Source organism: Hemitrygon akajei, chromosome 10, assembly GCF_048418815.1.
Source record: "Hemitrygon akajei chromosome 10, sHemAka1.3, whole genome shotgun sequence".
NCBI classification, from domain to species: domain Eukaryota; kingdom Metazoa; phylum Chordata; class Chondrichthyes; order Myliobatiformes; family Dasyatidae; genus Hemitrygon; species Hemitrygon akajei.
The window spans coordinates 146,453,958-146,567,191 of NC_133133.1; the positions used below are offsets into that span (position 1 = coordinate 146,453,958).

Here is a 113,234-nt window from a genome sequence, read left to right on the forward strand (position 1 = left end):
TAATCTCCCCCCCCCAGAACCGGCGATACACCCCCCCAATGTCCACAGTCTGGATCAGCCTCTGTTTGGGAGGTCTGCCTCTGCGCCGCGGTGCCTGAACCTCGACCGGCTGCGCCACGTCCACACGGGCTGGTTTGAGTCGGTCCAACGTGAAAACCTCCTCTCTCCCCCCAACGTCCAGAACGTACGTGGACCCGTTGTTGTTGATCACCTTGAACGGCCCCTCGTACGGCCGCTGTAGTGGTGCCCGGTGTCCGCCCCTTCGTACAAACACAAACTTACAGTTCTGCAGGTCTTTGGGTACATGGGTCGGGGTCTGTCCGTGCTGTGAAGTTGGTACGGGGGCCAGGTTGCCGAGCCTTTCACTTAGCCTGTCCAGGACTGCTGCGGGTTCTTCCTCTTGCCCCCTTGGGGCTGGTATTAACTCTCCCGGGACGGCCAAGGGTGCGCCGTACACCAACTCGGCCGACGAGGTGTGCAGATCCTCTTCGGGCGCCGTGCGGATTCCAAGCAGGACCCAGGGAAGTTCGTCCACCCAGTTAGGTCCTCTCAGGCAGGCCATGAGATCCAACTTCAAGTGACGGTGGCTCCACTAGTCCATTCGACTGTGGGCGGTAGGCAGTTGTGGTGCAGCTGCGTTCCCAACAGGCTGGCCACAGCCGACCACAGGCTGGAGGTGAACTGGGCGCCTCTGTCGGAGGTAACGTGGGCCGGTACCCCGAAGCGTGCTACCCAGGTTGCGATCAGTGCTCGGGCGCAGGAATCGGCAGATGTGTCGGTGAGCGGGACCGCCTCTGGCCACCTCGTGAACCGGTCTACCATAGTTAGGAGGTATCGCACTCCTCGGGACACTGGTAGGGGGCCCACGATATCCACATGAATGTGGTCGAACCTCCAGTGGGTGGGTTCGAACTGCTGCGGCGGGGCTTTAGTGTGCCGCTGCACCTTGGCTGTTTGGCACTGCGCGCATGTTCTGGCCCATTCACTGACCTGCTTGCGAAGTCCGTGCCACGCGAACTTGCTGGAGACCAGCCGGATGGTTGTCCTGATAGATGGGTGCGCCAAACCGTGTATGGAGTCGAAAACCCGCCGCCTCCAGGCTGCCAGGACGATGGGGCAAGGTTGGCCGGTAGCCATGTCGCACAGGAAGGTCCTATCACCTGGGCCTATGAGAAAGTCTTGCAGCTGCAAACCCGAGACTGTGGTCCTGTAGCTGGGCATCTCGTCGTCTGCCTGCTGCGCCTCCGCCAGTGCTGCATAGTCCACCCCCAGGGACAGGACCTGGACAGCTGGTCTGGAGAGTGTGTCCGCCACGACGTTGTCCTTCCCCGAGACATGCTGGATGTCTGTCGTGTACTCGGATATGTAGGACAGATGTCGCTGCTGGTGAGCCGACCAGGGATCGGACACCTTCGTGAACGTGAAGGTCAACAGTTTGTGGTCCGTGAACGCGGTGAACTGCCTGCCTTCTAAGAAGTACCTGAAATGCCAGATTGCCAGATACAGTGCCAACAGCTCCGGGTCAAAAGCACTGTACTTGAGTTCAGGTGGCCATAGGTGCTTGCTGAAGAACGCCAGGGGTCGCCAGCGCCCCTCGATGAGCTGCTCCAGCACCCCACTGACTGCTGTGTCGGATGGGTCCACCGTGAGGGCAGTTGGAACATCCGTTCTGGGGTGCACCAGCATCGCGGCATCTGCCAAGGCTTCCTTGGCTTTAACGAAAGCAGCCGCGGCCTCCTTGTCAAAAGTAATGTCCTTGCCTTTACCCGACATCAGGGTGTACAAAGGGCGCATGATACAGGCTGCTGAGGGGAGGAAACGGTGGTAGAAGTTCACCATACCAACGAACTCCTGAAGGCCTTTGACCGTGTTGGGCTGGACAAAGTGGCGGATCGCGTCTACCTTGGTGGGCAGAGGTGTTGCCCCATCTTTGGTAATCCTGTGGCCCAGGAAGTCAATGGTATCGAGACCAAACTGGCATTTGGCTGGGTTGATCGTGAGGCCGAAATCACTCAGGCGGGAGTAGAGCTGGCGGAGGTGGGACAGATGCTCCTAACGACAACTGCTGGCTATAAGGATGAATAGATGAATGCAAAGTCCAGGTTGCGTCCTACCATATCCATTAGCCGCTGGAACGTCTGTGTGGTATTCTTCAGGCCGAACGGCATTCAGAGGAACTCGAACAGGCCGAACGGGGTGATGAGTGCTGTTTTGGGGATGTCTTCAGGGTGCACTGGGATTTGATGGTATTCCCGGACGAGGTCTACTTTGGAAAAGATTCTTGCCCCACGCAGGTTTGCTGCAAAGTCCTGTATGTGCGGCACGGGGTAGCAGTCTGGAGTGGTAGCCTCGTTCAGTCTGCGGTAGTCGCCGCATGGTCTCCAACCCCCGGCTGCTTTGGGCACCATGTGCAGGGGGGAGGCCCATGGGCTGTCGGACTGCCGTATGATCCCCAATTCCTCCATCCTCTTGAATTCCTCCTTCGCCAGGCGGAGCTTTTCCGGGGGGCGCCTTCGTGCGCGGGCATGGAGGGGTGGTCCCTGGGTCAGAATGTGGTGCTGTACCCCGTGTCTGGGCATGGCTGCCGTGAACTGCGGTGCCAGAATCGATGGAAAGTCCACCAGGATTCTGGTGAATTCGTTGTCCAACAGTGTGATGGAGTCCAGGTGTGGGGCCGGCAACTTGGCTTCACCCAGGGAGAACGTCTGGAATGTCTCGGCATGTACCAGTCTTTTCCCTTGCAAGTCGACCAGCAGGCTGTGAGCTCGCAAGAAGTCTGCCCCTAGGAGTGGTTGGGCCACCGCGGCCAGTGTGAATTCCCACGTGAACCGGCTGGCGCCGAACTGCAGCTGCACTGTGTGGGTGCCGTAGGTCCGTATCATGCTGCTGTTTGCGGCCCTCAGGGTGGGTCCTGGTTTCCTGTTGTGGGTGTCGTACCCTGTCGGGGGCAAGACGCTGATCTCCGCTCCGGTGTCGACCAAGAAGTGGCGTCCCGACTGTTTGTCCCAGACGTACAAGAGGCTGTCCTGGTGGCCAGCCGCCATAGTCATTAGCGGCAGCTGGCCCTGGCCCTGGCCCTTGCAGGGCGGGTGACAACGGCGGGCTTTTGTGCCCCACCGCTGGTGGTAGAAACACCACTGTTCACTGGCCTCCTCACTCCTGCCTCTGTGTTGTGTGCGCCCCCCTGCCAGGCCTGGTCTGGTCCGCTGTTGGGCGCGTGGCCTGGTAATCTGACCGACGGACATCACGCTCTCCCTCTTGGCTTTCCACAGCACGTCTGCCCGGGCGTCGCTGAAATCTGCGTCGGCCAGCAGCAGATGTATATCCTCGGGCAGTCGCTCTAGGAACGCTTGCTCGAACATGAGGCAGGGCTTGTGTCCGTCAGCCAGGGACAGCAACTTGTTCATCAATGCTGACTGCATTCTGTCTCCCAAACCGTCCAGGTGAAGCAGGCAGGCACACCGCTCACGCCGTGAGAGGCCAAAGGTCCCAATGAGCTTGAATGCTTCATATTCGCCTTCTTCCGGGGTGACTGTATGAAATCCGCAACCTGGGCAGCCGTCTCCTGGTCAAGGGCGCTCACCACGTGGTAGTAACACGTGGAATCAGAGGATATCTGCTGAATCTGGAACTGGGCTTCTGCTTGGCTAAACCACACGCGTGGTCGCAGCGTCCAGAAAGTCGGCAGTTTTAGCAAAACTGCGTGAACAGATGAAGAGTCGGTCATCTTTGGTCCAAATCCTGTTTGGACCGTCAGGGTCACCAATGTAGCGATGTGCTACACACAGCGCTGAAATAACGACACACAGTCGGTAAGTCATTTCGAGACTAGTTTATTCAAACTTCGCGGCGCTGGCATTTAATCCCTAGCGCCCGCCCTCTCCGGGCAGAAATGACATCAGAGGTGCATTACCAAAGTCTTTCCCCGCGCGCTGGCTATTTGTGAGCCGGTTCACCTGCGCAGAAAGTGGGTCGCCACAACACGTTATATGTGAAAGTATGTAAATGACATACGTCATCAAGTCACAATGTGATATGTGTGCTCCTCGCTTAAAGAACAAAGTAAGACCCATTTTTCTGGGTTCCCATCTTTTTCTTGCAATCAGTTTTTATGTTTTTATCTTTTTGAGTTACAAAAGGTAACACCATCAGGTTCAGAACATTTATTACCCCCCAGCCATCAGACACTTGAACCAGAGGGGATAACTTCACTCAACTTCACTTGTCTCATCATTGAGCTCTTCCCACACTTATGGACTCACTTTGAATATCATCTCATGTTCTTGATATTTATTGCTATTTATTTATTATCATTATATCTTTCTTTTTGTATCTGCACAGTTTGTTGTCTGTTACACACTAGTTGTTGCCCTGTTGGTGTGGTCATTCATTGATTCTCTTACATTATTGTATATATTGAGTATGTCAGCAGGAAAATGAACCTCAGGATTGTAAATGGTGACATACATGGTATTTACTTCGATAATTTACTTTGAACTTTGATATACCCTGGAGACTTTTTTATCTTAATTTGTGTCAAATTGCTTTAAGAGTTAATTTCAGTTTATGAGTACTAACTCCCAGAGAGAGAGAGAGAAGCCATTTAGAATGATTAATTAACTTCACGAGGCTAGGCACCAGATAGAAAAACCATGAAGAAGTAGTTCTTTGTCTGTCCCAAGGTCATATAAATGCAGTTCTTCCATTCTTTCTATTAATTTGTAATGAATACCTCCTTCAAAATACAAGTCAGGCTACCCTCCTACACTAGATGGCAGTGCCATCATCGTCCCACCACCAACACTGTCATTTCTTGAGTATTTTCCCCCAATCCACCAAAATCCAATATATTTTTCTTTGCCACAGTTTTTTTCTTTTTATGCACAAAACCAAATACTTTAGTGAATCACGTTGCCTCAGATTCCTTCTATTTTCCTGCTGCTATAAATAAAGTGCTGCTTATTGCTGCCTCGTGATGCTATTTAAAGCATTCAGTAATGGACATTCTGCATTAAGAGATCCTGCCACTGACGTTCAATTGTTGTGCACAAGACATGATTTTTGTCTTTTAATGGTTAATTGTTCAAAGTAAATCACCATGGAAATTTTACTGCTATAACGTTTTACTTTACATCTGGGAAACTTTTAAGTATCAATTACTATAGCTCCTCTAATGTCACAATATGCTTCAGAAGAATGCTATCAAGCAAAATTTGATATGGAACTTGTAGAGTAGGTAAATAAAAACCTGTTCAAAGAAATAGGTCTAAAGGAATGTCTTAAAGGCGAAGCACAGGTAGAAAAGGAAAGAGGTCTAAGGAAGTTTTTCCAGAGACTGAGCAGTTGCTAAACAAAAAGTATGGCGATAGCACTACAGTTTTAAACATTTTGATTCACTCTTTGAATGGAAGACTGAAAGTTTCTTGTTGGCATATTGATGTAGTATGACTACATAAAGGCAAGTAAACTTTATAAATCTTAGCCAGTACTTAAGAGTTGAGATTGTTGAGTATTGTAGTCCAGTGAGCATTATTTTCTTGCTGAGTGTGAAGTGGTGGAAGTGGGACCTGTTGTATTGTTTTTTAAATTTATTTAGAATATGCAACAGTGCTACATGGTAATCAAGGTTCTGGTTAATTTTTTTTTTGAGTTCATATTCTGGTTTTTGAGACCTTCACCGTCCAGCATTAGCCAGCAGGACATTGAGGAACAGATATCCAGGCAAATTAAGGAAAGGTCTAAAAACAGTAGGGGTGTTGTCATGGAGGACCTCAACTTCCCCAATATAAGCTGGGCTAGAACTTTCAGGTGCTTCCCGTAGGGTTTTTTAAATCAATATGTAGATAGTGCAACAAGACGAAGGCTTGTACTGCATCTGGTGTTGTGTACTAAGCATAGCCAGATCACCCTTTCAGTGGGTGAGCAGATACGAAACAGTGACCACAGCTTCTTAAGTTTTAAGGCAGCAATAGTTAAGGATAAAGATGGACCCTCTGGGAGAGTATTAAATAAGAGCTGGGTAAATTATGAGAAAATTAGGCAGAAACAAGAGAGAGTTAATTGGGAACAGCTGTGTTTGGGCAAGTCCACATCTGACATTTGGAGAATGCACAGACTGCAGGACAGATATATTCCAGTCAGAAGGAAGGATAAGGATGGCAAGATAAGAGAACTTTGGATGTCAAGGGAGGTGATGAATTTAGTTGAGAAAAACAATGAAAAATATGTAAATCTTAGGAAGCTAGAATCAAACAGAGCCCTTTAGGGATTATAAAGAAGCCAGAAAAGAAATTGAGGGGAATTACGAAATCAAGGCAGGACCATGAAAAGTCCTTGGCAAGTAGGAATAAAGAGAATCCCAAGGCATTCTCTATATAATATTAGGAGCCAGGGGATAACTAAGAAGAGGGCTGGACCACTTGAGAACAAAGGGAGAAACATTTACTTGGATGCAGAGGATGTGGGTGAGGTCCTTAATAAATACTTCACATCAGTATTTACTAAGAAATATGTGGAGGGTAGGGAGATCAGTGGCGAGAATATTAATATGCTAGAGCATTTCGAAGTAAAGAAGGAGGTAGTGTTGGATCTCTTAAAGAGCATTAAGGTGGATAAACCCCAGGTTCAGGTTATTGAGAGAGGCAAGTGAAAAGACTGCTGGGGTCTTACCCAATGACTTTGTGTCCTCTCTAGCCATAGGCAAGGTCCCGGGGTCTGGTGGGTGGCTGATGTCACTCCATTATTGAAGAAGGGAACCAGGGATAATCATAGGAACTATAGATTGGTGAGAGTCATGTCAGTGGTGGGGAATTACTGAAGAGAATTCTTAAGGGATAGGATTTATGAGCATTTGGAAAACCATGGCCTGATTATCAGAATCAGGTTTAATATCATTGGCTATCACTGGCATATTGTGGTGAACTAGATATACCTGTCTGACTGCTCCTGTGGCTCCTCCCACAGACCCCTGTATAAAGGCGACTGTGGGCTGCTGCTCTCCCTCATTTTCCCCAGGATGTAGTGTTGTTTATTCTTCCAGTCAATAAAAGCCGATATCTCGTTTCCTAAGTCTCAGCGTGAGTTATTGATGGTGCATCACATATGTTGTGAAATTTGAGTTTTTGCAACAGTAGTACAATGCGATACATACAACCATATGAACCATATAACAATTACAGCACGGAAACAGGCCCTTCTAGTCCGTACTCTCACTGTCCCACCGACCTGCAGTCAGCCCATAACCCTCCATTCCTTTCCTGTCCATATACCTATCCAATTTTTTTTTAAATGACAAAATCGAACCTGCCTCTACCACTTCTACTGGAAGCTCGTTCCACACAGCTACCACTCTCTGAGTAAAGAAGTTCCCCCTTGTGTTACCCCTAAACTTTTGCCCCTTAACTCTCAACTCATGTCCTCTTGTTTGAATCTCCCCTACTCTCAATGGAAAAAGCCTATCTACGTCAACTCTATCTATCCCCCTCATAATTTTAAATACCTCTATCAAGTCCCCCCTCAACCTTCTACACTCTAAAGAATAAAGACCTAACTTGTTTAACCTTTCTCTGTAACTTAGGTGCTGAAACCCAGGTAACATTCTAGTAAATCTCCTCTGTACTCTCTCTATTTTGTTGACATCTTTCCTATAATTCAGTGACCAGAACTGTACACAATACTCCAAATTTGGCCTTACCGATGCCTTGTACAATTTTAACATTACATCCCAACATTACATAATAATAAAAAAACTATAAATTATAATAAGAAATACAGTGGATTCCAATTAATTGGGCGTTTGATTAATTGGGGCAGACACTTATTTGGGACAACTTTTATAGAACAAAAACAAATGGAGAAAATTACCTGGAGTCCCTTTGTTTATTCGGACACTATGACACTTATCTGGGCAGGAGACTGCTGCCATACAGGTTCTAACGTGTGCACTTGTGTGGCTGCTAGGTGCTACACAGTGCTTAGAGCGATCAGTTTTTAAATAGCATCAGTTATGTGTGTTTGTGTTCAAGCAGCAGTGAATTTTTTTTGTCACTGAAATCAGCAGTAAGACAATTCTGAACTGCTTCGCTCACTGCAGTTTCAAGCATTCAGGCTTGGAGATGCCTGAAGCGGTCAGGGGTAAAATGGAAATGATTTTACTCAACAATTATGAACTACGAAGCATTTGAAGGTATTGACAATCATCTTGAATGTTACAGTGAAAAGGTAGATTTGGAGGATATAATCATCAATAGCATTGTATGAAGGCAGTCCATTATCTGCACTAAGTTTTATAGTACTATAGTACTACTGGTGGTGTTCTAATTTGTTCTTTATTTTATTTAAATACATAAGTTGTTACTCAGTTTGTCTCTTTTATACCCTTCTAACTATTTCCATGAAACTTCAGGTAATTGGGCAGTTGCTTAATTGGGCCAAAATATACTGGTTCCAATGTGTCCCGATTAACCAGAATCCACTTTATATATAAAAACTTAAATACTGTTGGTGTAAAGAGAGTACATGGTTCATTTTCCACTCAGAAATTTGATGGCAGAGGGGAAAAATGCTGTTCCTAAAACACGGAGAGTGCGTCTTCACGCTCCAGTACCTCCTCCTTGGTGGTAGCAGTGAGAAGGCATGCCCTGGGTGAAGGGGGTTGTGAATGATGGATGCTGCCTTTCTGAGGCATCGCCTTTTTAAGGTGTCCTCAGTGCTGAGGAGACTACTGCCACGATGAGGCTGGCTGGGTTTGCAAATTTCTGCAACATTTTCAGATTCTGTGCAGAGGCCCCTCCATAACAGATGGTGATGCAATGAATTAGAATGCGCTCCATGGTACATCTGTAGAAATTTATGAGTATCTTTGGTGACATACCAAGTCTCCTCAAACTCCTAATGAATTATAGCCATTGTTGTGCCTCCTTTGTAATTGCATCAATATTTTGGGGCCAGGATTGATCTTCAGAGATCTTGAAACCCAGGAACTTGAAACTGCTCACCCTTTCCACTGCTGATCCCTCAATGAGGACCAGTTTATGTTCTCTCAACTTACTACAATCCACAATCAATTTCTTGGTCTTTCTGATGCTGAGTGCAAAATTATTGTTGTGACACCACCGAACCAGCTGATGATTCTCAATCCTGTGTGCTCCCTCATCACCATCTGAAGTTCTGCCAATAATAGTCGTATCATTGGCAAACTTTCAGATGCTGCTTGAACTGTGCCTAGCCACATAGTCATCGCTGTAGAGAGAGTAGAGCAGTGTTGAGGTCTGCCGGTGTGCCAGTGTTGATTGCCATGAGGTGAAGATGTTATTTCACATCTGTACTGACTGTCTTCCAGTGAGGAAGTCCAGGATCCCATTTGCGGAGGGAGGTCGAGAAGCTCAGGTTTTGTAGCTTTGTTACCAGGTTTAGATATGGCCCAAGTGCGGAGTGAGAGACACTGAAGCAGACTTTATTGTGAACAGTGTTAAAGGGAAAATAAAACAATAAACGCTAGGTCAAACAGGGCTGTTAGCTAAAACTTCTTGCATGGTATTGTTACGTACCCCGTAACTGGGTGTCTTACCAGCAAAGATAGAAGTGTCCGTTGGAGTCTGGTACTATTTTCAAAACAGTGTTTATTAGTAAAAATATACAAATCAATATCAACAATGCAAATATACAGATAATACTCGTTAGCAATACTAAACCTAGAAGTGTGGGTATAATAATAATCAATAATAAGCAAGTTCTATCGTTGTCTAGGGGATAAGGAATTATCATGGGAAAGTATAAAGTTCAGTTCAGTTCATGTAGGCTGAGGTAGTTGTTGGTCCTTTTGTTGTAACCGTTGGAGAGAGAGAGAGAGCGAGCAAACAGTGACAGCTACAGTCATTCAAACCTTCCTTTACTTTCTTGATCCGTCGATGTGTTGTTGTGGCCATTCAGGTATGACCCCTCTGTCCTTTAGCTAGACCATTCTTCTGTGGTAGACTCGTCACCCAGGCAAGGGTGGACACACACACACACACAAGCCCCCACCGGCCTCGCTATAAACACTGTGAGTTAAAATTGACCGATCCTTCGTTCGGTCTCCGATGCCCCACACTTTTCTCGTGGGTTCCAACACTTAAACAGTGCTCACTAGTGTGTCTCTTGGTGCGTCTCCTGGTGTGTCTGAGGGGTGTCTCCCAGACCTCACTTTTATCCATACTCAGGTGTCAATCAGTTTTGAATGGCTTAGTCCATCAAACCAGCCCACTCCGGCTGTCCACTGAGGAATTTTAATGAACAGAATAGTACCAAGTAAACAGCCCTCTCTGGAGCCGTGAGTCTTACAGGAGTCATAATATGGTCTCTCTCCCCCGGTGTTATCTCGCCCCTGTCTGAAGCAAATGTTCCAGTCCCAATATGTTTTTGTTCCATCTCTTTCTCTCTCATAAGCAGCCTGGCAACAGTAACAGTTTGTAATTCTCCCAGGGGAGGGGGACATGGGCAACCCTGCACCCTTCTGCCCATCAGAGCTGTTCATCCTTCGTAACAGTATGGTACATTAAGTGTTCTTGATGGTGGTATAACAATGGTCAAGTGTGTTAGCTCCTCTGATTCCAAAGTTGATATGGTGGCGATAGTTGGTCAGAAACTTCTTCAAGCTGGCCTGGTTGAAATCCCCTTCAATGTTAGGGAAGGCATCAAGGTACACTGTTTTGTGACTGCTTATTACAATGCTCAGCTCCTCCAGTGCCTGTCTGACATTGGCCTGAGGTCGAATGTACACCACTACCAGGATGATTGCAGAAAACTCCCTTTACAGATAAAGCGGATGACGCTTGGCCACTAAATGTTCCAGATGAGTGAGCAGAATTGAGACAGAACCACCACATCAGTGCACCATGATGAATTAACCATTGAGCATACTCCACTTCCTCTATCTTTAGATGACTCAAAAGATTACTTGTCTTCCTGGAGAATGGTGAAGCCATAGGGCTGCAGCACTATGCCTGAAGAGGGGTGAGTCAGCCATATCTCAGTGAAGCAAAGTACACAGCAGTCCCTGATCTTCCTCTGCTACTGCAATCTTGATCTGGGGTCTTCAGTTTTATATTCCAGATATTGCACATTCACCAGCCGGATAGCCAGGAGTAGGGGGTCTCAGGCCACTGCATTTCAATCATACCTGTAGCCCAGCACAACCCAAGTCTGCAGTCCAGGATCACTAGTTTTCAGTATTGATAGATTTTTTTTGTCTTAAAATGACGTTGCTACTGAGTATGCATGGCTATGACTATACTTCAGCTGTGGTAATCCTAAACAGGAATAGTGGATGATTCCCATTGGAACTGCATGCAAAGAGTTGCTTCTTATCAGCATCATAAGTAGATAGAGTCAGTATGGCTGTGTATGGGGCAAGTTGTGTATTATTAACTTGACTGAGTTTTTTCACCAGGTGTCAAGGGTGACTGATGACGGTAGCCGAGGATGTTGTCCACATGAATTTTAGTGAGGCGTTTTGACAAGGTCCATCATGGGAGGCTTATCCAGAAGATTAAGATCCATGGGATCAAGGGCGAATTTGCCATTTGGATTCAGAACTGGCTTGCCCATAAAAGATAGGGGGATCTTGGGGTCCAAGTTCATGGCTCCCTGTTAGTGGCTCACAGGTTGATCGGGTGGTTAAGCAGGCATATGGCATGCTTGCCTTTATTAGTTGAGACATTGAATTGAATTGTCAGGAAGTTATGTTGCAGCTTTATAAAACTGTAGTTAGGCTGCAACTGGAGTACTGCATACAGTTTTGGTCGCCCCATTATAGGAAGGATGTCGAGGCTTTTCAGGGTGTACACAAAAGGTGTATCAGGATGCTGTCTGGATTAGAGGGCAGGTGATATAACGAAAGGTTGGACAAACCTGGGCTGTCTTCTCTGGAGCGGCCGAGGCCGAGTGGAAGTCTGACAAAGTTTATAAGATTATGAAAAGGCTTAGACAGAGACAATATATTTTTCCCAGGGCTGAAATCTCTCATACCAGGGGGCATGCATTTAAGGTGAGAAGGGATCATTTCAAAGGGGATGTGAGGGGCAAGTTTTTTTTTTACACAGAGTGGTGGGTGCCTGGAATGCACTGCCTGGGGGTGGTGTTAGAGGCAAATACATTCGAGACTTTTAAGAGATAGGCACATGAATGTGAGGAAAATGGAAGGATATGGATATTGTGTAGGCAGAAGGGATTAGTTTAGCTGGTTATTTGATTACTAATTTTTTTAAGGTTTGGCACAACATTCTGGGCCAAAGGGCCTGTTACTGTGCTTTACTGTTCTATGTTCTGTGTTATTGTCAGGCCTGTAAGTGGATGCCTGATTCTTTATGCTCAGTTTATCTTTAGCACACAGCCATCTAGTCATATGATAGCATAACCCTATGCCACAACAATGAATGCTATCTGAACTGGATAATGTAACCTTGTTCCAGTATTCACTTGAGCATTTTTCTCTTACTAAATCTTGCACCCACTTTCTAAGACCAGTTAAAGTTTTCTTTTTCAAGCTGAAACGAAGACCTTTGGTTTTTTGTGTATAGGAATTAAATTATTTACCTCTTCTAACTATCTTACAGGTTGCTCTCCTCTGTAATCCTTATATAAAGGGTCATCTTGTCTATTATTAAGTTTGTTCATATTCAAATCATGTTTTGGCTTTGTCACTAAAGCCCTTTGTTTACAACCTGACATATTTCATTTCTCTTGGGAAAGTCAGATATTGTGGAGATGACGGGGATTAGCTCTGATAATAAAGGAAAAAATAATCCCGTCGAAGTAGTAAGTAATAATCTTTACCCAGGGAATAGCAAACAAAGCCAGTATGGTCTGATATAAGAGAAACAAAGGACAAAAAAACATGGGAAAAAACTGCAACAAAACAACTTGAAGCTTGTTAGGAGCTTGGAGCAAAGTACCGGTAATTCAATAATTGGAAGGGCACTCTAAAAGAGGTAGCCATAGAAATAATGGGTGCATTTTCTAGAAGTTATGGAACAATTCCATAGATGTAGAGAGGCAAGCATAATTCATCCATTTCAATAAGAAAAAGGAGAGAGTGAAAACAGGGAAATACAGTGCCGTCAAACTAACATCAGTAGTGGGGAAAATACCGAACTTTTGATGCTGCATGGTAGTTTAGCATGTAAAATTAAAATGCCTGGTATTGGCGATAATGCACTGGCATGGAATGAAAATTGGTGGCAGACAATAAAAAAACAGAGTGAGAATAACTGGTTCTTTCAGGGGGCAGATGTGAAATGTCACAGAGATCAATGTTTGGGACTGATATATTCATAATACATGTATTATATATCAAGGATTTTAATTAGGGAACAAATTATAGTTTTGAATTTTTCCAATCATACTGAAATAGGTGACATTGTGAACAGTGAGAAGGATCTCCAAGGCTTGGAGATGACTTAGACAGATTGACTCAGTGCACAACAACTTGGCGAATGTAATATAGTATGGATAAATGTGAAGCTATCCTCTTCAGTAGCCAAAATAGGACATTCTATTGTAGGGGGAAAGGATGTCTTCCTTAGTTATATAAGGCTTCAGAGTGTGTGCAATTTTGATTTCCTCATCGAGGAAGGAGTACTTGGCATAGGGTGAGCACAGAGGATGTTTACCAGACTGATTCCTTGGATGGTGGGAATGCAGGTGTTTAACTGCATGCCCTGTACAATTGTAGGAAATATCATTGCTCCTTTATTCAAAACCTTTTGCTATAAAGGCCAACATATTTTTGCCTGTTGAATGTTTGCTGCACATGTAATAAGCAGGTAAGCGGAAGCCTTAGGTCCCAAACCTCCAGGTTCAGAAACAGTTATCACTCTTCAACCATCAGGCTCCTGAACCAATGTGGATAACTTCACTCAACTCAAGACTGAACAGATTCCACAACCTGTAGACTCAATTTTAAGACTTTGCAACTCATGTTCTCAGTATTAATTTTTTTTTTGTATTTCCACAGTTCGTCTTCTTTTGCACATTGGTTGTTTGTCAGGTTTGGTTTGAGTGTAATTGATTCTATTATATTTCTTTGTTCTACTGTGAATGCCCCTCAAGAAAAAGAATCTCAGGGTACAATATATACTTGATGTACTTTGGTAATAAATTATCTTTGAACTTTATATATTTGTATTTAATGTGTATATAAGTACATCAGAAACTTCTTGATATAAGACTTTAAATATTAGGCTTATTTTCTGTTTATCCTACAGAAGTAGATTACTTCCCATTTATCACATTATATAGCACATGCCAAACTTTTGCCCATGTGTTCAATCTTTTTTGAGGTTAGATTTGTATTCCCTAGATTTAAGAATAAGAGGAGACAACAGTAGAAATAATGATTCAGGAGGTAGTTGAAATGATTTAAAAATGGTTTGCAGGCCATTACATCCTGTAAAGTGAAGCCTAACATCATGAACAGCAGTGATGCTTCACTCCCGGATGTGTTCAAGGCTTGTTATGCTCGCTTTGAAAGGGAGAATAAAACTAGAGCTCTGGGGATCCCTGCAGCATCCATGACCCTCTGATCTCTGTCTCAGAGATCGATTTCAGATTGTCTTTCAGGAGCGTAAACACTCGCAAGGTGACAGGCCCCGATTGGGTATCTGGTAAGGCTCTGAAAACCTTTGCCAACCAACTGGTGGCTGTGCTCATAGACATTTTCAATCTCTCATTGCTACAGTTGGAAGTTCTGGGCTGGACTGGAACCAATGTCCTAGGGGGAGCATTTGCTACTGCTGTTCGGGAGGCTTTAAACTAATGTGGCAGGGGAATGGGAACAAGTGCAGAGAGACAGAGGGGTGTAAAATGAGGGTAGAAACAAAAAGTAGTAAGGTGAAAAGTAAAAGTGGCAGGCAAGCAAATCCAGGGCAAAAAACAAAAGGAGCCACTTTTCAACATAATTGTATAAGGGCTAAAAGTGTTGTAAAAACAAGCCTGAAGGCTTTGTGTGTCAATGCGAGGAACATTCGTAACAAGGTGGATGAATTGAATGTGCAGATAGTAATTAATGAATATGATATAGTTGGGATCACAGAGACATGGCTCCAGGGTGACCAAGGATGGGAGCTCAACATCCAGGGATATTCAATATTCAGGAGGGATAGACAGGAAAGAAAAGGAGGTGGGGTAGCATTGCTGGTTAGAGAGGAGATTAACGCAATAGAAAGGAAGGACATTAACCTGGAGGATGTGGAGTCGATATGGGTAGAACTGTATAACACTAAGGGGCAGAAAACGCTGGTGGGAGTTGTGTACAGGCCACCTAATAGTAGTAGTGAGGTTGGGGATGGCATTAAACAGGAAATTAGAAATGCATGCAATAAAGGAACAGTAGTTATAATGGGTGACTTCAATCTACATATAGATTGGGTGAACCAAATTGGTAAGGGTGCTGAGGAAGAGGATTTCTTGGAATGTATGCGGGATGGTTTTCTGAACCAACATGTTGCGGAACTAACTAGAGAGCAGGCCATTCTAGATTGGGTATTGAGCAATGAGGAAGGGTTAGTTAGCAATCTTGTCGTGCGAGGCCCCTTGGGTAAGAGTGACCATAATATGGTGGAATTCTTCATTAAGATGGAGAGTGACATAGTTAATTCAGAAACAAAGGTTCTGAACTTAAAGAAGGGTAACTTTGAAGGTATGAGACGTGAATTAGCTAAGATAGACTGGCAAATGATACTTAAAGGGTTGACGGTGGATATGCTATGGCAAGCATTTAAAGATCGCATGGATGAACTACAACAATTGTTCATCCTAGTTTGGCAAAAGAATAAACCAGGGAAGGTAGTGCACCCGTGGCTGACAAGGAAAATTAGGGATAGTATCAAGTCCAAAGAAGAAACATATAAATTAGCAAAAAAAAAGCGGCACACCTGAGGACTGGGAGAAATTCAGAGACCAGCAGAGGAGGACAAAGGGCTTAATTAGGAAAGGGAAAAAAGATTATGAGAGAAAGCCGGCAGGGAACATAAAAACTGACTGCAAAAGCTTTTATAGATACGTGAAAAGGAAAAGATTGGTCAAGACAAATGTAGGTCCTTTACAGTCTGATACAGGTGAATTGATCATAGGGAACAAAGACATGGCAGACCAATTGAATAACTACTTTGGTTCTGTCTTCACGAGGGAGGACATAAAAAACCTTCCGGAAATAGTAAGGGACCGAGGGTCTAGTAAGATGGAGGAACTAAGGGAAATACATGTTAGTAGGGAAGTGGTGTAAGGTAAATTGAAGGGATTAAAGGCAGATAAATCCCCAAGGCCAGATGGTCTGCATCCCAGAGTGCTTAAGGAAGTAGCCCAAGAAATAGTGGATGCATTAGTGATAATTTTTCAAAACTCCTTAGATTCTGGATTAGTTCCTAAGGATTGGAGGGTGGCTAATGTAATCCCACTTTTTAAAAAAGGAGGGAGAGAGAAACCGGGGAATTATAGACCGGTTAGTCTGACATCGGTGGTGGGGAAAATGCTAGAGTCAGTTATCAAAGATGTGATAACAGCACATTTGGAAAGAGGTGAAATCATCGGACAAAGTCAGCATGGATTTGTGAAAGGAAAATCATGTCTGACAAATCTTATAGAATTTTTTGAAGATGTAACTAGTAGAGTAGATAGGGGAGAGCCAGTGGATGTGGTATATTTAGATTTTCAAAAGGCTTTTGACAAGGTCCCACACAGGAGATTAGTGTGCAAACTTAAAGCACACGGTATTGGGGGTATGGTATTGATGTGGATAGAGAATTGGTTGGCAGACAGGAAGCAAAGAGTGGGAGTAAACGGGACCTTTTCAGAATGGCAGGCAGTGACTAGTGGGGTACCGCAAGGCTCAGTGCTGGGACCCCAGTTGTTTACAATATATATTAATGATTTAGATGAGGGAATTAAATGCAGCATCTCGAAGTTTGCGGATGACATGAAGCTGGGCGGCGGTGTCAGCTGTGAGGAGGATGCTAAGAGGATGCAGGGTGACTTGGATAGGTTAGGTGAGTGGGCAAATTCATGGCAGATGCAATTTAATGTGGATAAATGTGAAGTTATCCACTTTGGTTACAAGAACAGGAAAACAGATTATTATCTGAACGGTGGCCGATTAGGAAAAGGGGAGATGCAACGAGACCTGGGTGTCATTGTACACCAGTTATTGAAAGTGGGCATGCAGGTACAGCAGGCGGTGAAAAAGGCAAATGGTATGTTGGCATTCATAGCAAAAGGATTTGAGTACAGGAGCATGGAAGTTCTACTGCAGTTGTACAAGGCCTTGGTGAGACCGCACCTAGAATATTGTGTGCAGTTTTGGTCCCCTAATCTAAGGAAAGACATTCTTGCCATAGAGGGAGTACAGAGAAGGTTCACCAGATTGATTCCTGGGATGGCAGGACTTTCATATGAAGAAAGACTGGATCGACTAGGCTTATACTCACTGGAATTTAGAAGATTTGGGGGGGATCTTATTGAAACATATAAAATTCTAAAGGGATTGGACAGGCTAGATGCAGGAAGATTGTTTCCAAAGTTGGGGAAGTCCAGAACGAGGGGTCACAGTTTAAAGATAAAGGGGAAGCCTTTTAGGACTGAGATGAGGAAAAACTTCTTCACACAGAGGGTGGTGAATCTGTGGAATTCTCTGCCACAGGAAACAGTTGAGGCTGGTTCATTGGCTATATTTAAGAGGAAGTTAGATATGCCCCTTGTGGCTAAAGGGATCGGGGGTATGGAGATAAAGCAGGTACAGGGTTCTGAGTTGGATGATCAGTCATGATCATACTGAAAGGCGGTGCAGGCTCGAAGGGCCAAATGGCCTACTCCTGCACCTATTTTCTATGTTTTTATGTTTCTCACCTGCTTCTAAAGGGCAACAATTATATCAGTGTCCAAGAAGAGCAGGGTGATCTCCTTAACGGCCATCATCCAGTAACACTCAGATCTATGTCAAGTAAGTACTTTGAGAGGTTGGTTATGGCTAGAATCAACACCTGTCTCAGCAGGGACCTGGATCTACTGCAATTTGCCTATCACCACAACAGGTCTACAGCAGATACAATCTCATTGGCTCTTCACGTGGCTTTGGATCACTTGGACGATATAATAATTTGGTCAATCTGCTGTTAGTTGACTATAGCTCAGTGTTTAATACTATCGTTTCTACAGGTCTGATCAAAAAGCTCTAAAACCTGGGCCTCTGTACCTCGCTCTGCAACTGGATCCTCAACTTCCTCACCCGAAGACCACAGTCTGTGTTGATTGGAAGTAACATTTCCACCTTGCTGATTATCAACATTGGCACACACCTCAAGCATGCCTGTTCAGCCTACTGCACTACTCTCTCTACACCCATGACTGTGTGGCTAGGCATAGCTCAAATGCCATCTGATGACACAATTATTGTTGGCAGAATTTCAGATGGGGATGAGAAGGTGCAAAGAAGCGAGACAGATCAGCTGGTTCAGTGGTATCGCAGCAACAACCTTGCACTCAACATCAGTAAGACCAAAGAATTGATTGTGGACTTCAGAAACGGTAGGATGAGGAAACACACACCAGTCCTCAGAGGGATCAAAAGTGGAAGGAGTGAGCAATTTCAGGTTCCTGGGTGTCAAGGTGTCAACATCTCTGAGGACCTATCCTGGGCCCAAAATATTAATCCAGTTACAAAGAAGGCAGAATAGGAGTTTGAGGAGAATTGGTACATCACCGAATTTCTACAGATGTATCATGGAGAGCATTCTAACTGGCTGCATCACCGTCTGGTATGGTGTGGGGGGGGGGGGCATTTCACAGGATCAAGATAAGCTGTAGAAAGTTGTAAACTCAGTCAGCTCCACCGTGGGTACCACCCTCCTCAGCATTCAGGCCAACTTTAAGGAGTGATGCCTCAAACCCGCGGTATCCAACATTAAGGACGCCCATCTCCCAGGACATGCTCTCTTCAGGAAGAAGATACAAAAGTCTGAAGGCACATATTCAACAATTCAGGAATAGCTTCTTCCCTCTGCCATCAGATTTTGAATGGACATTGAACAGCACCTCACGTTATCTAACTGAACAATTGTCACTGTACTCTATGCAGTTTTTATCATTATGTATTGCAATGTCCTGCTGCTGCAAAACAACAGATGCCAGTGACATTAAACCTGATTCTGATTCTTATTCTGACGACTCTCTTCACTGTGGAAATATTGGAAATTAGAGTGGCATCAATGATGTAATGACAGTAAGTGATGTGCGGGATCATGCTTGATAATGGCTGATGCGTGTACTTTCTATAGCCATGATTCCCCTTGACTTCAAGACACCACTGATATAACCATTTCCCAACTTCAATGTCCTATAACTGGTGAATAATTATCGGACAGTGGATCTTGAACTACCTCCCCTGGACTGTATTGATAGCCCTATTTTTGCTCACATTAAAATGCCTTTATCTTGCAAAAATGAATGTAAAACATTATTTAATTAAGGTTAAGAAAGTTCAATTGCTTTTATCATGCAATTTTATCATGAACACATTGCAGATGAACAGGGCCACTCTTGACACAGTAGCTTTAGAATGACATCCAGATGAAGGACCAGACATGAAATCCCACAGTTCAGATCCAACTTCACACTTGTTCAAACTCAAGGGTACAGTTAGAGAAAAGATGTACTGGACTCTGGTCTCTAGAATGTTCCAAGCTTTAACACCGCAAAGAACACCTCTCTGCTTGTTTTCTGAATTTCCAGAAAAAACTCAATAGATGTTGGCTAAAGGACAAAAGCAAAAGAAATTGAGGGATCTCAAGCTGCTCAAATTACTGCACACAATACCTTTTAGCCAGAGTTCCAAAAAAATGTAGCTGCACATAGAGTTTATTTTTCATGCATTAAAAAAAACTTTCCTCCAATTTGGAACAGTTCCAGTGGAGTACAGAAGATGGCAAAGCATTTCAGAGACAGGTAGGATTACAATTACATTTAATAACAAAATGCAGCTCCTAGTTATTGAGATAATTACCCCGACAGGTAAGGATCAAATCACAGATTGGTGTCAAGATGCAACACACACAAAATGCTGGAGGAACTCAGCATGTCAGGCAGCATCTATAGAAATTAATAAACAGTCGCTGTTTCAGGTGAGAATCTTCTTTGGGACTGGAAAGGAAGAGGAAAGCAGTCAGAATAAAAACAGAGGGGGAGGGGAAGAAGGATTAGCTGAAAGGTGATAGGTGAAGCCAGGTGGGTGGGAAAGGTAAAGGGCTGGAGAAGAAGGAATCTGATAAAAGAGGAGAGTTGACCATGGAAGAAAGGGGGAAGCAGCGGGAGGTGATAGGCAGGTGAGGAGAAGAGGTAAGAAGCTAGAAAGGGGAAGAGAAAAGGGGGAGAGGAGGAAAAAAATTACTGGAAGGAGGAATCGATGTTCATGCCATAGGTTGGAGGCTACCTAGATTGAAATGAGTTGTTTTTCCTCCACCTTGAGAGTGACCTCATTGTGACAAATGAGGAGGCTATGGACCAACATGTTGGAATGGGAATGGGGATAGGAATTAAAATGGTTGGCCACTGTATCCAGAGATACCGGCCACGTGACAGATGCACTGCCACCTGGCTGGTCAGAGGACACACCACATGCCAATCAACATTTGGTCCCTCCCAACTAATCAATGCACACCTAAATTATTGGTCACCTTAATTGGATTATCTCGCCCGGCCCCATGCTTCAAAACGTGAGACTTGCCCTTGGCTAGCCCTCTCTTACAGACCACCACATTGGAGGTAAGTGCATTGATTTATGCTTGGGAAGGTCTATCGTTTGTCCTGGTAAGGGAGCCGCAGCTATCCAAGGTCAAGGGGGATAGCTGTTGTAGTGCTTTTCCCTTGTTCTTTGTTTGTGTAACCGTACCCTGTCTCCACACCACTTCCTGTGTATTGTAGTTGCTTGTGTTGACCCGACTTCCCCTTGTAAATAAATTCCTTATTATTAAAACTGTGTGTGTCCAGGCCTCTACTGTTGAGACTCAAAGAACCAGTTATTTTCCATCACAACATCTGGCACTGCGAGCAGGGTCTCATAGGTTTTGGCTGGACACAAGCACAGGGGATAATGTTCTGGAATAAGGGGAAGAAAGCCAGTGCAGACACCCAGGATAAGATACCCGGGTGGGCTGATGAAAGGGAGGGATTTGAGAGTCTGGCCAGCATGCTGGCAGACCAGGGAAAACCAGTAGACTGGTCTGAGCAGTTAGAGCCCCGTGGAGAGAAGCTGGGCCATCATGTGGTCTCCCTTCTGAAGGAATCAGGGTTCCCCAAAGCCAAGGGGAGTCAAAGGGGTGCCTTCTGGCTGTTTGTGTCCCTGCTGAGACGCCAGGTTAGAATTACTGATCACCTGCAGCACTTGTGTGGTCGGAAGGACAGGGAAATTGAAGACCTCAGTCAGCATTGTTGCACGCTGAAGGAAGCAGCACAGGCTGCCCAGGCCCGAGCCAATGACCTTGAAGTTAGGGGAACTGAACTTGCCTGTCGCCTCATAAAACTTCAGCAGGCCAGGGCAGCCCGTCGGTCTGGCTGGCAGCCGGACCCATTAAAGATTCGAGCCTTAGTCCAGTGTGGCGACATCTGGCTGGATAGTGACGACGAGGGGGTGCCCGAGGAACCAAGGTCCCACAACCACTCTTCCCCCTTCTCTCCCGAGCTCCAACATGCCCGACCCGTCACCACGCGGTCCCAGGTTCACCGCAGGAAGGAAGGGAACGAGGGGGAGATGGCTGGACCTTCCCCTAGTCACTCCGAGATCACGGAAAACCGGGACTTCTCCCCCAAGGAGCTGACCCAGTTGGCGGATCGCTACCGCCAATGACCAGGCGAGCACCTCGCGGCCTGGCTGCTCCAGCTGTGGGACAAAAGGGGGCCCCAACCTCAGCCTCTCCCATCAGGAGGCAAGCGCCCTGGGAAGCCTCTCTGACCAGCAGAGCATAAACAATGCGCTGCGGGCGCCACAAGCAGAAATCCGTGACGGCACAAACCTGTGGGATCGGGTAGTGACTGCGGTACGAGCTTGCTATCCCACACTTCTGGAATGGGATCTACACGGGCGCCCGCAATGGGGTACGGTCAGTGAGGGCACCCGGGTTATCAGGGAATGGGCACTGACCAACGGCATCTATCAAGGTGCCTGCGACCGTAATTTCCTTGAAAACACACGAGTGACCGGTGCCCTAGCGGGATACTTGGTCACTACCGCACGCCCCAATCTGAAGTCTGTAATCCTGCCCCTCATGGCACCAGCTCCTCCAGCACAACACCTCATGGGGCAATTGGTGGCCATTTGGGTCCCTAGGGGGGTGGTGGGCAACTGTCATTCACTGGTCTATCGCACTCATTCTTGTACTCATAGCCATTTCTATACTATGTTGCGCATGCCAGCTGATTAAGAGTGTCTCTGCATTTACTTAGCTGCTCAACATTGGTTATTTCTGGTATATGCGATTTTGTTTCACCCTCTTATGTGTGTTGGCTATGTGGTGCGTCTTCCGAGGGGTGGAGTGTATCCAGAGATACCGGCCACGTGACAGATGCACTGCCACCTGGCTGGTCGGAGGACACACCACATGCCAATCAACATTTGGTCCCTCCCAACTAATCAATGCACACCTAAATTATTGGTCACCTTAATTGGATTATCTCGCCCGGCCCCATTCTTCAAAACGTGAGACTTGCCCTTGGCTTGCCCTCTCTTACAGACCACCTCATTGAAGGTAAGTGCATTGATTTATGCTTGGGAAGGTCTATCGTTTGTCCTGGTAAGGGAGCCGCAGCTATCCAAGGTCAAGGGGGATAGCTGTTGTAGTGCTTTTCCCTTGTTCTTTGTTTGTGTAACCGTACCCTGTCCCTACACCGCTTCCTGTGTATTGTAGTTGCTTGTGTTGACCCGACTTCCCCTTGTAAATAAATTCCTTATTATTAAAACTGTGTGTGTCCAGGCCTCTACTGTTGAGACTCAAAGAACCAGTTATTTTCCATCACAACAGCCACTGGGAAATTCCGCTTTTGGCAGATGGAGCGGAGGTGCTTGTCAAAGCAGTCTCCCAATTTACATCGGGTCTCACCAATGTAGAGTAGGCTGCATCGAGAGCATCAGACACAATAGATTTGTAGGTGGAGTGTTCCCTCACCCAGAAGGGCTATTTGTGGGAGGGGGTGAATGGACAGGTGTAGCATTTCTGTCGCTTGTGTTACGAAGGATGAACAACTCTGATGGGCAGAAGGGTGCAGAGTCGCCCATGCCCCCCCTTTTGGAGAATCGCAAATCGCTACTATTTCAATGCTGTTATCAAGGAAGTAAGAGAGACAAAGGAAATCTGCCAGGGCAGTTGTTATTGATAACAGCTCATGAAAGTTAATGAGAGAGAGACACAACTGACAAAAGAGGAGCAGAACCATTGATTACTGCTATTGTCTTTTGGAGAAGGTTTGTGTACTTGGTACTGTTCTATTCATTGAAACCCCTCAGGGGGCAACCAGAGTGGGCTGGTTTGATGGGTTACATCATCCCAACCTGATTGACACTCATCTCAACCTGATTGAGTGGGGATAAAAGTGAGGTCTGGGGTAACACCCCTCAGACGCACCAGGAGAAACGCTAGTGAGCATCAGAAACCCCCACGAGACAGGGTGGGAGATCGGAGACCGAACGAAGGGTTGGGAAATTTTAACTCACAGTGTTTTGTAGCGAGACCGGTGGGGGCTTGTGTGTGTGTCCACCCTTGCCTGGGTGACGAGTCCACCACGGAAGAACGGTCTAGCTAAAGGACGGAGGGGTCATACGTGAATGGCCACAACAACAAAGCATCGACAGATCAAAATCGTAAAGGAAGGTTGGCAAGATAATAGCAGTTACTGTTCACACGTTTTCTCTCTCTCTCTCTCCAACAATTGCAACACATCGACAAACAACTACCGCAGCCTGCATGAACTGAAGTGAACTTTATATTTCCATCTGACAATTCATTATCCCCTAGACAACGATACAGCTTGTTTCATTAGTGATTATTATTATACCCGAACTTTTAGGTTTAGTATTGCTAACTTAAATTCTCTGTATATTCGCATTAATATTATTTTGTATATTTTTGCTAATAAATATTGTTGAAAATAGTATCACCAGACTCCAATGGACACTTCTATCTTTGCTGGTAAAACTCCCAGTTACGGGGTACGTGACAAATTGGGGCCTCGTCTCGAGATTTGATACCAAATTGGAGGGCCAGTAAATCGGGCTATAAGTCTGGACTTTGATCTGGTTGCGTGGGTAACCAGACGGGAAACCAGCAAAGATGGACGTAGACGAATTTACACAAAACGTGACTTTGAAGGCACTAGAGGATGCCACAAAGACGGACTTGGTAAATATTGCAAAAGGATTAAATCTCACAGAGGTGAAGTCGTCAATGAAAAAGTGGGAGATGCGGAGGGCCATAACTCAGTATTATATTGAGAAGGATGTGTTTTCGGCTGAGGTATTGGAACATATCCCTGAAAAGGTACCAGCTATTGGGACGGTTCAGGTAGAGTTGGAAAAATTGAGGCTGGACGCGGAACAGAAGAAAAGGGAGTATGAGCTCCAGCTAAAGGAGTTAAGAGGCGAAAAGGGAGAAGAAAAGAACTGAAAAACAGAGGGAGCATGAACTTAGGCTAAAACAGCTGGAAGCAGAGGAAAGGGAGAAGGAAAGAGCTGAAAAGGAGAAGGAAAGAGCTGAAAGACAGAGGGAGTATGAGGAGAAGGAGAAACAGAGGCAGCATGAGCTGGACATGGAGAAGTTAAAGCAAGAGAGAAGAGTCCCAGGGGCGGACCGAGAGGAGAAGTTTAATGTTAGTAGGGAGTTTAGGTTAGTACCTCCGTTCGAGGAGACGGATGTTGATAGTTATTTCTTGCATTTTGAAAAGGTGGCAGTGAGTCAGAAGTGGCCCAGAAATCAGTGGGTGGCGTTGTTACAAAGTGTGTTAAAAGGAAAGGCTCAACGGGCATATGCGGCGTTGTCCATGGACGTGTCTGCGGATTATGAGGAAATAAAACAGGCCATCCTTCGGACCAATGAGTTAATCCCTGAGGCATATAGACAGAAGTTCAGAGATTTAACGAAAGTGTGGAATCAGACGTATGCAGAGTTTGCCTATGAGAAGGGTGTGCTCTTGGATCGCTGGTGTGCGGCAGAAAGGGTGGCGGAGGATTTCCATCGTTTCAGAGAGTTAATTCTGATTGAGGAATTTAAAGGTTGTGTTTCGGATGATATCTGGATGTACTTGAACGAGAAGCCGAATAAGTCTATATCAGAATTTGCCAGGTTCGCAGATGAATATGCCCTAACCCACAAGACAAAGTTTTCCTTGAATAAAAGTTACCAGAAAGACCGTGGGAACGGTAGAGAAAGCCTGCTGGCTGAGGCAGAAAATAAGCCGGGAGCTAGTGGTAAAGGTAAGGAGGAAGAAAGGCAGGGTGGCAGGAGGGTTCCTGGCTTGACCTGTTTTAATTGTGGAAAGGTTGGTCATATTGCATCTAAGTGCTTTGCTCCGAGGAAGGAGACAGGAAAAGGGAACGCAGCAGTCCCTACAGGGTGTATTGTGTCGATCAGCAAATTGACAAGAATGGCCCAGGTAGATAAAATACGAGAGGGCTGTGAGAAATTTATTTCAGAAGGGACCGTGTCTGTGAAAGAGGGAGAAACACCAGTTTCAGTGCGGATCTGGACAAATACTGGAGCTGAGCAGTCATTGATTCTCAGTAAGGTACTAGATTTTGGTCCTGAGACTGGAGAGGTAGCTTTGAGAGGCATAGGAAAAGGGACAGAAGCAGTACCTTTGCATGGGATCATTATAAATTGTGGCCTGGTATCTGGACCAGTTGAAATAGGGGTACGGTCAGAATTACCGAGAGACGGTGTGGACGTCCTTCTTGGTAATGATTTAGCAGGGGGTGAGGTGTGTTCAGCTGTGAAGCTGACGAGCAAGCCTGTGAAGACTGAGGACCCGCCCCTAGATTCCAAGACCTATCCCACATGCGCAATCACTCGCAGCATGTCGAGAAAGGCAGCTGAGAAAGAGACCAGTTTAAATCAGTCCAGTGTCGATTTGGCTGAGAGGTTTTTACCGACCCTGTACCAAGAGGGGTTAGGGGATGGTAAAACGGAGAATAGGGAGGTGAAAGAGAGTAAAGGAGAGGAGGTAGACCTACCCTTAGCCAGGAGGGAATGTATAGAGGCACGGAGTAAAGATGAGAAACAGATAAGGCAGTTAGAAGGTCTAGGGTTGGACATGGATGATCTGTCTGGCTTGACGGAACTGTTTGAAGAAGTTGAAAAATTGAAATGTGTTCCCGATAATGATATAAGGGCAGTCCTAGATGAAAAGGATGCCGTTACCTTGAAGGAGTCTGTTGGGTTAGCAGATGAAATTGTTTTAACCCGCAGGGTTGAGTTTACTCCAGATGGGAGTTGCCCAGAGAGTAACTGGGAGGATCAGAGGAATTTAGAATTTGAAAAGGGGACGGGTATTGAAAGCCTGGAAGAGGCAGATGTCCCGTTTGAGTGTGTTCAAGATGTGGATGCATGTGGTACTGAACCTAGTAATGAAACTCAGGAAAAGTCTGAGGTATCTGATTTAGTTGAAAAGGAATGCAGTCCTTTTGGGTCAGATGGACTGGGTTCAGTGAAGAAAGGGTTACCTTGGTACCAGTGGAAAGTGAGAATTCTCAGTTGTTTGTGTTAGAAGGTGTGTTAAAAGTTAGTGAGGAGATGGGAGCTGGTGATGTGAATATTATTATTGAAGGAGAAGGGAAAAGTGTAGTTCCTAAATTGAATAAAGAAAATTTAAAGTCTGGATTGGTTTCAGAAGCAGTAACCAGGCTGAAGGAACAATGGCTTGTCAACAAGGTGCCTGTGAATCAATTACAATTTGTTTTGGAATTTAAAGGTAAACAACTTGCAGATGTTAAACTGAAAACTAATAGAATGAAGGGTCCTGAAGATAAAACTAATGACTTGCTTAAAAATAAAGAATTGTGTGGAAGTTCAGAAGATGGGCTAAGTTTGGAAAACATTGTTGATAAAATAACTCCTATGAAAGGAGTATGTGAAAGCCTATTCCACACTGGTGAGCAAGCTAACCACGTGAGAGTTAAGTGGAAAAGAGGCAAAGGTTGACAAAATGCCACTTTAAATAACAGGATCTGGTTTTGAGGGATTTCGACAAAGCATGTAAATAATAAAGACAACACCATGGAAGATAGACTGTTAAGTTTAAAAGTAAAATAAAGATTAGTATTTGCATAAACTTTTGTAATGTACTACAGAATAATCACACATGTATTGGTTCACATTTTGTAATAGATACTTAAGATCACAACCCTTTAGTTTTGTTTTTGCTGAAGAAAGGGAATAAAAATAGGTGGTTATTAAATTGGAGTCTGATGCTACAGGAATTTATTAAGGTACAAGATATTAAAGGAAGTGACAATGTAATCGCTAACTGTTTAGATGCTAAGTTGAATGTATATCTGTATTACTCTGTAGTTAAAAACTCTTTTGTATTGTGTTAGATTCTGTAATTCTGTAAGACTCTGTATTAGTTAATTTTCCCCTTTGGTGAAAATTCTTAGAAGGATGGGTGTGTTACGAAGGATGAACAACTCTGATGGGCAGAAGGGTGCGGAGTCACCCATGCCCCCCCTTTGGAGAATCGCAAATCGCTACTATTTCGATGCTGTTATCAAGGAAGTAAGAGAGACAAAGGAAATCTGCCAGGGCAGTTGTTATTGATAACAGCTCATGAAAGTTAATGGGAGAGAGACACAACTGACAAAAGAGGAGCGGAACCATTGATTACTGCTATTGTCTTTTGGAGAAGGATTGTTTACTTGGTACTGTTCTATTCATTGAAACCCCTCAGGGGGCAACCAGAGTGGGCTGGTTTGATGGGTTACATCATCCCAACCTGATTGACACTCATCTCAACCTGATTGAGTGGGGATAAAAGTGAGGTCTGGGGTAACACCCCTCAGACGCACCAGGAGAAACGCTAGTGAGCATCAGAAACCCCCACGAGACAGGGTGGGAGATCGGAGACCGAACGAAGGGTTGGGAAATTTTAACTCACAGTGTTTTGTAGCGAGACCGGTGGGGGCTTGTGTGTGTGTCCACCCTTGCCTGGGTGACGAGTCCACCACGGAAGAACGGTCTAGCTAAAGGACGGAGGGGTCATACGTGAATGGCCACAACAACAAAGCATCGACAGATCAAAATCGTAAAGGAAGGTTGGCAAGATAATAGCAGTTACTGTTCACACGTTTTCTCTCTCTCTCTCTCCAACAATTGCAACACATCGACAAACAACTACCGCAGCCTGCATGAACTGAAGTGAACTTTATATTTCCATCTGACAATTCATTATCCCCTAGACAACGATACAGCTTGTTTCATTAGTGATTATTATTATACCCGAACTTTTAGGTTTAGTATTGCTAACTTAAATTCTCTGTATATTCGCATTAATATTATTTTGTATATTTTTGCTAATAAATATTGTTGAAAATAGTATCACCAGACTCCAATGGACACTTCTATCTTTGCTGGTAAAACTCCCAGTTACGGGGTACGTGACAAATTGGGGCCTCGTCTCGAGATTTGATACCAAATTGGAGGGCCAGTAAATCGGGCTATAAGTCTGGACTTTGATCTGGTTGCGTGGGTAACCAGACGGGAAACCAGCAAAGATGGACGTAGACGAATTTACACAAAACGTGACTTTGAAGGCACTAGAGGATGCCACAAAGACGGACTTGGTAAATATTGCAAAAGGATTAAATCTCACAGAGGTGAAGTCGTCAATGAAAAAGTGAGAGATGCGGAGGGCCATAACTCAGTATTATATTGAGAAGGATGTGTTTTCGGCTGAGGTATTGGAACATATCCCTGAAAAGGTACCAGCTATTGGGACGGTTCAGGTAGAGTTGGAAAAATTGAGGCTGGACGCGGAACAGAAGAAAAGGGAGTATGAGCTCCAGCTAAAGGAGTTAAGAGGCGAAAAGGGAGAAGAAAAGAACTGAAAAACAGAGGGAGCATGAACTTAGGCTAAAACAGCTGGAAGCAGAGGAAAGGGAGAAGGAAAGAGCTGAAAAGGAGAAGGAAAGAGCTGAAAGACAGAGGGAGTATGAGGAGAAGGAGAAACAGAGGCAGCATGAGCTGGACATGGAGAAGTTAAAGCAAGAGAGAAGAGTCCCAGGGGCGGACCGAGAGGAGAAGTTTAATGTTAGTAGGGAGTTTAGGTTAGTACCTCCGTTCGAGGAGACGGATGTTGATAGTTATTTCTTGCATTTTGAAAAGGTGGCAGTGAGTCAGAAGTGGCCCAGAAATCAGTGGGTGGCGTTGTTACAAAGTGTGTTAAAAGGAAAGGCTCAACGGGCATATGCGGCGTTGTCCATGGACGTGTCTGCGGATTATGAGGAAATAAAACAGGCCATCCTTCGGACCAATGAGTTAATCCCTGAGGCATATAGACAGAAGTTCAGAGATTTAACGAAAGTGTGGAATCAGACGTATGCAGAGTTTGCCTATGAGAAGGGTGTGCTCTTGGATCGCTGGTGTGCGGCAGAAAGGGTGGCGGAGGATTTCCATCGTTTCAGAGAGTTAATTCTGATTGAGGAATTTAAAGGTTGTGTTTCGGATGATATCTGGATGTACTTGAACGAGAAGCCGAATAAGTCTATATCAGAATTTGCCAGGTTCGCAGATGAATATGCCCTAACCCACAAGACAAAGTTTTCCTTGAATAAAAGTTACCAGAAAGACCGTGGGAACGGTAGAGAAAGCCTGCTGGCTGAGGCAGAAAATAAGCCGGGAGCTAGTGGTAAAGGTAAAGAGGAAGAAAGGCAGGGTGGCAGGAGGGTTCCTGGCTTGACCTGTTTTAATTGTGGAAAGGTTGGTCATATTGCATCTAAGTGCTTTGCTCCGAGGAAGGAGACAGGAAAAGGGAACGCAGCAGTCCCTACAGGGTGTATTGTGTCGATCAGCAAATTGACAAGAATGGCCCAGGTAGATAAAATACGAGAGGGCTGTGAGAAATTTATTTCAGAAGGGACCGTGTCTGTGAAAGAGGGAGAAACACCAGTTTCAGTGCGGATCTGGACAAATACTGGAGCTGAGCAGTCATTGATTCTCAGTAAGGTACTAGATTTTGGTCCTGAGACTGGAGAGGTAGCTTTGAGAGGCATAGGAAAAGGGACAGAAGCAGTACCTTTGCATGGGATCATTATAAATTGTGGCCTGGTATCTGGACCAGTTGAAATAGGGGTACGGTCAGAATTACCGAGAGACGGTGTGGACGTCCTTCTTGGTAATGATTTAGCAGGGGGTGAGGTGTGTTCAGCTGTGAAGCTGACGAGCAAGCCTGTGAAGACTGAGGACCCGCCCCTAGATTCCAAGACCTATCCCACATGCGCAATCACTCGCAGCATGTCGAGAAAGGCAGCTGAGAAAGAGACCAGTTTAAATCAGTCCAGTGTCGATTTGGCTGAGAGGTTTTTACCGACCCTGTACCAAGAGGGGTTAGGGGATGGTAAAACGGAGAATAGGGAGGTGAAAGAGAGTAAAGGAGAGGAGGTAGACCTACCCTTAGCCAGGAGGGAATGTATAGAGGCACGGAGTAAAGATGAGAAACAGATAAGGCAGTTAGAAGGTCTAGGGTTGGACATGGATGATCTGTCTGGCTTGACGGAACTGTTTGAAGAAGTTGAAAAATTGAAATGTGTTCCCGATAATGATATAAGGGCAGTCCTAGATGAAAAGGATGCCGTTACCTTGAAGGAGTCTGTTGGGTTAGCAGATGAAATTGTTTTAACCCGCAGGGTTGAGTTTACTCCAGATGGGAGTTGCCCAGAGAGTAACTGGGAGGATCAGGGGAATTTAGAATTTGAAAAGGGGACGGGTATTGAAAGCCTGGAAGAGGCAGATGTCCCGTTTGAGTGTGTTCAAGATGTGGATGCATGTGGTACTGAACCTAGTAATGAAACTCAGGAAAAGTCTGAGGTATCTGATTTAGTTGAAAAGGAATGCAGTCCTTTTGGGTCAGATGGACTGGGTTCAGTGAAGAAAGGGTTACCTTGGTACCAGTGGAAAGTGAGAATTCTCAGTTGTTTGTGTTAGAAGGTGTGTTAAAAGTTAGTGAGGAGATGGGAGCTGGTGATGTGAATATTATTATTGAAGGAGAAGGGAAAAGTGTAGTTCCTAAATTGAATAAAGAAAATTTAAAGTCTGGATTGGTTTCAGAAGCAGTAACCAGGCTGAAGGAACAATGGCTTGTCAACAAGGTGCCTGTGAATCAATTACAATTTGTTTTGGAATTTAAAGGTAAACAACTTGCAGATGTTAAACTGAAAACTAATAGAATGAAGGGTCCTGAAGATAAAACTAATGACTTGCTTAAAAATAAAGAATTGTGTGGAAGTTCAGAAGATGGGCTAAGTTTGGAAAACATTGTTGATAAAATAACTCCTATGAAAGGAGTATGTGAAAGCCTATTCCACACTGGTGAGCAAGCTAACCACGTGAGAGTTAAGTGGAAAAGAGGCAAAGGTTGACAAAATGCCACTTTAAATAACAGGATCTGGTTTTGAGGGATTTCGACAAAGCATGTAAATAATAAAGACAACACCATGGAAGATAGACTGTTAAGTTTAAAAGTAAAATAAAGATTAGTATTTGCATAAACTTTTGTAATGTACTACAGAATAATCACACATGTATTGGTTCACATTTTGTAATAGATACTTAAGATCACAACCCTTTAGTTTTGTTTTTGCTGAAGAAAGGGAATAAAAATAGGTGGTTATTAAATTGGAGTCTGATGCTACAGGAATTTATTAAGGTACAAGATATTAAAGGAAGTGACAATGTAATCGCTAACTGTTTAGATGCTAAGTTGAATGTATATCTGTATTACTCTGTAGTTAAAAACTCTTTTGTATTGTGTTAGATTCTGTAATTCTGTAAGACTCTGTATTAGTTAATTTTCCCCTTTGGTGAAAATTCTTAGAAGGATGGGTGTGTTACGAAGGATGAACAACTCTGATGGGCAGAAGGGTGCGGAGTCACCCATGCCCCCCCTTTGGAGAATCGCAAATCGCTACTATTTCGATGCTGTTATCAAGGAAGTAAGAGAGACAAAGGAAATCTGCCAGGGCAGTTGTTATTGATAACAGCTCATGAAAGTTAATGGGAGAGAGACACAACTGACAAAAGAGGAGCGGAACCATTGATTACTGCTATTGTCTTTTGGAGAAGGATTGTTTACTTGGTACTGTTCTATTCATTGAAACCCCTCAGGGGGCAACCAGAGTGGGCTGGTTGATGGGTTACATCATCCCAACCTGATTGACACTCATCTCAACCTGAGTGAGTGGGGATAAAAGTGAGGTCGGGGTAACACCCCTCAGATGCACCAGGAGAAATGCTAGTGAGCATCAGAAACCCCCACGAGACAGGGTGGGAGATCGGAGACCGAACGAAGGGTTGGTAAATTTTAACTCAGTGTTTTGTAGCGAGACCAGTGGGGGCTTGTGTGTGTGTCCACCCTTGCCTGGGTGATGAGTCCACCACGGAAGAACGGTCTAGCTAAAGGACGGAGGGGTCATACGTGAATGGCCACAACAACAAAGCATCGACGGATCTAAATCGTAAAGGAAGGGTTGGCAAGATAATAGCTGTTACTGTTCACACGTTTTCTCCCTCTCTCTCTCCAACAATTGCAACACATCGACAAACAACTACCGCAGCCTGCATGAACTGAAGTGAACTTTATAATTCCATCTGACATTCATTATCCCCTAGACAACGATAGAGCTTGTTTCATTAGTGATTATTATTATATCCGCACTTTTAGGTTTAGTATTGCTAACGTATATTCTCCGTATATTCGCATTGATATTATTTTGTATATTTTTGCTAATAAATATTGTTGAAAATAGTATCACCAGACTCCAGCGGACACGTCTATCTTTGCTGGTAAGACACCCAGTTACGGGGTACGTAACACTTGTATGGATATGTGCCGGGCGGAAGATTAGTGGGGAGGGACAACTGGATAATGGAATTAGAGAGGGAGCGATCCCTGCAGAAAGTTGAGAGTGAGGGAGGTAAAGAAAGATATTTGGTGGTAGGATCCTGTTGTAGTTGGTGGAAGTTGCAGAGAATGGTGTGTTGGGTGTGGAGGCTTATGGGGTGGTAGGTGAGGACAAGAGGAACTCTATCCTTGTTAAGGTGGCGGGAAGATGGGGTGAGTGCAGATCTCCGGGAAACGGATGAGATGCAGGTGGGGCCAGCAAAGATGAATGCACATGGGACAACAGACCAAGTCTCTGGGACTTTGAGACCAGTACTGAGCACTGCAATCCCCACCTAGAAGAAGCCTTCCCACAATCTGCACCTTCCTTCTGAGTAGCACGTCGGCACACTAAACATGGCTGATCTTCAATCTCAACACTTTCCTGTCCAATCCTTATATTTATTTATTCCTCTGGATTCCAAAAATCCATCAGCCTCAGCCTTGAATATCGTCAATGACTGAGCATCTGTAGACCTGAGGTACAGAATTCCAAAGATTCACAATGTACCAATGGAATAAATTATTCCCCTGAATCTCTCGGAATAAAGACAGGCCTTCTTTGGAAGCAACTTGTTTCAGTGTAGATTTTTTTTCAACGAACAAAAAGGTACTTCAACTCTAGCCAAACCAGCCCTTGTTAAACTTCAGGAATTTGTAGGAATGTGCCAAAAGCATACACAACTGTATCATCAGAGAGAGAGAGAGAAATAATGCAACATTTAACTTGTAATTAGCTCTCGGTGCTATTGAATAAAGCTATTTGATGGTGAGGTGATTTTTGACTTCTTAACTGCATCCAGTTTTGTGATAGGCTGCAGCGTGGCATTCAAAAAATAGCAGTAACCCAGCAGTTCCACCGGTGCCTTAATTTGACTGTTTTATATGTGGGGCATGTGCAGGCCACATTACTAGGATAGTAGACACAAGAGATTCTGCAAATGCTGGAAATCTTGAGCAGCACACAAAATGCTGGAGCAACTCAGCAGGTTAGGCAACATCTGTGGAGGGAAATAAACAGTTCACATTTCTGGCCGAGACCTCCAAAGATGCTGCCAGATTTGCTGAGCTCTTCCAGGATTTTCTGTACGTTACTAGGATAGAATTCACCATATTTTCACTTGGAAATGTGCACATGCAACTTGGTTGCTATTGTTTACCATTATAAGGCTATGCAAAACCATCTACGCTGGAGAGCTAAATTTCCCCAGCAACATTTCTCAATAACTGACATTAAGCTGCAGTTATATAGGACCTTCACTGTAGTAAAATATCCTGAGCTCTTTATTGATAAACAGTTCCAAACGAAGTGACCCAAAATACAAAAGCAGAAGCTTGCTGGACAACAAAAACACTATCCAATACACAGAGCAGAGTAACATTCTGCAGCCGAGTCACACTTAGTTATTAATAACTGTGGATAATTAAACAGCTAAGGAAAAGAGGCCTCAAGAACATCCTCAACAATCTGAAAGATTAATGGAATTCTGATTTGTTCAAAGAGCTAAACAACTAAAATACAAAAAGTTACTCTAAAGCTCTACAAATCCTAGTCAGTCCACACCTATCCTGATAAATCTGGATAAATCCTCCTAAAGGTGACTGAGTTCAGGACTCCAGATGTGGAAGTGCCGCCCACAACGTGGCAACGTATGGTTAAGGACTAAATAGTTAATATGTCTTATGTTCCAAATGCTGAATGTTATCAGTACCCTCGATGAACGTGACCCAACATTGGCAAAAAGATAGCAAAACATTGAAGAAGAGGAAGGAGCCAAATGGAGATCATAAAGGATCCCAGATTTAACAGCACATTGGCAGAAAGAGAAACTGTTGCTAGAATTGTTCTGGCAAAGATGGGATAGGTAAGGTTGAATGAAGTAAAGGATTTCAAAGCTATTAGGCAGTAGGGTAGCGAGACAGTACCATAACACCTTGATCAACTGTTTAACAGCTACAATCGTGGAAAGCAATAGGGGCAGAATATGCGCCAGTCACAGGACATGACTTTTGACTGGGCCAAGTATTATTTCTGGTGCAGAGCCAGAAATTTCATTTTAAATACTCAAATAAGGAGCTGCAGGGAAATTGGAGTATGTTAAAGAACTTTAAAAAGGAATGGGAAAACAGATGCACCGTGGTTATTTACAGGGGCAAGGTTGTTTTTTTTTGAATAACGGCAGCTGTTTTGTAAGGGAAAAGTACAGGAGAGAAGAAAAGGAAACTTCAGCAGCACACACAAAATGCTGGAGGAACTCAGCATCAGGCAGAGGAATAAGCAGTTGACATTTCGGGCCGAAACCCTTCAGTACGACAGTGTAAGGTGGGGAAATATCGCCAACCTTTACCATTTACAGTGTAGATTCCTGCCAACTTCCTGTTACCCCCAAGTTGTTTGTGCTGGTGGATGACATTTGTGATGAACAGATACTGAAAAGAGACGTTTATTTTTTAGTTAATCTTCAAGATTGGTCATATTATCATTCCGTCCCCACTTAATTTACGCTAAATGGCTACATATGTCATTAATCATATTTTGAATGCAAGTATTTTAAGACGTCAGGTGAAAACTTCGCTGGCTGTAGCGGGCGGATAAACAGAACGGAAAGGAAAACATGATCATGTTTACCAAAACACCAGAGACTTCAATTCCCAGAAAGCCCACGATGCTCTAATCATTTCCGTTTCCTCCAGCCGCGCGCTGAGGAAGTACTGTACCACGTGGTGCAAACGGTACATTCCTATTGGTCACAAGCTGCTCAGGAGATGTCTGACGCTACGGAGCAACCGAGTCAAACCAAACGAGATAAAGATATAGACCGGCGGGGGTTTGCAAATTCTTACAGTACTTTAAAGGAAGCGGAAGAAAAGGGGAGTCAGTGAATAGGTAATGTAACCGACTCAGATATTTTCAGAATAAGTGGCTTAGCCGAAAGACATTTAAATCAAGGGGTTGGCACTGAGCGATGTGGCAAGGAGGGGATTCATTGTTGCCGAGGTCAGGCGCTCCGACAACCAACTGACACGGCGTAACGTGAGCGAGGGCAGCGCCAGCACAAGGCTTGGCTGCTTTGCCTCTGGCTGGGGAGCGACAGGTGGTACGGGAGGGCTCTGTAAACGAAACCACAGATGACCCCCCCCCCCCCCCCACCACCCCACCCCATGTGTACCTTCTGCCCCAGAAGTCCACGGAGAGGCGACTTCGGGTTTCAACTATTGCTTGTAGTTTTTGGTGAAACTTATGGGGAGGGGGGCGGGGGGGGGGAAATCGTTTCTCGGGGAGCTGGATCCAGCAAAAGAAGAATGCCATTTTGTAAATAAAAAGCGCGAGGTTGCTCAGAAGTTAGAGTGTCATGTTGTAAGATTTGCGTGGTTCATTGGGGATTGGACCATTTCTGAGTATATAGCTGTACAGTGTGTTCTCAGAAATTGCCTAGTGTCATTCAGAGCTTAGTCATAGAGTTGCACAGCACAGAACTAGGACCTTTGGCCCACCACGTTTATACTGACCTTTTTGCCTATCTGCACTAATCCTATTTACTCGTATTACTCCGGTAGACTTCCTCTTACTTTAAGACTACACCCTTGTGTATTTGAAACCACTGCCATGGGCAAAAAATTGCCTGCCCTATCTATGCTGCCTATAATTTTATGGACCACTGGCAGGTCACACCTGAGCCTCCTTTATTGCAGGGAAAACAAACCCAGCCTATCCAATCTTTCCCCATAACAAAAGTCCTGCAGTCCGGGCGACATCCTGGTGAATCTCATCTTCGCTCTCCAGCACAACCATATCCTTCATGGCCTGCCCCAAATGCAGCCAGTGTCTTGTAAAGTTGTGACATAATATCCCAACTTGTATGCCCTGACCTATGAAGGCCAGGATACCCTTTTCATCACTCTTCCAAAACATTTTGTTCCATACTATTTTAGAAAGATTATTTTTCCATCCACCTTCCATCTCCTCTTTGCCCAGTACCACCCCTTCCCCCCCCCCCCCCAATTCACTGTTATTGAATATTTTGATTCTAGGTTTATAATTTTACTCTCCTCTTTACACAGAGGGGAAAAAAGCATCTGCCTTGATTGAGTGGTGTAGCAGACTTGATGGGCTAAACAGCCTAATTCTACTCCTATGTCTTATGTATGCTGGAGGCAATTGAAAGACAAAGTTATTACTTTCATTTGTGCATAACAAAACACAATTTAGGATTTGGTGCATTAACAGTAGTTAACTTGTCAGGCTAAAACGTGCACTTAAGTTGCTTGTGCTTTAGGTCAACAGAAATGAATCATATAACTTTACTGAGTTAAGCATGTGCTGTGTTTTTGCAAATGTGCTTTCAGTGTGAAACTTACTGGTAAGCTAGTTACTATGCATTTGAAAATGTGCAGAAGATTTAAAAGGAAAACTATCCCTGAGTTATTTTTCTGCTGTTAAGCTTTAAGCTATAAAGCTATTTTGTATGATTGATTTCCATTTCAATTCTGTATTCAAGTACAAGGTTAATTATCATTCAGCCATTCATGAATACCTATGAATACAGGCAAACAAAACAGCGTTCCTCTGGGGCTGTGGTACAAAACACAGTGCCAACAGTCGTACACAGCACAAGGCGCAAATTAGATAACAAGTAAACATTCAGTTGCAAAAAAAATGCAGTCCGAGTGACATGTCCTTTAAGTTGATGGTGCATAGGTGTTATTGGCAAGAAAAAGCAGTTCTTAGCAGTCCACAGATAAACATACACGCACACGCAATCTAGCTTGTCATTCCACTGATTGAAGATTGCATGGCAGCACTGATAGGAGGGGCCAATGGTCAACCCCCAACTCAGCATGGATGCTGCGCTACACAGCCTCCGGCGTCACCTCTCCTGGGCTGCTGCAACATGCAAGCCCATGGCTTGAACTCTAGACCTGACTACAACTGAGGCCACGCAGTTCCTCTGCCATCTGTCTCGCGAGTAAACAAGGGAAAAGGACTTGCAGCATTTTACATTACCACTGTGTACCAGGATCTTGTGATTGCAAGAGAAACGCCCAAGACAATCACTCGCTGTTGGACTGCACACTGCCTTTCCACTCCGACTCTGGTGCCTTCCTGTAGCAGGCAGTAATATGGTCTGCACCAGGTCCATCTCCTCTGCTAACAAGTGACTAGCTGAGGGTCTAGACCTGCAGAACTTGAAGTTCTTAATGTCCAGCATTGTCTTGCGATCATAAAAAAAAAGACATTTAAGGAAGACCAAAGCACGTTTGGTTGGCCCCCGAGAGGCCACTGCACTGAACGTGCTGCCATCTTAATGGAAGGTTCCTACTTAAATGAGGTAATGAGTAAAGTTCAAGTAACAAAGTAAACTGTTGTCAGAATATTGATGTTATGGCATCTTTTCTAGCCGCATTTTAGGTTGGTAAAATTGAAGTCTTGGTATAGTTTGAAACGTGAATTATCCTTTTGTTCAACCATGTTAATGTGAATGAGAAAACAAGTAATTTAATCTGAATTTTAAAAATGGTTTTTAAACCTAGTAGCTTATAAAACAAAATATTTTAAATATAGAAATTATAGTCCCAATTTGAGGATGTTTGGCGTTGAAGTTGCTCTGAGGTGTAAGTACATGTTTATGTCCGGATAGTTCCATAGCAACAATGTTTGAGGTTTTTTTTGAAGTTAAAAACTAAGAAAAGCTGCTTATTTTATTATTTTTAGTGTTTAAAATAGTCGCAAATGAATGTTGGCTTTCTGTTGTGTAGTGTAAAAGTATCATTGCCAAAGATAACATCAGATGTTCATTATATGTAGTAGCCTTGATGATATTTTATCTTTAAATGCACTTGGTGTTGCTTAAAGCATGATGTCTTTAGTTAAATACTAGATGAAATTATCTCAAATATTAACTCAAACACGAGGAAATCTGCAGATGCTGGAAATTCAAGCAACACACACAAAATGCTAGTGGAACGCAGCAGGCCAGGCAGCATCTATAGGAAGAAGCACCATCAAGATATTTCTAATTATCACATACAATTAAATTCCAAATTGGACTTCAAATAAAATTCATAACATTCATCTTTTTTAGGTCTACATAACAGTATTTTGTTCATCATCATCATATAACAGGAATAATGTTACCATGACAGATTAGAAGAACTTTACAAATATTAACTCTTGTGTAAGATGTGCAGGTTTGAAATGGAAGCACAATATCTTAGATAGATAGCACTGTAACGTGGCATATTGCTGGATTTCCTCTTTGGAAGATTTCAGTGGATTTCAGCAAATCTATTTGATCATCTTATACAGAATGACAGTTGTGGACTGTTGCTCATTTTACATAATTTCATTATGTGCTTTTCAACAATCAAATTTGACCACAGAAACTAATTTTGTAGATTCACTGGAGAACAAGTGATGGTCATTTATAAATTTCTGAGAAAATTAAGGTAGAGGAAATATGATAAGATAGGAAATTCCTGAATGTGTAACAGTGATATAGGCAGTCATTTGATGGTGGCATGTTTTTTGTATTTAAATGAATTACTAAATCATGCTTTGGTCTGTTGAAGGAGTAGATATTTGAAGATCATTGGACTGCAGTGCCCTTTTATATGCTGCTTTTACTTGGACTACCTTCCACAGACACCTTAAGGCACTGGAGAGATGCCACCAATGCTGTTTCTGTGAAATACTCTAAATTCACAGGAAGAATAAACAACCCATATGTATCATCTCCCAGGGCCGCCTTGTAGATAATGTAACATCCCCGCTGGTTGCTGATATCTCTGGCTGAATTGGAGAACAGGCATTCAGAATGGCATTGAAAACCTTGGCCATGGATTAAGAGCACCTGTGTCCCATAGAAGTAGGAAAAGAGCACACCACTTCACAGTTTCTCTACCCTGCTGCTGTGCCAGGTTATCTCTTGTCCGCAAGAGTGTACGTCTTGGGCTGAACCCGAGAACTGAGCAAAAGATTTTGAGGTAATGTCAAGGCAAACGATGGTTGCCAAGTAGGGGTGGTTTGCATAAATGAGGGCTTGGGTGGCATTATTTTTGATGACCTCTTGTTAATGGAGGAAGATGTGAACCTGGTCAGGAGTGTGTTTGAATGGCTAATTTTATAGGTAATAGGGTTTCGGCAGAAGGAGGGGTAAAGTTGGATAAAGTTGATTTTTATCACAGTGACACGGGTTTCTGCAGATTCAAAGCTTCAGTAACACTCACAAAATGCTGGAGCTACTCAGCAAGTTTGGCGGCATCTGCGGAAGGATTTCCATAGTTGAAGTTTTGGGCTGAGACCCTTCATCAGGAGCGAAAAGGAAGGGGGCTGAAGCTGCCATCAACGCTGCCTGATTTTGTGTGTGTTGTGCATTGAATTGTATTATGTGTGGTTCTGGTAATGAAATAGCGATGTCAGAAATTCACCTTAAGGTTCAATATCACAGAATGAGTGCATACAAAGTGATTTAGTCTTGGTAATTGTCAGAGAAGGATAGAATTGTGGACTATATGATAATTTGCTGGCAGAGGACAATAACTTCACTATTTCTACTCCTTAGTTAGAGGGCACATCTATCAGACACTCTGATAAGAAGTGGTGGTGGTGAAACCTAGGTCTTGTTTTAAGTTGGTGTTGCCTATGTTTGCGCACACATACATTGTTAAATTTATAATTTCAGTGATGCAACAGACTTTTCTACCCAGCAAGCCTGCGCTGCCCAATTAACTTAAGTATACCAACTTGGAATGTGGGAGGAAACCCTCATGGTCATGGGGTGAATATACAAACTCCTTAAGATAGTTGCAGAATTGAACCTGTGTTGCTGGTGCTGTGATAATGTTATGCTAGCTACTATGCTATCTCTGCCTGTGTTTTACCCCTGAAATGCAAAACCCCAGCCACTATAGGCTTGAGGTTTGATTCTTATCCTGGATAAGGGGCTGATTAGTTACTAGGTGGCTGAAATAGTCTTCACTTTCCTGGGGAGGGCAAGAGAAAAATAAAAATAACCTTTTTATAGGTAACCAGAGATCTCTGATAGAAAGATCTGACAATCCTTCCAGACTGGCCCAATAACTCTTGTTTTTCAAGTTTAAAATCTGGTAGCATGAGCCATGGTGACTGCTGTGCCAAAGTGACTAATCTTGCTCAAGTTTGAACTCTTATGAAATATGTTGTTGGAGAAAGTCAGCTTTTTTATTTTGCAAATGTTAGCAAAATAATCACAAAAATCAATGTGTATTAAGCATGGTTCGGGTTGGAAAATTAATTTGCCTATTCTCTTCAAACAGGGTTTGGAATTCAACTGCATTTCTAAAAGAAAACCTTTTATATTTTAAAAGAAGAATTTTTATTGTTAACAAGCTGGAAGGCCCACGATTAGACGAGGACCCAAACTTACATTTAAGAAATCGGAAAGAAGCTGTGGGATACCTGATGTTATCTCAAGAAAAACAGTGTAACACTCCGAGCTCAGAGTTGAATGAAGTGAATCCACTTATGAATCATGATTGCGATTTATTGGATGTAAGTATAAAATGGGAATTGGTAAATTTAGTCAACAATTTGAATTTATAGAAGGGTGGTTGATCAAAAGGCATCATGGAAGATTTCAAATACATTTTAAATTGCATTCACATTTCCTTATTGATAGTCAAAGGTCTGGATTTTTAAATTTGTACATGGCATATGTATGTTTTTGAGTAATTATCAGTCGTCCCTAATTGTGGCAGAGTTAGTATTAACCGTATTGGTGAATCTAGAGTATCTATTGGCCAAACAGGCATTCCTCGAAGGACATTTAGTAAATTGGATGTTTGTTTGATAAGTATCCAGTGGTCATAATTGTCAGACTGATATTAGCATTTAATTCCTGATTTAATTCATTAATTTAATTTAAATTATCTAAATGGAATATTGAGATTTGTGTATCTGGATCATTGGCCCAAGTACTAGTCAACTTACTTGGCCATCATCCTGATGTATCTTGAAATATCTTGTGTTGATTGAGCAAAAGTAAATTACTTTCTTTAAAGTTTATATATTTTAGTTTGCATCATGGCTTTGAATTCTGTTTGCCATTTTGTGTGTATACATTTAGAATATATAAGTCTCAATCAAAATATTCAAATTCTGTAATTTAGCAATACAGTTTTAAAATGCATGAATCTATTTGACATGAGATGACTTCTCTAAAATTGTAGAGTTTAAAATGAGGCAGTCTTAGAGTTTATTGAATATAAAGTTTTTTTTTCAAATGTATACATTGAAGACACATGATTGTGTGTGTGTGCGTGGGGGGGGCGGTATGCAGGGGAACTAGACTCCTTGATATTTGCTCTTTTTATTTTCTAATGAGGGAAAACAGTAAAAATTCCATCATTTGGTTCTTGGCATTGTGAGTCTATCATTTAAAGAAAGATTGATTAGGATTGTGTGTTATTCTGTAGAGATTAGAAGAGTAAGGGCCATCCTCATTGAGGCGTTACACAATATTTAGAGGAGTTTAGAGGATTCTACAGGATTAAAATAGGTTGAGTCTCCTGCCTGTGGAAAAATGATAGACTATACAGATTCCACAGAAAGGAAAACGGTCAGTGCAGTGTAGGTCTCCTATTCTTAGAAATTTGTATCATATTCTTAGCTCCTTGTATCATGGAGAAACAAATACTTTTGGCTTTGACTTCACGTATGGGAACACAAGTAACTTTACACACGTTAGGGAACCACAAAGCTAATGAACCTGAATAAAATTAGCATAGGGAAGGAAATTGTCTAAAGAAATTAATGGTACTGAAAGTTGATTTAAAAACCCATTGACTAGATGATTTGTCACTCACAGTAATAAAAGAGTGAACTATGGAAATAATTCAGATTCAGTTTATTGTCATTTAGAAACCACAAATGCAATGCAGTTAAAAAATGAGACAGCGTTCCTCCAGAATGATATCACAAAAGCATATGACAAAACAGACTACACCAGAAAATCCACATAATGTTTGGCAATCCCCATCCAAAGTCCGGAGAGGCTGCTGCGTATTAATATCGCGATACCGTCTTAGCATGTTCCCCGGAAAGGAGCTCCAAATCCACCAGACAAACAAGACCAAAAACTAAAGCTACAAGACCTGCACAAAACCACATAGTTACAACATATAGCTACAACAGTGCAAACAATAGCATAATTGATTAAAAAACAGACCATGGGCACAGTAAAAATAGTCCAAAGATGTTAAAGGACTATAAGTTCAAAAGAAATCACCACACAGTTTCCACAAGTCCCCAGGGTCCCGACAGACTCCCCATCCCACGCCGGCGGCAGAAGGGAATACCCCCGCGGGTATTCCATGGCGCCGCCCGACTCAGCCTCGCAGATGCAGCACACAATGAAAGTGACCGGACCGCAGCGGACTCCGAGTCCGTCGAACCTCCGAGCCGACGACCATCCCCTCTGGCACAGCTTCTCCGAGCACCATCCTCTGCCGAGCGTATTAAGACGGCCCTGCCAATGGCCATCGACGGCGCGACCCCAAGGACTGGGGGCCTGTTCTTCCCAGCAGAGACCCAGACCTCGCAGCAGCAACAAAGAAGGTCTTCCTGGAGATTTTCTGATGTTCCTCCGTGCTCCCACATCTGTTTTCAATCGATTATGATTGCACACTGCACCCTGCTTCACAAATAACAGATAATCAGCTCTGAAGTGGCAGCTGCAAGCTGCGTCGTGCCGCCATCTTGGAAATCATGAGGATTAATAAAGAATAATGAATGCAATGGTTAGCATTTTCCAGTATTCAGTAGATTGTTGAAAACATAACCTCATTTTTCTTTTAGGAAAAAGGGGGAGAGAAAATGTAGATCTATAGTCTAGATAGGCTAATATCACCATTAAGGAATATGCTGGTGATAACTATAAAAGGATAGAGTAATTAAATACCTTTGGGAAAATATCAGTACGTTCAGACATGGATTCCTGCAAAAGGGTCGTTTGCCAAAGCTCCTGGAAAGGTTGGTAAATGATAAAAGAAACTCAATTGATGTGGTGCCTTGTTACATCCTGTATTTAAAAAGTTGGTGTGTAAAGTTAAAGTGTGACTTTGGGTTGATGTCTCGGCAAAGATTGAAAGTTGATTGACAGACAGGAAACAGTTTGGGAATAAATGGATCTTTTTTGGCAAGGTAGATGATAACTAGTGGGCTAATGCAGTCTTCAGTGCTTAGGTGTCAGCTATTCATATTATAAATTAATGACTTGTAAAATGGTGGGGTGGATGTACTAATTTGAAGTTCGATTATTCTAGACTAGGTGGAATCTGTGAGGATAATGCAAAGGGGCTTCAAGGTGACTGGGATCAATTGAACTAGTGAGCAGAAATTTTGCAGATGCAACATGATAAGGATTAATGGAAGTTCTCTAACACAGTAAGTGAAACCAAATGGCAGAGTATTGCGTGTGGTATTAGATTAGGAAATGTTAATATGCAAAGTGACTTGGGTGTTCCTGTACAGCAGTCACTGTAAGCAAGCATGCAGATGAAGCTGTTCAGACAGTTGATATGTTGCCCTTCATTGCAAGAGGATTTGAGTAAATGAGTAAGGATGGTTTGTCACAATTGAATGGAAGACCATAGCTGGAGTATTATGTGCAGACTTGTCTTTCTTATTTAAGAATGGATATGGACAGGCTGTACAGCAAGAGTTCACATGATAGACTCCTGGATGGACACAACTATCCTTTGAGATGAAATTGGATTAATTTATATTTGTAAAAGATTAGTTGAATGTGAGGGAATATAATTGTAACTTGCTAAATTCTTACAAGGCTGGACAGGTTGAAAGTGAGGAGCATATTTCCCCGGTCTGTGGCTGAGGACTTTACAGTCAACAGACTCTTGAACTAGTCTGGATAACTTCATTCACCACTACTCTACAATTGTAAGCTCACTTTCAGTGACTCTTCACAACATTTTCTCATTATTATTTTTGCGCAGTTTGTCTTTTTGCACATTACAGATAGGTTTTTGTCAGTCTTTTTATGTATTGTTTTCTATAAAATTCTATTGTATTTCTTTTTCCTGTAAATACCTGCAAGAAGATGAATCTCATGGTATTATAGTAATATATATATATACTTTGAGATGAGGATTTTTTTTCCGCAGAGGATGGTGATTTTGTAACCTTTTTTCACAGAGAGCTATGGAGTCCAATTTGCTGAATGCATTTAATCAACCAATAGGTAAATTTCTACGTAAAAATGGTATTGACGTGTATAGGTGGGGGGAAGAGTTGAATGGGATACTGAGATGAATGGTCATTTTAAATGGGAGAGCAAACTGGAGGGGTTAAATAGTTTATTCATACATTAAATTTTATTTTCTGAAACTATGGGGTACAGTTTCAAAATATGACTTGGATTTCTCTACCTAAAATACTATAATGTCATTGATTTCATTCAGAAGAGGAATTGAGTAATTTCTGAATTTTTTGGAAGAATTGGGGATAAGACAGTAGTTTTAACAATAGTTTTAAGGTAGATCAGCCATGAGCTTGCTGAATGGTTTCACAAGTTTGAGGGGCTGATTGGCCACCTTCATATGTAAAAATTATGTTTTGTATATAATGGGAAATCATTTTTTAATTGCCAAATCTTGTGTCATTGAAACAAATCAAGACCTTGCAGAATGCCTAAATTGCTGAAGTTAAGAAAATAACAGTTGTGTGTCTACATAGTCTAAATGCTCAGAGCTGCATTTAACAGCCATCAGCTTTGGTGTGATCATTACTGTTACAGTTGATTAGGAGGAGTCCCACAGTGATAATGGAGTATTCAACAACCCAATTGTGGAAGATAACATTCTGATCAATCTTTTCTCCTGAAAAATGTGGACCACTTTCCACATCTTGGATGAAACCTTCGGTGAAGGCAGATAGCAATGATGAAATTCACCTCAGAGCACTATTTCTAGCTGACAGCGAAAAGTGACTCATTGAAAATTAAGACTAAATACTTGGCAGATATTTTGTGGTTCACCAGTTAGCAGTGATCTCTGGCCTTTATGCTTCCAAGAATTGCACAGCCTAGAGCAAACACCTGCAGGCAATGGCCCATTCCAGACGAGCATAGTTCCAAGCTTTGTCATGGGAAGTGATTGCTGGATGAAGAGAAAATCCAAACGTTCTCAGAGCTAACTTGACAGGTGGGGAGGAGATGGAGGTTTGATGGGAGACCGCAATATCAGCAGTGACTGTTGGGGAATCTGTGTCCCTTAGCTGCTCAAATTAGAGAAGGTACATTTGGGATCACAATAAGTCTCTTGAGTCAATGCTTTGGAAATGCGTAGGCCAATGTAAAATGGTTTCAATAGGTATATTTAGTGTCAGAAAAATGTATACAATATACATTCTGAAATTCTTTTTTCCCCAAACATCCACGAAAACAGATGAATGCCCCAAAGAACGAATGGTAGTCAACTTTTAGAACCCCAAAGCCCCCCCCAGCTCCCCCTCCCACACACAAGCAGCAGCAAGGCAGTGACACCCCACCCACCAGCATTAGCGCCCTCCACCGAGCACTGAAGCGTGCAGCAAAGCATCAATAAAGACAGACTTGCAGTAGCCTAAAGACTACTCGTTCACCTGGTAATTTGGTGTACCACAGGCTCTCTCTCTCTCCCTAATAAGGGAAAAAGAGGTGTAAAAGAAGACATAACAAACAACTTGCTAATTTACGATGTTAAAAGTCTGTTGCTCTGCTTTTTCCAAGCTCTGAACCCAGAGAGTCGGCCCCACTGCAGCTAACCTGCTGCTCTCGATATTCCATGTTCTCCTGCGATGTCTCAGTCGGGCACTGGCCCATCTCCAGAGCCACAAAAATCCAGCACCCTGACGGCAAGCTAGTCTTCCAGGCTGTGTGCTTGGTTGTGAGGCCCTGAGAGCGGGTCCCATTCCCGCAAAGAACCAGTCAGGGTCTTCAAAGTAACCTTGAAAAGGAAAAATAGAGATATCAAAGATAGAAATAGAGCTGTTTCCAAACATGCAAGAAAGGAATTGCTGTGTAGTGCCATCATAACTTCACTCTGCCCCTCCAAAGTATGATAGAAGGAGTGCACCATCTGGCAAATGACCAATCTGCCTTGCCCATCAGGGACAATCCTGCCCAGTATGTAATTGAATCTCCAGGTCTGATACTGCCTTCATCAGTCACTTCTGAACCGGAGTAGAAGTGAATCATCTTTGGTCCTAAGGGTTGACCTGATGAGGAGTACTGGTTAATGAAGTAATTACAGTATGAAATATGAGGACATACTGTGCAAAGGACTACCCAATTATTCTGCAGTGAGAGGAAATGGTAATTAGACAAGATCTTTAGAAACAGTTGATTGAGTATCAACTAATTGGAGCTATTTAGGGTGATTCAGTGATAGGATGTAGGTTATAAAGATGACCTTAAATGGGAAGTCCTCAGCTTTGGAATTTAAATTTGTAGATGCTACTGAAGTTAGGAGAGGTGGTCAGTAATGAAGAAATTTGCAACATGTTACAAGAGGACATAATAAAGTTGCAAATATTGGCAAATGAAATTCAGTAACGTTAGTGTGAGTTAATCGAAGGGGTAAATAGTAGTTGCATTATTTAGAAGTTCCAGGCAGTGAGCTCCAATAAAAGAGAGTATGACTACCTACCTTTTGATACTGTCTTTGCCATTGTAGACTCCTTCGCTATTGATATTTTGGAACTGTAATTGTTCAAAAGGTTAACTGGGCCAATCATAATAACATTATACTATATGTTATACAATATATTGTATACAATAATACTAATCCATTCCTTCCAACTGCAGTCTGCAGCAGGTGCTATCTACAAAGTACGTTGCATTTATTCACTTAGACTACTACAATAGCACTCCCCAAACCATGACCTCCACCACTAAGAAGCATGTGAACAGTAAATGAGGGGAACTTTGCAAACATGATGGGGAACATTACTTGCTGACTCTTCTCCAAGCTACACATTATTCTTGCTTTGAAATATTCTCGCCACTGCCTATAGGGAGTTTGTACGTTCACCCCATGTTCTTATGGGCTTCCTCTGGGTGCTCCAGTTTCCTCCCACAGTCCAAAGAAGTACAAGTTGGTAGGTTAATTAGTCACTGTAAATTGTCCCTTGATTAGGCTAGGATTAAATTGGTGGATTGCTGGACAACATGGCTCGTAGGACCAGAAGGGCCTACTCTGAATTGTATCTCAACAAATAAATAAATAAAATTTGCTCATCCTCAATCTTCACAGGGTCAAACATTTAATAAATTCTGTTGTACTTTTTTCCCTGTACATTTGATAGATACTTTATTGAACTTCTTAAGTCCTCCTAAGGGTTGGTAATAAATGCTGGCCTTGCTGCATATTTTTCCACAGGCAGTCTAAAACTGGTTCAATTGACAACAGGAATATCTGTAGCCTGATTAGTAGTGATAATATTTATTGCACTATTTATTGCACCAGCTCTACTTTCTTTTATTTTAAAGCAGCTGAGTTGTGTAAATCTATTTGGAGCTGGTAGGAAGGTGGTGAGGGAATTAGTGTTTTCAGATATTAAGCTGTTTGGGTATTAATGACCAGAGTTTTTGTTTTTTTAAAAAAAAAGCTAAATTATTGATTGTACCAGGCAGTTTTTCACTATTTGAATTTCATTTAACATTTCAGTGTTTAGTGTTGTGGTTCCTGTTTTATGCACTGATCTTGTGCATCCACAAACCAAATAATGCAAAGTTGTTTTGCCTTGTTTAGTTAGAATCCTTTGCTAGAAAACCTGAGGCCAAATGGTGTGTCCAAGGATATTCGTTGATATTTTGTGGTTGGATTGTAGCTTAAAATTAAGTTAAATGTGTGCATTTGTTATTTTAAAATGTGCCAATCAGGTTGTCAATTGTAACTTGTATGTTGTGATATTGCAAAACAGAACAATTCTGTAGGAAGAATTTTAAAAAGTGCTTAAATATTTCTTACTGTTTTATTACCTTTTGGAAAGGTAATCTCAAATCAATGGGTCAGCTTGTTTGGATAGTTATTACTTTGTTGTCCTTTGATATAGGTGAGCAGTTTAATTTATTTGGGGTAGGATGGGGTGGTAAATTGGATTAGAAAGTATGCAGATGATACTAAGATAGGTGGCATTGTGGATAATGAAGTAGGTTTTCAAAGCTTGCAGAGAGATTTAGGCCAGTTAGAAGAGTGGCTGAAAGATGGCAGGTGGAGTTTAATGCTGATAAGTATGAGGTGCTACATTTTGGTAGGAATAATCAAAATAGGACATGCATGGTAAATGGTAGGGCATTGAAGAATGCAGTAGAACAGAGTGATCTAGGAATAATGGTGCATAGTTCCCTGAAGGTGGAATCTCATGTGGATAGGGTGGTGAAGAAAGCTTTTGATATGCTGGCCTTTACAAATCAGAGCATTGAGTATAGGAGTTGGGATGTAATGTTAAAATTGTACAAGACATTGGTGAGGCCAAATTTGGAGTATTGTGTACAGTTCTGGTCACCAAATTATAGGAAAGATGTCAACAAAGTAGGGAGAGTACAGAGGAGATTTACTAGAATGTTACCTGGGTTTCAGCACCTAAGTTACAGAGAAAGGTTGAACAAGTTGGGTCTTTATTCTTTGGAGTGTAGAAGGTTGAGGGGGGACTTGATAGAGGTATTTAAAATTATGAGGGGGATAGATAGAGTTAACGTGGATAGGCTTTTTCCATTGAGAGTAGGGGAGATTCAAACAAGAGGACATAAGTTGAGAGTTAGGGGGCAAAAGTTTAGAGGTAACACAAGGGGGAACTTTACTCAGAGTGGTAGCTGTGTGGAACGAGCTTCCAGTAGAAGTGGTAGAGGCAGGTTCGATATTGTCATTTAAAGTAAAACTGGATAGGTATATGGTCAGGAAAGGAATGGAGGGTTATAGGCTGAGTGCAGGTCAGTGGGAGTAGGTGAGAGTAAGCGATTGGCATGGACTAGAAGGACCGAGATAGCCTGTTTCTGTGCTGTGGTTGTTATATAGTTATTTGGCAGAGCTAGATAGAGTGCAATGTACTAAAAATGCAAACATGATAATTTGTAACTATTTAAATGTTGCTTCAAACCAGGACAAATAACTAATAATTTGTGGCTACTCATTTCAACTTCATTTTGATTTCAAAGCCACTCCATTCTCTGTAATGACCATCATCCCTTGCTAAAGTGCTGCTCTCAATTTAAATGCGGTCAGCAGTGAACTTTTTTCACAATTAGGTCAATGTTGTAAACCATGTACAAGATTTGAATGTTTCTAGTTTGTCGAGAGGGTTTTTTAATACCTTCTACACTGGGCACAGAGAAATAAATTCTTTTAACTTCTTCCTCTTGTTATTGGTAATTTCTTCCCAGTCTACCATCATACACTATATCCTTGGTTGATTTTAGGCTGTATTTTCTTAAACCTCCCAAATATGATACTACTTTGTAAACGGACATTTTAACCCCAAGCCTTTGGGCTTCTAAAAGTATTTCACTGCAATTTATGGCTTCTCTGTGATTGATTAAAATGAAGAACAGTTATAGCACCAGATCAGCAATGAATTTTAGTAAACTTCATTTTCTCCATAATTATGTGTGACTTTCACAAACGAGAAAATCTGGAGATGCTAGAAATCTAAGCAACACGCAAAATGCTGGAAAAACTCAGCAGGCCAGGCAGCATTTATGGAAAAGAGTACAATCGATGTTTCAACTCATGAAAGGTCTCGGCCCAAAACATCGACTATACTCTTTTTCCAGGCTTGCTGAGTTCCTCCAGCATTTTGTAGGTGTGACTTTGTAGTGTAAGCTTTTGCAAAGACAACTGTGGTCAGATGAGTATTACGAAGTCATATTGTTAGGTTGTATTAAAATAATTTTGATAAGTCAACCTATTCAAAGATGCCACTTTGTTGAACTAATATTTACAGCTTGTATTCTGTATTTGTGTCTGAGCATCAGACTGTAATGACATGCATTGAAAAGGTTTTAAGATGCTGGGAATGCTTGTTATACATGCAAAGTAAAAGCGGAATAATTTGATGGGCCATGTTTGGTGGAATTTATCAAGTCAGGCAGCATTTATAGAGGGGAATAAACAGTTGATGTATTGGGTCGAGGCCCTTCATTAGGACTGGAAAAGAAGGGGACAGAAGCCAAAATAAGGTGGGTGGGGGTGGGGAAGGAGGACATGCTGGCAGTTGATAGTTGAGACCAGGTGGGAATTAAGATGGGTGAGGGAAGGAATAAAGAAGCTGGGATGTAAAGCTTCTTTACCTGGAAGAGGTAAAGGATTGAAGAGAAAGGAATCTAATAAGAGGGGATAGTGAGCCATGGAAGATGGGGAAGGAGGAAGAGAATCAAAGGGAGGGGATGAGCAAGTGAAGAGAAGAAGGGGTGACAGGATAATGGAATAGAATAAGAGAGAATGAGGGGGTAGGATTATTGGAAGATGAAGAAATCGACATTCATTTGATCAGGTGGAGGCTACGTGGTTGGAATGTGCGGTATTGCTCCTCCAACCTGAGTTTGACCTTATCATGGTAGTAGAGGTGGCTTGTTAATTTATTTGAAATCCTAATAGTTCACATTTGGCTCTCCAGATGCTAGTTGGTCATTTACCTCAGTAGCAGATATTTCCCGAGGTCCTTTTAAACTCACCAGGGTCCCAGTTCCTGCACTCCCATTGAACTCTGGATTTTATTTCCTGTAGTATTGCTTGGATCGTCGAAAATTGTACTATGCTCTGAATAACTTAAAGCAAATTAAAAGTGAGATTGGCTATCCATAGGAATAATATCTGATGTTGTGGAAAATCTGCCAGTCACCAAAGTCCTGGAAGTTGCTGGATTATTGGTGTTTTATTTTACACTATGCCTTCAACTAAATGTTAAATGAAATGCAAGTTGCAATTATTTGCCCACAGTGCTTACTATATTACTAAGATTCTTTGAGAAGCAAAGTTCATTATGTATAAAGGTCATTACAGAATTGCTGCTGTAATGCAAAGTAAAGTGTTTGTAAAGGGGAGCTCTAGTGAAGTGGAGTGAAAGAAATCGCCAATATAAAATATAACTCAGTTTCCAAAACCTGTTATAGCGGATATTTGCATTTCAAACATCATTAAAAATATAAGCACAGCACACATTTTTAATCGAGTTGGTTATTCACTTATCTCTAGAGAAACACTAAAAAGATCAGTTTTAAAAAGATATTCTCTGGGTGGGTGACGTCTTTTGGATAGATAGTAAATATCAACTTCTGAAGGTTTCCCTGAAAATATTTGTAAACAGTCAAGAAGCGTACTACTTCACTTTAGAAATTGGCCAAGAATCAATCCTATGAAAAGGAATTGATGTGAGTTACACTGAGTATGGAGGGAAGGTTCTCTTCCCAATGGATTTTAAGGATTCAACAGCTACATTGTTTATAAATATTCCTATTTTCAGAGCTTTCAAATTTAAATTTAGCCATATGCTCTTTAGTAATTCAGACAGTGGATTCCGGTTAATCAGGACACATTGGGACTAGTATATTTTGGTCTAATTGGGACTAGTATATTTTGGCTGCCTCATTTAGCTGAAGTTTCATGGAAATTGTTAAAAAGGTATAAAAAGACTACTATTTGTCTGAGTAACAAATTATGTATTTAAATGAAACACAGAGCAAATTAGAACACTATCAGTTCTTCTACAGTACGATAAAACTGTATTAGTTCTTAATAGTTACTGATGCAGGAATTCATCCAGTGAATCCAGTTGTCTTGATTGTAACTGAATAATATCAGTGCAGGTAATGGACTGCCTTCATATAATGCTTTTGATGATTGTGTCCTCTAAATCTTCATTTTCATTGTAAAATTCAAGATGATTCAACATTCTCACTTGGGTAAGAAATACAATATTGCATACAATACTCCAAAATGATCTTTTCAGTACCATATATATCTGAAGCATAACTTACTTTTGTATTTAGAGAATTGATCAATAGTTCAATGCTAAGAGGATGTAATAGCAGAATGCTCAGTCTTGGATAATCGTAGTTGTTGCATGCATCAACTTTAGTATTCAGGAAATTTGATCTTGCGCTCAAAATTTTTCACAAATTTGGTTTTACTATATTTTACTATAATATTTTGCATTGTGTGAACAAAAGCATTGCATAGAGGCTAGCAGGGTCTCAAATCAAGTTATGTTTGTAGTAAATAAGTCTTCAATTAAAATGGTACACGTGCTCTACTAGCATGCAGAATGGCATGGTTGTCACATGAGGATTCGACATGTGTGTTGTGGTTTTTAAAAAAAGAACTGTTTTTGTTCCAAAATAAACCTGCAACATCATTGAAATTCTATAACTTGCTTTGAGTTTTTTGTTTCAAAATTCAGAAGTTCATTGTTACAAAACCAGTTTACTGAAAAATTACACTGGACAGCAATTTTTTTTTGAAAGTGTTGCTTCCTCTGAATTTTTTTGTTTATGATACACCTCAAAGCTGAACACAAATGTAATGTCATACTCATTGTATCACTTAGGAAGTTGGAGAAACAAGAAATTAACTTTTATTAAATATAATGTATTTAATTGCATAACAGTGCTGACACTTTGCAATAGTTCAGCTAAGCTAAAACTGTTTTGATGTTTGTACTCAGTGTCTGAGGCTTCTCACGTAAGTGTTCAGCAAAAATAGCTGGTGCTGTAGATTCCAGTTGCCCTGATACAGTTCTTCAAGATTACATTGTCACGATGAAACTTTTCACTATGCTTGTCACTGACAGCACCAAGATTTGCAGGGAAGAAGTCTGAATGGGAATGCAGAAAATGAATCTTTAGTGACTTGTTGCACCTCATAATTTTATATGCTTGGAGCTTCTTGTCAACCAGCTGCATGTAGTTGCTCTGTAGTTGCCAAGAAAACTTCCAGCAACATCCTTGAAAACCTTCCATGAGATTTTCTTTGGTCCTGCTAGAAGTTCTTTGAATTACTTGTCATTGATGACTTCGATTTGTGGACCAACAGAAATACTTTCCTTAATCTTGGCAACAGTTATTCTGGGAAATAATCTGTCTCAAATATCAAAATCCTTCATAGAAATGTTTATGCCTGATGACAGCAGATTCTATCCTTCCAGTCTTGAACTCAATAATTCTGCTTTTGTCTTTGACAAACCCAAGTCTCTGACCAGGTCATTTAACTGAGATAGAGTTATCAGATGAAGGTCACTTGACATAAAAGGTTCAACATCAATGTTGTTTTTCATTTCTGGCTTGCACATCATGGCATTTTTGTTTGCCTCCTCTAGACTCCATGTCTCTGGTGGCTTTGGTACAGGAAGACCATTATACGGCACAGGTCTCATGGCTGAAGGGAGTTTAGGGTATTCAATGATTTTTTTTGTTTTTAACAGAAAAACTAGACACACTGTTAGACAGAAATAGCAGTCTATACATGATCTTCCTGCTCTCGCCTTTTCATTGGGACAGTGAACACAATTGACTGAGCCAAGCTCTATGATTGACAGAGCATGTTGTGCAACAAATGTGAAGAGCCCAGGCTTTGTCTTGTTTGGCAATTTTACATCAAAAATGGAGCTCATACTTTTTCTTAAAAGTCATGCTCCACCATGAAATTTAAGCATATATTTGCCAAAGGAGGTTCACAGAAATGATTCTAGAAAGAGCGTTTGATGCCTTTGGGTCTCTGTATTCACTAGTATTCAGGAAAATGAGGGGTGACCTCATTTAAACCTGTCAAAGGGTAGAAAGTCTTGATCGACTGGATGTGGAGAGGATATTTCCTATGGTGGGAAATAGAGTTTAAGACCAGAGGGGACAGCCTTATAGTGGGGCATTCTTTTAGATCGGAGATATTTCTTTAGCCAGAGAGTGGTGAATTTGTGGAATTCTTTGCCACAGGCAGATATGGAGGCCTGGTTTTTGTGTATATTTAAGGCAGAGGTTGAGACATTCTTGATAGTTCAGGGCATGAAGGTTTACGGGGATTGGCTCTGAGAGGAAAATGGGATCAGCCATGATGAAATAGCGGAGTAGAGTCGATGGGCCAAATGGCCTAATTCTGCTCCTATATCTTATGGTCTTATGGTATCATAGTTGTTGCAATATTAGCGAGACATTTTGCTATTACAGGTGCTCCTGAAAGTACAATTATTTTATTGTATGTGCATCAGCATGATCACAAACTGATATACGGTATATACTGTATACATTTTCTGATATTAAATTGAACCAATGTAAATGAGGAGCTTGTAATATTTACTCCCTCCGTATCAATGGGATTTGAAGTCTTATATAAAATCGCCTCAGATTTCAGGACGAAGGAGATGGCCTTCAAAGAAAGGGGCTTCCCTTCCTCCATCATCAAGTGCATTTCTTCCATTTCATGCACATCTGCTCTCCCATAGTCCTACCAGGAATAGGGTTAATCTTGTTCTCACCTACCACTCAACAACCACTGCGCCCAGCACACAATTCTCTGCAACCTCCGCCACCGTCAGTGGGATCCCACCACCAAGCACATCTTTCCCTTAGACCCCCCACTCCCTCCACTTCTTCACTCTGTTTTCTGCAGGTATCACTCCCTATTGACTTCCTTGTCCATTCGCCCCTCCCCACTGATCATTGATCTCTCCCCTGGCACTTAGCTTTGCAAGCAGAACAAGTACTACACCTGCCCCTATACCTCATCTCTCACTACAATTCAGGGACCCAAACAGTCCTTCCAGGTGATGCAACATTTCACCTGTGAGTCTGCCGGGGTCAAATACTGTGTCCAGTGCTCCTGGTGTGGTCTCCTGTATATCAGTGAGACCCGATGTAGTTTGGGAGACCTCCTCGCTGAGCACTTGTGCTCTGTCTGCTAGAAAATATGGGATCTCCCAGTGGCCACCCATTTTAATTCCACTTCCCATTCCCACTCTGATATGACTGTCCATGACCTCCTGTACTGTTGTGATGAGGCCACACTTGGGTTGGAGGAACAACAACTTATATTCCATCTGGGTAGCCTCCAACCTGATGGGCATGAACATCGCTTTCTCGAACTTCTGGTAATGCCCAACCCCTTCCCCCCTCTCACCTTGCCTCCTTGACTGCACATCACTCCCCTCTGGTGCTCTTCCCCCTTTTCTTTCTTCCATGGCCTTCTGTTATCTCCTGTTAGATTCCCTCTTCTCCAGCCCTGTATCCCTTTCAACTTACCAGCTCTTTACTTCATCTCTCCCCCTTCCGGTTTTACCTACCACCCTTGTTTCTTCCTCCCACCCCCCCCACCTTTTAACTATTCCTCATCTTTTTTTTTTCTCCAGTCCTTCTGAAGGGTCTTGGCTTGAACCGTTGACTGTTCTCTCTTCCATAGATGCTGCCTGGCCTTCTGAGTTCCTCCAGCATTTTGTATGTTGCTCAGATTTCATTGTTCTTGTTTATGGTATTTATCAAAAATATCTGCCCTAAATTTCAATGAATTTTTGGGTTGATTTCTTCTGTCTTTTGCTGCTATTCTGTGAACTTTGCTGGTTTCTTCAATTGGGTTAGAATCCAGAGGTCTCTAGGGAATGATGTGGCTCGTCGTCATTTTGCTGTTGACTAGTACAAGCTGATATGCTCCTTTTTTTTTGTGTGTCCGTTTACCATCTTGCCCTATCCATGTCAGGACATCTCTCGATAAGTTTCCATCTATAACTGTTAATTACTTGACTGAAATTACTTAAGGGGCTTGGATAGTTCTGGAGCAACTGTTTTCAGCATTAATAATGGAATAATGCAAGGAATCACTGTCTGCTATGCCTTGAAGTCAGCCATTTCTCTTGTTCTGCATAATAAATTGAAACTTGACTTTCATGATGATGAGACCCTTTCAAAATGGAATTGTGCTTCATCACCCAGTTGCCACTTTTAGACAAATATATTTGCAGGGTTTTGGCCAATTGCATTTTTTGTTGGACCTTGCCATCATGAAGAAAGAGGCTGCTCATAAGAGTCTCCTTCTGCTATTTAATTGTTCATAGTTACATATAGCAGGATTGTAGAATCTTGATCTGAGTTATTTAGAATTCTCCATAACATCCCACATTCACCTAAGCCCTGATTCATTCAAATTGGCACTTGGTTTAGGTTTAGGAAAGCTTTGGCTTTCCCATTATGTTTTATTCTAAATATCATTGTATCAGTGTGTGTAGCTATCTTGAGAATGATGTAAGTACAGGTGTGCGCCGCTTAATATCCATTCGGGCAACGTCCGATTGTGTATGCGTCCGTAGTCCCGATCGGAGAACGTGACGTAGTGGACGTAACCAATCTCGTGTATCAGATTCAGTTTATTGTCATTTAGAAACCACAAATGCAATGCAGTTAAAAATGAGACAACGTTCCCCCAGAATGATATCACAAAAGCATATGACAAAACAGACTACACCAGAAAATCCACGTAACATTTGGCAATCCCCAATCCAGAATCCAGAGAGGCTGCTGCGTATTAATATCGCGCTACCGTCTAGCGCGTTCCCTGGAAAGGAGCTCCAAATCCACCAGACAAAAATAAGACCAAAAACTAAAGCTACAAGACCTGCACAAAACCACATAATTACAACATATAGTTACAACAGTGCAAACAATAGCATAATTGATAAAAAAACAGACTATGGGCACAGTAAAAATAGTCCAAGATGTTAAAGGACTGTAAGTTCAAAAGAAATTACCAGTTTCTGCAAGTCCCCAGGGTCCCGACAGACTCAGCCTCGCAGACACAGCACCCAATGGAAGCTCCGTCGAAACCAGCCTCGCAGATGCAGCACACACAGAAAGCGACCTGACTGCAGCGGACTCCGAGTCTGTTGAACCTCCGAGCCGACGACCATCCCCTCTGGCACAGCTCCTCCCGAGCACCATCCTCTGCTGAGCGTATTAAGACGGCCCCGCCAACAGCCGTCGGCAACGCGACTCCGAGGACTGGGGGCCTGTTCTTCCCAGCAGAGTCCCGAACCTCACAGCAGCAGCAGCAACAAAGAAGGTCTTCCTGGAATTTCCCGATGTTTCTCCGTGCTTCCATGTCCGTTTTCAATCGATTATAATTGCGCATGGCACCCCACTTCACAAATAACAGATAATCAGCTCCGGAGTAGACATTGCAAGCTGCATTGCGCCGCCATCTTGGATCATAGTGCTTCTCTTGAGTGTAGTAGTGTTATATCTCTGTTTAATTTTCTTTTGAAAATATTACTTAAAGTGCATCATGGCTACCAAACGCAGCAAAACCACTCCTAGTGATAGTAGCAGCAAGAGGCAAAGTATATAATATGGTGTTCGCACAATGTCCAAATCACATAATGTCCGATTTCACAGAATGTATCGTGGACGTTAAGTGACGTATACCTGTATCAGACTTTGATCATTACATTCACTTTCAAGAGCATATAAGTTCTTGTGAGCCCAGATTTGAGCTTTTGGAATTCTATCCTTGGTGCAGAATTAGTAACAAATTGGTGTAAGTTCTGAGTGACCATAACTCTTGGTTTCAATATAGACTCTGCAGTGTTTCTATTAGTCTTGGTCATAAGCAGCAAGATGATTCTTCGGTTATTTCTGAAATTCAGTTGCAGTGCATGCTTTTAACCTTTAGCTAACTATATTGATAAAATTTCAGAGTCTAATTTATATCTAGATGTGACCTTGGTTATCCAGCATAAAACTGGCAAATAGCCAGAGTTATTTAAAGTTGATTTACTTCTATATAAATGTGACATTTAAGAGTGGTGGTGGTTGGGGGGGGGGGGGTAGAGGGGAGGGGAGGAGAAAAAGCACATTTGTCAGCTTTCAAGTGAACTAGAAAACTGATGAGCAGCAACTGCTAAAAATAAATAGGTTCTCTTTTCCTCTTTTAAATCCCTATTTGTCATCTTTAGTAAATTGGACAATTGGTGACCGAAAATTTTAAGCAGGGCTACACTGCAGGTTGCATTGCTCCTGACAGTCCCAGAAACCATTGTTTGGTTCTAGCCTCGGGTTCGGTCTATGTGGAATTTGCACTTTCTCCATAATCGTGTATTTCACCAGGATCTCCAGTTTCCTCCTGTGTGCCAACAAGATATGCTGGTGAGGCGATATGACTACTCTAAACGGTCACTTATGTTAGCAGGTGGCGGGAGAATTAATGGTAATATGTGATAGAGTAGCTCAAAATAACTGGGGAAATGAGTTTACTCAGAGGATATAGGCTCGCCGTCTCAAATGCCTCCTACATCATAAGGAAGTATTGGAAAAACAAGAACTGTTGCAATTGAGGCCTGTGAGTTATGCAACCTCCCTGAAGTTTTATAGGTTTGAAACTTTATTGATCTGTGTGATGAATGCATATTTTTGTGAATTTGAAAAAAAACACAACATTACCCCCCTCCGTTGTATGGGTCATGGCAATCGTCATGATTACACACGTGAATCCCGTAGCAATCGATCCGAAGTTCCCCCAGCTCCCCATAACATAAAAAAGTATATGTAAGAGAAGAAAAAATAATATCACTACTCTCGATTAATATTTCTCAAATTTTTACCTTTCTCCCCCTGTATCATATAATTAAGAATATATTTAAATATTCTTCTGTTCTTAAGCATCCATCAACTCCATTCACTGTCCCTGTCTTCATCTTTAATCCATTTCACTTTTAAATCTTTGGCTGTGGTTAGCGAATATTTGGGAGTTCTTGTGCAAATTCTTCCGCATCCTGATGATCAGTAAAAGATCTTTTTCCGTCATCCAAAAAAATGATCAGGGTTGCCGGGTGGCGCAATATAAATTTATAACCATTTTCCCATAAAACTTTTTTTGCTGGGTTAAATTCCTACTTTCTCTTCAAAAGGTCATAACTTGTATCAGGATAGAAAGGAACTGTTTTCTCTTCTATCATCAATGGCCCGTTTCTCTTTCTGGCACGTTGGACAGCCGTCTTAAAGATTGATCGTGGGTTTTGATCAACTTGAGGTCTTGATCTTAAGGCTCTGTGAGCCCTTTCAATTAACTGGGTTCCTTCTTCCATTTCCAAAATTTCCAGAATCCATTTTTGAAAAAAAATTATTGGATCCTCTCCCTCTATACCTTCTTCAAGTCCAACAATCTTAATATTATTTTGTCTGCTAAAATTTTCAAGTACATCCACTTTTTCCAACAACCATTTTCTTTCTGATGTCCAGGCAGAAATATTATCTTCCATTTTATTCACTCTATCAATGGTGTCTCCCATTGTTTCTTCCAAGTTTTTAATTTTCTTGTCCATTTTGTCCTGTCTTTTCATCATTTTATCAAGCATAATCTTCATATTTTTAATATCTTTTTTTACTACTTTTAATTCATGCATTATTTGCACCAAAGATTTTATGTCTCCAATATCACCTCCAACCTATTCCTGTTGCTCTTCGTTTGTCTCTTCATCTTCGTCTGATTTATCCAGAGAATCTGATTTCACCTCATTTTCACTTTCAGTTCCGATCATAGCTGGGATTTGTAGTTTGGGTTGCTCGTGTTTGCACATGCCCCTTCCTTCACGCATGCGCAATTCCTGTTGCTCTTTTTCTTTGGAAACGGTTGATGTTGCCGCAGTTTCCTGTTCTGTATCGCCGAAGGTAAAATGCACTTGAGCCCGAGGCTCTTTCATGGCCTTGATTCTTTTCCAACTTGTGTTGTCTTCAAAGTAGTAGTTTTCTTCTGCTTCTGCTTAGGAGACATATCTTAAGACAATCCTGAGTAGTTTATAAGTAATTTTAAAAAAGTATTTACTAACTTTTCTTCACTTAAACATTATTTTACTGGTTTTTTATGGGAGAGCTGGATTTCCACTTCTCGATCCTACGTTATCACGTGACATCCCCCATGAATGCATATTTTTGTTGCAGATTTGGGTCCTACATTGAAGAAATATGGTTAAAGGATCCTGCAAGGAAATAATCAGTACCAAAAGAGCTCTACTTCCCCAATAACACTTTATGCTATATGAATCTATGCTTCTATTTGTGTAATATTTGCAGTTCCATCTGTAGATTAACAATGGGCTTCACTATCTTATTAATTGAACATTGACTTCAATTTTTCAAATTCTGTTATCGATAAATTGCTTTCAAGCTAAAAGTGGATAATCTAAAAAGTTTATGGCTGCAGATGCCTTAAGTTGCACATTGCTGAACAGATTGATATTTGATGAGCCTGAATCTTGTACAAATTAATTTAGTATAGAAACTTGGGCAGGCTTGCAGCTGCTGGGCATAAATAAAGCTACCCTTGTACCACTTCCTAAAAATAATTACATATTACATTAGATATGGTTGCAGCAAGTAATCTATCATTTAGAACCAGCTAATTGTAAATAGCATCTTGTCGTTAAAACATTCAAGAATGTCTCTATGCACTTAAAATCCTCCTTTCCAGTGGTTATAACTCTATATTCAAATTTCTATATTTGCTCCAGTCAGTGTGTTTATAGTAGTTAACTGGAAGTGATAGAGTTAAAATGAAAGATTTTATTGGCAGAAAGGGACCAAGAATGTAGGAAGATGACAAGTGATAATCAGATGTTGACCTGAAGTATCTGGTGAGTGGAAAAAAATCATTAATCTCCTAATTTTGGCTCACCCATGAACAGCTGCCAGCTATAAAGTCTATTGAGACAGAATCAAAATCAAGTTTAACATCACCGGCATATGTCATGAAATTCGTTAACTTTGCAACAGCAGTACCATGCATTACATGATAAATATAGAAAAATCAATTACAGTAGATATATATGTGTATGTATATCTGTATGTATATTAAATAGTTAAATTTTTAGTGGCAAAACAGAAATTAAAAAAGAGAAAAAAATCAGAGACCCAGACTGGTGAAGAAATGAGAATGGGAGAGGTTTATCTGGGGTATTCGCAGCATATATACACAATCCAATATACGGCATGGAAAAGCCTTACTAAGAGAAAGCATGCAAGTGAAAAAAGGAAAGAGCAAGGATGATACAGAAATGATTGCAGCAGTCAACAAAAAGCAGCCGTTGTAGATTCATATCAAATCCAACTGGAATTGAGGAGGAGGTGAGTTACCTTACCACAGTAATTGAAAATATTAGATCAGGGATATTTTAGAGCTGTGGCAGAAGCAGAAACCTGATTGGAGCACTTTGAAATTAATGCTGCAGGAAAACCAAGTATTGACAGCAACAGAATATTTGAACAGTGGACATATTTATCTACCTCTGAAATTATTGAGCTATTTTTTAAAAATTATTTTAAAAATAATTGAAAAAGCTGGTGTATTTTTACACCTATTTTATAAAGCGTAATTGCTTGTATATCATACTGAAGGTTTACTTGCCTGTCTTAAGTTGTACATCTTTAGATTATGAATGCTGTTAAATTTTAACATGTCTAACCACTCAATGAGATGTTTTAGTTTATTATTGAAGATTGAACAACATAAATGCATATGAATTGTATTCTAAATAATCTAGTGATGTTTGCTTACTTTCAACAAAAAAAAACTGAATTATTTAACTGACAATACTTATACATTTTGACCCAGAAGGAAGTACCGTAGATTCCGGATTTTAAGCCGCTACTTTTTTCCCACATTTTGAACAGCTTTGAACTTTGCGGCCTTTAAAACGGAGCGGCTAATACATGATTTTTTTTCATGCCGCCTCGTAAACATTTTGCCTCATAACAGTAGACCAATAAAATTGATGAGTAGTTCACAGAGGTCCAATGAAATTGTACGATAAATCAAGCGCACTTTCACAATTAAATTATTGTAAATCAGTCATTTGTACTCACCCTCATCAACATGGAAAACACTCGAAGAAAAGCATTGTGCTGCCTTTATGGCAGTTATTTAGTTTATAATATTTTCGCTTAGTAATTCATTTGTTAGTATGTTTTCTGTACTACAGCCCGGAATGCTAGACGTCACATCCGGTTTCGCCGCGTCTTGTGGGAAATGTTTGCGATAAACGCGAAAGTGGGGGGCATTATGCGAGCACATCAGCCGAGCTCATCAGACCCGATTAGACCCGATCGCATCAGCCGAGCTCATCAGACCCGATTAGACCCGATCGCATCAGCCGAGCTCATCAGACCCGATTAGACCCGATCGCATCAGCCGAGCTCATCAGACCCGATCAGACCCGATTAGACCCGATCGCATCAGCCGAGCTCATCAGACCCGATCAGACCCGATTAGACCCGATCGCATCAGCCGAGCTCATCAGACCCGATCAGACCCGATTAGACCCGATCGCATCAGCCGAGCTCATCAGACCCGATCAGACCCGATTAGACCCGATCGCATCAGCCGAGCTCATCAGACCCGATCAGACCCGATTAGACCCGATCGCATCAGCCGAGCTCATCAGACCCGATCAGACCCGATTAGACCCGATCGCATCAGCCGAGCTCATCAGACCCGATCGCGTTACGCGAGCTGATTAGACCCGATCAAAAACGCTGCTTTTAAGTTAAAGGCGATCAATAACTTTTCCTGGTAGGCTGCAGTATATATATTTTTTACCAGTCGTTAGGAGATATTGGAATGTTGTTCAGTAAAGAAGTATACACAACGTATATTTAAAAGTAGCCGCGTTATGGGCACGGTTCGAAAAAAAAGCATTTGCAATATGTATTTGTTTTTGTTACCATATGGATTTAATTAAAAGTTAAAAAATCCTCACGTGTAATATCTTTCTGTGTAAATATCTCATATTACAACGTGGGACACCTGCGGCCGAAAATCCGGTGCGGCCTGTACAATTAAAAAAATTGATTTTATTTCTAAAATTAGAGCCAGCGGCTTTTAATCAGGTGCGCTCTGTAGTCCGGAATCTACGGTAATTGAAACACGGGCTATTTTATGCTCCAATTTGTTGAAACAAAATTGATTTGCATACTGTATTTCTAGAGGTATTCGTACTTGAATAATCCATACTTCAGAACTTTGAATCTGCCAGACTTTGTTTTTGTTCTCTATTTACTTAAAAAAAAAGAATTATTTAAATAATTAAGTGGGACAAGATCAAATATAAGAAAAGATTGTGTATCATGCATACATATACAGATGGAAGGATGGTCAAAGAAATGATGAAGATATCTGTTGATTGGAGAATTTGCTGCCAAAGTAGTTGAAAGACAGATAAAACATAGAATAGCACAAGATGAGCCCCTTCAACCCACAATATCAATGCTGATCGTGATGCCAAATTAAACTAACCCATCTGCCTGTGCTTATTCCATAATCTCTATTCTCTGCATGTTAATGCAGAGAAGCTAGACAGTTAGACGAGAAGCTAGACTGGACTGCCAACACAGATGCCTTGTGCAGGAAGGCACAGAGTCGACTGTACTTCTTTAGAAGGTTGGCGTCATTCAATGTCTGTAGTGAGATGCTGAAGATGTTCTATAGGTCAGTTGTGGAGAGTGCCCTCTTTGTGGTGGCGTGTTGGGGAGGAAGCATTAAGAAGAGGGACGCCTCACGTCTTAATAAGCTGGTAAGGAAGGCGGGCTCTGTCGTGGGCAAAGTACTGGAGAGTTTAACATCGGTAGCTGAGCGAAGGGCGCTGAGTAGGCTACGGTCAATTATGGAAAACTCTGAACATCCTCTACATAGCACCATCCAGAGACAGAGAAGCAGTTTCAGCGACAGGTTACTATCGATGCAATGCTCCTCAGACAGGATGAAGAGGTCAATACTCCCCAATGCCATTAGGCTTTACAATTCAACCGCCAGGACTTAAGAACTTTTTAAAAGCTATTATTAATGCTTTTTGAGATAGTGATTTAGATGCATATCATATTTTTTACTGAGTTAAGTATTGTATGTAATTAGTTTTGCTACAACAAGTGTATGGGACATTGGAAAAAAAAGTTGAATTTCCCCATGGGGATGAATAAAGTATCTATCTATCATCTATCATCTATCATCTTCTATCTATCATTTATCTATCTATTCTATTCTAAATACCTCTGAAGTATCTCACTGTCATGTCTGCTTCCTTCATCTCCCTGGCAACAAATGTATTCTTCTACATTTAAACTTTTTCCTTTCTCACCTTAAAATATGTCTTCTATTATTTGACATCTCCATTTGGTAAATAGATTTTATCTGTCTTGTTTCTGCCTCTTGTAATTTTATAAACCATTATCAGGTTTCCCTTGATAGCCCAGAGAAAACAATTCAAGTTTGTCCAGCCTCTTCTCCTTGCTATACTCTCTAATCTGGGCAGCATCTAGTGAACCTTTTCTGCACCTTCCTGGAATGGAAAGATCAGAACTGCACACAGTACTCTAAATGTGACCAAATCAAAGTCTACAGCTGCGTCATGACTTTCTGACTCTTCTCAATGCCCTGTCTAAGCCTTCTTTACCACCTTATTTCTGTTGCCACTTTCAGGCATTTATGAATTTGGAATCCAAACTTCCTCTCTGTATCAGTACTTCTAAGAATCCTGTTACTTATTGTAAGCGTCGTCAGAGGAGGAAACCATAGGTCCCTGAGCATTGGAGGATCAGAGGGGAAGAGGGTCAACAATTTTAAATTCCCCAGTGTTATCATTTCAGAGAGCCTGTCCAGTACCCAGCTTAGAAGTGCATTTATGAAGAAAGCATAGCAGCAGCTCTACTTGCTGAGGATTTTGTGGAGATGCGGCATAACATCCAAAACTTTGACAAGCTTCCATATATTTATGTTGGAGAGTGTATTGACTAGATACGTGACAGCTTGGAATGGAGCACCAATGTCCTTGAATAGAAAATACTACATAAAGTAGTGGATCATGTGTAAAGCCATCCCCACCGTTGAGTACATCTACACGGAGCGTTTCAGCATGAGAGCAGCATCCATCATCAGGGACCCCTACCATACCCTACCAAGTTGCTTCTTGCTGCTGCCTTCAGGAAGAAGGGACGGGAGCCTCGGGACTCACACCACCAGGTTCACGGATTGTTGTTACCCTTCAAACATAAGGCTCTTGAAGCAAAGGGGATAACTGCTCAATTTCACTTGTCCCATCACTGAAATGTTCCCATAACCTATGGACTCACTTTAAGGACTCTTCATCTCATGTTCTCAATATTTATTTATTTATTAGTTTTTTTTTTGTATTTGCAGTTTTTTGTCTTTTAGAAACTGGTTATATGCCCAGTTGGTAGGTCTTTCATTGATCGTATATGGTTATTTGATTTATTGAGTATGCCCATAAGAAAATAAATCTTGGAGTAGTATATGGTGACATATTCTCTATGTACTTTGATAATAAATTTACTTTGAAGTTTGAGCTTCGAACCCTTGCATTTGACTTCCCAAAATGCAACACTTGGCTGGATTAAACTCCATCTGCCATTTCTCTTATCGTATCTGCAACTGATCTATATGATAAAGCTTCCACAACCCTGATATTTGTGTCATCTACAAACCTGCCCATCTACATGCCACAAACAGCAAAGAGCCCAAGCATTTGTACTGCTGGTCATGGAGCTCCAGTCAGAATAACACCACTCAATCACAAACCACTGTGCTGTATGGGAAAATTAATTTTGAATCTACCAGATCAGCATAGACCCATGCATCTTAATCTTCTTGATCAGCCTCTCGTGGTGGATCTTGTCACATGCATTAAAGGTGATATTGACAGCATCCACTGCTCTAGTATCATAAACAGAGTTTACAGATGCTGGAAATCTTGAGCAACACACACAAAAAGCTGGAGGAACTCAGTGAGTTGGGCAGCATCAATGGAGCGGAATAAAAGTTGATTTCCAGGCTGAGACACTTCATTAGGGCTAATGCAAAGTACTTTTTTTTTCCCACACCTCGCACATATCCCCTAGCGCCATGCACAAATTCCTTCCATAACCCTTGGTTGATCCTACTGTCTCTCTATTTTAATGTAAGTAATCCTACTTGCCAAGGACATTTCATGCCCCCTTTTTGGCCCTCCTAATTCCATGCAGTCTTAAGCACAAGATTCTGCAGATGCTAAAAATCCAGAGTAACGTACACAAAAAACAGGAGGAACTCCACAGGAAAGTCAACATTTTGGGCTGAGACTCTTCATCAGGAGTGAAGATTGGTGTTCAAAAAATGAAGAATGTTAATGTGCACTTAATTTTTCAGTAATATTTTAGGACTGTTGTAAACGTATTGTTTGATTAAGCAGCTTTTATTGTCTACATAATGCTTTGTAGCTTATCTGTAAAAGTATGTAAATAGCATCATCATGCCAACATGTGATGCATGTGCACCTCTTTTAAAGTAAAAACGAAGGACATGACTGGCTCCCTTGTTTTCCTTTCAATTTATTTTTATGTTTCGGAGTTACAAAACATAACAGTGGTGGCGAAGTATTTTTAAAACAAACCTGAGAAGACTATCTACGCGTTGAAGAGTTTCAAAAGAGTATAGCAAAAAATGGTCGAATTTTAAAGTGCAGCACATTTTTATTTCTTCAGACCAGCACTTTTTCTTTACAAAAGCAAGGGCAATTAAGTTTTTAAAAAAAAAAAGGCAAAAAAGATTTAATTCAGGGGTTCATAAATAGTAATCATTTTTTAAAAGGAGCAGAAATGGCTGGCTACATTGAAAAGATTGATGCATTTGATTATACAAAAGATCACTGGAATATATATGTATATAGAGCAGACTGAGTAGTATTTAAAATTTTTTTTTTAATTAGTTTTTCAGAACATTTTACAAATTAAAAACCCCAAATCCCAATGAGGAGCATTAATACAGTGCAAAATTAAGCATACAATAACAATATGCTACAAAGGAAGAGAATTTAACAAAAAAGCACCTAAATTAAAGACAAGTAAGCTTAGTGTCCTCCCCAAGCCCCACAACACAAGAAAAAAACAACAACAGCTCCAGACCGACCACAACACAATATAGAGAGTGTAAGTCAGGACGGTCAAACTCCCAGATTGTGAATACACTTAGCAACAGAGGATAATAATGCCTACTACCAGAAAAAAAAGGGAGCTGAAAGCAAGGGACCGAAAAGAAGAAGAAAAAAAAGAAAAAAAAACCCTAGTCAAGAGGAAAGTTATGAAAGTACTCGATAAAAGGTCCCCAGACCTTATGGAACTTTAGATCCGAATTAAGAACTGAATAATGAATTTTTTTGAGGTCCAAGCAGGCATTAAGCCATTGCGCATGAGTGGGCGGGGCAACATCTCTCCATCTAAGGAGGATCAAGCGTCTAGCCAGGAGAGAGGCAAAGGATAGTATTCGGCATTTGGTCGGACCCAGACGTAAATCTGTCTTGCCCCAAAAACCGAACAGAGCAATTAAGGGGTTTGGTTTTAGGTGCTGATTCAGAATACACGATAACGTAGTGAAGACATCTTTCCAGAATTTCTCCAAGCTAGGACAGAACCAGTACATATGGATGAAAGAGGCCACGCCCCTCGAGATAGTTTAGATTTAGACATATGGGCTCTATGAACAATCTTAAACTGTAAAAGGCAATGGCGAGCACAAAGAGAGGTTGAGTTAACTGATTTGAGAACTGAGTCCCAGCTCTCCTCGGATAAGGAGATATTTAAATCCTACTCCCAGGCCATTTTAATTTTATCCACAGGGGCCCATCATAAGGCTGCTAGTTTATCTCGGATAATTGATATTAAACCTTTACCTAGTGGATTAATGGGAAGAAATAGGTCCATAGCATTTTTCGTAGGCATTTCAGGAAAGTTAGGAATTAAAGGAGCAATAAAGTGTCGGATTTGGAGATATCTGAAAAAATGAGTGTTAGGCAGGTTGAACTTAACAGAGAGCTGCTGAAAAGAAGCGAAGCGATTATCAATGAAAAGATCTTCAAAATGTCTAATGCCCTTCCTATACCAAACATGGAATGCTGAGTCGTACGTAGTAGGTAAAAAAAAGGTGATTACGTGCGACAGGGCTGGAAACGGAAAACCCCTGGAAACCGTAGCATTTCCTGAACTGAGCCCATATACGCAAAGTGTGTCTAACAAGAGGATTAGCTATTGATCTGGGCAGACTACTAGGGAGTGCAGAGCCAAGAAGTGCAGAGATAGATAATTCTTTAGTGGAGCTCAACTCCATTGCCACCCAGTTAGGGCACTCGGGTTGGCTGTGGAAGAAAGACCAAAAGGTAGCACAACGTATATTAGCTGCCCGATAATATAAGTGAAAGTTAGGTAAAGCCATGCCACCCTCTTTTTTAGATTTTTGGAGATGGATTTTATTAATTCTAGAGCGCAGATGTGACAAAATAATAGTCTATGGAATCAAAAAAAGATTTAGGAATAAAAATCGGGATAGATTGAAATAAGTATAAAAATTTGGGGAGAACATACATTTTAACAACATTAATACGACCTACCAAAGACATAGATAGAGGTGACCATTGTACCAGACTCTGTTTTATAGCATATGAAAGATTGACAAAGTTTTCACGAAAGAGATCTTTAAACTTCCTTGTGACTGTAATTCCAAGATAAGTAAATTGATTATGGACTACTTTAAAAGGGAGATCACAAAATGTTAGTTCTTGTGCTTCTTTATTAATTGGGAAAAGTTCACTCTTATGTAAATTAAGTTTATAGCCAGAGATCTGGCTAAACTGGTCAAGAAGTGAAAACGTTAGAGGTAAGGATGTAGACGGATTTGAGAGAAAGAGTAATAAGTCATCAGCATAGAGAGAAACTTTATGCTCAACACCCCTTCTCCAAATCCCGGTCAATTCAGGATAGTTTCGAAATGCTATCGCCAGAGGTTCTATCGCCAAATCAAAGAGAAAGGGACTTAAGGGGCATCCCTGACGGGTGCCACGTTTGAGATTAAATACTTGGGATTTCTGAAAATTAGTTAAAACAGAAGCAGTAGGACACAGGTACAGCAATTGGATCCAAGAGATGAAACTTTGGCCGAGGTCAAATTTTTCTAAGACTGCAAAAAGGTAGTTCCACTCTATACGATCAAATGCTTTCTCCGCATCGAGGGAAATAACACATTCGGGAATCCCAGTTGGAGCTGAGTATAAGATATTAAATAGATGCCGAATGTTAAAAAAAGGAGACGGTTTTTAATAAAGCCTGTTTGGTCATCAGAGATAATGGAGGGAATAACGGTTTCTAATCTATGAGCCAAAACTTTAACTAAGATCTTTACATCAACATTGAGCAGAGAGATTGGCCTGTACGAGGAACACTCTGTTGGGTCTTTGCCCTTTTTTAAAAGAAGAATAATAGATGCCTCATTGAAAGAGGGTGGCAATTTGCCGTAATTAAACGAGTCAGATAATACTGAAAGTAACTGAGGAGAAAGAAGTGAAGAGAATGATTTATAAAATTCTACAGGGAACCCATCAGGTCCAGGAGATTTCCCTGAGGACAGTGCAGAAATTGCAAAAGATATTTCTTCTGATGATATAGGCGCATTGAGTTTGGCTTTGAAATCAGATGAAAGTGAGGGGATATTCAGATTCTGTAAAAATTGATCAACAGAGATATTGTCATTCAGAGATTCAGAGGAATAAAGCCGAGAATAAAATTTTTTAAATGCGTCATTAATTTCTAAATGATCCGATGTAAAGTCTCTGTTCTCCTTCCGGATCTTTGTAATATGTTGTTTGGCTTTGGAACGCCTCAGCTGATTGGCTAGGAATTTACCAGACTTATCCCCATGAATGTAAAAGCGACTCTTGCTTTCGAGAAGTTGGCGTTCGACAGGTTGAGTGGACAGAAGGTTAAATTTAGTTTGGAGTTCAACGCGCTTCTTGTATAATTCAGGGTTCTTAGTTTGGGCATATATTTGATCCAAATCTTTAATCTGGTTAATGAGGTCTGATCGATCTGCACGGGATCTTCTGTTGAGATTTGCTGTGTAAGAGATTATTTGACCCCTCAGCTATGCTTTCATGGCATCCCAGACAATCTGGGATGGCACTTCAGGTGATGTATTAGTGTTAAAATAAAAGGTTATCTGATCCTTAATAAATTTTACAAAATCATCATCCGATAATAAAGTTGAATCAAACCGCCAGTGTTTATTCCTCTGAGGGAGACCAGGAAAGTTCAGAGAGAGGGTAATTGGGGCATGGTCAGAAATCAGTATACTCTGATAGTCACAAGAGCGGGCAAATGGAATAAGTTGGTTATCGAGTAAGAAATAGTCAATTCTAGTGAAGGTATGGTGAACATGTGAGAAAAAAGAATAATCTCTCTCCGTAGGATGGAGGAAACGCCATATATCAGAGATACCAAAATTAGAGAGAAACGATTGGATAGCTAAGGCAGATTTAGTAGGTGATCTGGTAACAGAGGACGATCAATCCAGTTTAGGATCCAACCAACAGTTGAAGTCACCACCCAGTATAAGAGAGTATGAGTTTAAGTCTGGTAGTGAAGAAAAAAACCGTTCAAAAAAGTTAACATCATCAAAGTTGGGGGCATACAGGTTTGCTAGTGCAACTTTAGTGTTATATAGTTTACCAGAAACAATAATAAAACGGCCATTTGTATCAGATATTTTATTATGGAGTTCAAAAGGAATATTTGAGTTAATAAGGATGGAGACTCCCCTAGCTTTAGCAGCAAAGGATGAATGAAAATGCTGAGCTGCCCACTTTGACAGAAGCCGGGAGTTGTCAAAACAACGAATATGAGTTTCTTGAAGGAAAGCAATGTCAGCTTTGAGTTGTTTGATATGTGAGAATACCTTCCTCCTTTTAACAGGGTGATTCAATCCCTTTACATTTCAGCTCACGAATTTAAGTGCACTAGCCATTATCAATTACTAATGCATAAAAGGCAGCAGGCATATAAAAAGTCAGGCAGTACAATAGCAGTCTGGGAGCAGAGATGTAAACATAGATTCGTAAAATCAAAACATATACATGTCCTGAGCAATAAAGAGAAACAATAAATACAGTGAGTGTTGTTGGAACTGGAAAATCCACCCCACCCACACAACCCAAAACTAGTCGGCTACCAAAACAAGTTGCTAGCTCTACCAAAAAAATTAACCCAAATACAACTTCCAGATCTGTGTCATTAACAACAGTTCCGTATAAATACTATAGCAAATAGTAACTAGTTTATGCACTAGAAAACATAACTACAGATTAGAACACCTTCTGCAGAAATATAAAACTTAATACAAAGAAAATCAGAAGAAAACCAAAACTAACCTACCCGCGAAAAATTATAGAAGAATAAAGTAAGAGAAAGGGAAAAAAAGGTAAAAAAAAGGGAGAGGAAGGGGAAAATTATAAATTCAAGACGAGTATTTATCAACCATTTACAGAGAGGAGAGAAAAAAATTCAGAGATTAGAAAAAAGAGGCGAAGAAAAGAATAAATAAATAATATATATATAAAAAAGGAAAAAATAAATCAGCAATTAAACTGTGAACCAACAAACAGGGAGGCCTTCACTAAAGACTTCGAACCTCCAAAACAAGTTAGAGTCAGTTGTAGAACTCTTTTAATAAAGTTATACAAGAATAAAAATAGATTACACACACACCAAATCCAGGGAGAGATTGTCAACAGCCCTTAGAGTTTCAATGAATAATGTCTGAGTGATTCAAGTAAAGTCTGAGTCCAGAAAAAGTAATTTTACTACAAGGAGTACTTATCCACCATTTTAGGAGGTCCGATCGGATTCCGAAGATGACTGGATAGCCGGAAGACTTGCCACAAATGCTTCAGCTTCCTTCACTGATTTGAACCACTTGTATTTTCCAGTATTAAGCTTGATTCGTAGATCGGCAGGAGTACAAAGAGAGGGTTTAAAACCACGATCAAAAAGCACTTTCATTGCGCCTTTAAACTCAGCGCGCATCTTTAAGGTCTGGGGTGCAAAATCTTCCACAAAGCGAATGGTTGTATCCTGGAAAGTAAAAGACCCCCTGCGACGTGCCTCTACGATCAGATTGTGTTTTACCTGGTATTGATGGAAGCACAAGATTACTGGTCGCGGACGGGAGCCCAGAATTCCGGGGGGAATGTAGATTCTGTGTGCCCGTTCGAGCTCAGGTGGGTTCGGAAGCAAATCTTTCCGGAATATCTCACAGAGAAACTTGGCGAAAAACTTCACGGTTGGTCCCTGTTCGGTGGCCTCTGGCAATCCAAGAATTCTAAGATTGCAGCGTCTGCTGCGATTTTCGAGATCCACCATTTTGGAAAGGAGTTTGTTACATTTTTCCTCTAAGCTGGAACAGAGAGTCTCCAAGTATCGAACACAACTTTCTAAATCTTCAGAAGTTGAATCGATGCGAGATAGGTGTTCGGCATGTTTGTCCACTTTATCGTTGATCCGATCCAGTTTGTCTTCCAACTGTTTGAAAGCGGTTTTAAATTCCTTTAAAATTTCGTCTCGGAGCTTTCCGAGCGCAGCCAGAGTCTCGTCTGAGAGAGCCGGAACTTCCTTTCTCCCGGATTTAGAACTCTTGCTAGACATTGTAAGTTAGATATGTTCACAGGCAAGTAAGAGATACCGAAAAAATTCCTAACTAAGGTTTAAAAAATGGAGACATTTAGTGCAAAGATAGCGACAGTAACAGAACAAAAGTTCAGAGCAGCTAAACAATCGCCATCTTACCGGAAGTCCTGAGTAGTATTTTAAAGAAAATGAAATGGCCATTAAGAAACGAGTATCAGTTTTGCTGAGTGCATTGGGTTTAAAGGCATACAGTTTGATTTGAAGTTTAACTGCTCCAATCAAACCAGCTGAAATGAGCTTTGTTGTTATTGTGAAAGTAATGCAGGAACATTTTGAACTGAAACCATGGTTGATTGCAGAATGCTTTAGGTTTCGTAAAAAAGGGGAGTCTGTTTCAACGTATGTGGTTGAATTGAAGTTGTCTGAGCATTGTCAGTTCAATGATGGGCTTAATGTGCCCATTAAGATTGTTTAGTTTGTGGAATTTTGTAAGAAAACATTCAAAATTGGCTCCTAACTGAAGCTCAACTTACATTTAAAAGAGCAATTGAAATAGCTTTTGCAAATGGAAATGGCAGACAATTGAGTTGCAGTTAGGAATGAAAATTGCAATGTTTAAACAGAAACCGGCCTCACTGAACAAATTGTGTTGCCGCTGTGGCAGGGGCTCATGTACACTAGACCAATGCAGATTTGAAGGCGAAGCTTGCAGAAAATGCAACAAAGTAGGACATGTACAAAGAGCATGTTGGGCAGACAAAAATAAATGGACTGAACAGGGAAGGAAAAAAAAAGTCAAGTTGTAGTTTCAAAAAGAGCACTAATCTGCATGCTGTTGATGAAAAATGTGATCATGATGAGAGTGACACAGGACTAGATGGCCTTTGAGATATATAATGTGAAAACTAACAAAAGCAATTGTGGTTTACACCAGATGTGAATAGCAAATTAATTAAAGTGCACTTGGACACTGGCTTTGCTGTTTCAGACATTACACAAAGTGAGTTTGAGTGGGATTTCAAAGATTCTGAACTGAAGCCTGCAGATACCCAGCTAAGAACTTGTACTGGAGCAAGGATAACTTCTGCGGGAATGATGTTCGTAACAGTGAAATACAACAACTAACTTGCCGCATTGGGTTTGTATGTGTAATGAAAGGAGGGCTAGCACTGTGGGTTCATGATTGGCTGAGCCAGCTACAACTTGATTGAGGTCCATCCACAATTTGCATGCCACATCCCATGTAATAGTCAACTGAAAGCAAAGTAAGAAAGGTATTGGATGATGCCACAACTGTTGCAATACTGTATACTGTGAATCGTTATGGAAAGACCTCACTGCTCAGAATGTGATGAAACATATCTGAGAAAGCTTCTGATATGTTAATCAGGCAGTTATTTGTGAAATCTGGCTTGGTTTTAAGCTGCAAGAGAGTTCAAAGAGCTTCAGGAAAGTTGCAAGTATTTGGATTTTGAGTGTGAAGAACCAGAATCTACTCTGCATGCATTAAGGTTATTGCATGAACTTCAAGTGGAAGATGAAAAGCTGCTTGTAAAAGTGGATGCAAAGACTAAAGCCCAGTTGGGTGTATGGAAGGCCAAAAAAAGTTGTCAGATGATGTTGTGGATAAGGAAACCAAGAGGAAAGATCAGATAGGAAAGTGAGCAGTAGAAGGATTAATAAGAGAATACTTCAGTGAACTAAATCCACCTATGCAAGATCGAGATGCATATCCTAGAAAGAAAAAAAAGGAAAAGAAATAGGATGACACAAGTGGTATGGAAATGAAAGAGGATAAATGAGACCTAATTTCTTGAGAAATTAGCATGTTCAAAGATGCTCACAATAAACTAGAAAAAAAAAGGAAGATGAGAAAGGGAAACACGAAGTTGAAAAGGAGAAAAGAGATAGAGGGGGAAATATGAGTGAGAAAGAAAGGCATGAAAGAGAAGGAATGTGAGAAAGACAAAAGGTGCAGGATAAAGAGAGAGAAAGAAGCTGGGACTGGGGGAGAAGCAAGGATTGAAGTAGATCCAGTGAAAAAAGCTAAAGGTGGTGTCCAGAGCTATCAGCACCACTTCCTGCAGTCTCAGTCAACTCATACAATCACCTTGAAGGAGGCCTCAGAACCCGATTATGTTCACAGCCACGTTTCACCTGGCAAGCAGAGTGAACCCTCTTGTCACAAAAGACGATATCCCATAAGAATAAGAAAGCTTCCAGAAACGATTACATCTTTAAGGCTGAATGGGAAAATATAAAATTTACTATGCTGTGAATGTCTATATAGTAGTTGTATTATATAGCATACTATGTGTATATGTATACAAATTGAGATGCATTCTATATTGAGTTTGAGTTTGTAGCTAAGCAGGGATGAGTGTAGTGTAGTTAATATTTCAGTACAGGTGTCTCTTCCCCCCCCTTTTTTTTAAAGGTAGAGCATTTCTATGAAACCTTTCTTAGAACCTTACGAAATGGCGTAAAGCGAAGAACCATTCATTTATATGGGAAAAATTTTCGTTAAAAAAGAGAAAATCCTCTTTGTAATGCAAAAATAGGTTACTAATGTAGGCCTTTTGTAAAAGCGAAGTGGCATAAAGCGAACATTTGTAAAGTGGGGGACACCTGTAATAGTGTAAATACATTGATTAACCATTCTCTTGTTTACATAATGTATTGCAGTTATCTGTAAAAGTTAACAAATGGCATCCATCGTTACACCACTCTAATAAGAGCACACCTCGTTCAAAGTAAAAAAGCAACTATTTCTGGGTCCCTTGTTTTCTTTCTAATTAGTTTTTGTGTTTTGGAGTTACAAAACAACAGTTGAATATTCTTTCTTTAATAATTGCCTTGTTGAAGCTAATTTTATTTGATCTGAAATGTGGTTGAAAAGTCAAATTACTTCTGAGTTTGAAAATGTCATCTGCTGTTCTCCTTTCTTGTCCTACTTGCATCAATATTCTGAAAAATGAATTTTATTTTTAGACGATACAGGCATCTAGATATTGTAGTCCTTAGTGTAGAATTTGAAATTCCACTTAGCTAAATTGATAGTACTCTTGCCATGGGATCTAATCCCCTTTCCAGGATTTGCAAGCCTTGATAAGAGTTGTGCCTCAGTAGTGTTTGGACTGATCTCCTTGTATTGAGCGTATCTCCCACCGTGAAGGAGGGGAATAAAATCATAGAGATGAGGGATAGAAAATTGAACAATGTCAACAGAAGAATTATTAGCAATGTGTGATATAACTAGTATCTATAATACCTGTAAGCCTAACATCAGAGGTAGAGGAGATGCTGAAAAGTGTGGGAGGATGAGCGATCACCTGGAAAAGTGGGGAGTAATCAGAGATGTCCAACATTGCTTTGTCAAGTGCAGAACTTATCTAACTAATTTGATTGAATTAATTGCAAAGGCAACAAAGTGTATTGATTAGGGCTTGATAGTAAATGTGATTTACATGGACTTTAGTAAAGTAAGGCCCCATTGGTTCTAAAGATAAGGGCTGTGGGATTTCTCATAAATTTGCAGACTTAAACTTTTGGTGAAATAGGCTGATAAATGGCAGATGAAGTTTAATGCAGACAAATGTGAGGTGATGCTTTATTGGGAGCACTATTAAAGTGAAGATATACACCACGAATGGTGAGGTTTTAACGAGTATGGGTGATCAAAGCCACCCTGAAGTACAAGTTCGTACATCTTTGAAGGTGGTAATGCAGGTAGATAATGTGGATAGGGAGATATATTCAGATATTGGCCTCCATTAGTTGGGGCATAGAATATGGAAATAAGGTGGTTATGCTTCAACTTTATAAAACCTTGGTTGGACCTCAGCTGGAGCATTACATGCAGTTCTGGTTGCCAGTGTAAAGGAAGGATACAATAGGGCTGAAAAGAGTACAAAGGAGATTAACCAGGATCTGGCCTGGGATAGAGCAGTTTGGTTACGAAAAGAGACTATAAAAGCAGGCACCAAGAGGGGACATGGTGAGATTATATAAAATTGTGAGGGGCACAGATGGAGTATACTGCAGAAACTTTTTCTCCACATCAGGAAGAGATAGACTAGAGGATATACTGTTACGAAGGATGAACAACTCTGATGGGCAGAAGGGTACAGAGTTACCCATGTCCCCCTCCCCTTGGAGAATTACAAACTGTTACTGTTACCACGCTGCTCATGAGAGAGAAACACAAATAAGAGGAAAACAAGTTGGAACATCTGTTGCTGATAAGAGAGAGAAGAGGAGCCATTGATTTACTTTTATGTCTTTTGGAGAGGGCTGTTTACTTGGTACTATTTTGTTCATTAAAATTCCTCAGTGGACAGCCGGAGTGGGCTGGTTTGATGGGCTAAGCCATTCAAAACTGATTGACACCTGAGACCCCGTGAGTAGGGATAAAAGTGAGGTCTGGGGAGACACCCCTCAGACACACCAAGAGACACACTAGTGAGCACTGCTTAAGTGTTGGAACCCATGAGAAGGTGTGGGGCATCGGAGACCGAACGAAGGATCGGTCAATTTTAACTCACAGTGTTTATAGCGAGGCCGGTGGGGGCTTGTGTGTGTGTCCGCCCTTGCCTGGGTGACGAGTCCACCACAGAAGAACGGTCTAGCTTTGAAGGACAGAGGAGTCATACCTGAATGGCCACAACAATACATCGATGAATCAAGAACGTAAAGGAAGGTTTGACTGACTGTAGCTGTCACTGTTTTCTCCCTCTCCCTCTCCCCCTCCCCTCCCCCTCCCCTCCCCCTCCCCTCCCTCTCCCCCTCCCCCTCCCCCTCCCCTCCCTCTCTCCGTCCCTCCCTCCAATGGTTACAACAAAAGAACCAACAACTACTTCAGCCTACATGAACTGAACTGAACTTTATACTTTCCCATGATAATTCATTATCCCCTAGACAACGATAGCTTGTTTATTGATTATTATTATACCCACACTTTTAGGTTTAGTATTGCTAACGAGTATTATCTGTATATTTGCATTGTTGATATTGATTTGTATATTTTACTAATAAACACTGTTTTGAAAATAGTACCAGACTCCAACGGATACTTCTATCTTTGCTGGTAAGACACTCAGTTACGGGGTACGTAACAATACGAAATGGACTACCTTCATCCAGAGAGTGATATGTACCTGGAACACATTGCCTAGAGAGTGGTTAAAGTTGAGATGCTGACAGCAGTTAAGAAGTGTCCAAATGAGTACTTGAATTGCTTAGGCATAGGGGTCTGGGCAATAGGATTAATATAAGTAAATGGACAAATTAGACTAAATGATTTTTTTTCATGCTGTACATTACTATAATTCCATTATGGTGAAGAGTTTATTCTGTAAACTTCAGAATATTTTTTCTGATTTATATTTTTAACTCATGGGACATCTTTGGGAGATGGCTACAAAGTAAAGTTATATGAAGAAATACATACAAAATGCTGGACAAGCTCAGCAGGCCAGGTAGCATCTATGGAAAGGAGTAAACAGTCGGCGTTTTGAGCCGAGACCTGATGACTGTTTACTCTTTTCCATAGATGTTGCCTAGCCTGCTGAATTCCTCCAGCATTTTGTGTGTGTTGCTTGGATTTCCAGTATCTGCAGATTTTCTCGTCTTTATATTAAGAAATGTTGCATTTGCTTTGAGAGATGGTGTTTACAGAGCTTCACTTCTTGTACTGACTACTCCAAGCGTCATGGGACTGGACAGTCCTTTGGTGATGTAACATGTTAAGTTGTAGTGGTAACTCTTCAGGCTTCATTTGGGATTGAGGATGAGATGCACACAGTTAAGTTACATATGCTCTAAATCCACTGTGGCACCTGTAGTTTCTGTGAGGGCATGAGGTGCTTGGCAGTATAGTTAGATATTTTTGGAAAAGGTATAGTTCTTTAGCTACTTATACTGCTTTCTGTGCCAGGTACCATTGTTTTTATCCTTAATGCAGCTGCTTCACTTGGAGCCTTCATGGGGCAGGAAAAGCCAGAAGAGGATATGATTGTACTGCAGACATTCCTTGAAGTTACACACACAAAATGCTGGAGGCTCAGCAGAGTTCCTCCAGCATTTTCTGTGTGTTGCTTGTATTTCCAGCATCTGCAGATTTTCTCTTGTTTGTGATTCCTTGAAGTTGCATGTTTAGCTACAATACCACCTTCTTTCTCCAATCATGGAGTGGTTGGAGAAGGTGGTATTGTCTTTAAAGAAAAGAATGATATCTCACGGAAGTACAGTATGCAAAATTATGACAAATTTTGCTGAGCAAGTAGGGAAGAACTTTTCCTCTGACCAGGTTTTAGCAACCAGAGATCATGAAGTTGGAATCATTAATTGAAGAAATACAGGATTGCTGATATCTGAAATTGACTGAAAAGGGGTTGAAAATCACTTCCATTGTAACTTTCAAATATTAATTATTAATATACTTAAAGGACAGAGGAATAATATACTGGAAGGAATCAAAGGAGAAAAAGATAAACTGGGCAGCTCCTATAAAGAGGTTTGAATAATTGTGAGTGATTCTATCCTGCACATTTATTTTGTGATTCTGTTTGCCATTGTGATGTTTCCAGTGGATGAATTCCATGATCTTATTTGAAGTTTATTAATTTTGTGTCTTTGCCGTCGTTTACTTCCCTCAACAAATGCTGCAGAAATTAAAATAATTGATCATTCATCCCATTGCTATTTGTGGAACCTTCTTTTATCCAAAATTTTAGAACATGGTTACTCTTTGTCATAGAGTCAGAAGTAATAGGTGAGGCAATTATATGGTAAGATGGTGTATAACTCATCTTTTTTGTTTCAAAAGCTAGTGAACTCTTTCAGTGAAATTATTCTATTTTTTTCTCTTAATTGTCTCTATATCGGTTTGATGTGATAATTTCTGTAATTTCAGCTTCTGCTTGGAGTTTAAAAAAATCATTTGAATGCATTGTTCACTTTAGTCACTTGTTTGGCAATTTAAAATTTTAAAACATTAACATGATTTTTTTTCTTGCACTTAGCCTTGTAAGATAATGCGTCAAGTTTTATTTGCTTAGTTACATTTATAACTTCATTGTGATGAGTTGTATGAACTTTGTTCTTTAGAGTTAAAACTGACCTTTCTAATCAAGGTAGGAATGATCTTGTGATGACATGAGTTTTAGAGCCAATTTATTTAATTTGCTTCATGCACATTCAAGAGCAGCTTCAGAATTGAAATCTCAAAGTAAGCAAGGAAGCTAAAATAATTGTTTATGTAAAAGCTGAGATTGAGACATTTTTTCAGAATTTAATGTTGGTGTATTTAATGTCCTAGTTTCCATCATCAAATAACTTTCTTTGAAAGAGGTCAAGGTATACTGTAATAACCCTGCTATCTACAAATCATACTTTTGTCAGAGTTTCAGTACTCAAATATTACCTTCTGTGAAATGTTGCAACCAGTATTTGTTTCATCTACTTAACTTGAATGTCGTATACATTGCATAAATTCTGAAATATGACTGGCTTTGAAATGAAACTTATTAAACAGTCTTATCTGATTTTATTCTTGTGTTCTGAACTAATAACTGCAGCAGCGAAACAATGGTTTGAGGAGAAGTTACCAATTCTGGAAGTGTATGTTACTAAATATGCTGGAAGAACTCAGTGGGTTGGACAGCATCTTTGTTAATGAACTTGGTGTTACGTAATGAGCCTGACCAGGTAACTGACCTTTCAGTGGAAGAATAATTTGGGATCAGTGACCTTACAACTCAAGTTTTATCTACAGATGAGGATAAGTATGGACCCTGTGGGAAATTATTAATTTGGAGCGGGGAACATTATAAGAGTATTAGACAGGAACTAGAAAAAGTTAATTGGGAACAGCAGTTTCTGGGAAAGTCCACTTTTGACATGTGGAGGGTGTCAAAGACCAACTGCACAGAATGCAGGATGTCTGTTCCAGTAAGAAGGAAGAATGTGTGGTAAAGTAAGTGAACCTTGAATGTTGAGAGTGGTGGTGAATTTAGTCAAGGAGAAAAAGAAAAATTAGCAGGATTTAGGAAGCTAAAATCAAGCAGCCCTCGAGGATTATAAAGAAGGGAATTAGAGCCAGGAGAGGCCATGACAAGTCCATGACAAATAGGATTAAACAGAATCCTAAGGTATACATCAGGAGCAAGACGATAACCAGGGAGTGGATTAAATAGGTTAAGACTGTATTCTTAAGAACACTGCGAGGAAATTTGATTGAGGTATACAAAATTGAGGCATATAGATAGGGTAAATGCAAGCAGGCTTTTTTTCTCACTGAGGTTGGGTGGGACTACAACTCATGGGTTAAAGGTGAAAAAAGAGATGCTTAAGGGAACATGAGGGGAGACTTCATTCAGAGGGTCGTCAGTGTAGAATGAGCTGCCAGCGCAAATGGTGCAAGCAAGCTCGATTTCAATGTTTAAGAAAAGTTTGGATAGCTACATGGATATTAGAGATGTGGAGGGCTCTGGATAGTAGAGATGTCGCAGGTTGATGGGAGTAGGCAATTTAAATGGTTTCAGCATGGACTAGATGGACCAAATGGCTTTCTGCACTTTACCATTCAGGATAAAAGAAGGAACAGTCATTTGGGGGTGGAGGATGTGGGAGAGGACCTTAATGAGCACTTTGCATCAGTAGTTATTAAGAAGGACATGGAGGGTAGGGAGATACGTGTGGAGCATGCTAATATGGTAGGGCACTTTGAGATAAAGAAGGAAGTGAGATAAAGAACATTAAGGTGGATAAGTCTCCAAGTCTTGGTGGGATATACCTCACCTTATTGAGAGAGGCAAGAGCTGAGATGGCTGGGGCCTTGACCAAAGTCTTTGTGTCTACTCTAGCCACAAGTGACATACTGGAGCACCTGTAAGTAGCAAATATTACATTACTCAAAAAAGGAAATAAGGATTATTTGTGAAACTAGAACAGTGAGTCTCATGTCAGTGGTAGGGAAACCTTTGGAGAGGTTTCGTAGGGATAAAATTTTTGAGCATCTGGAAAACTGGCCTAATTAGGGATAGTTAGCATGGCCTTATGCAGGTAAGGTTGTATCTTACTAACTTGATTGAGTTTTTAAAGATGCTTGAAGGTAGAGCTGTGGGTGTTGTCTATGTGGAGTTTGGTAAAACATTTAACAAGGTCCCTTATGTTAGGCTGTTCCATTAGATTTATAATGCATGGAATTCATTCACAAGCAAGAGCAAATCTGCAGATGCTGGAAATCTTAGCAACACACAAAATGCTGAAGGAACTCGGCAGGCCAGGCAGCATCTGTGGAAAAGAGTATAGTTGATATTTCTGGCTGAAGCCCTTCATCGGGACTGGAAAAAGGAGATGAAGTCTGAGGGGAGGAAGAAGTACAAGGTGGTGGATGATATGTGGAACTGGGAGGGGGAGGTAAAGAGCTGGGAAGTTGATTAATGGAAGAGATAAAGAGCTGAAGAAGGGGGAATTGGCTAGGAGAGTATAGAAGACCATGGAAGAAAGGGAAGAGGGAGAAGCACAGAGAGAGCAGGTAAGAAGCTAAGGTGAGAGAGGGTAAACAAATGAGGGAATGGTGAAGGGAGATAGTCAGTTACTGGAAGTTCAAGAAAACAATGTTCATGCCATTAGGTTGGAGACTACCCAGATGGAATATAATTGTTGCTCCTCCAATTTGAGTGTGTGGCCTTATCGCAGCATTAGATAATCATCTACCACCTTGTACCCCTTCTTCCCCTCACCCACCCTCCCACCTGACCCATCCCCTTCCAGCTCTGTCCAAAACGTCGACTGTTTACTCTTTTCCATAGATACTTCCTGACCCACTGAGTTCCTCCAGCATTTTGCGTGTTTTGCGAGGATAAGTAGTTGACTCATTATTGAACCATCTGCTCTATTTGCACTGTTGGTTTGTTAACAGCCTTGATCAAAAGACTTCACAGCTGTTGATTGCAATAAGTTCCACAGAAACACCACTCTCTTTTTAAAGAAGTTCTTCATCTGTGTTTGAAAGGGACGTCCTTTCATCTGGAGGCTGTGATCTCTGGTTCCTGCTAATCGTGTAGTGTGTAGATCACTCCAGAAATAGTTAAAATTCATTTGCAAGAGACCACATGAACGGTTTAAGTTGATGTTGGAGGCACTCATTGGGGGTGGAAGGGGGGAGGGAGGAATTGTTGATGATGGATGTTGCCCCATATCCCAGGATCTGCTGTCCCTTGTGTGTCATAGAGCATAGAAGAGTACATCACTGGAACAGGCTATTCAGCCCACAGTGTTGTGCTGAACCAGATAAAAAGCAAATCAAAAATACCCTAACACTAGTCTCTCCTTCTTACACCATCCATATTCCTCCATCCTCCTTACATCTATGTGCCTATCCAAACGTCTCTAAAAAGCCTCTAATGTATTTGCTGCTACCACCATACCAGGCAGTGCATTCCAGGCATCCACCACTCTCTGAGTTAAAAAAAACTTATCCCTCATATCCCCCTGAACCTACCTCCTTTCGCCTTCAATGTGTCTTGTGCTTCCTTGCCCCTACCTTCTTGCTCTGACTTCTCATCTCTTTTTCCAGTCCTGATGAAGGGTCTTAGCCCAAAACATGACTGTACTCTTTTCTATAGATACTGCCTGGCCTGCTGAGTTCCTCCAGCATTTTGTGTATTGCATGGAATTCACGGTGGTTTGGTGTTTGAATTTAAATAGGCTTACCCATAGAAGGCAGAGAGTTGTGATTGATGGGACTTGTCCTGGTTTGGATGTCCATGACTGGTGGTACAGTATTCCACAAAGATCGATTAGATATATATTTAAAAAAAAGCCTGGGTGAAAATGTGAATAGGTGTGTTAGTAAGTTCACAAGTGATAGGAAGATTCATGGTGTCGTGGACAGTGCAGAAGATGGTCAAGTGGTATAGCAGGGTATAAATCATTTGCAGTTAAGGGTACAGAAATTGCAGATGGAGTTTTATCAGGCCAAGATAAAGTGCAAGGGGACAGTACACTGTTAATGGCATGACTCTTAATAGTGCTGACTTGCAAAAGGATCTTGGGGTCCCTAAAGTAGTTGAACAATTTGATAGGGTGGTAAAGAAGGGATATGGTGTGCTTTCCTTTAGTAGTTGAGGCATTGATTTCAAAAGTCAGGAAGTTGTGTTGCAGCTTAAAATACTCTAGTTAGGCTGCATCAGGAGTATTGCATTCAGTTCTGATTATTCCATCATTGCAAGGATGTCAAGGCTTTGGAAGGGGTACAAAAGAGGTTTACTAGGAAGCTGCCTGTGGATTAGAGTGCATGAGCTGTAATGAAATTTTGGACAAACGTGTTGTTTTCTCTGGAGCACCAGAGGCTGAGGGGGAACCTCCTAGGTTTATAAAATTAAAAGAGATATAGACAGCTAATACCTTTTTCCTCAAGGGTTGAAATGTCTACTAATGAAATGAGAGCATGTAGTGGGTGTGTGGAATGTGCTGCCAGGGGTGGTGATGGAGGCAAATACAATGGAGGTGTTTAAAGGCTCTCCGATAAACATGAATTTACAGAGAATGGAAAGATATGGACATTGTGTAAGCAGAAGGATTAGTTTAGTTGAGCACTTAATTACTAGTTTAATTAGTTTGGCACTATATTGTGCGCCGAAGGGCCTACTCCTGTGCGGTACTGTTCTGTGTTCTCATTTTAAAAAATATATGAACCTTTTGAATTGCTCTGCAAGGGAGAGGAAAAATATTTAAATTGTTAGGTAGTTATATAAAACAGTACCATTATTATTACCCCAAAACTACAATTTCTCACATTCAAGAATATTTTTCTCTACCAAATACATGCATGGAATTCATTATTTGGTCTCTAGAAATTTGTTTGTAGATTAATTTCATCCACAGTGGATGAATTTACAGGATTTGCATTGCACTAAAATTTTGACTCAAAGGAGCTTTGCTTTTGGATATTCCACATTCAGAATCTTTCACTGTGATGGATTTATTATTAATTGCCAAGATGATGCTGTTGATGTGTTGGGGGCAGCTCATAAAGATGCTACATATTCTACTGAATATACTTCTGAACTATGATCACTGTAATCTGCAGCCTGTAATTTCCCTTTAAGAAATGTACTTTTGAACCGTCTAAATGAACTAGTGATTTTTATGATTTACTGAAGGATTTGGGGAACTTGAATCTCGAGAACATTGGTATGGCCATCGCTGGGGCACATGCGGTGTCACGGTCAAGGGCAGAAAACGAGCCTTACTACCTGCTGATTAAAGTATCGAACCACATTATAGTTGTTGAAGCCTGAGAGCAGAAATCTAATTGGTGTTCAGCGACGTCTGCCTGCGTTTGACCCGTCTCCACCTCTTCTCACTACCACCATCTAGTGGGAGGTTCAGAAGGCTTGGGTCCCACACCGCCGAGTTCGGGAGCAGTTGTTGCCCTGTAGCCATCAGGCTCCTGGACCGGATCCACTCACCTCTGCGCTGTTGATTCACTTTCTCTGCAGCTCATGTTCTATGTATTTTTTGTTTACTTTCTTTTGAACTATTTGCATGATTTACCAGTCCTACCAAAGGGCCTCAGCCTGAAATGTCGACTGTACTTTTTTCCATTGATGCTGCCTGGCCTGCTGAGTTCCTCCAGCATTTTGTGTGTATTGCTTGGATTTCTAGAATCTGCAGATTATCTCTTGTTTGTGCGTGATTTGTCCTGTTTTGCACGATGAATGCTTAGCAGTCATTGTATGTGGTTTTCATAGATTCTTTTGTGTTTCATTGCTTTGTGGTTGCTTGCAGGAAGGTGAATCTCAAGGATGTATATGGTATACATACTACCATTATAACTTTGAACTTTCTGCGTGTGGACGTAGAAGACAATTACTTCTGGTCTTCTGTTCTTGCCTGCAAATGAATACAACATGCTGTGACTACTCACTGCATTGGAATTGGAATGATGTAGGAGGCTATAGACACATAGGTCAAAATGGACTGAATGGAGGCGTTCTAAAGACATTTAATCAGTGTTCGGTTTTCCCAGTGAGAAAGGTATCACCAAAAGTAGTACACAAGTAAATCACTGTCATTTGTCAAAATGAAAGTAGTCGTGAATGTTGCGCTCTACTTTTTTTAACCTGACGTGGGGTTAAGGAAATTAAAATATGTACAAGGATGGGAGTCAAAAATAATTCAGAGTAATTAGATTTTGCAATTTTCTACCACAAGTAAGTTGAATCTTGCTGCACTTGAGAAATGAAACGCGTTGGGCAAGGCTCCTAAAACTCAAAGTAAATTTATTATGACCGTATGCTACCTTGAAATTAATTTCTTTGTAGGATTTACAAATTAAATAAAGAAATGCAATAGAATCTATGAAAAGCCATATATAAAGATTGACAACCAGTGTGCAAAAGAAGACAAACTGTGCAAATTAATCAAAATAATACTGAGAACATGAGTTGTAAAAGAGTCCTTGAAAGTGAGTCTGAGTAAGGTGTCAACCTGATTGAACATATGTGCTTAATTGCAAAAAACCGGTTGTAATGGAGCTGAGTGATTCCATCATATCAAAACTCTGTTGCATTAGTCATGAATGGTTGTGGTCAGTGAACAGCTGTTAAATATGAAGCAGTGCTAGGAATTACAGAAGTTAAGCCAAAATGACTATCTTTGAAATCTCAAAATTCAAAGTTTGTATACAGTATACAACCTTGAAATTTGTCTTCTTGCAGGCAGCCACTAAGCAAAGAAACACAGTAGAACGTGTTAAAAGAAAATAACCATATGAAAAGACCATCAAGATGATTGTCGATACCTTCAAATTCTTTGTAGCTCTTGAAGTAGTGAAATCATTTCATTTTCACTTCCGGCTGCTTTAGGCATGAATGCTTGAAATCGCAGTGAGCAAAACAGTTCTGAATTGTCTTACTGCTTATTTCTCGGAGTGACAAAAATCTCTGCTTTTCGAACAGAAAACACATGCAACTGGCGCTCTTTAAAAACTGTTCAGGCTAAGTGTGGTGTAGTTTCTAATGGCCACACAAGTGCGTGCGACTGACATGAGTTAGAAACTGGTCGGCAACAGTCTCCTGTCCCAATAAAGCGGCAGTGTCCCAAATAAAGGAAATGAATCCTGGCTATTTCCACAATTAGTATTTGTTCTTTGAGTTGTCCCAAATAAGCGATTTCTCCTATTAACCAATGGCCCAATTAACTGGAATCCACTGTAAATGAAAATGGATGCAGTTCTGTATATTACTATAGAGGTTGCTCAAACAAATTGTTACAGAATCTTGTACTATATTGAATAAAATCCAGTTTTACATATTCAAACATTAGTTCATTATAATACAGTAACATGCAGCCTTGAACTTGAATGATAGTTTGATTTCAAATACATCAAGCAGTTTTATAAATATTTTTTGTTTGCAAGTCTTGTAACTGCTTTGAATTAACAAAAGACCTTTGTCCTAAACTATCTCATCGGCTGGAAATTATTTTTAGTCCATTATATACAAATATTTTTGTGGGTTCTAGGATAGGTATTTCTGAATAATCAGCCATTAATCAAACCTTCAGCAACAGTCTGAGAAAGTCAGTTTCTGTACTGCATAGGCTCCAGCAATCTTACAAGGTATACTGCTCAAGGAGCAGTCTGTATTGTTTTGGCCTTGCATAAACCTTAGAATTTCCATGGTGAGAGTAGTTATTTAACCAATGAAATTTTTAAAAAAAGAGTAAGTTTTAAATCAACATCCAAATACAGTATATTTTCCATCTATCTTTATTCATTTATGAAATGTTGACATCACTATCAAGAGTGCACAGTTCAATATCCACTTCTGTCTTGTGAAGTGTTCAAAGCACAATCAGTTAAAAGTCTCATAAGTTACAAGTCAGAACATTTAATGGTGGTATATGTCATTCCCAGAAGGATGTTGGTGAACTGTGTTATTTCAAAATTCTGATAGTCGTACAAAAACTCTTAATTATTCTTGTTTTTATTCCAGATTTTGCTTAGTTTAAATTCTCCAGTTGCCTCTGCCTTCTAATCAGAAGATTGTGTGTGTGTACAAAGATATTAAGTGATGAAAGGTTTGCTGTTGTACTTTTGAAACTACTGAATTCAAGCTAATTTTTAGGTTGGCATCTAATGTAAACTTGATTATTAAATTAATAACCCAGGAGCACCCTGGGTTATTAATAACCTGACATGGAAATCTGACTTTACAGAAATTCTTCATACTTTTTTAAAAGTATTTTTTCAAGTTTGTAGTAATAAGTTTAATGTTATTCATTAATGAGTGGTTACTGTATACAGTTATGTATAGTATTATGGTGAGTATTCAATGAAATGGAAGAATTATATCAAGTTTTATGTACAATGCTACGATGTGGCTTACTATCTGAAATGAACACTTCTGACTTGTGGAGAAGTTTGCAGGATGTGACCAGGACTTGACCCAGGGATTTCCCATGGTCTTGTCAAGTTGCAAGCTCCATAGAACCATAGAACACTACAGCACAGTACAGGCCCTTCAGCCCTCCATGTTGTGCCGATCCATATAATCCTTAAAAAAAAGTACTAAACCCACATGACCCCATAAAACTCTCCATTTTTCTTTCATCCATGTGCCTGTCCAAGAGGTTCTTAAATACCACTAATGTTTTAGCTCATTGATAATATATGCAACTTGCTGCGACCACTTTCTTGTTAATACTATATGAATATTTTACTTTGAATTAATAGTTGGAGCAGGTAATTGTAATCTCTTTAGACAAAACAAATAAAAATACAATACTCTGTGAATCTTTTGGAATAATTCAGAAACTTTGAAAGTATTGAGGAAATTCTGTTTTATCTACTGGCTAAACAATACAGAGATTTTATTTTGTATTTGTGTTACAAGCTGGCTAGAAACTAGCACTTTAAAAGTATGTTTTTGCCTTTCAGAACAACACAGAAACGGAAGAAACGGAAACAGTTGAAGAAGAAGGATTTATGAGCATTGCACCACTTCTACAGGCCCACCATGCCATGGAAAAGATGGAAGAGTTTGTCCACAAGGTAAATATAAGTAAAAATTACCTTTCTGTGAAAATAACTGCCAGTTGAAACATTTTTTGTATTTGCTTTTAAAATAGCAAAAAAGTATCAGTTAAGTCTAATATTATTTATAGGAAAGATATCAATAAATTAGAGACGAGTGCAGAGACGATTTACTAGGATGTTACCTGGGTTTCAGCACTTAAGTTACAGAGAAAGGTTGAACAAGTTAGGTCTCTATTCATTGGAGCGTAGAAGGTTGAGGGGGGATTTGATCGAGGTATTTAAAATGTTGAGAGGGATAGATAGAGTTGACGTGAATAGGCTGTTTCCATTGAGAGTAGGGGAGATTCAAACGAGAGGACATGATTTGAGAGTTAGGTGGCAAAAGTTTAAGGGAAACACGAGGGGGTATTTCTTTACTCAGAGAGTGATAGCTGTGTGGAATGAGCTTCCTGTAGAAGTAGTAGAGGCCAGTTCAGTTGAGTCATTTAAGGTAAAATTGGATAGGTATATGGACAGGAAAGGAGTGGAGGGTTATGGGCTGAGTGCGGGTAGGTGGGACTAGGTGAATTAAGAGTTCGGCACGGACTAGGAGGGCCGGAATGGCCTGTTTCCGTGCTGTGATTGTTATATGGTTATATTATTTTACATTAATGCATCTCAAGAGTGCAAAGTAAAGTATTTTTCATTAAGTTTCAATCTGATGAGAGATTCCTAGTTCTGTTTTAGGTCATGTTACTGTAGAACATTCTAGATTGGTATTTGGTGATTTACAGGTATTGATTTGCTGATAAATTGCTGTAGACTGCTCATAAGTTAGCATCAGTTAAGGTGTGGAATTTGTGTTAGATATTTTCAGCACTCAAGAATCTTGTCAATGTATCTTTTTTTTTCCTCAATGAGACCCTGGCTGCCTTACGCACTGTTGATATTCCATGAATTACCATTGCTTGAGTCCCCCATCATCATCGTCTTCAGGAGTCATTTTTTGCCAGAAATCTAATGGGGCTAGCTACCTGAATATTGTCTGTACAAGACCAGGTGACCCAAGCACTCTATAGTTGTGCCTCTTTGCTTTTCTCCCTCAGAACCTTTCCGTCATGCGTCTATTGCTATCTATTGACCTCATTCGGTGCAGAATCCTAGAAAATACAGCTTGTTTGATTGCGCCCCCCCCCCCCGGTGAGAGCACTACTGACTGCATTAATAGCATATTTGGCTGCTGGCATGCCCTGTACAAAGGGCATTGCAGTAACACACTTTGGCTTCAGCTGTGGCTCCCTTCCACTGGCCTCCACCATGCTGAAAAACAAAGGTAGCAGCTACAGAGTTAGAGCCTAGGATTGCATTATCTTAAGAATTTACCCATGCTGTGTTAAAATTCTAGAACTTTCCAATTAACTGCACTTCCTTAGCGATGTGGATTGCAGAGGTTCAGGAAGGCAATATACAGCTGTATAGTTGATGGTAATGTGTCAGGTTTTAAATGCTAACTTTGGCAGTGTATCATACCTTTCTCAAACGGAAGGTTAAGTTCCCCACGGTGGTTCAACTGTGCAGCAGCTAATCAGATTTTAAATTCATTCAGTTGAAATAAAATATTTGTCTTTCCCAGACTGATCTCTGTCCTGTGAGCACGTGCAACCAATAGAATATGTATTCATTGCATGTAAGGGAAAGTCCGGATAAGTAATGGAGTAATGTTGTTTAGTGGTTTATTTCCAAACTCATTGCATTTTCTGTTTTCTTATTTGCATGTACAGCCCTTTATTGTAAATAGTCATTGCAAATTTTAATACAATAACAAATGGCAAAACTGCCTAACTGTTCCTGTAAAGTGGTTTGTCTGTCAAAAAATTGTCTCCAATTCCTTGATATAAAGTGCAATTTGTGCTTTTAAATACCATTTGCAAGTTGGTGCAATTTTAAATGTTCTAATCTTATAGGCAAGTGGTATACCTAAATTATGTTTAGGCTTGTAATTAACTTGGTGATAATATCTTGATTTGCTATGATGTCAAATTCACCCCACAATAACAGCAAAATGAATTCATTTCCTATTACTAAGTTAAATATGACTGTTACTGCTCATTGGTATGTAACACCATGGTTAAGATTTTTACTGCTATGTTGTAGGTCATTTTAGCAGTTCTGTGAGAGCAGTCTGTTCCACTTTTAGCATGTTTGGGTTTGAGCTAAAGATAAGGGGTGATGTTGTTCAACTTGGGAACGTAGTGTCAGCCATTCAGAATGGTGGAATTGGGAGAATCTTCTAGAGAATGCTGGGCGGAGAGGTTTTGGTGACAGACACTGATGTGGGTTGAGGTATTTTTGGAGGAGCTGGGAGAAGATGACTGAGGATGCTGTCCCTGTCAAAGATTAAAGTATTTCAGGATGTATATTGTATACATTTCTCTGACATTAAATGTACCTTTGAAACCTGTTGCACAAGGTGCTTTGTGCAGATGAATGGCTTCAAGGTGGAAGGGCCAGTACTCCTGTGGGGAAGCCCGTTCGTTTGAGATGGATTTCGAATGACATTCAGAAGGTGGTGTGTGCTATCATGCAGACAGAGGATCCACCACCTGAGCTAAAGACAGCTTCAACTTGTGTGCACATTTGGACTGGGTTAACACTGTAATTGGCCTTTTTTTTCTTGTTTTCTTTTTCCTACTAACTTTGAAAAAGCTGAAATTTGTAAATATACTTTCTTTATAACTGTATGCAGTGTATAATCTGTTATTTCTTGCCAATGGGTAATTGCAAGTGGGCAGCGTTTACACAGTATTCACTCAGATTGGGTTGCGGGTGGTCAAAACATCCCCAGCTCCCCCAGTCTGGTGGGAACCAAGTCATATCAACCCTAGATGTATGGAGTTCGAGAAATGTGGTTTTCTCACTGCTGGCTTATTAGCGAGAAGCATGTTTCTAAAGACGCCTGGTAAAAGGGGGTTTCAAGTATGTTCTGCAGAAATTAAAATTGCCAAATGGCATATTGTATACAAAGAGATAAACAATATTGAGTAGAAAATTTTAGGTTGCCCAATATAACATGTCCAAAGTTTAATATCTGCCACCGAATTTGGTTTCAATATTTATGTATTTTTGATTTTAGAACTAAATCAGAAAATGCTGATTTTTTTTCATTTATGTGCTATGCAAGTGTTGTTTTTTAATAATTGCACTTGCTTTTGGATCACTAGGAAATAGACACAGTACAATCAGTGTGAGGAGGGAACTGATGTTCAAAATCCAAAGAAATGCACCACTTTCTCATCATCCCAAGTTGTACTCATTGACTTATTCACTAAAATGGATTGTAGTTTTGAATTTTATTTTTGATTTCTTAACCATATTAAAGCAATGCAACTAAATGGAAGATGGTGGTTTTCATGAGTGTGATGATCCTTCCGGTGTATGTTGAGAACCATCTGAAGAAAGTGCTAGTCTTAGATTAGGTAGTTGCGAGAAGATAGGATCTAAGATGCTGGTCTGGAATTATAGGTCCAACATTGGTGATAGCTGTCTGGGAGAGATTCATACCAAACTAGGCAAAGCATTCGTCATTTTCCAGTTTGTCATTGCTGCATCTGATTGGAGTTGGGCTAAAGGAGAGAATATATTGCCTATGTTAGTGTATGCTTGTAGCACATCCATTTAAGGAACAGTAAATAGTGTTTGTTCATTAATGTTTCTCCATCTCTATTCAATATTTTCGGTAATCATCCTGAAATGTTAGCTTTGTTTTTCTCTCCAATTCTACTGCTTGAATTGCTGTTTCAAGTGCTTTCTATTTTAATTTTACATTTGCATTTCTCTGCTTTTTGAGGTCTTGATGCTCGATTCATTTGTACATACAAAATTCTCAATGAGTTTGTTCAGTTAGATGCGGGGTTATTGTAGCCTTGGAAATTCACATGGTGAAAAATCTGGATGTTGCCTTGTTAAGTGCAATTTGAGTTCCTTCCTGTGTTTTGGTACAATTCGTGATGGATTGCTAACTTAACAAACTGTGGTCTTTCTAGTTTCTCTTGTGCTTGAGCATCTTAGATCCTGTCTTCTCGCAACTACCTAGTCTGAGAAGTTCCATTTTTCTAAACAAAGGAGTAGCTAAATTGTTTTTATGTTGGTCGACGATAATCTGGTTGTCTTTTTCTCTCAATCTGCATAGTTTGAATTGCTGTTTGTTCTGTGAAGCTAATGATTTTTTTTTAGTATTAATTAGTATACACAAACGGCAAAAGCAATTTTTTAAATGTGTGGATTTCCAGCCTTACAATTTGAGTTTTGTGTCCTGAATCTTGAATTTACATTTGCTTTATATCAGTGAATTGGAAATCAGGCAAGTTCTGTAACACACTTGGTTGAAATTTGTTTTGCATAATCCCATTGAGAAAATGCAAGTATGATGGTGTTTATTAAAGTTGTACATGTTACAGGTATGGGAAGGACGATGGCGAGTCATCCCCCATGACGTGCTGCCTGATTGGCTGAAGGATAATGACTACCTCCTGCATGGTCACAGGCCACCAATGCCATCTTTTCGTGCTTGCTTAAGAAGCATTTTCAGGATCCATACAGAAACTTTGAACATTTGGACACATCTCATAGGTATGACTTACACTTTGTGTAATCTCCTAACCAAAGGCGTGTCACCTTTTGATGCAGTAAAATCTAATGATTGAAAGGCTTTTGACATTGTTTATTGCAAATATGGCCAGATTGGTAAATGAACTGGCAGCATATATATATATTTCAAGTACGACTCTACCACTGGCATTTGAAAAGTATGTGCAAATGTGATAACTTATTAATTTGTGGCCTGGAAAATCTGTGTTACAATATTAAAGCTTATAAAATTGATTGGTGGGTGGATAGAGGAGCTATTTGGATGTAGTTAATGGCCCAGTTAAATGCACTTTTGTTCCCAAAATGCATCAGCTTGTACTTGTTGAAAACTAATTCTGTGTGCTGTCTTTTCTACCCAGTTGTTTATGATCTGCTGATTCTTTCGGCAACCTTCCTCACTGTTCACAACTCTTATCAATTTATGTTGTCTATAAAATAATTTATATTTCAAATAACATATTTCCATGTACCTACCCAGGTCTAACACTAATAATAATACTTGCATTTACTGTAAGTAAATACACTTCAGCCCATCCACCCCCATTGTCTTCATTTAACTAACCTCTGTCTTCTCCCTCAAGCCATCCACTCACTGTCCACTCTTCTGGTTCTCTGCCAATCTAGTATAATCCCTCCTGATTAGCACTAGCAAATGTCACTATGAGAATATAGTTGTCCTGCAGTTTAGAAGCAATTCATTCTTGTATTTGTCGCACCTTCCCTGGAAGAAGTCTAATGATCCCTGTACCTCAAGCACTTCGTCCTGCACCAGCTCTTTAGCTACTTATTTAACTGTGCTATCTTCCTATTTTTTGCCCCACTAGCATAAGAAGTAGTCCTGACATTACAACCCTAGCGGTACTGCTTTTAAACTTACTGCCTAACTTCCTAATACACTTTGTAGGACCACTTTTTTTCCCTCCCTGTGTCATTGGTACCATGGCCTTTTGTTGCTCACCCTCACTTTTAAGAATTTTCTATGTAAGCCTGCTGAGAGATATCCTTGACTTGGCACCAGGAGAGCAACATTTCATCCTGGAGTCTTACATCGCCCCAGAAACATCTACAGTATCTGTGCCCATGACTCCTAGACACACCATCATTCTTGCTTGCCCCAGTCCTTGACCTATTCTTTTCTTGGATTAATTTTATACACCTCTGTTTCTCCTCTTCATCTGCTTTTCTCTACCAGTGTTGGAAATAATAACTTGTCTGTTTTGTGCGGAGATATTGACAGATCTACTCAATTTTTTCAGTATTTTCTCTTTTTGTTTAGGATTTCCAGCATTTACAGATTTGTTCATTCTAATTCACTTATTCATTAAAATTGACTTTTTCAATAACCTCTAAAATGTCAGGAAATAGCTAAGTGGTTTATCTCTTACCCTTCATATTTAACTTTGCCTCAAGTCCCTGATTCTGCTGCTGCTGTGAGAATAGCTGTATAAATGGTTTCCAAAGATAAATTCTGGAATTACAAAACACCTAGTTAACCCCCATTTATGTTTTCAGGAGTTCACTGTCTCTTCCTCATTTAGTGACCATGCTTGTAGTTCCATTACAATATAAAATTTGGCTGTAAAATGTTCTCATAAGCCACAAAGCTTTGTAGAACATAGAACAGTACAGCATAGAAATAGGCCCTTCAGCCTACAATGTCTGTACTAAATTTATTGCCAATCTAAACTAATTCAATCTGCCTGCAGAAGGTCTATATGCCTCTATTACCTGCCAATTCATGTGGCTTTTTAAATAGCTCTTAAATGTTGTTATTATTTTGCTTCTATCACTTACTAGGCACCTACCACTCGCTTTGTAAATTTTCTTTAAACCTCCCCCCCATCTTAAAACTATGTTAGAAGCATTTGACATTTCTACTCTGGGGGGTGGGGGAGAAGTTACCATCTACCCTGTTCAACTCATAATTTAAATAGTAGTTCTATCAAGTTGCCTCTCTACCTCTGAAACTCCAGCGAAAACAATATGAGTTCCCAGTCTCCCTTTACTGGTATAGCTAAATTCCATAATCCAAGCAACATCTCTTCTGCACCCTCTATCTTTCCTGTAATGCTGTGACCAGAACTGCATGCAGTACTCCTAAATATGGCCTAATCAAGGTTTATACAGCAGCAGCATGACTTCCTGACCTAATGAATGCTCCAGCTGATGAAGTTCAGTATGCTGTGGACCCCTGTACCAAATGATGGCTTCAAGGAGTAATATCTATATTTGTAAACAGGCCATTCGTTTATTTCTGGATGGCAATATTTACTTTATTGTATATGTCCTTTTTTTTATATAGGTTGTCTTTTCTTCTTGGGTCTTGGAATTTTTTACATGTTCAGGCCGAACATATCATTTGTGGCCCCGGTGCAAGAGAAAGTTGTATTTGGGGCATTTTTCCTCGGGGCCATTCTCTGCCTGTGTTTCTCTTGGTTGTTTCATACATTCTACTGCCATTCAGAAAATGTTTCACGTGTATTTTCCAAGTAAGTAACCATTTATTTTAAAAAAAAAGTAAACTGATAACCTGTTGTCCTGACGAAGGGTCTCGGTCCGAAACGTCGACAGCACTTCTCCCTATAGATGCTGCCTAGCCTGCTGTGTTCCACCAGCATTTTGTGTGTGTTGTTGATAACCTGTTAATTGATTTTAATTATAAACATGAGATTCTGTAGATGATTTTTCTGTTTAGAATGTGGTTTAGTCTATGTATTATGAACCTGTTAACCATATCTTTTGTTTTCTGTAATTAACCTTAAATTGTCATCTGAATGTCTGTTTCATGACTGGCAACTTCTACAGTGATCTGACTTTCCCTTGTTTAAGCAAACATTAGCTAGATACTAATCACTATGATTTGCATTTGATCAGGTTTGGCAGTCAAAATTTCTTTTTCAATCTTTTTATTAATATCAACATTGTAAGATTGAATCATAGTTATTGGGATTACAGAATTACAAAATCTAAAGTGAGCACAAAAGGATACATAAACAATAAATACAATGTAGTTAAGTCTTCCCAAATCATACAAGATAGGGTATCAGTCAAAATTTGATATCCCTGAATTAGGTATTCAGTAATGCTGAGGAATTGTGTTTGTGTTCTTTCAGTGTAGTATTCCAGTATTAACTTTGAAGTATTTATGTTGCTTGTTATGAAAATACTGCTTATAGTAATCCAATAATTGGGTGTATAAGCCCAGTAAATTTTGAGTTACAGTTTTCACTTGCACTTATTTAGCTGTATGATTGAGATGTATTTAGAATGGTATTAATCCAAAGACCTTGCCCAAAAATAAAATGTGTTGCTTTTTTTTTTGCTGCTATTGCTGCATGATCTTCCCTCTCGGAAATGTATCTGAAAAGTTTTACTGACCGGGGCCCTCATATTTATTTACATCTTAACCCGCAGCATTATCCCTTAGGCAATGGTCAGCATGGTTTCCTTAAGGGGAAAATCTTACTTAATAAATCTGTTGGAATTCTTTGAGGAAGTAACAGGCAGGGTAACCAAAGAAAAGCCAATGGATATTGTGTACTTGGAATTTCAGAAGGTTTTGACAAGGTGTAGCACATGAGGCTGCTTAACAAGATAAGAGTGCATGGTATTACAGCAAACGTAGAATAAGAACATAAGGAATAGGAGCAGGAGTAGGCCATCTGGCCCATTGAGCCTGCCCCGCCATTCAATAAGATCATGGCTGATCTGTCTGTAAACTGAGTTCCATCTACCTGCCTTTTCCCCACAACCCTTAATTCCCCTACTATGTAAAAACCTATTTAACTGTTTCTTAAATATATTTAGTGAGGGAGTCTCAACTGCTTCCCCGGGCTTTCACCATTTAAATAATAATCTGCTCTTCTATTATTCCTTCCAAAGTGGATGATCTCGCATTTACCAACATTGTATTCCATCTGCCAGACCTTGGACTACTCACTTAGCCTTTCTATATCCCTCTGAAGACTCTCCTCATCCTCTGTACAATTTGCTTTTCCACTTAGTTTAGTGTCATCAGCAAATCTTGCTATGCTACACTCAGTCCCCTCTTCCAAATCATCAATGTAAATGGTAAACAGCTGTGGGCCCAGCACCGACTCCTGCGGCACCCCACTCACCACTGACTGCCAACCGGAGAAACCCCCATTTATACCAACTCTCTGCCTTCTATCAGTTAACCAATACATTTCCTCCGACGCCATGCATCCGTATTTTATTTATAAATCTCTTGTGCGGCACCTTATCGAACGCTTTCTGGAAATCCAAGTATACGGCATCCACCTGTTCCCCTCTATCCACTGCACACATTATGTCCTCAAAGAACTCCAGTAAGTTTGTCAAACAGGACCTGCCCTTTCTGAATCCATGCTGCGTCTCTCTAATGCAACCACCCCTTTCTAAATGTTTCGCTATTTCTTTGTTAATGACAGCTTCATGCATTTTCCTGACTACAGATGTTAAGCTAACTGGCCTATAGTTGCCTGTCTTTTGCCTACATCCTTTTTAAAAAAGTGGCATGATATTTGCTGTCTTCCAATCCGCCGGGACCTGCCCGGAGTCTAGAGAGTTTTGATAAATGATTACCAACGCGTCTACTATAACCTCTGCCAATTCCTTCAGCATCCTGGGATGCATCCCATCAGGATCAGGGGACCTAACTACCTTCAGGCCCTCTAGTTTGCTCATCACTATCTCTTTAGTGACAGTGATTTTATCAAGGTCCTCACCTCCCATTTCGTTCATAACATCCTTCTTTGGCATATTAGACGTGTCCTCCACCAAGAAGGCCGACACAAAATAGCTGTTCAATGCCTCAGCCATTTCTTTATCACCCAATATCAATTTCCCCTTCTCATCTTCCAAGGGACCTATGTTGACTTTTGCCACCCTCTTCTGCTTTATACATTTATAAAAACTTTTGTTATTTTTTTAATTTTGTGCTAATTTACTTTCATACTCTATCTTATTTCTTGTTTAGTTGTTCTCTGTTGCTTTTTAAAGTTTTCCCAATCCTCCAGTCTCCCACTAGTCTTTGCGACTTTGTACATGAGTTTATAATTTGATACTATCTTTTATTTCCTTAGTTATCCAAGAATGGATAGAAGATTGGCTGATTGACAGAAAGCAAAATTGGGAATAAAGGGGCCTTTTATGGCTGGCTGCTAGTGACTAGTGATGTTCCACAGGATTCTGTGTTGGGTCCGGTACTTATCACATTATATGTTAATGATATGGATGACAGAATTAATGGCACAAGTTTTTGGATGGTACGATGATAGGTGGAGGGGCAGATAGTATTGAAGAAGCACAAAGTCTGAAGAAGGACAAGGACTTGGACAATGGACAAGGAAGTGACAGATGGAATACAGTGTAGGGAATTGTGTAGTCATACATGTTGGTAGAAGGAATAAAGACATTTTCTAAGTGTGAAGTGAATTCAGAAATTGGAGGTGAAAACACTTGGGAGTTGGTAGCAAGGAAGGTAAATGCAATGATGGCATTCATTTAAGAGGACTGGAGTGTAAAAGGATGTTATGCTGAGGCTTTATAAGATGTTGGTCATACCACATTTGGAGTATTGTGAGCATATCCAAGGAAAGATGTGCTAGCATTTGAGAGGGCCCAGAGGAGGTTTACAAGAAGGATTCTGGGAATTAAAAGTTGCCATATAGGAATATTTGATGCCTCTGAGCCTGTACTTACTGGAGTTTAGAAGAATTTGGGGGAGGAGCGTGAGGGAGTCTCATTGAAACCCAATGAATATTGAAAGGCCTAGGTAGAGTGACATGTTTCCTATAGGGGAAGAGTCTATAATCAGAGGGTATCGCCCCAGAATAGAAGGATATCTGTGGAGGTCAAGTCATTGTGTATAAAGTGGAGGTTGGTAGGTTCTTGATTAGTTAGGGTGTCAAACAATACAAAGGGGGGGGGAAGCAGTTGAATGTGAAGAAGAGGGAAAATAAATCGACCATGATTGAATGGTGGAGTAGACTCTGGCCAAATGGCTTAATTATGCTCCTGTATTATGGTCTATTGTTCCTTATTAGAAAATGCAAAGGGCGGTAAAAATGTAAATTACATAAGCATTCTGTAAAAGTCCACGTTCAGATCTTCAGCTAGTTACATTCTGATTTTTTTCCAAGTGTTTGTTAAACATCAGGTTCAACTAGGCAGGTATAATTTCCTTAATACCATGTTGGAAACCCTCTGCAAGTAAGGTAGCACCTCTGGAAGGAAGAGAAACCATTTTGAATCAGTTTTCGATTTTGGCTTCCAGACCTGTTGTCTGTATTATGGGGAAGGTGGGGGAAGAAAGCAAATTAATTTTCAGTACAGACATGTTGGAGTGGGGGGGCGGGGTATGTCTCAGAAAGGCTGACACCAGATGAGTAAAATATAGCAGTTAGAAGCAAATTGTGCTGCTTTGCCTGTATAATGTGACTTTAATAACAAGGCTGTGGGACATGCCCAGCAGGACAGATGTTTCTACTGGGGGGAATAATAATAAACAAAACTGATCCAAATTAATTCTAGGTTGTATGCTGCAGATCAACCTTGCTGCTAACTCATTATGCTCAGTGTTAATTCAATCTGGAGAACTAATAATATTTTAAGTATATTTGTATATTAAAGGGAAAAACCAATGGGAGTGAAACAGACATGACATCAGCATCTTGTAATCATTTTGCCGTTTTTGTGGGAATTGTGAGCCATGCTTAAGTATCCAGTTTGAAAACATTTAAAATTGCTCCAATAAATTAAGTTAGCCGTAGGAACCAAATCTGAATAAATATTTACTACAAAATATAATGGTTGGATATAATGATTTTATTTTTTATGTGAATAAATTTTATGTTTCTGTCCATATTATGGATTTACAATATTGCAATACTGTAATGGGAATTTTGGATTGCTATAATAAACCTTAATGTTATCTTTGTGTTTCCTCAGGTTGGACTATTCTGGCATAGCACTTCTAATAATGGGTAGCTTTGTGCCCTGGTTGTATTACTCCTTCTATTGTAATCCCCAGCCGTGTTTCATTTACTTGCTTGTTGTCTGTGTACTTGGTATCACAGCAATTATAGTTTCCCAGTGGGACTATTTTGCAACACCACAGTACCGAGGTGTACGAGCTGGTAAGTTAATTGGAGCTTCCAACCTTGTTTTTTATATTTCTTGTTGATGTATACTTGAGGGTACATAACTTCACATAATCTGTTATCATCAAGAAAGTATACTCAGGTTTCTGTGAGTCTTATTGGTTTCTTTAACATACCATGGAGTAAGACAGTCTATAAGAATTTGATTTTTTTAATGTATGGTGCACACTTGAATAAATGATTGTGATGTAACAGAGTGAAAATGGATAATGCTCAGCAAATAAACCAGTATCTGGAGAGTAAAACTATTTGTTTCGAGTCAGTGATATTTAAGCAATGCAGATGAAGGGTTATTGACCTAAATTATTTCTTTATTTTGGATTCTTAGCATCTTCAAATATTTTGCTGTTCAGTTAATGTAACAGAGTCCTTTATAGTTTTTGAATTGTGGAAAATCTACACAGGAGGTGATTTGGCCTGTTTCTTTGCTGGTTCTTGCTATCACCATCCAGAGCTGGTTACATAGCCCTGCAGGTCACAGCTCAAGAACACATCCCAGTATTTTTAAATGTTTACGAAATTCTGCATCTACAACTCTTTCAGACATTGAGTTATAGGCACCCATGGTTCTTTGGATGAAACTTTAAAAAATGATCTCATCTCCATTCCTTTTCCAAATTACATCTGAATTACCTCTAAATCTTGCTTCTATCCTGTATAGTATTCTTTTATCGAGTATATGTTATTCTGGAACTAAGAAATATGGATGACCTAAACATTTGACTGTATCTTGCTACACACCAGTATTATGAATTCTTATTTTATCACTGTTACTGACGCCCGGAGTAATAGTGCAGTGACATTTCCAAGATTTTTTACATTTCATTGCTATGCTTTATTCATCCATTAGGAAAAATCCAGAGGTATGACTGAGTAGATCGAGCCTGTACTCTCTGGCTTCTATTAGAATGACTGTTAGCTTGTTGATATGTGCAAGATCCTAAGGGAGCAAACGAAGGAGCCATTGAGGATTTTTACTTAGTTAGAGGAATATGGAGCCATGGGGAAAAGCTTCAGTGGAAAGGGATTCCATTCTAAATGTAGTTGTTTTCCCTTAGAGAGTTGTAAAACTTATCCCAGAGAAAGGCATAGGCCACGTTAGTAATTACACTGAAGGCTGACTTAGAGTTTTTGACCTGAAGAGAGTTAGAAGTTTACGAATGAAGCAGTAAAGTATAGATAAGACCATAATCTTAAAGGCCTTCGTACCTACTCCTATTTCTTATTTGTGTCATTGGCACATTTTGATATGACTCTGCTGTCATTATTAAAATCATTACTGAATAGCAAAGGCTCCAGCTGATCTTTTGTAGGTCACAACTGTTCACTTTCTTGCATTTCATATATTGCTGTACTCTACCAGTCTCCTAACTAGGTCAATAATTTCACTTCATTTCCATGAGGTTGCCAATATGAATATTTTGAGGGGGCAAACTAGAGTCTAGATTGAGTTAACAATCACATTTTAAAAATTATTACCTCTAATTGTTAAGTTTCTGTTCCTTTCCTGACACACCCCGGCATGATTAGTTTTGTTTCTGTATTATGAAATGTCACAAGATCATAGCTTGTATTCACAGTCACATTGAATGCATTACTTAAATGAAAAAACTTGTTCTACGTAGGATGTAAGATGCATATCTGTATGTAGGACACGGAGACAAAAAGACATGGCTGTAAGATCAATCAAGTTTTGATGTTTGGACCAATCTGTTAACAAGTCTGAGTTGTCTGTAGTAATTTAAAATTCTGTACCACTATTTTTTTTTAAATACTAGAGATGGTACTTTAAATGGAATAATTCTTCTGAAATAGATGCTATGCATCTGATATTAGAGGTGAATTCTTAAATAGTGAACTGCTGATGTTCAAGAAAACTATTTTTACTTGATAATTTTGCATTTTAGGTGTGACTCATTGTCTGCCATTCATTTATTTCTAGGAGTTTTTGTGGGATTAGGGCTGAGTGGAGTTGTGCCTACCCTGCACTTTATGATATCAGAAGGATTTTTCAGGGCTGCTACTATTGGACAGATTGGCTGGTTGTTCTTAATGGCAGCATTGTATATCACAGGAGCTGCCTTATATGCTGCCCGTATACCTGAGCGTTTCTTCCCTGGAAAGTGTGACATTTGGGTGAGTAATCAGTGGCCTTTTTCATTTCAAACATTGTAATTGCTTAGGACATTGGCAAACTTGCTACTTTAATATCAAGGGATAGCTATTGTACAGAAAATCGTACAAATCTAGAGTAAACTGAAATGTACTGTTTAGATATGCCAAGAGTGTACTCAGAAATTATGTATCTGAAAAAAAATTCAGTGCTATAAATTGTTGTGCAACTAGATCAGATGAAAGCATTGACATTTGTAACGATGACTCTTGTTTTTTGTTTTTACAGTTTCACTCTCATCAGCTGTTCCATGTTCTGGTAGTTGCTGGTGCATTTGTTCACTTTCATGGAGTCTCAAACCTTCAGGAGTTTCGACATGGTGTTGGTGGTGGATGCACTGATAATGACTTGCTATGAAACTAATCTCCAATTAGGTGCACAGTGGAACTTTGATCAATGTTATAGGAATTGGCGATGGAATAACTGAAAGATCAAAATTCTTACCACAGTTTAATTTGGTTGAATCAGTCCAATATTGTGTGTTTCATGACTAGTGATCAATTTTCTTACCTGTTTGGATGATCCAAGTACAACTAGAAACTAATGGTAACCTGATGAACACAAGTGGATGGGAAACCAAATAACGTTGGGAATACAGGACCAGCTGCATCAGAACGTTTTCTGTGGTGAATGTGGGTTTTCAAAGAAGGTGTTCTTATAAGGAAGCAAAAGCCCACAACATGAGATGTGACCAATGCAATTAGCAACTAGTCGTCAAATCCCAATTTAAAAAATGTAAATTATAAATTATAATTTAGTATGTAATTTACATAATTGCTGAAGCAAAGTTCTGCTTTAACTGAATACCATATTTATTTCTATGAAAAGTATAAAAAGAGGAAAATTTGAAGTTAGTACTTCTTAGCAGAGTCTGGCTGCTTATAACAAAAGAAAGTTCTTGTAAATAAGATTTCTAACTTTCAGTTAATTAGAAAATTTATATAATAAAACTTTTGTACAGTAAACATTTGCAAGAGTACCACACACTGTTAACTACATTGCACAAATATTGGTAGACATCAGGTAGTGGAAAGATGCCAGTATAAGAAGCAATGCAAAAAGCCACCTTTGTGATGGCTTGCCCACTAAGTCTGCTGTGAGGCCTGATAATTTTAATTTTCTATTCTGCCGTATGCTATGTTAATAGATAGCATTGATCAGTGAGATCGAAGAGAAGTGTGTACAAATTTCTATTGATTGTGCACCCACCTCAACTTGTAAGGAATCACATGCATATTTATATATATATACTTGTTTTATATACATATTCATGCATATATATGAATAATTTTATTTTTACTGTTGTGATGTTCTGTGCATGGGATGGGGAAGTGGGTCTTGCCACTACATTTGTTGGTTAGTTTGTAAATGGTTGATGTAATGTGATATAACTGATCTGTTGCAGTTTGCTTTCAGGTTCAGTTAGAGTTGGCTCATCAGCTTTAAGACATTTTCAGTTTACTTTGTCACTCTGGATATTTCAGCAAACTAAGGAAAAGAAATAGGTTTCCTTTATTGTTGAAGGCTTATGGTTCAAAATAGCTTTTTCTCCAATTCTCTGAGCACCTTGAGACAGTAGTAAGGAAACTTTGCAATCAGATTTCTATTTAATGTACATGTTTTGAACTTATTTGAATAATTTGATTCTGTCCAGTTTAAAGCTTTAGTTAATTCACTCTGCACTCCTCATTTGATGTTGGATATTACAGCTCCTGTTATTTTAGCCAACTGTAATAATGCTTGAATACATTTTGTTTATGGTTGGAAGCTTTGTATGGAAATCGTGTTGAAAATGTTTACAGTTGTCTCATGAAGGACAGTAGAATTAACAGAACTGCATGTGATTAATGCTCACTAGGATGCTGGTTCACCATGAATAATGTTGTTCCTTCCACCACTCCTGCATATAATCACAAACTTTTGAATTTTTTGTTTTTATATTGGCTCAACAGAATGGAGTGGTAACTGGACAATGAAAGTGAATATCTTCTCATTCAAAAGTTTTTGTCTGCTTCACATGAAGTAATATTGACTGGAGATGTGAAGAAACATGCCAAACTAGCTGTAGGGATGTATTATGGGCAAAGGTGAAGAAAGGAAAGAGTACAAAAAACGGAAATACAGCGTTAGCTGGGTAGTTCAAGCAAAATTATGTCAATCTTGAAGTATACTTACTTACATATGTGCTCATGAAGAATCCCGTTGTGCTCTTTTGTTAAAATGTAACACCAATATTAATATTTAATTACAGCCACTTAAAAAAGAGCGCAGCATTCTGTCCCACCCTTTACTTAGAGTAGGTGCTGGTAAAATTAGAAAACAAAAGGCAGCTGTGGATTCCATTCTTGATAAGAGCAAGGCTACTATGAATTGAAGTGCTTCATGCAATGTAAGAAATTTAAACTGAATAATGTGATACCTTTAATGTTTTCAAGATTCCCTGGCCTGTGCATCAAAAACAATAACAATTTGCCCTCCAGAATTATCTCAATTAATTTTGAATGATCAGAATTAGTGTGCTGATATGTTGCCACACCACGTACTAGAGCAGACATGAATGATAGAAGTTTTTCAGGATTCCAATTTCTTTTTTGTTCAGCTGACATCAGTGGAAATTAATTGATATCCTCAAAATGAGAAACCATTGAAATACAAAGACCTGCTGTACTTTGTTAACTTGTATAATGTACACAGCATTTGTGCATAGCTTGGTCAAGATTTCTCAAGAGTTTGCCCAATGCCTTATTGAGATCTGTGTTTTGCTTGTTTTGAGGAGTGTTTTATAGTCAATAATACTTCATTTCCAGATGAATGGAGGCCTTGTTTATTTTCCACTGCTTTAATTTGAGTGTCTCTGGATTAAGTATATATTGGCTAAGGGTGCATAATTGGATTTTTACTTGATGTAAGATTTCAACCAATAAAAAATAATTTTTGGTCTAGTTTTGCAAAGGCAGTTTGATTTGATAACTACCAACATCAGTATGTCTAATAATTATTGGACTTATAATTAACCTGGCTTTTCACCTCCCATCTCTCTTTCTCCCTCCAGATTCCTAGGTATCTAGCTGAGACTTGACAGTCTCTTCAAATAACCATTAGACTAGACATGATGATCAGAATTGGGAATGTGAAGAAAGTGGTTGTTTTTCAACTTGATGAAAACACCTCCTCTCTGGTGCTATTCCAAGAAATTTCTGCACTGCTGCACACATGTAATTATAGGCAAATGTAATGAGTCTGAATTTAAGAAGATATGAAATAATGTTCTAGATATGAAGTAATGTTACATTTCTTGCATTTTCATGGCTAGTTATCAAAATGCATCAATATGTTGGTATAGGAATATTCAAGAATTCCTTTGGATAAGTTTAACTTCAACAGATGCATTTTCAGGCCTCAGACTGCTGAGAGCTAAAACATTGAACATACCAATTTGACCATCCCACAGACCCACTCGTATTCATTGTCTATTCCTTACTTGTCCGAATGAATTTTAAATGTTGTAATTATATCTGCCTCCACTGCCACTTCTGTCAGCTCTTTGCAAATATTCACCATCATGTGTAGAAAATCTTAACCCTCAGATCTCACTTTGATTTCTCCCCTTTCACCTTAAATGTGTGCCCTCTTGTTCTAGGCTCCCTTGATCTTACCGAAAAAAGCTCACTGATTGTCCTGCAAAGTTATCCCCTCAGGCTTCTACATTCCTGTGCGAGTAAACCCAACCTCTCCAATGTCTCCTTTTATGCATTCACATCCTGATGAATCTGTTTTGCATGCTCTCAGTTGCTACCACATTTTGTGCTTTAGGGTCCTTCTGTACCTTAACACTCCTAAGGTCCCTGTCATTTCCTGGCTGTATTACCAGAATTTACGCAAAATGCATTACCTCACTCTGTCTAGATTAAACTCCATTTGCTACCACTCTGCCTAACTTTCCAACTGATCTATGTCTTGCTGTATCCTTAAACATCCTTTTTTTTTCCTGCTCTGGGGCTCTTTCAATTTTCTTGTCCTCTGCAATCTTACTAATCAGACCACTTACATTCATATCCAAGTGATTACAAATGTCAGAGGTCCCAGTACTGATCTCATTACAGACTTACACTCAGAAAAATATGCCTATCCACCTGTATCCTGCGTCTTCTATAACCAAGCCAATTTTGAATCCAGTTCATGTTGCCCCAGATCTCTTGTGCGTTACTCTTGATCAGCCATGTGGGACCTTATCAAAAGTCTAACTGAAGTACATATTAACCATTTCCACCACATTGCCTTAATTGTTTTTTTTGAAGAAAAAGATAAGATCAGTCAAATTTGTGGGACATGATCTCCTCTGCACAAAACAGTGCTGACTTCTAATGCTGTCTTTCCATGTGAACATAAGTCCCGTTATTGTGGTATCTTCAACAGCTTCTCTGCCACCACCGGCCTGTAGTTTTCAGGCTTGTCCTCATTTCCCCTTTTGGATAAACAGACTACATTAGCTATCCACCAGTCTTCTGATGCCTCACAAAAACGTAAAATAATCTTTTCCTGTGTTTTCCTTATCATTCTAGGATAGATCTCATAAGGTTCTGGTGACTTATGTGTCCTAATGCGCACCAATATTTCTAACACTTCCTTTTTGATACAGACATGCTTCAGGACATCTTTACGTTCTGGCTTCCATATCCTTTTCCTTGGTGAATACTGACACGAAGCATTCATTTGGAACCTTACTCATTATTTCCACTGATTATCCTTTTGATCCCTGAGGGGATCTATTCTTTCCTTAGCAAATCTTTTTTCTTCTATCATACTTAAAATTCTCTTTAGACCTACTTTCCAAGGTGATTTCAGTGATCAAAACCATTTTGGGGCATCTATTTTCCTTCCTTAGCTCTTCTATAACAGAACTTATTTGTTGTCAATTTCTTACACCTGGATATCCTATTTTCCATGATCAACCCTCCAAAATATTTTGTTAACCGAGGTTCTTTAAGCTTACCATCTTTGCTTCTTTCCCTTGGAGGAACATACTGAATCTGACCTCTTAATATCTTTTAAACATCTCCCTTTTATCAAAGTTATTTTTCCCTCTAGCAGCTGCTCCCAATTTACTTTGGCCAGGTCCTGTCTTAGCTCATACTTTTTCTGTGATGAATTGTCAACAGTCATCATAAGACCAGCACTGCAGTGTCAAACCTTCTGAAGTGTTCTGTAGGTGCATGCTGAGATCAGTGTACCACCAGAATAAAACAACAACTGCAAACTGAAGCAATGTCATAATTAACTCCATATTTATTTAATAATACTTTTATAGTAACAACAGCTTCCCGCACATAGGCCTGGATTTTCTGAATGTGCCAACATTGTAGTGGCTGCATTCAAGGCTGGAGGATTGGGTAAAAGAGATCTGCCTGATATCTCCTTCAGGAGCTCTAATCCTGTTCAGGCTCTGAGCACACTGATAGTTCTGTATGCGTGTCAATGCCATCTTTACAACTGGCTGTTTGATGGCAATAAAACCTATATAAGTGTGATTGAGTTTCCAGGGCAATGTTGATTACAGGTCCACAGTGCTCTGTTTGGGCTGGGCCAGTATATGTCACAGGCTGAGTCATTCCAGTTCTGCATTTCTCTGAAATGTTGCTGCTCCTCAGTCCAAATGTCTCATTCCAGTGAAAAACCACAATTAGTATTCACAATTGTGGCCCATAACTACAACTTGTTATTGGGCCTACAATCTCTGCTGGCAATTTAACATTTTGTCTCTATCCTCCACCCTACTTCCTAGAATGGAGATTCTCCCTTGCAAAGATGCCCAATAGTATTGTGCTTTGCCTAAATAAAAAAAGATTTCTTCTCTGATGGTAGCAAGTCTCTGGCATTCTTTGTCCCAAAGAATTGTGGAGGCTAAATCATTTCAAATACTAGGATTGTGGATTTATAAATATTTGAAATTCAAGGCTAGAAACAGGAAATGAGATCAGTGTTAATCACCCATCATCACATTAAATGGCAGGCCAACCCTGAGGTGCTGATGGCCTACTCTTATTCTCTTGTAAGATGTTTCTATACACACCTTCAAAATGAACCTACATTCACCCTCTTTCCAAGTTTTAAACTTGTTTTCTCTCCTTCCCAATTCTGGTGAAGGTTCCTTCACCTTAAACACTAATATGTACTCTTTCCATGGATGCTGCTTGATCTGATGGGTGTTTCCTATATCCTTGGATTTAATTTGTCTAGCAGCAGTTGCTGGTACAACAGTGTGTCAAAATTCACAGCAAGTGATGCAGTTTAAAAAAAACTTACTTATTAGCCCAATATCTTCCACAGACTTGTTTATCTCAGCTGTAGCAAGTGCATTACAGAAGGATTGCTGTTAGCATATGCTGTCCCAAGTGTATTCACAGACCAATTAACAGAAGGACCTCTGAGATTATGCAGTGTCTTTGTTTTATACAACTTCATTCACTTTGCTGTAGTAGACTGAATGAGAATATATCTCCTTCCCTAAACTTTCATATAGCCTTATTACATCATGAATAACCAGAGGTCTGAAAAGAAATATGGCACACATCTAATTATTAAAAGAACTGAGCAATTCTTTCAAAGCAGACTTTTAAATGTATATATCGGTTAGAACTTGAATTCAGACTAATATTTGCTTTATTGTGTTCCTAGTAAATGAGCACTATATAATAAAGGATTTTAGCAATGATTATCATTAATTAGCAACCAACAATAACAGCCTAGCAAACCTCAACAAATTCACTGACCTAACAAATATAAATAGCACAGTCATTCAGTAACAGGTTTACCTCAACTGAACACTGGGTAGGAAAAGACTACAAAGTGTATGAGAAAATTAATTAAATCTAAACTGAAGATAACTGCAGACTTAAAATTCAGCACTGCTCAGGAGGAGGGTGCATGTTCAATAGAAAACCTCATGCAGGATTAAAAGACAAATGAATGTTGCCAGCTTGCAGACTGCAGTCATCCTGAGAAATGTGATTTTTTTTCTTCTTTATCCTCTCCCCGGGAACATGTTATTAATTTGATGGAGGATGACGTTATTTTTACAGCCCAAAGTGGGCAAATCAGTCACTGTTTCAGCCCATTCCTACTTCTCAGTTTGACTGCTGATACTTGATAGCGTATCCTATTAATTCAGTATGACAGAACCATAAAGTAAAACATTTTATAAATCTTAAATAATGACAGCTCCAGCATAAGCTCCTGAGCCTTCAACTACCGGCAAATCCTAGGTGTGAATATTTTTTCAGTCATGAATTAGCCATCTACCTTGTGCCAACAGCATGAAAGTGGTTAAAAGTAGTTAAACAGATTTTCTTGACAATTACAAGGAGAAGACTGTCAACACTTTAATCTCCCATTTCAAGGCTGCACATTTGAATCAAGCCAGTTGAGTCTACTAGCCACCCAGATAAATATTTCATATTGTCTTGTGGCACCTACAATTTATTTTTTTATGTAAGTTAATTAAAGGTGGTAGGTCACATTGAGTCTCTTAATAGGAGCAGTGTAAATTCTATAACAATTTGCCTTCAATCATTCAAATTCATGTCAACCAATTTCACTCTGAGTAGGGTTGAAGAATACTTTTAACAAAAAGGAATTAATATTCCTACACTTAAAGAAGTTTCTTAAATTTGGCTCTGGAACGGGGTGATGTGGGTTCAACTTGTTTCCATTTGTCCTGTAGATTAACTTCAGAAGTGCAACGTTGCAGTGAGAAATATTGAACAACGTGTTTTGGGCAATGATACAGCCGTGGTTGACATCCATCTATATTGAGGTTGGATCTGTTTGTGATTCCTTAAATTAAAATCATGGCTTGCATGTTATCATGTAATAGGTGTAATATATAAAATATATTTTTAATAGGTTTATGTGAGAAGGAAGTCCACAGTCCCTCTTAGTTGACACTTCATGGCTTTGGTGGTCAAAAATAGCTCCATTTCTGTCGTCACCATTGTATTGGGTAGGTGGAATCACAGAACAATGACCAGTCTAATAACTTTCAGTGCCTGCCATGAGGGGATAATATGGACATCCTTATAGTCCCTTGATCTGATGAGAACAAGAGATTAGGTGTCTAGCTACAAAGTCTTGTACTGGTTTCTTTCATGAAATGGGGTGCTAGTCATAAGAAGACAATGTTTTAGAAACATAGAAAACCTACAGCACAATACAGGCCTTTTGGCCCACAAAGTTGTACCGAACATGTCCCTACCTTAGAAATTACTAGGCTTACCTATAGCCCTCTATTTTTCTAAGCTCGATGTACCTATCCAAAAGTCTCTTAAAAGACCCTATCGTATCCATCTCCACCACCGTTGCCGGCAGCTCATTCCACACACTCCTTCTTCGGCTGTCCATCGATTTTCAATGATGACTGAGGCCTGGGCAAAGTTGTATGGAGGACCTGTAGTTGCCCATGCTGCAAGTCTCCCCTCTCCACAACACCAATGTTGTCCAAGGGAAGGGCATTAAGACCCATACAGCTTGGGACTGGTGTCGTCGCAGAGCAATATGTGGTTAAATGTCTTGCTCAGGGACACACCACGTTGCCTCAGCTAAGGTTCGAACTAGTGACCTTCAGATCACTATACCGATGCCTTAACCACTTGGCTATGCTCCACCACTCTCTGAGTAAAAAAACTTAACCCTGACATCTCCTCTGTACCTACTCCCCAGCACCTTAAACCTGTGTCCTATTGTGGCTACCATTTTAGCCCTGGGGAAAAAGCCTCTGACTATCCACACAATCAATGACTCTGGTCATCATGTACACCTTTATCAGGTCACCTCTCATCCTCTGTCGCTCCAAGGAGAAAAGGCAGAGTTCACTCAACCTATTCTCATAAGGCAATCTCCCCAATCCAGGCAACATCCTTGTAAATCTCCTCTGCACCCTTTCTGTGGCTTCCACATCCTTCCTGTAGTGAGGCGACCAGAACTGAGCACAGTACTCCAAGTGGGGTCTGACCAGGGTCCTATATAGCTGTAACATTACATCTCAACTCCTAAATTCAATTCCATGATTGATGAAGGCCAATACACCATATGCCTTCTTAATCACAGAGTCAACCTGCGCAGCTGCCTTGAGTGTCCTATGGACTCGGACCCCAAGATCCCTCTGATCCTCCACACTGCCAAGAGTCTTACCATTAATACTATATTCTGCCATCATATTTGACCTACCAAAATTAACCACTTCACACTTATCTGGGTTAAACTCTGCCTGCCACTTCTCAGCCCAGTTTTGCATCCTATCATTGCCCCACCTCTGACAGCCCTTCACACTATCCACAACACCTCCAACCTTTGTGTCATCAGCAAATTTACTAACCCATCCCTCCACTTCCTCATCCAGGTCATTTATAAAAATCATGAAGAGTAAGGGTCCCAGGACAGATCTCTGAGGCACTCCACTGGTGACTGACCTCCATGCAGAATATGACCTGTCTACAACCACTCTTTGCCTTCTGTGGGCAAGCCAGTTCTGGATCCACAAAGCAATGTCCCCTTGGATCTCATGTCTCCTTACTTTCTCAATA

At 40.6% G+C, this 113,234-nt stretch overlaps 1 protein-coding gene across 2 annotated transcripts; it reads left to right on the forward strand.

Moving 5' to 3' along the window:
- Window positions 1-35,911: 35,911 nt before the first annotated feature.
- LOC140734779 (adiponectin receptor protein 2-like) lies at window positions 35,912-106,598 on the forward strand. 2 transcript variants are annotated; one of them, XM_073059273.1, is made up of 9 exons: window positions 35,912-36,043; window positions 39,727-40,140; window positions 41,452-41,686; window positions 89,596-89,709; window positions 94,131-94,302; window positions 96,623-96,809; window positions 101,272-101,459; window positions 103,426-103,619; window positions 103,885-106,598. In XM_073059273.1, the coding sequence occupies exons 3-9, from the start codon at window positions 41,597-41,599 to the stop codon at window positions 104,011-104,013; spliced, it is 1,074 nt and encodes a 357-aa protein (XP_072915374.1). In that variant the 5' UTR covers window positions 35,912-36,043; window positions 39,727-40,140; window positions 41,452-41,596; the 3' UTR covers window positions 104,014-106,598. The 2 variants fall into 2 exon arrangements, with proteins under 2 accessions (XP_072915374.1, XP_072915373.1); XM_073059272.1 differs by lacking the exon at window positions 39,727-40,140.
- The last annotated feature ends 6,636 nt before the right edge of the window (window positions 106,599-113,234 follow it).

Excerpts from the sequence above, each read along its gene's own strand:
- LOC140734779 (XM_073059273.1), top strand. The coding sequence starts at position 41,597 with ATGTTATCTCAAGAAAAACAGTGTAACACTCCGAGCTCAGAGTTGAAT. Across the intron at positions 96,810-101,271 it reads GTTTCACGTGTATTTTCCAA|GTTGGACTATTCTGGCATAG; the intron begins GTAAGTAACCAT and ends GTGTTTCCTCAG. Across the intron at positions 103,620-103,884 it reads CTGGAAAGTGTGACATTTGG|TTTCACTCTCATCAGCTGTT; the intron begins GTGAGTAATCAG and ends TTGTTTTTACAG.